Genomic DNA, 138507 nt, shown 5'->3' with positions numbered 1-138507 from the left:
TAAAATATGCAATTCAAATTTGTATCAAAAGACTAAGAGTAGAATCTGAGCCCAAGTGATAAACACTTAAAATCATTGTCATTAAATTGTCTCTTTCCTTCCACTGATTCTATCTTTATCCAAGGAATATTATATGCATTGATCATACAGCTGAGAATGAAAATAGATTACGAATAAACCCCTGTAGCATTCATAACATATGCAGTATGTAAACATGTACTAATTATATAACAATTCATGTGGATCATTTTTGTCTTTACTGTTACTGCCTTACAATTTACTACATAAGCTGCTATATCTATGTTAGTGCTATGTTGGAAATTCACTTAGACTCCATTACAGATCTTCTATATGCATCTGTCACACTATCAAACTCACTTAGGCAAAGGGGTGTACATTTAATGTTGTTGAGCTATAAATCTGCCATGTTTGGATCACTCATCACTTTATTACTTTATAGCTTAATGGATATGGAAGACAATGACAAAGTTTGGGTTACGATTGTTATTAAAACACACACACACACATACACACAGCTGTGTTGTACCTGCTGTCCATTGACGCCAGTGTAGACAGCTCTGAATATGTAAGCATCTAAGTTCTGCTGTAACCTTATCATATTTATAGGCTGGGTCTATGCAACATTTTGAAAATTAGATTTTTCTTTCAATTGGCTCTGCTGGCATTTACCCGACTCCAGCGTCAACCTAATTGTTGTAGTCTGATATGTGAAAACTCAGTTGACTGATTTAATAATAATTTTTTGTTACTTTTGCAACAGCATTGAAAAAGCATTTGATGATGCTATTGTTTTCCAAATGTCAATCAAATGTTTGTCATTTGATTGAAAGCCATAGATCAGACTAGTCAAACATAATTGTTTTCTTTTAGTCACCACAACACATTGGTGAAGGATAAATATACACTGTATATATTCCATGTCCATATATATTCCATTCCATCTCAGTGAAGCTGCATTTTAACTTGATGCCTAGAGTAACCTTACTATATTCCATACTCTATTAACCTTATTCCATGTTCTTAGATATAGTGAGTCCCTCTATCTTTCCATACAGATCAGGGTTTATCAACCTTCTTTAATCACACAGTCCTGGGCACATAGTGTACAAGTACACTGCTGAAATCATCTCACCTTTGTTCGGTCCAGATTTACAAACTAAAAATAACTCACTTCACAACCCACAACCTTAACCTGCCACTCCTCCCACAACAGGATATTTATCAATCCTGTGCAGTGATGGTCATGGAGAGATAATATAGAAAGATTTCAACTCCTTATTCGAAAACTTTTTTTGACCTCACCCCTGCTTAAATAGGATGATTTTCCTCCACTCCTTAGAAACACTCTTTTCTTTCCACATCTCCTCTTCATTCATTTCTTCCCTGGTTCTCAAGTTGCCTGTGGCCTGGCAGCAGCAGCAGCAGCAGCAGCAGTTTGTGTTGCCACAAACAGAGAGAAGACAGGAGAAACCCACCATGACAGGCAGATAACAATGCTGCAACAGCACACTAATTGGCCCGGGGCTTACAGGGGGAGTGTGCTGTTCGGCAGCCTGGTATTTTGGGATGTGAGAGCAGAGGGAGGGTAGGTGGGAAAGTGGGGTGAGGGTGAGAAGTGGGGAGGCTGAGGCAAAGGAGTGTCAGTTTTGATTATGGATGAGTTGCGAGATAAGTTGAGTTAGGACATGTTTGTGTGTGAGGTGAAAAGCATCATCGCGTGTGTGTGTGTGTGTGCGCTGAGCCCAGGACGTGTGTGCATACACACCATTCATGCATGTCATGCCAAACAAAGATCTAATCAGAGGAGATGGGTGATGTTTTAGCACAGTTTTCTATGAAGCAATCAAAGCGGGTGCTCATGAAGCAATTTAAGACAACCGCTGCTAACGCTTCATTTACAAACACAACTATCTTTGATGCTAAATTCTCAGAATGTTTTATGCCTTTGACACCTGCAGAAGTCTGAGAAACAAGCAACTACGCACCCATTCACAACATCGGTATCACACATAGCAGGTTTTTATTTGGCTATAGTCAAAGAAAGAGTCTCAGACTAGCTTGCAACAGCATGTTGAATGGAAAAAATAATCTGTGTATGGAGATATTTTGAAGATAAGACACAAAACACAGAGAAAATGTGTATAAGAAGAACTCGAGGAACTTACCTTAGCATATAAAGATTTACAGATATGAATATATTAATATCCTGAAATGTCACATTCATTTTTGGGAATTGTTTATGACAGCTGCATCTATTGTAGCAATATTTAGCAACAGCTAATCACAGGATTTTAGTGGTTATCATGGCATCCTGAATATCTTTTTAGTCCAGGTAGCTGCTGAGAAAACAAAGTGCTTCATTAATCATAGGCTAAAGGTAGGTTTGACCTTTACGACTTGAAAACAGCCCACACGGCAGCTCAAAAATTGAGCTGTACTAGGGAATATAAGTTTACTCATATATACTGTAGCACAATAATCAGCAGGAGCTGGTACTTGTGTCTGAGGTCTCAAAAATGAAAGTACCTCGGTGGCCTGGGATTTGTGCCAATACACTGCTCAGTCTAAAAAAGAAGCTTCACATTTCTCATTCAGTGATAAGCCTTTTATATATTACTCTCAAGCCACTTCTTTTCACCAATACCACTGGGAGACCACCTGAGAGTTTTTAAGGGGGCAAAGGTGTGCGAGTGGACACGCAGTGGGTACAAAAAGTTCCAGGTACGGTATGTGACGTCATGCTAGCTTATTAGAAAACCTCTTGAGATTGTCTGCAACCTGCACCACACTTCTTGTGTAACACAACTGAGTATCAGCTGCCTGGCAGGAACTGAATCACTGCAGAGGCTATAAAGAAACTATATGGTCAAGCTCGTGGATCTAAGCTCCAGGTTCAAGTGGGTTCAGGATTCTTTTCTGTAATGATGGCAACAATACCAGAAAGCAAAGATGTGACCCCCTCAGTGCCTGTGTCAGATTTATCACCTGGATACAACAATGGTAATGATGATCCACATGATTTTAGAGAGTACAAGCAACTGGTGGTAGCAGCAAAAATATGCATTTTATCATCAACACTAAAAAACACATGTGCACAGAAATATATTGCAGGCAGACACATTGAAAGATGTCGTAAGGAAAATGCATTTGAGATAGCTGAGTGAGGACTGCAGGAGTGGTAGCAGTGTGTCCATTCACATGTTAATGAATTCTATAAGGATAAGCACTGCAACAGGATATTGTTGCTGTGAATATGGCAGTTATGTGTAAAGCATTAAGATGTTGTATACAACCCATGTGTTGGAGTTACTACTACTTAATATGATGTATTTACAGCTAAATTATACTGTCTTGTACTTTTAATCATTATTTTTCGTTAAATTAATCGTTATTTTTTCTCGAAGGTTTCAATGATGTTAAGCCCTCTCTATCAAGACAAACCTTGTGACTTTCGAATCTCGAATAAAGTGACTGTCAAAATTCTAAAGGTCAACAGCTGTTATTATCATCAGTCTTTCAGAGGCCACTCTAAGCAGCCTCCAAAGGACCTTTCCCATCTTGACAGGGCTTTGGAAATATATACATCTTTCTTATCCAATGAATGTGCATGCTATTCAAAATGAACAGGGATCTCTTCAGAAAGTGAATGATAGCAATTTATCACAATGTGAACAGAAAGTGGAATTTTATGTGCAATTACATTTCCATTTCCAATAGAACTTCTATTAGGAGTTGTATTAGGGTATTACAATGTTTGTAGCAAGTGGAGGGACAAAGAACATGTTACCCAATAACCCTGAAGAGCTGCAACCCAGTGTTCACCTCCAGCATCTCTTTGATATAAAGACTTGTAAAGATAAAACTTGCCAGTCGTCATTCACGTCAGTTTTACTTTTCTATCTCAAATATCATCAAGGTTTCGCGTAACATCAAGTGTTAAAAAGAAATAGGGAGAAGACTCGATTGAAGAGACGAGAGATCGCTTGAGATAGAATAGCATCCGTTTCTCACTTTAAAAGTCTTCCAGAATCCTTTTGGGAAGTATAAGCTAATCAATAACCTGTCAAAGAGAAAGCCTTTTCACTTTTTGGCCAGTCCACCCGCTGCTGCTCAACTCAACTCAATCTAACTCTCTCCTTGTTTTCAGCCTTTCTTTCAAAGTCGTTTTATTACCTTGACTCTATTGAGTGGGCCTGCCAGCTCAAAGAAACATTGTTCCCTCTTACGCTGCTCAGACTGTTAATAAAAGAGGGGTCACCATGTCAGAGATGCTCAGCAAATTGGATGGTGGAAAAACCACACATTACAGAGCATGAAGATACTCCTGTATAACCAAACCTACGCTCAAGTGTAGCACTTCTTGATGACTTTTGCTGCCCTGTTGGCTTTTGATTCTGTGAGCTGAAGACATTTTGTCACTTTAAAATTGATTTCCTTAGCTCTACAAAGACTGGCGGTGTTCACAGTAAATCAATCCTGTAAAGTCCTCTTTGCAGGAAAAGATACTAATGTTCTTCAAACTTGTTTCATGTAGTCACATTTTATGCCGCAGTTAATGAAGCTTTAATGAAACCATTTAAGTCTTTCAGCTTGTATCATCTAAGAGTGTATTAGGAGCACCTTAAGCCATGTTGCTTGTTATAACCACACATTTCATGGTTTTGACGTGTTATTTCACACCGTGTAAGGGTTGTTCTTAGCCCTCAGCCTTAACGTCTAGCATGTCATTTAACTCTTACCGTAATTTAAATGACATGCCTAAGCCTGGAGTCTGAAAGCATAAAGTATGCTATTTATACTGAACCATTAAAGTTAATTAGCAAAATAAAAATGTATGAAATTTAGATAAACACCTGTGATAATGTACATTATATACATGGTACAAAGCTCACTTTATGTTATGATACTCTTTCATTTATTTAAGTGATCGAATGTGACATAATTATGTAGATCAGGTGGCCCACAATATATGGCTTTTTGTTTCCTTTCTGTGTCTATAAATGAATCATTCAATCTCATTTAATTTCTAGCCCCTTATGACATCATGTAGGGATATCCCTTTTTCTCAGCTGGTTGAAACATGTAAAGCCATTGCTCTTGTCTACTAAGAAATCTGTTGACACTAAAGAGCCCAGCCCTCTAACACAGAAGGATGTGGACAGCAGTGGCTCATCTGTATTTAAAGCTGTTGACACCTGTTTGAAAAAATAAAATAAAACAAGGTGGACACAGGCAGACATACAGTGCAGAATGAATATTTTGAGATAAAATCTAAAAGTGTCGATATATATTTACTTGAAATAAGAGGTAACATATGGGTCCTTCCATTCCAGCTGCAAGGTGAGTTAATCGGTACACCGACTATAATTTTGGCTTACATATGACTTAAAATAGCACCCTGCTAATCTTTTCCTTTTATGCTGATGTGGAACAGTCAGCATTTTAAAACCAATCTCATAAATAATTAAGCACATATTTTATCATTTAAATTAATAATTACATTTTTAAGATAAAGGAAACTGCAGTGGAATCTATTGGGGCTTGGGTATTTATACATTATTACATTCCTGTTCTACCAGGTCTGTGAGACCAGAGGGATGTCAGTAGAAAAAATATAAAGGATGTATAAAGGATGCATTGTTGGATGAGTCCCGGACACGTGAGTCTGTTCGTTCTTTCTGCAAAATAACCACGAGCAGATCCAGTAAAAGGTTCACCTTTTTTTAAAATATAATGCAAAGTTTAATTATATTTAAACATGATCTATAAAGAATGCCCTATTAAAAGTGTGATCTCAAATGACCAAGCGTTATTGTATCTAAGGTTCATAGACAGACTGATAACATTTAATGTCCTCTCAGGCTATCTCAAGTTATCTCCAACCAAAAGGTAAGAAGCCCCCATAGAGGTTTACCCATGGGAACAGAAACACCCATCAGCTCAGGTAATCATCAGCTGTCAATCATCCATCACTCACAGCCTGTCTGTACATGCCCACGGCTTCACATCGCAGATGATTGATGACCAGCTTGGTTACAAAAAAATACAATCCATATCTAAAAAAACAGTTTCACATCTGTTTTCATAAATTAGGTGTCCTACTCTTGACACCACACTCTGACACAATTAACCCTTTGTTAAGCCATGTGTATTACTTCTTGTCATCCATGTAGGAATGAGTGTAAATGTAATGTTTTCAGGGAAGAATAAGGTGCTGAGAGAACATTTTGATTCCAATCAGAAAACACAAGAAAATGTTCTCCCAAGTAGAAAGACAATCAACAAAGGCGCTCTCTCTCTCTGAGCCCCACCCTCTCTTTGTTTCATCAGGATGAACAGTGGGACAGGGGAGACACCTCCCCTGTCTTCACATCACTTTCTTAAATTCAGGCTTTCTTGCCTCTGTTCTCTGTGGTTTCTCTTTACATTGTTTATTTTTCTGTTTGCTTTTGTTGTCTTTAACACTTTTTTTGTGAGTTCACTCCTTTCATTGCACTCCCTCATCTTTTTTTCTTCAACTCTGTGTGATTAGCATTGAAAATCTCAATGTCTGACTGCACTGTAATATGCCTTAGACATCTGAAATCAAAACAAACATACTGTGTGTAATTGACAGACTACATATCATGTAAGATCACACGGAGCAACACAAATGGAGAAATGCTGTGCCGTAGCAAATGCACACTGAAAAACAGGTGAACAAAGAAGTTATTTAACAGATTCTGTTGACTGTAATTCAGCTAAAATGATTTCAAACGATAAAAGAGGAATGATAGTTAAGACATGAAGCCTCACATTTCCACTTGCCTATAGATTCTACTTGATTTTTCTTTTGTGAACAGACACAAGGCTCCTACCTTTATTTTACACTTTGCATTTCTGCTTTGATCATGTGACAGACACTATGATTTTTTTCAGTCCGTCTGTCTGCTAATACACAGAATGCACATATGTGTTTTGTGAATGGCGTTTTAATGACTAAACTGACTGATCCGTGGTCATAGATTGATATTAGCCCAGGCTGATAGGTTACACAGATATTTGTACCATGTGGCGTAGACAGTTTTTCATCACCTATTTATATGGACAGAATGAAAGCCAAGTACAGTCGCCTGGGCCAAAGCCAAACCTTGATGCTGGTTTTTTGGGAGCCTGCCCATTGGGTACAATGCAGCTCGGTACAAGGTTAACTCATTTTAGAGGAGCTCAACCCCTTCTGTGCACAGCAAAACCGGATGCCTGGTGGCTTCACTGTGACGTGTTCTATTGATATGTTAGATTTATGGGCTGTAATCTTTAAAACATGTATTCACTTATCATGCACTAATGGCTGCACTTTTCTTATGACAGACATTTACAAAAACCTGTCAATGCACACTACATAAACACATCTAATATATTACACACACAAGCACACACACACACACACATATATCCTTATAAAAGGTGAGTGTTAAGCCAGGCACGCTCCTTCATCGACCCACACAAAATGCCTGAAAGCACATTGACCGTGGTAGCCCAGTGGGACTGCAGAGTCAATATAAACCAACAGGAGCGATGATTGATTGATCCCCTGCTACCTTAGTCTCCTTCTCTGCTCTGCCTCATCATGCCCTCATTCTATGACCAACCTTCCCTCTCACTGCTGCCTCTTTGGACTTGTTTAGACCTTCATTGCAAATATATCCAAATTGGACCAACATCCAGTTGACACAGACAGCAATTCACACCTGGCATTATAGGGTGCATCTCAGATCAGGTGCACAGACAAATTCCAAAAAGTCTCCTGCTTTAATTTGACTTTGTTTTTTTTATATATATTATATATTTGTTATTATTATATACACACTTGTCTGCATTCCTTTCTTTTTACCCTATTGATCTCTTATTCTAGATTTGGCTTACTTTGAGTAAGAATCATCCAACTTGAGGATTTTTTTAGTTATTCACTTTTTATTGTCTTTCTTTTTTATTCAAAGGCAACACACCAAGCAAGCACAAGACACACACAACACAATTCAACCTTTAGATCAACAAAAAAATTAAATAAAAAACTTAACACAATTCAGCATCACCATGATAAGACCATTGTCACAACTCTGTGTTTAGTTATGTAGCTCTCAGCGTAAGTTCAATCAGGAAGACTCTATTTCCCATCATTCACCATTTATCCCTATCCGCTTCCTAATCTTTCTCCCTCTATCCCTCACTCCTCTGCTCCCCCTCTCTTCCGCTCACTTAGTCAGGTGCTTAATAGAAAGCACCTCCCTCACCAATGAGCTGTCGCTTTCTATCCCTCTCCTGACCAATCACAGCTTAGCACGAAATTTAAAAGTCTTCGTCTCTTCTCCAGCTGTCTTCTGATTGAACCCGGCAACCCTCCTCCACCCCAAGCACCACCAGATCCACGCCAGTAAGGCCTTCTATTTCCTGCCCTCCAGCTCTCCACCACCACCAGGTCTAGACCCCGGGGGGATCTTATGATCCAGCAGCCTCTCCTCTTGCGTTTTCCCCCCTTTCCGGATGTGGTCTTCACGATGGGGTCTAGGACGCCAATGCACATTCAAACTTTGTACTTAATAAATCTTTCTCATTCAGTTCGCTGAGTCTCTCATGATTGAACTGGTTTTGTTTCCTTGTTTTGGGTTTTCTGTTTATCCTGTGTCCTGTTATCTTTGTTAGGTTGTTGTTCTGTTCCCTGGGTTTCTGTTTTTGTGATGTTGTCTTGCCTCGTCTTGTGTTTCCTGTTTTACTTTGATAGTCTTGTCCTCCTTGTGTTTTGTCTTGTGCTTGACTTCCTGTGGTTTCCCTCCTTGGTTGATTACTTGCCCTGCCCTAATGTGTGTCCCTGGTCCTTGTGTATTTAGTCTATGTCTTCCCCAGTTTGTCTCATCATTCGTGGTGTTTGTGTGTCTCGTCATTCAGCCTAGGTTGTTTTGCCATGCCATGCTTTTGAACCTGCCTCCCATGTTTCTTTGGTATAAGACAATTTTTTTTTGCCTTGGGGAGTTTTGCCACGTCTTGTGTGATTTTGTGTTTTGGACTTTTGCTTTGCCCTTCTCACAAAAATAAAGACTTTTTTGAATCTGAACCGCTCTACATTTTGCACCTGTGTCCGCTCACCTGCACAAATCGTGACAACAATAGCAGAAGTATTCACCAATGACCAGTGCTGTTCATTATTACTGTTACTATTATTCACATATCCAGGTGTAATGAGCAAAGCATCACAATGCAAACATCATATTTTTCTGCCAATCACATCTATACGAGCACTGCATATTGTTGGCCTTCATTATCTAGTAATAGATGTTCTCATATTGGTAACAGGTGACTGTTGATCCTTAGCCACCTAAATACAGATTGTGTGAAATCATCCAAGACACGTTTTAATGCCATGTTTTAGTGCCCCGCTAAAATACCCAAGCTCACTGCTGACTTGATCGACCTCAGAGATTACATAGCATGTAGGAATCCCATAGAGAGCATTGATGGAATAGTAGATTAATGTGTGTGTTATTAAGAGTCTTTCATTCAAGCACCAGTGACTCATAAGCACTTCTCGCCTTGTTCATCTCAGAGGAAAAATATGAGGTTCACGTATTTGATTGGAACTGCTAGAAACACGGTTCATGAACTCCCATCTGGACCTTTTATCAGGGTACATATTTTAATGAGCCAAACACAGAAAGAGAGACAGGAAGCGAGGTCAGCTTTAAACACAGTGATTAGCAGTTCAAAGAGAACAACCTGGGTTTCATCTACCTCTCCTCCTCCTGGCCCTCCCTCCCCCTTACACTCAGTTCCTCTCATCTTCAAACATCCTGGGTGGAGGGTGCAGGGTGAGGGATGGCCTCTCCTGGGTCAACCTACAGGGAGCATTGATGGCAGGAGGATAGAAGGCTGGAGGGCAGCTTTGTTGCCTGCTTGGCCTCTCCCCTTGCTGGGCAGTGATTAAATCAAGGCCCTGGTGCGAGGCCTTCTGCTGGGGCAGCAGTGTGCTTCTAACCACGCTGGGCTTGGATGTGTCCCTTAGAGGAGCTGTTACAAAGCGGCTGTGTTGTTTGTTTTTTGAATTCATTGGAAGTTCCCTCAGGATGCTTTTATCCCCACAATGGACCCAAAACATCACTCACATATGCCTCACACCTGCTCGAAAGACTGAAGCATGAGACCAGGTTGGATTTTGATGCTGTTGACTGATATATTTCCCAAAGCCCTGGGCCTTGATAAACTGATGACAAGAATAGCAAAAGGCTCAATGTTCATAGTTAGCTTGCCACTGTGTGTGTGGGTGCAATACCTCCAACCTCTTCATTCACCATCACTCAAATCTATCATCTATTACCACAGCTGATAAGTTTGCTTGTCCTAAAATGTGAAGGGTTACATCAAGTGTGTAGTTGTGCTGTTAAAATGAGGTTATACACATGAGAAAAAATCACCTCAGAAGTTAGTATGAGAAGTATCCTAAAGAATGAATAATTAAAAAGTTTGCTGTGAGTACCAGAGTTCAGGTTTGAAACTGAGGAGCAGGTAAGAAAATCTGGGTCAGGTGTAAATGAGCTGTCCTTCAGACTACAGCTATTATTGAAGTACCTATGAGCAAGCCCAAGTTGTTCCAGTGTAGCTGTGCAGTGGCAAACAGCCGAATGTGGTTGCCCTTGGCAACTCCCTGGTGGGAATCTATATAACTGTATAAATGTGAGACAGTACAGTGCTGAAAAAATACCATGCATGCTAAGCCCAAGTCCCCATAAGTGGTAACAAAAGATATAGCATGAAAGCTATGATCCCTCCAGCGGAGCACCAGCAAGTGATTGCTGTGCCTGAAGTCCCTTTCCTCTTAGTAAATGTATTCTAATGTAATAACTCTGCAATCAAGATTTTTTTTTTATCTTTATATGTAAACTTTTGTGAGATTCTAACTCTTGTCTGCAGAGCAGCAGAGTGATTGCTGTGCCCCGGGTCCTCTTCCTGGTGGGTTGACAGAAAAGAGGGGGAGAGATGCATTCAGGTAGAGTCATCATTTATCTTTATGTAATTACTCTGAAATCGAGGTGCTGAAATATCTGTACTCAGACCGACAGAAGAGAAAGCCCCTGAAGGACTGTCTGAAACATACGCGGACTAGAAAATGAGCAGCCGAGAAAAAAAAAGGCAAAGTGGAGAAAGAAACGTGAACTGAAGAGATGAGAGGGAAAGAAGTCGATACGAAGTCACGACAATTTAAAGGAGACGGTCTAAAGAGCAGTCAGATACAATGATTAATCAGCAGACAGTGATGAAGAGTGGAGTGGAGCAGTGTAAAGAAAGACTTTGTGTACTTGTGTGAACTAAACTGTAGTCAACATCAGATCCTGCGTCGGTCTGATCCATGCTGCTTCAGGTGCTGTGGATTGTCAATCACAAGACAATGAACTTAATTGAATTAAAATCTATTGTCCGTAATCATTAAAACTTGAGAGGAATATTTTGTTGGTTGGCCAGAGTCGAGTGGAAACAGCTGCTTCGAAGACATGTGCATGTGTTTGAATGTGTTGCAGTGCAGCCCTGTGTACAGTGACACGCATATTACTTAAGTTTATACCAAAATGTTGGTGAAATTCCTCTCTGAATTAGCTCCCCTTTCATCTTCTAAACATCCGCATTGAAAATTCTCTCTTTTCATTTTTTCCCGCAGTAATTCTCTCAAACAAGAGTCTCCTCACCCTCCTTTACTGCCAAATGAGAAGTTTAGCTAACACATCCAGCACTAATCTCTGGAACATTATGTGCATTGCTGGGATGAAAGAATAGTAAGAGAGCTGATGAAAAGCACAGAGGACTTTTACTTCTTCTCCACTTTGCCGTCCACTGATGATGGAGATTTAGAGTGGATTGTTAAGAAGCAAATAAATTCTCTTCTCTTCTCTTCTCTTCTCTTCTCTTCTCTTCTCTTCTCTTCTCTTCTCTTCTCTTCTCTTCTCTTCTCTTCTCTTCTCTTCTCTTCTCTTCTCTGAGCATCATGACATGCATTCTTTAAGATGTAAGCGTGCGTGTGTGTGTGTGTGTGTGTAAGAGAGAGAAAAAGACTATGACAGGAAATGAATATTTAAGCATTGAGCTGCAGGTGTAGGAAGTGCAACCACTTCTTGTGTCTTCTTGAGCACATCATTTATTTACCAGATTGGGCTTCAAAGTGGGTTTAAACATCATCATTTTCTCTCTGTGTTCTCTTTAATCAGGCACATCATCTCCTCCACCCCCACTTTTTCTCTCCATGTTCCTTTCCATCTGCTTTGCTCACAGGTGTAGGGAAAGTTTTCTCTGCAGAGTCTCTTAAAGGATGCCGCTGTTTCTCCCCTTGTCAGAGGTTACAGATCAGGGTGTGTCAGTCTTCTAAAAATCCTCAGTACCTGCTCCACACTCAGGAGCAGAGAGAGGGAGAGAGGGGCAGTATTTGCATCACATTTATGCAAAACAGGAGGAGATATGAGTGTTTGTGAGTGTGTAGAAGGGATGTGTAAACACACACGTCCTGATAGATTTTATTGCCTGGACAGGATGTGCAACTTTGTCTGTGATTAGACTTTGATGTTACCTTGAGTGATAGATGAGAGAGGAGGTGAGGAAAATGTAATGTTGCTGACGCAGTGGTTTGAGATTCTTCTTCCGCATAGTTTTTAAAGTCTTCGCCACTTTTCTATCTGCACTTCTAAAGCGTAGCACAAAAAACAACCGCTTCACGTAGGAGATGGAGAGAATGAAAACACAGGGAAAGAGGGGTGGTAGCAGAAGGGACTCCAACGCATGAAGCAGGCAGGTGGAGGTCAATGCGGTATGTTCTTTGCACCTGCAAGACAAACACCATGTCATAATCAACTCACAGTGTCACATAGCTTTGCCATATGTGACACAAGAAATATGCAGCTATGGTCACAGTCACTACAGTTAGGAAATGGATTGTAAAAACAGTGTGCATGGTTGTAGTGTGTGGACTTTCAGGTACATGTGTGTTCAAACAGCCCGTGTCCGTGGTAACCGAGTGGTTACTTACTTAGCTTGTGTTTCCTCCACCTCCACTTCATCTGCCAGTGGAAGAATAATGTACTCTGATGGCACAAAAGACTCAGAGAGTCTAAACAGAAATTACCCAATCCCCTCTGGGAGATAAGTACAATTAGATATCCACAGTAATCACTTTTTTTCCGAGTTTTGTACACGTGTGCTTGTATCTCATCATTAGTTCAGGGTGGTGTGTGAGAAAATGGACTCCATTATAAAATCATGATTGCATTTTAAACAAGAGCACATATGCATGTGATGTTTATTTTAAAAGCAGAACTTCATTTTGTTTAAGCTAATATACGCAGCCTGCCATTAACATAATTAGTCCTCAGTTGGAGGTGGAGGGTGTGAGCCTCTTGCCATTGCAGCACCTTTTTTTTTGTTCTCATTCTGCCTTTGCTTCCTCTTGACACTCAGCACACTGTGCATTTAATAAGCTCGGTTATTCAACCTTGATGTTTGTTCCATCAGTGCAAATGAAACCTTGGCTCCTATAACTTTGCTTTTACAGTTACTGTACCCTGTGGGAGCGATTTAACACGGCATCACTCCTATACCGCTCTACACTTAGAGAAGACAGACATCCTCTGCTTACTTTTACCTGAGCTTCGCACAGACAGCTAAACAAGTAATGGTATATGTCTCACACAAATAATATTGTTTTTCTTATACAGGTAATCACCTGGAACATTCAGTGTCTCAGAGAAAAGAGGAAAGATTTGATGAGCCTTATGAACCTTTGAGTAGCCAGTATTGATGTCATCTATATTCATCCTGATGTGTTTCAGATACATACACTGGATCAGGAAATGTCATTGTATTTCATTAGCATTTATTCATAAGTGAACTATGAGCGTACCTTGGCCACAAATAAGAAGCAGCTTCACCTCCATTCAATGGAGCTACAGTGCCCCCAAGTGGTTTTTCAGGGGAATTTGTACGCTCCTACACAATAAATGTATTTTGTGACTCTCAGGATAATGATGTTGTTCCAGCCAGGTTTTCTCCGCCGCAGAATTACAACCGCCTGCCTAATGTGATGTGTCTGCAGCAACATAGGCAGGTGTAAGGTTCCCACCAGTTCAACATCTGCCCAGAACGCCATCATGCCATTGTCTCTCCTCCCCTGCGTAAACAGTGTTATAATTTAATGGTCACATTGTGACGCTGATGTGCCCCCCCCCTGCAGGCGCTCTTAGCAGTAATCAGGGGTACAGCTCAGCTCTGACTCTGTCAGCTGAGGGGGACAGTGTCAAGGGATTGGACACACTCCAGCATTAGTTCACCACATGCATCAATGGGCCTTGGGCGTCCTGTCATCAGTTCAAGTGGTTGCCTTTCCTTGGTCCACTTGTTGTATGTACTAATCACTAATAGTTACATCAAACACCTTCACAACCTGCCTGTCATGACACAATTGTCTACAGATTCAAAATGTGTTTGTCAAAGTCACACATGTGTGACTTCATCTGGGCAATACAGGCACTTCGGCCTGCAGTGCACCTAATGTGGCCACTTCTACTATTTGCCAACAACTAATATTATCAATAAGAATATATTAAGACCATCCAAACATATTAGCAACTAAATATATTATGTCAAGTCACAGCACTCTGGAGCTTTAAGACTGAAATGCTAGAGAGATATTTATCCTCAATTATAGCTCGAATGGCAAAGGGTCATCTAGTTGTTAATTAATCACAACATATCACTCCTGCTTCTTCTGTGGTGACACTTTAATTTCAGCACTGTATTATCACTGCCGCGACATCAGCTACACTGTGTCTCTGTAATGGCTCTGTAATGACCCTTGCTAACAGCAGCTCACATGCCTGGCGTTTATTAGGAGCTGAACATTTTCCAAGTGCTGAATGCATATTATCTGTTCCTTTGAGGAGAGAGTGAGACAGATGTCTCCTCTCAATGCTTTCATTTACTATAACATGCCACCATCTATATACTGTGGAAATCAGGAGCAATTTCAGGGGCACACATCTACATCTTTCATCTCTTCCTGACTATTTTACACTGTCAGGTGAAAAAAATGGAGACACTGAGAGGTAAATAGTAGTGGGCTGGAATGAAACAAGCCATCTATCATTAACAAGAGAAAATCTTTTTTTATCAATTGTAAACAAGTCTTATTGCTGTGTTGTACACTCTTAGTGATTAGTAATTGCACTAGTCATAATTCTAGAGTTACAACAATTTCTCCTCTGAGATCAAAAGTTGCTGATGGTTTAAAGAGATACTGACCTGCTGGAGTACAGCCTATATATCAATATCTGCATGTCTCTAAGTGTGACCTATTATTTTCCTTATTTTAAATTTGAATTTTATGCTTTTTGTGTAAAAACATAAATCAATATAATCTTATTTTACTATCGGTCTGTATACAATCTATAGCTTCTGTCCATTGTACAAAAAAGAGGCCAAAATATCTCACTTCCGGGTGTTACCATCTTAAAAGTTTAGAAAACAGTACTGATTTACCTTATGTACTTTGTCATGTACATCTGTCTTTCAGCTGCGCCTTTATATACATTTTGACCAGTTGGGGGCGGTGTAATTACGGTGACGTAGGCACTCGGCGGCAAATTTCCAAAACGAAGAAGAAACGACCCATCTTTTGAGAGAAAATGGCTGACACGGAGTGTGGCTACACCATTCTTATGCGCCACTCACAATTTTAAAGTGTCCCACGTTTTAGCATGCTCTTGCAGCTAGCAGACAAACATAATGTTTAAAAAGGCGAAAAGAGCAAACTTCCGGCGGAGGAATGAGTCCGACGAAGAGGAGCACGATGAGAGCCAGCAGCAGTCGCTGGCGCCGACATCCTTTGGGCCTGTCGGTGTGGAAATCCCTTTTATGGAGACCAATAACACGACTACCGCAGCACCCAGCAGCACGGATAACTGTCACAGGAACGGGTTTCTGGCTAATATCAACAGCGTAAGAGCTGTCAAGAAGGAAAAGAAGGGAAAGGAGGCAGCACCTTTGCCAACACCCACAAAACCCAGCTTGCTTAGTTTCGACGATGAAGAAGGTAATTTAACTAGTGCTAAGGTAGCCGGTTAGCTTTAGAAAAGTGTAGTCCTAACAGATTAATTTATTTCTAAGGATACACAGATGCTCCTTTATTTTTAATCTAATGATTATTAAGAGGACATTCTTCCTCTTATTATCTCCTGTGTGCTGTGAATGATGATCCAGACTCACCACTGACATGTTCATTTGACTTTGTAAACAGAAGGATCTGAGGTCTTCAGAGTGAAGAAGTCCAACCACAGCAAGAAGATTGTCAAACAGCTGAAGAAAGAATACAAGGAGGATTTAGAGAAGTCTGGATGTGTCAAACAGGAAAGCAGATCAGGTGTGTGAGGCCACGCTCCATGCCACACTAAAGATCAGTTGTCACATTTGGCTGCATTATGCTTCACTGTGTGGAAGCATTAAAGATGAGTAAATATGTAAAAGTCAAGATTTTGCATAAGTACGATGTATTAACCGTTCACTATTTTAAAGGTTTATGAACAGAATGTCTCCATAAAAATATATCTCAAAGACACATGTTAGTGTTATATTATGTAAATATCAGGTTAAATAACCACACATAAGTTGAAGAGTACAGATTATAAAGATTTCTGATCACTGAGTGCATAAAGAAAAGATGCTGGTTAATTTGGTTTTCATGTCCTAAAATGTAATCTATATGTTACAGTGGTTAGGCTACATAACGTCATCATTCCACTTGATGCATCTTTTTCTGTGTCTGTTTTTTTTCTCCCTAGATGCTCCACATCAGCCTCAAGTTGCCATAAAAGAGGAAGTTACTAGTAGAGCAGGTAGTGAACAGGGTGAGGAAGAAATGGAGGTTGACAGTGCTGATGAACAAGAGGAAGATTCCCGGAATCAAGGCGCTCAGGCACAAAGTCAGGTGTCCAGGAACAACACTGGACCATCATTCAACACATTATCTTCTCTTGGCAGCTTGAGACCAGGTACACTGTAAATCTGAAAAGCTTTTTATGGTGTATATTTTTAACAGTGCACCCTTATTTATGTGGCCTTGATTGTATTTTGCATAGAGCATTGTGCCTCTAAATACCTGACTGAATTTTGTTCACACATTATTGCACACACTCGTATAACGACCTGTTACTTTCTGCCTCAGGTGAGATTCCTGATGCTGCATTCATCCATGCTGCCAGAAAGCGCCGGCAAATGGCCAGAGAGCTCGGGGGTGACGCCCCTTTGACTGTGACAGAGGCTCCCAAGCAACGTCTGGTACGAGAAGACCAAGATGCCAGCGACGATGAAGATGAAGAGAAGAGGATCCGCTTTAGTGGAGTCAGGAACAAAAGCCAGAGACAGAAGATAGCTGAGGAAATAGGTACTAAAACAGTGCACTGACCTTTGACTGATTCTGTTCTACTGCACAGTCAGTTATCTCTTAGACATGAATTCCTTCTTTACATGCGTGCAGGTATCGAGGGTAGTGATGATGAGGCACTGGATACAGGTCAGGATGAGGAGGTGAGCCGCTGGGAGCAGGAGCAGATTAGGAAAGGAATCAGTATACCCCAGGTAAGATGCACTGAATATCCCAACGGCTATCATGTATGCTACATCTACAAACTCAAAGCAATTTTTTTATTTTTATTTTAAGCATTATGTTTTCTTCTTGTTTTCATCCATTAGGTCCAAAGCAGCCAGCCAGAGGAAAACACCGTCTACTATCAGAACAGCTACGAAAGCCAGCCCTATGGCTCTACCTACAGCATGCCTTTCACCTACAGCACAGTGGCCCCACAGACTGGCAAGCCAACTGGCCATGCCGATAATGGCTCTGTTCACTATGGAGCCCCTCTTAGCGATCTAAGCCCGGTATCCATTGATCTGGTAAAGAAACGCCTGCAGGATAGGTAGGTTCAGTGGAAGACTGCAGCAACGTCTAATATCAGTCTTCAGTTCACCTGCTGCCATCACTGTGTGCTGTGGTCCTGAAGACCCAGCAGAGCTACTCACAGATCTTAAGGGCCAGAGAGGCACAATGTTCCTTTCTGTTTATTGTGTAATACTGTGGGTGTTACTCTTAAGGCTTTTAACATTCTCCTTACAGTGTTGGTTATTTAGTGCAGACTAGCTTTGTATGTCTTCACTCCCATCTAAGTAATTTCTGTGGTCTTTCCCTGTATGTCATGTGTCTCTAGGCTCAGCCAAATGCATGCAGGCCATGATGCCAATACCAGGCGCTACAAACAGATCAAAGAAGACCTAGCTGCTTCTGAGAGTACCATACAGCAGCTGGAGGGTTCATCCAATGACAATGCAGATCAATATAAATTCTTGCAAGAGATGCGAGGGTATGTTGGAGACTTGCTTGAGTGTTTCAGTGAAAAGGTAAGGGAGAATTTATCTGCACTCCGAATAGCTGTTTTTTGTTTTGTGTCTGTGTACCTCTGAGCAGTTTTTATTAATAGCCACTATCTATCTATCTATCATGACTACAATCATAGTCAGTAATGTAACTTTTTTGTGCGACGTTCTTTTGAAAGTGTTTTGCATTCAAATATTCATCATATATTTACATTATGGGTTGATTTGGAGCTGTAATAGAATGCAGTACAGTAAAGCCTAACCTATATCTTTCTACACTTGTAGCTACTTAACATAATGCATGCCTACATTTAATAACTTAGTATTGATTCATCAGCAGCAGCTACAAGGAATGAGGAGAGACCCGGCCCAATGGCTGCAAACAAATGTGTTCCTTCCACTAATCAGTGCACACAATTCAGTAACTGAAACAGGAAACTAGCAGGCCACTGTCACAAAGACTTAGCATGGAAGAATGTATTGCTGGAACTATGTATTATCAGTGTTGAGTAAAGAGCATTAACCCTAGTATATTTACTGTGCATTAGTCAATTGAACCTTGAGTAATTTGGGTGAATTTTCAGCCAATTGCTGCACACATCTCTGCCGTGTTCAAGCTTCATGTAATAAAAATTAGGACATTTTTAGAAGGTGCCATGTTTTCACCCGACACTGATGATGTATTTGGTTCCAGCTCTATATTGTCCATAATGCCCTTTTGTCCCCCCAGCAAGACACCCCTGTGACTCGGAGTCCCACTTTTGTTGGGTCAGAGGTCACAAAAGCCATCATATCTTTCAGGTGCCTGCTGTCCTGGAGCTGGAGGCTGCCATGCACCAGTTACTAAGGCAACGGGCCTCACGACTTGTCCAGAGAAGACAGGATGATATTAAAGATGAATCGTCGGAGTTTGCAAGCCTTTCAAGTCAGTCCATCTTGAAGGTTTTTATGATTTATTTGAACAGCCTCGTTATTATGTATGTGAGAGTGAGTGGGTATTTGACTGATCACATTTCCTCCATTACTTTTCCTTTCTGAGTATGATTAAGGTTAAGGGCTGTGTGATTTTGGATGAGTGAGCATGTCTGTACGGGACAATGTTTTATTGGAAGAGCTGTTTTCGGCTGCTCTTTTGATGGCCGAGTTTCGCTGTCAGCTGGATGGTTGTATCTTTGCTCGGGCAATGAGCCACTAAAATAGAGATGACAAAAAAAATGATCTGTTAGTGGCTTGTCATCAGTCACTGTGACTGTAACATGAAGTTATGGCCAGGTAAGTGAGAGGAAACATGAACAATACCAGATGTATTTGTAACATACAGATCTAATAGCTGCGGGTATGTAAAAGTCTGCTTTTTTTCCATTTCATCTTTTTTTCTTGGAGCAAATTAAATTTTTGGCATTTTTGATTGTTATGAAATTGAATTTCTGATGTTAGATGGTGAGTTGACAGAATAAGAATGGGGTTAAGGGTTGTGGTGGCTTTTTATTACTGTGTCTAACATTGCTTCTTTTTCTTGCAGATAAGGCTGTCATGGCTCCTAGTCTAGACTCATTTGGTCGTGACCGTACAGCATACCTAGAGCACAGTCGTCAGAGGAGGATAGCTGAAAGAGAAGCACGACGGTATGAAGCTTAGGCACATTTGTCTCTGTGGTCACTGTCCATTGCTGCTTTGAACCACAAAAATACCTAGATTTATGTGCGTTGACTCACAAAAAGATCTTAAGCTGAGGAAGTCTATCTAGTGCAAAGTCGGCAATAGCTGATTACAAATTCTGCTCTTGTTTTTTTTGTCTGTCTGTTTGTGGGTGGATGCAGAACGCGACGACGACAAGCTAGAGAGCAGAATGGAAAGAGAGCTGAGCACAACGAAGGCATGTCATCTGATGATGAGGAAACCTCTACTGACATCACCAGCTTCGACATGGAAAAAGGTAACACCAAATGTTATAAAGGTTATCTCTACATTAATTTTATCATCAGCCCTAATGAGGAGACATTGAGAAGATATAATTTAACTCAAAAGCCAATGACGGTCTGTAACACATGTCTTTCATCCCATCCAGATCGAATCATCAGGGAATGTAAGAAAGTGTTTGAGGATGTGGTGGAGGACTTTCATTCTCTTGACTGCATCAAATCTCATTTTGAAGTATGGAGGCACGAGTACGCTGACTGCTACAGAGATGCTTACATAGGCCTCTGTCTCCCTAAGCTCTTTAACCCTTTAGTCCGTCTGCAGCTGATTTCATGGAACCCTCTTGATGTAAGACATATTTATCCTCTTCAATGTAAAGGTTTTCTGTTGGAACAGGAGTTTGGTGCAGAATTTGAAATCTGTTTTGTCTTTATTGGCTTGGCAGGCACAATGTGCAAACTTTGAGTACATGCTCTGGTTCGAGTCGCTGTTGTTTTACGGATTTGAAGAGAACACCATATTGCAGAGGGGAGATGGGGATATCGGCTTGCTGCCTGCTATTGTGGAGAGGGTCATCGTTTCCAAACTGACAGGTAGAGAAACCTACTCTGTGTCACTTAGCACACTAAAAAAGATTTCTCGTGCAAAATATGTGACATGTATTTGTGTTTTGTGTGACAGTGCTGGCAGAGCAAGTGTGGGATCCACTGTCAGACAGTCAGACAGCCAGGCTGGTGAGCTTCATTCAGAGACTGATGAAAAGCTATCCCACTGTGCTGCATGGGGACAACAGATACACACAGGTACCCCCGCTCGCTCATTCACTTCTTGCACACCACACACTGCATCTGCACTAAAAAACTATGTTAAAACTGTTTTCTTCATCTTGAATTTCCTCTATTAGGAGCTATTGAAAACAATTGTCTTACGGACAAGGCGGACTCTGGATGAAGACGTCTTCCTTCCTCTCTACCCTAGAAGGTATGTTAAATAGTTGATAAAATTGAAAGATCAGTTTGTTCATTTTTATGTACTATAAATATTTTATTTGCTTTTGTCAGTGTGTTGGAGAACAAGAATAGCAGCCCCTACTTATTCTACCAGAGGCAGTTCTGGTCCTGTATAAAGGTACGTGATGGCTATATTTGGTGGATTAGTGAGCTAGCTAGTATAAATACACTCAACAAAAATATAAACGCAACACTTTTGTTTTTGCTCCCATGTTTCATGAGATGGACTTGAAGATCTAAACTTCATTCCAGATACACAATATTACCATTCCTCTCAAACATTGTTCACAAATCTGTCTAAATGTGTGATAGTGAGCACTTCTGCTTTGCTGAGATAATCCATCCCACCTCACAGGTGTGCCACATCAAGATGCTGATCTGACATCATGATTAGTGCACAGGTGTACCTTAAACTGCCCACAATAAAAGGCCACCCTGAAATGTGCAGTTTTGTCTCACAGCAAAATGCCACAGATGCCACAAGCATTGAGGGAGCGCGCAATTGGCATGCTGACAGCAGGAATGTCAACCAGATCTGTTGCTCGTGCATTGAATGTTCATTTCTCCACCATAAGCCGTCTCCAAAGGCGCTTCAGAGAATATGGCAGTACATCCAACCGGCCTCACAACCGCAGACCACGAGTAACCACACCAGCCCAGGACCTCCACATCCAGCAGGTTCACCTCCGAGATCGTCTGAGACCAGCCACTCAGACAGCTGCTGAAACAATTGGTTTGCATAACCAAACAATTTCTGCACAAACTGTCAGAAACCGTCTCAGGGAAGCTCAACTGCATGCTCGTCGTCCTCATCGGGGTCTTAACCTGACTCCAGATCGTCGCCGTAACAGACTTGAGTGGGCAAATGCTCACATTCGATGGCGTCTAGCACGTTGGAGAGGTGTTCTCTTCACAGATGAATCTCGGTTTACATTGTTCAGGGCAGATGGCAGACAGCGTGTGTGGCGTCGTGTGGGTGAGCGCTTTGCTGATGTCAATGTTGTGGATCGAGTGGCCCATGGTGGTGGTGGGGTCATGGTATGGGCAGGCATCTGTTATGGATGAAGAACACAGGTGCATTTTATTGATGGCATTTTGAATGCACAGAGATACCGTGATGAGATCCTGAGGCCCATTGTTGTGCCATACATCCATGAACATCACCTCATGTTTCAGCAAGATAATGCACGGCCCCATGTTGCAAGGATCTGTACACAATTCTTGGAAGCTGAAAATGTCCCAGTTCTTGCATGGCCAGCATACTCACCGGACATGTCACCCATTGAACATGTTTGGGATGTGCTTGACCGGCGTATACGACAGCGTGCACCAGTTCCCACTAATATCCAGCAACTTCGCACAGCCATTGAAGAGGAGTGGACCAACATTCCACAGGCCACAATAGACAATCTGATAAACTCTATGCGAAGAAGATGTGTTGCACTGCATGAGGCAAATGGTGGTCACACCAGATACTGACTGGTTCTGAGTCCCCAGACCACCAATAAAGCAGAAACAAAATGCACATTTCAGGGTGGCCTTTTATTGTGGGCAGTTTGAGGTACACCTGTGCACTAATCATGATGTCAGATCAGTATCTTGATGTGGCACACCTGTGAGGTGGGATGGATTATCTCAGCAAAGCAGAAGTGCTCACTATCACACATTTAGACAGATTTGTGAACAATGTTTGAGAGGAATGGTAATATTGTGTATCTGGAATGAAGTTTAGATCTTCAAGTCCATCTCATGAAACATGGGAGCAAAAACAAAAGTGTTGCGTTTATATTTTTGTTGAGTGTACTTTGATATTGATTGAATACTGTGTTGCTGCCCTTGTCTACATGAATATATACCTACTCTGTGCCCCTTATAGCTGCTGGGCAACATCCTGCAGTGGGAAGGTATCTTATCCACTTCCTGTCTGAAGGACCTGGCTTTGGACAGCACTCTGAATAGATACATACTCTCTGCACTGCAGACCACAGACACAGAGGAGGACAATGTTCAGAAGTGTCAAAAGGTAGGGGATGCTAATGCTTAACCATACTAATCATATATATTTGCCTGTCTTCAATACAAATGCTATAATGTATACTAAGATTAGTTGGTTTGAGATGTGGGGGGGATCTGTCACCGACATGAATGCAGCAGGAAAGGGAGTTGTTTATTTTGCGTTTGCCCCTTTGAACATTCTTTGCAAAGAACTTTGTGTGAAGTCTGCTGTGCACATCCTGGTTCATACCATGTATATCTACATCCTGGTGCATACCATTCTCATTGTAAAACCTGACCACTTTTTACCCTCATGGGAAACCATCTGTTATGAGAGCGAGTCATGGAAAAAGAGCTATTACACACCCATAGTCTCCGCCTTATTATCCACATATCTCTGAGACCTCTTTATTGAAAGAGCAATATTGATTATTATAATACCTAATTCCATCTCTACAGTTTTTGTAAAAGCCAAATTGCACTCGTACACTGTAGCTGACATTTCAGGCTGATTTGGCAGCTTTTAAACAGAACTGGGTCCCTCGCAGCCATTAACTCTTTCTTGTCTTCTCCTCAGGTGGTGGAGTGTTTGCCCGCACATTGGTTCTCTGGACTGAAGGGTCAGCAGACTCTGCCTCAGTTGGAGCCTTTCTGTCGCTACCTTGTTTACGTGGCCAACTCATTGCACCGCAGCAGCTTGGGAAGGTCTGATGTTGAGCGGCGAACTTACAAGTAAGCAGTTCTTCCAGGGTTTAGATGGTTTGTCTAAATGGGGGAAACTTCAGTTATTTATAGCTCCATCTGCTGGAGTTGTACAGAAAGTGGAAACGCACATCCAGGGTTTTATTGTATGAACATACCAACTTTGGTGACTGACTGTATGTATGTATATTTGTTTTCCCTGTACTGCTTCTGATAAATCCTCTATGTGCAAACAGGGAGCAAATCAGAGAGGTTGTGAAGATGCTGGGCCACATGAACGCCCTGGATCACATCATCGCTGTGGCAGAAGAACATGGAATTAAAGACATCAAACCACTTTTGGAAGTCAAATCCTAGAGAATGTTAACACAGAAGCAAATTGTTCATCCACCTTTCGTAGAGACTGGGACGTTTCAAGAAGTTCCTGCAGAGGAAAAGGTGGTGCGGCAGCAGGCTTGAAATTTATGTTGAAAAGTCTTGTAAATAGTTGTGAATATTGTAAAGAATGGGTGTAACCATTTGTGTATTTGTCCCGGACAGTGCACAGCGTTTGGTTCGGTATGAAATGTCCACAGTTCAGAGCAAAAGTTACTGTCAGTAAAAGAACATCATCCACTGTGTTTTGGCAGCACATTAGACCTTAGCTGTTGCACGCTAGTTAAAAACCTGCAGACCCTTATCTGTCGCATGTGTTAATTTGCCGTCTCCTCCATTTTAATCTGGCCTTTCTGCATCCTGAATCTGCAACTAAGCTGCTCACAATATACAGATGTCTGTCTGAAATGTTGGGCCCGTAGACTCTTTCACCCAGTGACATTTACACTGAGAAAGAAGCTCAGCCATTTAAAAAAAAAAATGAAGGTTTTACTGAAACTGACCTGCTAGCTTCTAACAGTTGATTCATTTGTGATTATTCCACCTGTCTTTATGGACATTTTTATACAAACAGAGCTCCGTCTCTTCTTCTTGATATGCAGCATGCAGCTGTGCCTTAATTGTTACATTAAAAGTCATGGCACTTATTTTCATTTGATGACTGCTGCTGCACTGAAAACAAACTGAACTGAGGTTCATACCAAACCATCAGCTTTGTGTGCCAAAATGATGAAATTGCTGCAGTTCTCTGACACCGACGTTAATGCCCGCTTTATCATCCAAACACCCTGATGAGAGCTTTGTTCTCAAATTTGCAAAGACTTGTGTTTTAGGTGTTTATTTTCCTGTGAATAAAATGTATATTTAAAAGATTGATGTGGTTACATTTCCATGTTCTTACAAAAGGGACAGTCCAAACATACAGTCTTAAACAATGTAATAGTCTTAGTCTTAAGTGAGCTTTAGTGGACCAGCTGGGTTTGTTGTTGCTTCAGCCAGCTGCCACAGAACATCATGACAGAGGAGTTTCAGCCTTAGGGACTATTGCACAACTGTAATAGTGATGAGCGGGCGGGGCTGCCGCGTGTTTGTTTCTGTATCCCCTCCTCCTTGTGGACGCAACACAGAGCGCAACCTAAAGCCTTAAATTCCTCTTTAGCACCTTTAGTGAGACGCAACTTTCCGCAACGCAGTGTGTGTGTGCGCACTTTTGTTTTTTTTTTAATCCTCACTTTGGAATTTTTTTCGTATTTTGGATCGATCCTTATGTGCTAACGGTGCCTTTACAAGGTAAAGTACTATTGTTACAATTTTCCTTCCTTTCAAAGGGTTAAAGCGAGGCGATTGGACTTGTAGTTTTCTTGAAGACGTCTCGCTGCTCCTCCAAGGGAAACGGGTAAATGACCTGGATCACAGAATCTTCATCAACCAATTTTCTAACGCATGAAAAGAGTTGAGCTGTGCGTAATTTCTCGGTAAAGAGTTTACGCACAGCCAGACAGAAACGTGCGTAAAGTTAAGTGGGTTCATGAATGCAGCTGGAAGGTGCCCACGCTGTAAAGCATGTGCTCGGACCCCATCTTGCCTGCTTGTAGTTTCCTGCAGCATGTCTCTACTGTGTGGCTGACAAAGCCGAGCACCTAAGGACTGTACACAGCTTTACAATAGAACTAACAGTTATAGCCGATTCATCTTTTGGGGCTTCTTTTAATGCTTTTTCTGCGTCCTCGTGTAACGTGATTCCCGGAGACAGGAGCCAGCAGTGGCCAAAGATGGCTCATGATGCGTAAAAGTGAGGTGGCGGCTGGGTTTTTTTCTTTAAATAAAGTGATGCTACTGTGCTGGACTGTGAACTGGTCTGAAACCAGCAGGATTCAGAGTGTGTGTGAAGGAGGAGGGGTGGTGGTGGGGGTGGGAGGGATCTGATCTGCATTGGAGTGAAAGCAGCAAGTGGCCACTCAGGCAGACACTGACATGCAGACATGTACAAGTGGAAAAAGTGCTCATTTACAGTGTGCACTTGAGCCACGTCAGGAAATGGTTAAAATCTGTAACACAGCTTATATTTCCAGCGTAATATCATGTTTCACATTATTTCTTCTTATCAGTGATAATTATGACTTCTCATCTCATATTAAGCAGACAAAGAGTTAAATTATTAAATGTACAAAAGTATAATCAGCTGACATGGTTCAGCAACTGTCTCATTGACTGCTGAATGTGTTAATAGTTAAATCATGTCATTTAAAGTTACAAGAACAAAAGTATGGCCCTTCATTGGATGAGTTATAAATAAGTTTTAGTCACGTTTAATCGGCAGTGAAACAGACAGGGAGTAAAAAGAAGACTTGACCTTTCAGATCCTGACAGAAACAGTTCAGACCAGCTCCAGTCGGTCTAACTTTAGCCTGTCTGAAAGTGGGTCAGTAGTGGGCCGGTTGCTGCCTACAAGGCCTGGTGAAAGCTTTCCAGGTTCAATGACATTCTCCAGATGGCTTCAGCAAGCTCGGGCTTAATATATCTGTTTAACCACGTCTACCTTTCAGCTGCATTTATGCTTCGTAATGAACAGACCAAGGACGTCCCTTTTATTTCTTTTCTGTCCCCCTCCACTGTCTCTTTGTGTTTATACCCACATTTAGGATGAAACAACTGGTGGTTTTTGACTTTGGCTCTGAATAGAAGCGACTGCTGCTCCAGTAAATAGATCACAGTGTGTACAAAACATGGATTAAGGCTTATTACAATGTTGAGTAATAGTAACACATACACACATTGTGTGGTCGTGCTTACGGAAGTGATTATTTGTTGAAATAAGGAGAGATTGAGATTCTGAGAATGAACTTTCTGTTCAGTTGGCAGCTCTGCCCTTTTAAGGACAAAAAAAAATAACTGTTGTGTCCTAAAAACAAGCTGTCATCAGACTCTAACAGCTCGTTCATTTGTATTATTTATTTCAGTTGTCTCACTTGTGTTGATGAAGACGCAGGCATGTAGCTTTCAGTGTGAATTCTGTCACCACTGCATGAGTCATTGTGTTGCACCACCTGACCGATGGACTGACGTACACACAATTTCAAGGTGACAGCCCCCATCATGTCTCCTCCACACAGCAACACAAGTCTGCAGTGGCGCTTCAACTTAGTGGAGTTCAGAGTTAAGCATGTTGACAGTGGCAACAAAAGTGTGTAAGTGTTTAAATTCCAGCGTGTTGTGGAGTGACTGAGGGAGGAAGGCAGAGTGAGCTTTTAAAGGTGTATTTCATCAAATGTCTGTAATGACATTGAAAAGCCCAGATAGAAACTAGGATGCACATTCATTGGTTCTTAGGGATCACACCCCCTTCCCCCCCTCATTCGTCTGCTCCCTCCCCTCTGTGAGCATGGCCTCTACTTTTTTAACATCTCACCTCCAGCATTCTCTGCTGGATCCTTCTTAAACTGGCAGTGAGTCGTTTGTGTGTGTCCGTCTGAACATTTGCATCTGCATGCCTAGTGAGGCTACACAAACCTTTATCTGGATGCTGTTGCCATGGTAGCTTTCTGTTGAGAAACTAAGAAAAGATGCTGCTTTTCTAGATAAATTGTAACGTTTAGCCTGTTTGCAACAACAACCACGTGTTTCTATAGGAGCCTGCAAACAGCTGTTACTGTTAAAAATCCTTTATCTGGTTACCGGCTACTGCTTAGACCAGGGAGCATGCTTGTGAGTGCAAATGTGTGTGTGTGTGTGGCTTGGAATAGCCAAGCCATGTGATTCTTCCAGATTCTATTTCAAGACGCCGATCCTCAAACGCAACGCAGGCAGACCTGCAGATGAAGTGTGTATGTGGTGTACTTCACATTTTGAGTTGTTCTGCTAGATTGGCATATTGTTGTAGGTGTATTTCACTCTGTTTGTGTGTATATGTGAAAATATATGTGCATGTCTTATGCCTTACTGTAATAATATGCTAATAATTAATCTCAGCACAATGTCAAATGACCTCACCCGTGTTAGTCCAGCTGGTTTAGTCCAGTATTTTATTTTTATTTTATTTTTGTGTTCATGTTACACCTGAGATGAAAAAAAACAGACCCGCCTGCGAAAACAGCAACATAAAGACCAAATGTTGCTGTGCTGATTTTTTAAGGCACATGATCATGTTGCTGCTTCTCAATGCTAGATGGACATCTGTGCAATTCTTTCCACTGTTTGTGATCAATGATGCTGAACTGTTGGTGGTGTGTTTTCGCAGGAAAATATGAACCTCAACATCCTACAAATGTACTAGTAATAGCTTCAAAGCATGAGTAAACGCCAGTTTTCCGTGTGTGCTCTAAACACACCGCAAGGTCGTCACCTGAGCTCACCCTTATGTAGAAGTTTCCATGTGGTGTGACAAGACTATGACTATCCAAATGACCTTTGTGTGTTTATGTCCTCTCGGTCAGTGGGTTCTGACAAGGTGGCATTATCTAGAAATATGTCATGGTGTTATGCTGCTGCATGTCGCTCACTTTGTTCCAGTGTTTTTATTTATTTATTTTCCATAGAACATACCACTGGACTTCAGCCACACATCTCAGCTTGCATCACACAGCAGGACATTGTTTGTAACCCCCCCCCCCCCCCCCCCCCCCTCCCCATCCCTCCATCATCTGCCTTCCAGATTTGTTTTCCCATCCAAATATCGAAAGTATGACTTCCCAGTACGTGAGCTCAGCATCAGGGAATGTGCATGAGAGATTGGACACATGACTGACTCTTCTCAGAATCCTCTCAGCAAACAGTCACTAAAACAAGTCTTACCACTGTGTGTGTGGCCTTAGAAATGTAATTTAAATTAAAAAGACATTTCTAGCCTCATGGTCGACTATTGATTTACATTTCAACTATCAATTTAAATATCTTTTTATGTTTGAGAACATGTGTTAAAGGGAACTGTTGGCTCAACACCAAAAGTCAGTGTTATGGGAATGAAACCCGCTGTTGACATGCAGACCTCCAGTTATCATCACTTGGCTTCCTCTGTGTTGCTGCTATAGAGCTACGGACCTGAGTTACATTACTGTTGTGTGGCATACAACTGACCTAAAAGAAAAAACCCTTCTCTGGCTCCAGCAGGGGAGTAAAGGTAGTGAGTAACACATTGTGATGAGCCTCGCTGTGAGTTATTACCCTCTTTGTGTGCAACAGTCTGCTCAAGGGTCTGCTTTCCCTCCTCTCCTGTGAGTTGCGTTGTGTTATGTAACATATGTCAGCAACACATCCAGCAATAAGATGGATTATCCCTATAGGCCCCTGGTTTTTTTGGCTAACAGTCACACATTGTGGATTTGGGTTGTGTTATGTAACTCCCCAGGAAGCTGTGTTGTACTTACAACAAATTTGTCAGGCGCAAGTGAATCCGATTTACTAGATCTGTAACACTCAGTCACTGTGCACTGACCTGTGGTTATGGATATGACAGCAAGCTATATGCTCTGTATTTACACACACACACGCATACATGTTCAAGCAATCTGGGATGTTTGAGTTAAAGATCCAGCTAATAAACAGACTAAAGATCGAGACTAAGCTTAAAATAAGAGTGAGAAGTTTATTTGGTTCATCTTTTTCACTCTTTGTTTCCCATTTAGGTGTGTGTGGCCTCTCCCCTGTGACCTCTGAACCTCCCCCCAGAAGACCTTCTCCCCTCTCCCCTCCCTGAGGCCAGACAGTCGATGCGATGGCTCTGGACAAGCTTCTGCATTTTGGGAAGAAGTTGCTGAGAGTAAAGGTGGTGAACTGTAACTCAGAGGACTCACGTCTGTCTCGGTGCCTCAACACCTTTGACCTTGTTGCCCTGGGCGTGGGCAGTACGTTGGGCGCTGGCGTCTATGTGCTAGCTGGGGCTGTAGCCCGAGAGAATTCAGGTAAGTTTACTTTAAAAAGAGAAAAGACAAATCTTAACTTTTCTTAAATCGTATTGTCGTATTGTCTCTTTAGGTCCTGCGATTGTGCTGTCCTTCTTGATAGCAGCCTTAGCTTCTGTGTTGGCCGGGCTCTGTTATGCAGAGTTTGGCGCCCGTGTCCCCAAGACAGGATCAGCTTATCTTTACTCTTATGTGACTGTCGGTGAACTATGGGCCTTCATCACCGGATGGAACCTCATCCTCTCCTACATCATTGGTAAACATGAAGCATTTTACACTTCAGCCATAAAACGTAATTAGAAGAACTGCAAAAGATCTGTGGTAACTGGTCTCACCTCATCCCAGGTACCTCCAGTGTGTCCCGTGCTTGGAGCGCCACCTTTGACGAGCTGGTAGGGAAGCGCATAGAGCAGTTCTGCAGAGAGAACATGTCTATGAATGTCCCGGGAGTGCTGGCGGAGTATCCTGACATGTTTGCTGTTATCATCATAATCACACTTACAGGTATGAAAAGCTTAACACTGAGCCTGTGTATCTGCCATCTCATACTTAACCCTTTCTTTCTCTGAATCTGCAGGACTGCTGGTGTTCGGGGTCAAAGAATCAGCGATGGTGAACAAAGTTTTTACTTGTATCAATATCTTGGTCTTGTTGTTCATGGTCATCTCTGGCCTGGTAAAAGGCACCTTAAAGAACTGGCAGCTGGACCCTGAAGAGATCCTACATGCCAATTACACAAGTAACTCCAGCAAGTAAGGATGCTGTCACAGTATTGTAATGAACATTTCTGTACACTTAATTCTTATTAAATTGATGATAACTTTTTTTTTACATTTTTTTCTACCCATGTAAAGTGTGACAGAGATTCTGCCCACCGAGGAGAGCTTAGGAGCTGGCGGCTTCATGCCATTTGGGTTCACCGGTGTCCTCTCTGGAGCTGCTACCTGTTTTTATGCCTTTGTAGGATTTGACTGTATAGCTACAACAGGTCAGTGCAGGATGAAGCCTGAACACATGCTTACACTAACGACTCTGTTGGGCCTTTTTTTTTTCTTTGTTGCACTTCTCATATTCCTTTGACTGCCTCATGGGGACGTTTCAGTCGGTGTGGGGCGGAGGGTGGGGTGAGTGTAATTGAAACTGGAGTTGGAACCATTTCAATCCTAAGCTTGTCTAAACATCCAGGAGTGTTACATAAGAGGGGCAAGGCAGGGCGAAAGTATGGGCGTTTGGCCCATTTTTGCACTCAGCTTAAAGCCACTGACACAGGTGAGGGGGATAAATCATGCAGTTTGTAAGGAGAAGACCTGATTCATGGCTGAAATGTCATGTGTCTCCATGGATACGGTTCTATTAAATTAAACCAACGTTGTTGTAATATTTGCAAATGTCTTCCAGCTTGCCTGCTATTTGGCACACTGGCTTTTCCCACCCCTCTTTTTCCTGTATTCTAATTGGTTAATATGAAGTAAACCCTCAGGCGATTGGCTGAGTTTAACCTGTCACTCACATACACAGGGCAAGCAGCCCTTTATATCAACTTTGTGCATGTGTGTTTTGGCTAAAGTGAAATTGGAATCAAGCCAATATGCCTTCCCCCCTCCACACACACACACACACACACAGAGCTACATAACTGTAAGCCACTGTCATGCACACAACCCCCTTGCTTTATGATCATTTGGACCAATCAGTAGCTGTTGTAAGACTTGTCACATTCACATTCCTTGTCCTCCGGTGGGACTAAATGAATGGCCTGCAGGGGTAATAAAGCTTGCAGTGTTTGAACAGCACACAGCACTGGATGTTTTTTTTAAATACACCATGTTGGCCTGTGTCTACTAGAATTCTGTGAATATAGCAATAATGTGTGGTCAGTTACCACACATCTGTGTTGAGATTGTTACCTGATGTAATACCCATTGCACATATTACAATGAAAGTAAAAGGTGACAGTCCACTCTGAAAGGCTACATAAGCAGGCCCAAGTACATACACTGGTGCAACCAGTGCAGCTTTATGTGATGCATGAGAAAGAAAATGTGTGGTGCTGATGTAACTTTTAGATACTGTTACCAGTCTGAATTCCATATCCAACAACCCTTCTTTGCTCCTTTAATTACAGACATCTTGAGGGTGTATTAGATGCACCATTTGCCTAACTTTGACTAACTGTGTCCTGTTGTACCTCTGCCCCAGGGGAGGAAGTGAAGAACCCCCAGAGAGCCATTCCTATCGGCATCGTGTCCTCGTTACTCATCTGCTTCGTGGCGTACTTTGGCGTTTCCGCTGCCCTCACCCTCATGATGCCTTACTACCTGCTAGACAGCAACAGCCCTCTGCCTGTAGCTTTTAAGTATGTGGGCTGGGGAGGAGCCAAATATGCTGTAGCTGTGGGCTCTCTTTGTGCTTTGTCTACAAGGTAAGTAGTTAAACACAACACACCTTCACTGCTCTGCCTCTATTTGTACTGCAAATGCATGCACATATGTGTATGTATATATACCTACCATCTCTCAGAAAAGCCTGCACAGACACACACACATGTACACGTTGACGTTTCTGTGTGTGTATGAGTGTATATTTAACTTTAGAAGGCATCTGATCCCCAGGCTAAAAATAAAAGAGCTACTAAGAATATAATTGAGCCATCAGTGATGTGCTTGTGTAACATGCACTTTCCTTTTCTAAAAAATAAATATTATAAATCTGAATTATTGATTTTACCGATTAAGCAGCCAGTAAAACTTGTTGTGTCTGTGCTGACATTGTTAAACTGATCTGGCAGTAAAGTTCAACAGAATAGAATCGACTATTTAATGTCATTGTACAATAAAGATTAGTACCATAAATTTGGGTTTAAATTAGCATTAGCATGCTGTAACAAAGGGGGGCTACAGTGAGGAAAGGAAAGATCTAGGCAACAACCAAGAAGAACTGACTATGAAAAGAGAGAAAAAAAGGATTACAGTGTAAACAAAAAAAGCCTGACCCCTAGCTCCAGGAAGTCCCAGGCTTGTGTTCGGGAAATGGTTACAAAAATACGGAGAAATGTCCACAACCTTCCAGGACAATGATTCGTCACATAGAGGTATTCGTCTGTTTGACGAATCCATCATCCTCCAATAAGGAAAAGCCACGCTAAAGGAACTCCATGATAGCGATCTAGCTTGTGTTGCCTTGCGTTTTGAGGTGAATCTCTCAGGTTTACTCAACAAGCCTCATATGTGGGCTGTTCATAAAAGATATACGATTAATTGCTTTCCAGGTTTTAGCTCTTATCTGCATGTCATCCCATATTCTGTGACCTATCTGAAGGGAGATCCCCCATATACATGTTTGTAGTGTATTGTAGTTGTTTGTAGCTTCTAAAATATGTTCATATTAAGACTTATTCTCAAAATACAGTAAATGATGTTCTTATATTGAATGTGTGCTGTGTAATGTTGTTTGTATATGTGAGTCGGTGTCTCTGTTCATGTATGTTTCATGCATTCTCTTGGGTGTAAGTGTGGATACTATATATCCTGGTCTCCCCCCCATGGTAGCCTGCTGGGTGCTATGTTTCCTATGCCACGTGTGATCTGGGCAATGGCTGACGATGGGCTGCTTTTCAAGTTCATGGCCGAGATCAGCCCCCGCACCAAAACCCCGCTAATTGCAACGCTCACCTCTGGCATAGGGGCAGGTGAGACACTAACACGCATGTCTTTGAAACAGCATCCACATCCACTCAAGATTCTTTTCACGCTTCAGGGCTGAGCAGCGCCATGTTAAATGTTCTGGCTTGCCGGTCGCAGTTTCTATTTTTGAATGTATTTTTGAGGAAGCTGCCAAAAATCAGTACTCAAGCATGAAAAGGATAGCACCTGTCTAATCTGTCATCCATGGTCAGGCTGCTATTTTTTCATTAATCAAACAAGGGTCATATAATGTCTTCTTTTATTGTGAAATTTAAGGCGTAGCTTCTACCTGCATCTTGGTGTTGTACGGAGAAACCAAAACCAAACTAAACTGCATGGATAAACAGACAAATATTTGCACATTGTTAATGAGTAACAGCATGTGGAGCGTATTTTTGGGGGAGAAACTTTGCACGCTGACATAGGGCCCAACATCACATTGCCCCACATTGCTTCCAGTCTGGTTTCCTGTTTCTCACTCCTATCTCACCCTCTTTATTCACCTCCTGACTCTTCTTCTGACCCTCCTGACCTCATCCACATCTCCCTTTTTCTTCTTGTCCTTCTATGCTTAACCTACACCTTTCATCCCGATCTGACGTTCTCCTCCTCGCTCTACCCCAGTCTGTTGGGTTCCATGTTCCCCCTACCCCGTATCATTTTTGCCATGGCCCGGGATGGCCTGCTCTTCTCCTTCTTGGCGCGCGTCAGCGAGAGGAAAGCCCCCGTTACGTCTACTTTTGCTGCTGGGGTTCTGTCGGGTAAGATGAAGAGGGAATGATAAATATAGAGGGAAGTTAGAAGGGCCAGGGGCTTAGGATGAGATAATGGGAAAGTTGAGAAGCAGAAGGTAAAGGGGAGTGTTAGAAATCAGATCATTTCCTGTTTGTGATCTGTACACAAAATATCTGCTCCCTCTTTTTGATGCTGCCACAGGTTTCAATTGACATGTTTAGCAGATACATAATGTCTATTATGTCTTATAAAAGCATGCTGCAGTCTTCTGTTTTTGTACAACAACAACTGTTCATGAGATCTAACAAGCATTGTCATCTTTTTTACATCCCTCTTGTTATTGAAACCTGTAGCTATCATGGCATTCCTGTTTGATCTGAAGGACCTGGTGGACCTGATGTCAATAGGGACACTGCTGGCTTACACATTAGTGGCTGCCTGCGTCCTGGTGCTCAGGTGAGCAAGCTTTCCAGCGTGCCCCAGGCTGCATGTTCCTACATCACATTTAGTGCACAGGTAAAGGTTAGTTTTGTTTTTGGTTTGCTTTTTAGGTATCAGCCTGAGCAGCCGAGCATCTCCTATCATATGGCTAACACCCAGGAAGAAGTGGAGATGAGCGATGGCATCAGTGTCCCCAGTATGGGCATCCTGCCCGACGTAGAGGAGAGGTTCAGCTTTAAGACCTTGCTGTTCCCAGACAAGGCAGAGCCATCCACCCTGTCAGGGTTCACCGTCAACATCTGTGCCTCCATCCTGGGTGGGTAATGATGAAGGAAATTTCTCACGTATGCAGAGTTAACACATGAAACAATAACACGTATGTCTTACGTCTGCAGGAACGTTGATCCTGGCCTTCAGTATCCTGGCAGTGCAGGGAGGCAGTGCTGTGCTGAACATCATCGCCCTCAGTGTCATCTTCATGGTGTGTCTCTTCCTCACCTTTATCATCTGGAGACAGCCTGAGAGCAAGACAAAACTCTCCTTTAAGGTTTGATTTGAGGTCTTGTCTGGGTTAACTCCATTATGTCATAATGTTTTTGTCCCAACACAAGCCTTCTCTGTTTTGTGATTGGCAATAAGGTTCCCCTGCTACCCTTCATCCCTGTGGTCAGTATGTTTGTCAATGTCTACCTGATGATGCAGTTGGACAGAGGCACCTGGATCAGATTTTCAGTCTGGATGGCTATAGGTACGTCTACTCTCCTTCACTACAGCTGCACGTTCACATGTGATGGTGAGACCAAATCTGTAAACAAACCTTCTGCTGTATATTTTCAGGTTTGGTGATTTACTTCTGCTACGGCATTCACCACAGCACCGAGGGGTCTTTAGCCCGTTCGTCTCCAGAAACAGAGCTGAACGGCTACAAGGCCAGTTCAGAAGCCATGTCCCCTGAAAAGGAGGCCTTCCTGCCTGATGACATTGACGCCAGGGATGAGGACTTATAGTGATTTATAGGAAGTATTAGAACATGCTGCTTTCATGTCAACCTGCCCTGAAGCCAGTCTGTCTGTGTACTCTAGGAGCATTTGAACTCCCAGTCCCTCGCTGGTTGTACTCCTATTTGGGTAAAGCAATGAAAAATGACCTAAAATCTACATAGCTCTGGCTTTTCCCTTCAGCTGCCGGGCAGAGCACAGGCAGTTCATAATACTCCTGCAATGAAAAGCCATAATCAACACGTTTGCTGATTTCAGTCTTTCAGAATAAGGTTGTTGCCCCTTTTGCTTGGCTTTGAGATTCAACTGCTCTGGCTGTCTGTGGGTGGAGGGCTCACAACAGTACATTAGGGAGGTTCAGAGATAGCCGGAGACCATATCACTTGTTTCTTTTCATGTTGGGTTGTAGTTACTTGTTAGGAGTGTGTCTGGTTTACATTGCTGGCAGTAGGACAATGTGCAATTGTTGCCACGGGTGCCAGGAAGTCCTGCAGTAATTTGGTTTAAATAATTCTCACAATGGGGCAGCACATTCTCCCGAAACTACGTAACTGGTGTTAGGAAATTCTACTCAAAACAGCTCCCCCTGACACGTGGGGGGCTGCAAGTAACACACTTGGCTTGTCGGTGGTGAAATTCCCATGGTTCCCTGGCAGAAATCAGCAGCCGTATGCGTAGGCATAGCTAACAGATTCTAAAGGATTGGATTTATACCGTCAGAGATCCAGAGCTTGGCCTGTTTTACAGTACGGTTTAATGTAGGCCTCTCAAGAAGCAGTCAGGAACAATCCTAAGCCATAGCAAGTCTGTCCGTTGTGATGAAAGAAAATGCTCTAGGCTCATTTGGTTGGACAGCTCGTCATTCTGAGACACAAGGATTCAAAGGAAGTGAAAGCCACAGTTGTTAAATTAAACATGCTTCTGTAGGTAAATCATAATGAGTGTGGGTTTGCACAGTGCTGGCTGCTGTGTCTGTGTATCTGTTGCTTTTTAAAAAGTTTTTTTTTTCCTTATTTGAAAAAAAATATGTTTTTCTTTCCTTTTTCTGCCTTTTCTCATGTTAATATGTGTTTTTATTACCCACATACTAAACCATTTCCATTGTGTTTTCTCAAATTATTCATCTAAATTCTAAAATTCAAATTACAGTCATAAAAAAACCTCATATACACCATACCCCCCCCCCCCCCCTTCATGAACTTAAGACCGCCCTACCAATTTAACATTGCACTCACTTTGTCCTTCTTTTACTCCACATTTGTCTTTCTTGCCTACATTACCCACAATGCAACTTGTTAGAATAGTAATGGCTCCTTGCTCATAATCTAATCTTTTCCATTTTTTTTCAACAGCAACAGATTTCACACCTCCCTGGGACACAAACATTTTCCACATCAGTACTCATAAAACACATTAAAATCCATGCATATTGATTACCCTACACTTAGACTTAAATGCATTCGTTTTTGAGTCCTGCACAACAAAACAGCTGTCAGTAAGCACAAACATGTAAAATCATGTAAATAATATGATGTGTATATTTCTTGTAGTAAATTATTTGTAAATTGGAGAAAATGCTTTTTGTTATTTTGAATAACTTTTGCATCTGTCTCTTAGGCTGAACTGTTAGTGTGCCTTATGTTGTGTTTACATGATCATTGCGACCGTATCCTCAGGGTTGATGCCATCTTCTTCACTCTCATACAGTGCGGCTAACGATCTAGAATGTTCGAATTTCCCATCATTTTAGTAAGGATAGAAAAAACTCAACTCTTGGAGCATACAAAGGAATTGTGCATTTCTCAGAATCTGCCTACCTATAGTGCCAAACCTCAGAGTTTACCTCTGACAGAAGTATACACCTACTTAAAGAAATGATCCATTTATGCTGCTTTGATGCTGCAAGCTTATCGTTTCTTCTGCAAAATCATTTTTAGGCTCTCGTTGTCTCTAATGCATCATCAGTGTGCATCACCACTCTTCTTAGTGTAAATCTTGTTGGGGCCACATTACTGGGTCCCTTTTCAACAATGTTTGCAGTTTTACTGCAGTGTCACTTGAAGCTTCCCTCTTGCCGAGTTCATGCACAAATCAGAAACAATTAGCTCATCCAAATATTAATTTTTTTTGGCCAAAGGTCCAGTTACGAGCTTAGGTGGAGCTTTTGACCACATCTCACAGACTTCTTGTGTAATGGAGTTTGATCAGTTGCCATGGAAACAGCTTGGCGCTGTCATAAGCCAGGAAGTAACACTGTGAACGACAGTACGGGAACACACTGTATATATGGAATATCATAAATGGCAACTGGTAGCTTAGGAGGTCTTGATATGTAGCTGAAAGCACCAGAGAAGCTTAATTATTATGTACAGTGTATTTGTAATTACACATGACCTACAGATGTAAAAGGCATAAACTGTATTTAGAATGAAACCTAAATACGACTGAAAGCTTGTATTTCACATAAGAAGTTACTGAAATGTTCACTCTGGCACCACCTGCTGGATGATCCCGAGAGAGATGCTAAAAGCAGCTCATAAATAACCTTTAATCAATCAAGATCATCCGACAGGAACAGATTCAGTCACGTAATTGTAAAAAATGTCTAAAATGTTCTTGCTTGTCTCTGTTAAAGTTTCAATGCCTCTTGCAATACTGTAAATAAAACAATCCATACGAATTGTATAATGTGCATAACGCTAACAACTTAGCCCCTGCTGACCAGTGGAATTTGATGATTCAGAGGACTAGATCAACAGTTTGTGGTCAGCTGGTGGTAATTTGTTACAGATTAGCACTGTAAATATACTGTGATTAAAAACCACACATTTTGCAGCATCATCATTAAATAATAAAAAAAACACATTTTCTGATTTTCTTAAATACTTTTAATACTGTATTCTCCCCAAAATGTATAAATAAAAGCATCAACATACTGTGTATACATTACATTGATGAACTATGTCATGTCTCATCTTCTAAGTGTCCTACACTACGGTTACATTTGGACCAATCACAAATGCAGATAGGGGGGAGGGAGAGAAAAGGGGGAAAAGTGAGAAACAACAAAGACAGAAGAAAAACATGCTTCTATTACTCTGTCGGTGCACTAAGACACACAACTCATGTCGTAAATGTATTTACATTCAAACATACAATCAGTGCCAGATAGGACAAAATTCAGTTAATAACTTTGTCTCTGGACTAAAATCCAAAAGGAGTCATTGTATCGCTTACCTCCACAAATTCTTCTTTTTCTAGTGCTGCAAGTTGATAAGCCATGGACACATTTGCTACTGTAATAACATTTAAATCAACATGGATGTGTTTACTTCCTAATGAATGAAGTAAATAACCATGTTTTTGTTATTTCATTATTATTTTTGTGTGTGTGGGGAGGAAGTGCTACATATTAAATGGCTGCTACATCAGACAAGAGGTCCTTCTATATCAAACAGAATAACACAAATGACTTGTATAAAATGCTGTCATTGCATTTTTGACATTCAGAGCATAGTGAGACTCACATGTCCACAGGACACATCGAGGGGTTGTTACAATACCAGTTCATTGTTGAGAAATTAAAAGTCCATTCGAACATGAAATATTCCTTTAGGATGAAATTATTAACTTTTTTTGTAAACAATATTTTTGTTGCATCCTTGTATACTGTTATATGTTTTTGCTCCTGATGTGACTCATTCAATAGAACACAGTGACTTTCTGACTGGTACATTCTTACAATTGATCATTATGTAAAGACATTCTTAAAATAATTGGCGTTGTACAAAATCAGTGTGAGATACATTTCTCAAATCTTTTGCTGACATTCGTTAGTTTAAGAGCTTTTAACCCTGTTTACGCATCATCATACAAAAAAAATCTTAAAGATCCATGATGAGAATCACTTTTCTGAGACTCTCAAAAGTGCTGGTATCACAGATCAGCTTTAAAGTCTGGAAAACTGGTAACGTCACATATGTGCTGGCAAAAGTCACACTTTCGTTTGTAACTTAAGTGAACAGGTTGCAGGGAATTCCAATGACCCGTGCAACCCCAGACCCATCCCACCCACCATGCATCTATGTAACTATTAACAATATTACACTAAATCTGAACCCTTAACCCATAAGTAATGCGGCTGCAAACACAGACTTCCCTCCTTTCTTCTTTCTGGCCTTCCTGGTCTATTTACAGCAGCTCATTTAAACACCTTTAGCTTTGTTTGCTAACCACACTGTGTAAGACTGTGTGTCAGTGTTGACTTGTTCAAAGCCAGATGACAGATTAAGACCCTGAGGGTAAGTTAGTCAGTGGAGTACATACAGTACAGGAGGCAGCTACTGTCGGCAATAAAATAATTCTCCTTTAAATATACCAATAATGTTTTTCTCTGTATGTGGAAAATCAACTGGGAAACATCTAAATAATGTTCTGTTGAGACTCTATACAAAAACAAATCTAAACCTAATCTAAATTTAGAAAAGAATTCCCTGAATAATATATTCCGGCACACTGAGGATTCAGTGTAGTTTGCAAAAGTTTTAAACGTGATGAAATAATAAAAAAGTTTCATTCAGATAAACAAACAGGAGAATCAGTAGAGGTTATGACAGAGTTAACACAGGTTCAGACAGGTCTACACTAGTACATCACAAAGAGGTAAACAGGGTTTGTTTTTTTCAACTTACCTAGCTTATAGACACATATCATATCATAAAACAGTCCCCCTGAAGATCTATGTAAAGCTGCAAGCAAAACTCTGCATCCTTGGGCAGATGAAAATGATTCCTAAGCAGCTTTAAAGCCTAATAAGAGCGCACAGTGTGGGACTCTAACACATAAATCTGTTGTGTTGTTGGTGCTTAACACTCACCAACCAGCAGGTGTCCAGATTGTGCTATTTCTGCAGCAAGTGTGCTGCAGGAGTTCTTTCCATAGCCCAGGGGTGCTTAGATTTTGCATACAGCTGCATGTGTGTGAGGACACAAAGTTAAATAATCTGCTTCCTCCTCCTCCTACATCACATATTCCACTTATGTCCCATCATAGCTTCAAATTTCCCCCCTTAACACATCAAAAGCTTAATAAATAGACGGATCACAGCAATAATAATATTCACCGGAAGACTTTCACAGTACATGCTTGCTTAAGTAGCAAAACACATGTAAGAAATAAGATATAAACATCACATCCTAAAGAAAATCACATCAACATTCAAAGTACTCCTGTGCTAGGTTTCCTCCTTCTCTTTGAGCTCCCTGGTAGCTGTGTGATGTTGTTGTTGTTGTTATTGAGGTTGAGCTACAGAGCCAACAGACTGCACATTCCCACTGAGGTAAATACAAAATGGCAGACATAGTTTTTGCAAGTTGACCTGAGGGATCCCAAGTTTGAAGAGCAGCTCCTGTGTAGAGATGCCGTAGGAAGACCTGGCAAGGTTAAAAAAAAACTTGAAGGTCTTTATATTTTGCAATTAAAATGTTGCAAACTCTCAGCACTGAACTGATTAGAAACCTTTACAAGGCTAAGAAATGTGTTTCGTTTTAAACGTATAAACCAATTTATCCAAAGACCTTTATAATAAAACCATGGTCGTTATCTGCTGGTGAGGTGGCAGGACCAAGTGTAAGGCGCTTTGTTAGGGATTTTTCCAAATGAAAAAAAAAAATGAAGAAACATACCATTTGAAAGTGTTTCAGTTCAAAATTTCTATTTATCTATTAAAACAGAATCAATAGCTTATTTTACCAAGAGTGTGTGTGTATTAGTCTGGTGAGTGTGCTACTTCCTATCTGTATCGTGGACTATGCAGGGCACGTGACTACCCACGCAAGGGAGGTCAACACCATCTGTTTCATTATCATACAATATATACAGCATACTTTTCAGGACTCTATGTATTAGGGCTTTGGGGACAAAGAAGTGTTTTAACATTACATTATGTTTCTGTGTATAAAGTTTCACACCACCAGCTCAGTGCTTTGACACTGATGTTACTGGACTCTTCGTCCAGCAGTCACATTCAGGTTCTTTCTTCAGACTTCAGTTGTTCACATTCAAAGGGGGAGAAGAAGAGAAAGAAAAAAGGTGAGTGAGTCAGAAAATAAAATGCTTATCTCTGTAAAGAGCTGAGACAAGAGTTTGAGTTAAAGCGACTGGCTCTGTGTGTGGGCGTGGCTGGGCCAGGGGAGTAATTCTGATTGACTGCAGCCCTGTGAGTGGGTGTGGCCGGGCCAGGGGAGTAATTCTGATTGACTGCAGCCCTGTGAGTGGGTGTGGCCGGGCCAGGGGAGAAGTTTTGATTGGCGGCAGCTCTGTGCGAGGGGGAGCAGTACTGAGCCTGCTGGAGACAGCTGTGGCAGTGGGTAGGGGAGTCACACCCTGCCACAGGTGAGGAGGAGAACAACGGGGAGGAGGGGATAGGGGAGGTGGAGAAGGAGCGGTGCAGTGGGGAGGAGGCAGGTGAGAGGAGAGGGCTGGTTTGGAGACGCCACAGCAGCTCCTCATTGTTCTGGCTCAGGCGCTTTTTCTCGGTGCTCTCCTTCTCGACCGACTCCTGGAGGTTGGCGTTGTCCTCGGACAGTTGCCTGCAGAGAAAACAGCCCAATGGAAGCACATAGAACTACAGTGTATTGTGTTATAAACCAGCTAAAAACACTGTACTTCCCTTTACACCTCAATCAACTGTTGCAATAACAAATAATTATGTCTTACCTGGACAAGGCCAGGTTCCTTTCAATACGAGCCTTCAGGTCTTCATTCTGCTGCTGCAGAACCTGAACCTTCTCCTCGAGGAACACGTTCTTTTGAGCCTGCTCAAAAAACAAAATACAACCACAGCGCAATCTTTCATTCACCACATACACTCGCCATCCTGTGCATCTAAACCACTGTGTGTGTGTCTGTGTTTGTGTATTAAGATGGCTTTTTCGAGCCTACCACTTTCTCCAGGTCTGTGATCTTCTTCTCTTGCTGGTGTATCTGCTGGTTCTTCATTTCCACAACCTCCTTCAAGCTCTTCAGGTCTTGCTCAATGTGTTTGTAAGGAGCTAAAGCATCCTATCATAGGAACACAAATAAAAAGAGAAGGACGGATGTGGGTTAGAAAGCAGGTTCAGTTCCAGTTTATTATACATATCGGATTATTTACTCACAACGATCTGTTCATCTGTACTCTTCCTTAAAGCCTCTTCGAAGCGTTTGGCTTTGTCCCTCAGACTCTGGTTTTGAAAAGTCAGAGTATCCACTTGATCCTGAGCAAACACACACACACAAATGCAAAATTGTACACTGCATCGGCGATTCATCTGTAAATATCTCTTTCAGTTATCATACCTGTAGAGAAAGCCTCTGTTTCTCAAAGTCCTCCACTAGAAGCATCTTCTGTTGCTCATGCGCTTTCCTTAAGTCTACAGACATATTCACACACACAGTAAATAAGAATGACTGAGCATTATTGACAGCAATGCCTGCATGACACTGTTGTGTACATCATACCTCTCATGGTACGGGCGTGCTCCTCATGCAGTGTTGCCATGGTGATGTTATGCATGTCTCTGAGCTCCTGAATGGCAGCGTGGTGGTTGGCTGTTATCTCCTCCATCTAACAAATTCACACACACATAATGAGATTGTCGAATGACAGATTTCATATGAACAATCAAACGTCTTTCTTTCTCCCACCTGCTCCTGCTGCTGAGTCCTCAGCTCCTCCATTTCTGACCGATGGTCTGCCCTCAGGTGCTCCGTCTCTGCAGTGTGACACTTCCTCAGGCCTTCCTCCACAGAAGCCAGCTCTGCCTCCTGCTGCAGCTGCAGCTCCTGCAGCTCTCGCTCGAACGCCACCTCCAGTGCTGTTTTCTCCCGCTGGAGTCTCTCCCAACGCAATGAGTTAGATGCTGAAAGAAGCACACGTGTAGCTCATAAAAGCAGAGCTCCTTTTAGCAGGTTCAGCTTCAGAGTTCAGTGACACACTATTAAAGCTTATTGGGTTTAATGAATAAAACAGGTCCTTAATAAATGTAAATGGTGCTTTTCATAAAAAGACAGGTCAATGTGATTGCTTATATATATATATATATATATATATATATATATATATATATATATATATATATATATATATATTTGTTTTTCTCACTTACCTATTTCTTCTCTGATGTTTTGCATTTCCATGGACAATTTAATTTGCTGTTCTTCTGTAGTTTTACTCTGTAAATTAAAAAAAAAAGAATCACAACTGAGCTGACAAGCTGATGTTGATAGATATAATTTACTGAAGTTAATATTTACAGAGTTTATCACCTGAGGTGAGCATGCTACCTGCTACCATTTCCCACTTGGTATGCTGTAACTTGTTTAGTTTAGAACCACAAAGCTATGTGCTAGCATGGTTGAAAACTGATAATATAATATTTCCATATTTCTATATGTTATCTGCTATCTATTGCATGTCCAGTGGCTTGATGTCATGTATAACTGTGACCAGCAGAGGGCGCTCACGCCTACAGAAATAAAAGCTTGTCCACCAGTCATGTCTCCTGAACTGTGGGCTAGTGACAGCAGCACTCAGACAATAACCATAAAGAAGTCAGACAGTCCCTCGACAGTCTGGCGGCAGTATTACAGCTAGAATGTAGCACCTCAGAGGTTAAATCACTCTTTGGACACACAAGCTGGATGAAACCACCTCAGTGACACACTAAACTCTGGTAGACCCTTTCCACAGACACTATCACTCTTGTTCAATGTGCTGCTCATTGACCATGCTGTTAATCTCACCTCTCGTGTTAAGTACTGTGAGTGCCCTTGAGTGTGCGCTGCTGTGTCTCCAGACTCAGAGTAAATGAAAAGGGTGAGGGCTATGTTGTAAATCTACACAGAATCATAGATGAACCTTTAGATAATCTCTCTCATGGTGGAAGAAATAAGAGATGATGATGAGGAGGAGGATGATTTAATACACACCAAGGAATGTTGGCATTGTAAGCCAGTTAAATCCTTAGTTAATTAAAAATCATTTGAGCACGTGAGCAGGTGCTATAGAGCAGGACAGCATTGTTATTAAGGCGAAGGGGTTATTATGATGCAGTGTATTCCTATTAGCTACCTTGAGGCAAAAATGCTGGGTGGTAATGATGAAGGCTTCTAGACCAAGAGAAGTCTTCCTCAGTTCATCCCTCAGAGCCTTCAGCTGCCTCTCTTGCTGTTCACAGCGTCCCTGCAGCCTCTGAACCTAAGTGACAAAGAATAATATATAACACAACAGAATGGCTCATCTCTATGCAGAGGGCGCTACAGATTTTCTCTATAACCCACCTCCTCCTTTTGCTCCTCTTTCGCTTTCTCCTCTGCTTGCCTTTCCCTCTCCCTCTGTTGAGCCTCCTCTTTCTCTCTCTGCAGATTCTCCTGCAGTTCTTGCTGCCGCCTGATGGGGGCTACGCGGCGAGGTGATCCGGAGGGAGCTGACCCTCGCACTGCTGCTGCAGGCCGCTGCGTGGACTGAACTAAGGAGAGTGAAAAAAGCAAACACCGAAAATTAAATTAAGTCATAAATGGGCATGAGCGCATGTTTTTCAAGAAAAGACCTAGTATGGTATAGAAATATTCAAATGATATATGATCTGTCACATGTCATTAATTAGTCATGTACTATTTCTCAAATCTAGCTGAAACATATCTATCTCTAATAATGAAATTGATGAGCATTAAATCAGAGGAGATTTGACCAGACCTACTGCTAATGACTGTGTTCACATGATAAATGATTCAAAGTTAATTGAATCCTCTCTATAGAGGAGACCTTGGTGTAGCTCCTGGTCATCTAATCTTGTGATAAATGTGATTGACTTTAAATGATGATTGAACTGTTGTGCATATATGAGTGTACAATTAGCATTGTATGTATGTTAAAACATTATGTTACAGATTCATCCATTAATGATGGAGGCCAACAAACCAGAACACCTGCTATGTTGCTATGAGCTATGTTTCCTTGGAATGACACTAATGACACTCATTAGGTTGTATTTGATATACAAGTGAAATAATAAACCTGTGTGTGAGTCACCTTGTCCTAGGGATTGTAAACACACAGTATGCTGTGGAGATGGACAGCAGCATCAGCATCTTTTAGGGACGGGACTTTTTAATTTATCATCTGTATGCTCATGTGGGCTGACAAACTGCCCGTGAATGTCAGCACATACAAAATGAAATCAGTGCAGCTCCACATCACCTGCCTCTGCCACATCACACAGGTCTACTGAAGCATAGGGAGCATGTCTCCATGGCAACCTGAGGCTGGGTCCCAGGTAATGGGTGAAGAATCGAGAAAGGTGGAAAGGGTTTAAAATGAGGGCTATTTCTCAAAGACAGAAGTGCTGAAACACAATTAATTGAGTAAGTGGCAGGGATGGAGGTAGAGATTCAAAAAATGCCACTGTGCTTTAAAAGACAGTGCTTTAAAATCTGCAAATGTCAGCAAATGTTTGGATAGTTTATCTTTCTTTCTTTTTTCCTAATAGCATTCTCAGCTTTTCGCAAATAATATCTACCACTTTGGCAGGTGCATGTATGTGCACACACACACACCCCTGCTGGTTCTACTTGAAAGGTTAGAGATAGGAGAGTGAATACTAAATGAGTTTATATGGATGAGTGTGAAAGCAGCATGCAAATGATAGTAGAGGGGCTGATGGATGGGGAATAACAATGTGGGAAACAATGAGAAGAGGTGATAGCAGCCCATTTGGAGAGAGGAGGCTGTAAGCGTGTGTCTGTGTGTGTTTTAAAGGTGTTCAGGCTGAGGTATTCCAGAGGTGAAAATCAGTTTCATTTCAGCACACTGCTATTTCTGGCACACAGTCCAGAGTGATTTAAAAAAAAAAAAAAGATTGAGGTTTCAGTAAAACCTTAGAACAGAAAATGCTACAGCGAACTGAGAATTAAAAAAAAGAAAAAGTAAAAGATGAATAATGTTTTGACTTTGTGTCTGTGTGGGAGGAGATTTGGGCCCAGGGAGATGAAGGAAAGAGAAAGGTGAGCAGCACAGGCTTGAGGAGATCTGTATCAGTTCTACGTACACAGAAAGATTTTGAAACCTTAGAAAATTATTCTACCACTCCAGAGCCAAGTGAAACTAGTCCAATGATCGAATCCCACAGCCAGCACAGCCAGCACCAAATATTTGAAATTGGTTCAAGCTGCTAGTGGGCAGATATGGACAAGTCATAAATGTAAGAAATGTTCTGGAAAGTAGATGATCAGGTGATCCTGAAGGGAATATGAGCAGCACAAATGTAACTCATAATTTAAGACACATCTGTGGATGTCTGCCCTCAGCCCATGCATGTGCCAGAACCATAGCTTGTTAAGAGAAGAAGCTGAGTGATCAGATTCCCTGTCATCCACACCTCTAAAAATCACCATTAAAAAGGCACACAGATGGTATAAATTTGTTCCAGATTTTCTAGAAATCTCACTCTATGTCCACCAACTGTGTCTGGGATGTGAGGGCAATGAACTCCCTGTGCAGTCCATAGCACTTGGCCCAGCAAAGGAATAATCACTGACATGGTGCTGTCACTAACTGCTGTACTGGGCAAGAAGATCATATAGAAAAATGCAAAGTAACAGATGGCCTTTCAGAAATATTAATAAGGCAAAGACCCTCACAGTAATTTATGTAGAAATAGCAGACCAACGAGCACCCCATGACTGTTGTATGTATGGAGGCAATCTGCAGTCTATACATGCAAGAAACAACTTGTATATGTTAGAGTGTTGTATGTGTGTATGTGTTGAATTTACACTGTCATTAGACAAAGGTGAATTAGTATGACAGAAAAAAACTCACCAGGGGACTGCGGTTTGGGAGGAACCACTGCCAGCCTCTTTGGTGAGGATGGGAGCGAACGTGTGACCTCTGAGCTCCGCTGAAAGTCTTTCTGGCCAGCTGTCGGTAAACAAGAGCAAACAGATGGTTAGCCTAAAAACAGAGGCCTCAGTCCACATACACACTTACACACAAGAATCAATCTAATACAACCCCATCAATGATTATCAATATGATATGCAGCAAACAAATCAAACCTTAGTTCTTCATCTTCAGATACCATTTTGGCCACGCACAATTAACAATGCTTTGCTTTATTAAACTCACAAACAACAGACTCTTTTCAACAAATTTACCTTAGATGTCAACATTTCCAGCAATGCAGTAATCAAGCATGCATTTCTAGAAATAATATATCTGTGTTGCGTTCTCCACACTAAGTCTGCTGCAGAGTTGGTGACTGCTGTGTGGGTGTAAAGAAATAGATGGATTTGCATCTCTTAATGTGCAAAATCTTGCTCTGAATGTTCAAAAAAGTGAGGGTGAAGAAAAAGGTGAATAGGAAAGTAGTAAAGAAGTTTGATGTTCCAGCACGTTAGCACTGAGTGTGTAGTAGTGAAGCAGGAAGGAAAGAGAGGCCTTGAAATTAAACTAATTAGACCTGTTATGGGAAAGAAGCCTCTGATCCCGAACAAATCCCCATATAACCCTGGAGAAATACTTCAGGCCTGCAGAGAGAGTTTGTGAGTGTATTTTCTTTATCTGTGTGTGTTCACTATTGCAATCATGCAAATGTAGCTCTTAGAGTGAGTCGTTACTGCCAGTACACTCTCACATCAAACCCATGCGCTACTGCACAAATCCAGTGAGACGCCGCCAAATTCGTGTTGAAAAATGTAACATTTGTGGCTGGTGGAGAACAAAATAATCATGGGATGTGATTATCACTTGTGTAGCTTTTTTTAGGATTGCACAGCTACATGCTTTGAGTTTAGAATAATTCCATCAGCTGTCATTGTTGGCTAACCTGATGACAGGTAGTAGGTGGGACTAATGAACTTCATCAAATTATTCTTGTTTGTCCAATATCTGATCCAGATATTGCAATGATACTGATTATTGAAACAATTGTATTGTGTATTCAAGGAGATTATATATTGTTAAAGTACTGTGAACTTTCTTGATTAATAATTTACTGCAATCTTTAAATCAGACACACACAGTGTGAGTTACTCTTTGTCACACACTACATATTCCTGACAAAGAACCTTGAGATACATTATTTTTCTGTTAAAAGTGCATTTTGTTCACACTAAAACATGATATCTGCATTTGTTATCCTACCAGATAGAGCGAAGTGTGATACTATAGGGCTTCGGGTGTGAATCCTATGTGTGAACATAAAACAGTGTGAAAAGCATCACTACCAGCAGAGTTGTCATGTTAACCATGTCAGGAGGCAACCAACAAGACTGAGCAAATGTGGGCATCTCTAAACATGAGGACAGTGACTGGATGATTTCTGCTGCAAAACCAAGACTCAGTTGTTAATGTTCTTCTACTGACCTCCAGTGGAGCTTCTCGGCTGGGGTGGTAGATAACGGCGGGGCAAGGCTGGCGTTGAGGGTGGCTGCAGGCTGTTGCTGCGACATGGTGGCCCTCTCTGGTGATCTGTTGTCCCAAGGCCAGTGGTCACTCTATGAAGAGGAGGCTCCTCGCTCACACTTAGACCTGGAATACCACCAAATTGAGAGGTTTTCAGAACTCCTTTTCAGATTACCTCTATCTCAGTGCCATATTTTTTCCTCTAACAATCATACTGGATTTTCTACAGTCTGATGGAAATCTTATGACAGAATTCAGGTTCACTGGACTGAGAAATGGTTTGTAACCTCTGGGTCTTACTGCTGCTGCTTTCATCTTTCCTTTGTTAACCTGGAGCAGTGGGGATAGTGTATCCTTCACACACACTCACACTCAAACACACACGCATGACACAAATGTTTACAGTGGCACAGTTGCACATGATTCCATACTTCAATGCTGTGATCTATGAAAAGACTGGTTAATAGTTTACCGATCCCTGTTCAATAATCACATAACATTACAAACAGGGATACACACGAGGTTAAGTCATGTAACTTATCTCAGTGTCCATATTAGTAACATTTGGAAAATGCTAAATGCTGTTTAAATTTAGACATTAAGGATTTGTTTTAGCTTGCATCTAATTTTCCATCAAGCCCATCAGGCCCTGAGGATCTGAATAGATCACAGCAGAGAGCCTCATCTATTCAGCTGTGCATGGCTGTTAATTGTTTTGTTGACCAAGGGATTCTACAACCTTGTGCATATGTACACACAATGCAAACTATACATGAATGCACAATTTTCTTAGCTGCATCAATTAACATTTGCCACACTTCACAATGACAGACACCTAATATGCCCAATTATTTAAAAAATCCCAGGGTGGTCCGTGAATCATTCAAAGAGATGCCTGCAAAATGAACCACGCTGTACTCTCTAGTGCATGCTTTTAGTAAAATATAATATTTAACCTGTATGCATTTACTAGTGCTCTATCGTTTGACTGACATAGATTTGAACTGACACTTTGACTAGCCAGACACAAGTAAGGAATGCTGAAAATGAGAAGATGGAGGCTTATAGAAAGGGGCTTATAGAAAGAGCAGGAAAGAAAAAAAGGGGGGGATGTGTTTCATTATCAGCAAAAGGAAGCTGATATGCATCACTAATTGGCAAAATGCCAGACGATGATGGATAACAGAGAAAGGAGTAGGCTGGCTGCATGGGATGAGGAAGCAAACAGAAGGGTAGGAGAGAGCTACAGAGAGGAATAAATGGATGGAGCTGCAATGGAGCCAGTGGCAAGCTTGGCACATTATGAAGACAGATAAAAAAACACCAAAGATATTAAAGAGGGACCATGAAAAAAGGAAGTGGCTGAGAAATGGGATTTTTTTTTCAACTCAGTGGGAGGCCATTTTATTGGAGCAGCTTGCTCCTCATTGCAAAACTAATATACTAGAATTATGCTGACTTTCATATCTTGGTCCTCACAGACTGAGGCGGAAACAGATATTGAAGATTGAAACTGAGCCGTGTGCATGTGAGTGATGTAATTTAATAGAAAAGTGTCAAAAATCTGCCCTTTTGTGTTTCACTTGACTGCAGCAAAAACTAAAGCTTTGTGCATGTCAGCTAAATCAGCCTATTCACATTCTGCAAAGAAAACTGTCCTGAAGGAATTCACGTTGTCTACGTACGCTGCTGAAGTAAAGCCACTGCCGGACCGCAGTGCAGATGTGTCAAAGATAAAGCTCTTATTCATCAAAATGTACAGCCCCCGTGTACCACTAAGAATAAGGGAAATATTTAAAAATGTGTTGTATACCTCCATAAATGAAGCATCTGGTATAAATGTTATCACAGCATGTGTGCATGCTTTTAAGACAAAACTGCACCCCCTTATTTTTACATATTTTGTGGTGAAGCTTACACAAAAGTCGAATAAAACTAATGGCTCATGCACAAAAATGACCTAAGGGTCTGGACTGAGCCAGAGATAGATGAGATGATAACACTGCAGCCTTTAGGCTTCCTCTCCTCTCTTGAAACCCAGAAATCAAGAGATTTAAGGTTCATTCCAACTAAAAGGACATGTGAAGTGCTTCTCCAGTTGTAATCAATAGTGATGAACATTGTACTGTATAAAGAATAAAACAGAAACTTGAGTTTAATAAAAAATCAGGAAAGTATAGGTCTTGAGAGAGAGGGCAGCAACAGCACCAAGTGTGACCATCTGTTAACCACACAGCCTGGATTCAAAGCTCAGTGACAAGCCAGAATCCTCCCTGCTAAAGTGTCCTTGAACAAGGCACCTTTCTTTTACTTTGTGATTATACACTGCATGAATCACAATTTCTTTCAGCCAGGGCACTCCTTTAAGTGGTGTTTGGCCTCTGTCTGCAGTGAATTTACAAAATAGGTTCATTAAAAAAACCCTTACACCAACTGTAATCAGTGTTTTCGAGTAAAAGGCTGGACCAAGCATATTTCTGATCTGCACTCATCTGGGCCCTTGTCTGTATATACGGTGTATGGTTTTGTCTCAGCCTGTTGTATAAAAGTGGAGACAAAATATTTCTGGTGCTGCCATGTTGAAAAGAAACACCATCTTGGAATCAGAGTCTTCACAGTAGAGTTCAAGATGATGCGTTGTCACTGTTCCACCCAAACACTCACTCACCAAATCCATGTCAAACCAGGACTAGCAGGTCTGTTGCTGTTGATTGAAACATTACTTCCTCCTTTTTTAAATCTAATATTAACTAATTAAAAGACAAATGTAAAACAAATGCCATAGAGATAGATGAAAAGTAGCCATAAACCTTGCTGGGAAAAAAGTGCTCTAGGATACAGTTTGGACCATCAGTTAGGTTCATATAGTTTTTATTAACACTGAGCTGGGCTCACAATGGGAGGTTATGAGTTAATGAACAGGCCAATTGAGCCCATCCTCACTGTCACAGATCTGCTGCTTCAATAAGCCTCTGCCATGTTAGTTTTTCTCTCCTCTGCCACAGAATGGCAGCCATATCTAATTGGCCCATCTAATTTGCTGCTCGACTTCTCTGTGTGTGTGTCGCTGTTGTATATAAGTGTGTGCGCACATGCACCACAGAAACCATCTGTTCACAGCAAGCAGGCATGAGTCACAGACCAGATCTAAGCCATGGCATCTGGGGTATCCATCCACTCTCTTCTCCTTGTCGATCTCTTCATGCCTCTCTTTCCGCTTTTATTTCCCCTCACTGTCTCACTTCCACTCTCCTCTTGGCTCATTGAATTTTCTTGTATCACCGCATCTCCACTCAGTTGTCTGCTATCTTCCTTCTTTCATTAGATTTCCTCCATTACTTCGTTATCACCTAAAGAACAGACTGATAGAGGTGATAATACTTTGTTTGTTTTGGTGATTGAGTTTCCATCGTGGAGTCAGTGTGGCTTAAAGTCGCAGGACTCTTCTCAGCTAGTCTGTCAATCATGTATGAAATCAAGAACGCATCCCCCCACCCTCTGTATGTTATATGCATTAATGCTCTATCTCACAAACACCTTGTCAGCGACTGGGCTAAAGCATGGACTGAATTAATGGCTAATCAATGGCATGTGGAGTAACCTCCAGATACTAGGCTAATGCACACATCCACATGCATACATATATGCATGCGTTAAAAACTGATCATAGCACTGTAACTCAATGTGATCTTGGTTATCAAGTGTGTGTTCTATACGTAAATGGTTTTAAAAAAAAAACAACAACACTTGGAATCCTTCCAAATCCTCTCTCCTTCTACATACATTACCCATGTATGCTCACACTGATCAGAGCGGGTTAAAGAAGCACATCACAGGGTAGTAAAAACTCCTGGGAATTCCCTCTAACCCACTTTGCTGGAGTCCTGCAATCATTTTCTCCCCATCACTCTACTCCTTACTGATTTCTTCTATCAGTATCATCCAGAGCCCAAACGGAGTCCGTTTTGCTTGGTGATCAATGGGGAAAACGAGCAGCTAAGCCTGGCCTTTCTTCTTCTTCTTTGCAACAGGAGGTAGTGTGTTGCAGCAGCTCCCCTGATGTCCTTGATGCAAAGATGTGTGAAAACTCATACATCAGTCTGTCAGTTCTTAAACCTAAGTTGGCGCCGAGCAGAGAGAGCAGAGAGGTAAAATCAGGTACCGTAAATGCACATCCCACGCACGCACACATACATCGATTTATTTTTTTTTTTTTTTTTTTTTTTTTTTTTTAGCAGAGGAAAAAAAAAAGCAGAGGATTTAGCAGAGGAAATTAAAAACTGAATTGTTTGCCACTCTAATAACTTAGCACACTACACAGTGCTACAAATGGATCTGTGACCTCCCTCAAAAACACATCTCAACATAATGCCTTGGGCTGTGTACGCATTTGAAAAACTAATTATTTTTGGGTTAAAGTGACACTATCTAAAATTCTAATCAAGGAAAAGCTCATTAAAATGTCATCCTTAGTTTGTCAGCTTAAATAAAATAAACCAGCATCAAGCATTTGCAAATTGAGGTTAAAGTTAGCTATTTGTTTCTGTGTATTAACATGGTGCACTGAGGTGTGTTAGATTCATCAGTATGAGTGAACTGAGCAGCGACATTTTTTAGTGTTCAGTGCTGAAAAATTACGCTTCAAATGTGATGTCACTGAGAGTCAAATATGACACTAAGTACAAGTTCAAAAGAGACAAATACTCACTTAATATCCTAAATAAAGGTGCAATTACATCAAACAGAAGCTTTAAAGAGTTGATCTAAAGTCGAGCCATAAAGGTCATAAGCACCACACAGAGTCAATAGTGGAAGTAAATGTTCCTGCTTCCCCCTCTCACACACCCAAACACACACACACAGGAGTGAACATCAAAGGTCCTTAATCTTTCACCTCTCATGATTCCATTTTGGTCTCACTGTGCTCTGAGCAGCAGGAAGAGGAACACTCCGCTGCAGGCGCTACTTTGGAAAAGTCTTCTGTTCTTTGCTGACAGGTGTTCCTTTCCTTTGTGAGTATGTGAGTGTGAGCGTGTTTACAGGTGTAGTATTTATAAAGTGCTCCCATTTCCTGCAGAGCATTGTACTATAGGCGAGTGTAAATCTGCAAATTAGGAAAGATAGCTACTCCACAAGCAAACAACAAAGAGATTCATTATTGATTATGATGCATTTCTTTAGTGTCATACAAGTATTTTAGCAGATTACTATTTATTATATTTGGCTTCATAGATCATAAATAGACATTAACACTGACACATTAAAGCACTAATACTTTTCCTCTGTTTTCTTCCCATAAACTGAATGAAAACATGTAAATGTAGAACTTAATGCTGCTTTTCTGCTTTGGAGACATGCTGAATTCCTCTTTTTTCCCACATCACAGCAACAGAAACTGTGCTTCCTTCTCTTCTTCTATGTCAACCAATAGGATGAAAAAAGCGTGAGTACAGAAGGGGGAAATGAGGGAAAGGAGTGATGACATAACAGGAGGGCTTGGCGTGCATGAGAATGGAGGTGCTTACGTCAACTGTAACTGGGAGAGAAGGAGCAAGCGTTCCCTATGTAGGTCACATAAAAACACACACAGCTTCCACAAATTTAAGCCAACTAACCCACCACCAGGCTGCCAAGCAGCACCAAAGTCACAACTGTAGGATGGCTGTGAAAATAAAAGCTATCCATGCAGTTCAGTCAGCAGCAAAGCAAATTCAAGCACTGTTATTCCTACAGTTGCTGACAGAATTTGCACAGACCTAGTTAAGAACCTGTTAAATTACTGATGAGTCTGGGGAATGACATCTCATGTGCTCTGTTATTTTTACAGTAAGAGGAGAAGGTGGCTACAAGCTGAGCAGTTCAATCAGGAGATGTTATGACTCCAGGCACCTTAAATCACTGAAATATCAGTTATATCAATGTTTTTTACTGGGAACAAGCCTGCAGCTTTACACCATGTTAACACCATGTTAACACCATTCACCCATGATCAAATCCAGCAGTTCAACTTATCATCAAACACACATGCAAACAAAGAAATGATTCGTGTGTGAGAAAATGCAGAGTGAAGGGAGAGTGGGGTGGAGATGAGAAAGAGAAAGCTAACTGTAGTATAATGAATGTGGGAGGGGGCTGTTTATGCTAAATGCATTCATGAGGGAAATGCATAAGGAGGAATTATCTGCCTCTACCAACAAGTCAAGCCACAAACAGCACATCCATCATTTGATTAGTTCAGTGTCCCTTTTTTGAATTTATATTTAGTATATAAAATTTTGAAATACAGCCAAAAATCTAATCCCACACCTGCTTTTGTACAGATGTTCTAATGGAGCTATGAGTGGACTTACGGTGAGTTGTTCTGCAGGGGTCACTCTGTGTGCTGTCAGCAGAATGAGCCGAGGAGACGGAGGATACACTGGAGCTCCTGACAAAGCCAAAGGCTGCAAGGCGGCCCGCAGGGAGACGGCTGGAGCTGAAGCCTGGGGGGCGTAAGCCGGACTGACTTGCTTTGGGAAGAATAGACCTGGATCCTGCACCCTGGGATTGAGCTGCTGCTGCTGCTGCTGCTGCTGAAGGTGCAGGTGGAGCAGCATGATGGGTCAGAACCTGGTCATCTGATAGTAAAGAACAAAATGGAAAAACCTGTTAACCTGAATGCACATATAACTGATATCTCCTTAGCAGAGTTGAGAGTCAATGGTAAACATCTTATCTGGTAATCATGCTCCATCTGTTAATGCTGCTATGTGTATCCTGAAATACAGGACATAATTTTATTGGTACGTGTGAGTGACAAAACTCATTAAGCAAAATATATGCAGCCACATAGCTATGATGTTTATTTCCCCTGTGCATCATTCATCATCCTGCACTGACTAAGTTCTCTGTGTTATGACTATAATAACTGTACACACTACAACCTGCGGACAGCTATGTTTGGCTCAGGCTGTGTCTGCAGCCTGGGATAGTGGCCAGCTGTTACTATACCAGTGACACTGACACCCAACTTCTATTCCATATACTGATATTCTAGTTTGTATGTTTTTATTAAATGGTCTGTAATTCCTTGTTATTATGGGTATTGCAATGATTCTCACAACCCAAAAGCAGAAGTCTGAAATCTGAAATCCAACTGGAAAAAAACAGCTGAAATAAAAGCAGATCAGAAAAGGGGAGAAACTGAAAACAAGAGATAGCATCTGTATAGAAGAAGAGAAAGAAAATCAAAGAGAGGATGGGGTTAAAAAAAATCATAGCTCCATAGTGGCAGATATTGTCAGAGAGCAATGGGAAGAAATCATCCCTTTCAGTAATCTCTGGTTTCCAACAGCAAAACAGATGAAATGTGCAGGCATGACCAAGCGAGGCTACACACACCAACACACATGCACAGTGGGCAAATCTGCAGGCATTGGATAAAAGCCCCATCTTGGCTAACCCAGTCGGCAGTACAAGGTCTAGCTCCTGCAAAGAAGAAGAGCATTATCCCCCACTGGGTGCAGAGATAAGGTAGGCAGCTCTCTTTTCCTCCCCATTTGGCAGAGCTTTGTGCTTCAGTGCATCCTACGGGGTACACATCAGGACAAAAGGAAAAAACTTTGAGGGTTTATTGAAAGCTCTGCTGGTGGAAAGAAAAGTGGGGCAGAAAGAAGTCTCCATTCACATTTATCACCTCTTTCCCTCAATATCAACCTGTTTATGAGAATGGAGCTTCGTCCTCCAGAGTGAGAAGGTCTAGTATCATTAAACATGAATGTCCTCATTACCAGCCCCCACTCCTTGCCCTGTTTGTCCCCTCTGAGACACGAGGGAGAGAAGTGAGAATGGCAAACCTTCACATTAGCCTAGATATCACAGACATAAGCACCTGCTTGATTAAAAAAAAACTATTTCACAACAAAACAAACATGCAAAATTACATTTTAAAGGCACCTGCAATACAAACATTCCAGTTTAAATTATGTAAATTAGGTGCACATGAGTCAATGGGACATGCTGCTGGGATAAGCACTTTAATGACCAGCCGATTTTAATCACAGCCCAAGGTGAGCTGCAACAACCTGCATGGATTTACTCCACAAAGCGTTAAATTGCATGGTAATAAATGTGATACATGAGTGCACCGCAATCTCTGCGGCACAACTGAAGCAAAATATGAGCTTCACTGCTGTGAAAGGGTAGATGATAGCCAAAAAATGAAGGTAGCTTCAATAGAAATGTCTCATCAAATAAGTGGATGGCGCTGATTATCATAACAATAAGTTAAAATCTACAATTATGCTAGTAGCTCATTTGACAGCTATACAATAGCCTTGCAACATAATGGCAAGAATAAAAGTATGGGAATCAAAGAGATTTCATTACACAAAGGGTTGTAAATTACGGAGAGAAATTAGTAGTAGAAATGATGATCAGAGCTAAAGAGTTTAAAACTTTTCACCTCAGCTAAAAAAACAACAGGAAATCCCTCAGTTCTACTGCACATGGGCCCAGAATTAATGCCACATACATTTGAGCTTTCCAGCTGGTGTTTATCCATGTGCACAGGGCGAGGATGATTCTACCAAGACGATACTGACATTACTTAAGCATTAATTGCTTTGCATTTCAAAAGCCTTTAGCTCCCAGAGGGCCCAGCAGCATGGAGACACCATGCATTTATATTAATAAGGATTATGATAAGGAAGCCTTGCACATTGTAAAGCCATGCTGATCAATTCTGAATGTGCAGCTTTGGGCCATGTGTATGTATATATTGGTGTACACATGCACATTTATGTGTAATTTTTGTTGTGTGGCCGGGTTATCACGCTCAGGAACAGAGCAGATCGTCTAAAATAAATGGCCCAGGCTTTCAGCAACATGGATAATGGGAAAATTTCATACTTCAATATTCCATCGGCAGCTGTAAATGTGAGTTCAGCAGTCAGAAGCACTATCTGAATCATCTGAATTAGAAATTTGGTGTGTGTGAGGAGGAAAAAAAATATGTGAGCAAGCTATTTATTTATTTATTTTGTTTTGTAGATGGCAGCAGCCGTCTGGTGCAGAACAACCCTCCTCAGAGTAGCTCTTAAAAAGCCCTCCAATCAGATCACCCCAAATTAATCTCAGAAAATGCATTTTAATGAGGTACACCTTCATCTTGAGCCAAGATGAAGAGTGGAAATGTCCCACAACTGCTGCATAGAAGAGGAGGGTTCCTACAGTAGTAATCAAATTTAGCATTGCTGCTACAAAATGTCAGAAAATGGTTAATTCACCTGTGTTATCGTGGCCTTTCTGACTGGTTGCAGGGCTGACAGGCTGGACTGGCTGGCTGAAAACCAGTGTTGACCTCTGAATTTGACTCGGCCCTCTGGCCTTAGCTGTTCCTGTAGACGTCCTGGTGACAGCTCCAAGACCCAGACGCAAACCTCTGCCAGAGCGCAGGAGGCTGCTGTTCCCTCCAGCCTGAGCAGCCACCTGCAGCGTGTCCTCAGCAGAGCCGCTTTTAAAACTGATGGATCTTCCCACCTACAAATGAGAAACAGTAAAGAACTACTAGCAAAAACTAATATTTAACAATCACAATTTCTTTCCTTGTATGCACACAGGCAATAAAAAGTCTGATCAAACATAAAGTACACAAACATGACTCTTTGTTGCTATAAAAGAAACTGTAACACAGGGCAACTAAAATCCATACATGTAACTGTCCAATACTGTTGCCTCTTAACAGCATTAGGGTGTACCAAAACAAAAAAACACACACATGTAATATATGATATATGAAGTACTGCAGATTTCCTTTTCCCAGTGGGCTTTGCACTACAGCAGGCATTAAAAATGTATTTCCACATGTATGTTCTTGACAGCATATGAATATGAATGCCAAATGAAGCTACTTAATCAGGATCAATAAGGAATGATTTTAAAGGCCTACTGAGCCAGCCTTATGAGGGTGGGAATAGGAGAAGCTGTAATCACTTATACATGGTTACTAATGAAAGAGAAATTGATATATACATAATCAACATGAGAGGACTGTGTTATAATATATATGATGTTTAATATACAGTGATTACACTTCTTATTGATTTAGGAATCATTATGTTTTTGTGTCAATACGTGCATTAACATTGACTGCACTAAGCGTGATAGACAATGCTTTGCTGAGTGTATTCACTCACCTCTGATGGTGCCCCATAGAAGTTTTCCATTTTGCTGCCCAGTTTTGGTGGCGCCGTGTGGCTGTGGGTATGTGCAGGAGGGACAGTGTTCATGTGTCCAGGAGCCCTGATACTCCTGCTCAGCATTCCTGATGGGAAAACACTTGTCTGCATCTCCTGGCGGTACTTGTCATAAAGCAGATTGGAGGCACTGAGGACTTGAGGTCCTCGGGTTTCAGCGTCAGGCTTGCAGGGGTCTTTGGGTGTGTCTTTGAAGTTAGCAGGTGTTTGGCTGTGGGTGTATGCTGAGAGCCGTGATGGCAGAGAGGATACCTGATAAGGTCCGTCGGCAGCCTGGGGTTTAAACTGAGGGTTCTTTCGGACGTAGGTAATTATTTTGGGACGAACTCCTTTAGGTTTCAGTTTAGGTGATGGGGAGCTGTCTTTGGGAGAGTTGTGGTTAGAGTTGGGGGAGCTCTGCTGGTTGTTAAGAGGCGCTTTAGGGATTCCACTTGTGCTTATATTAGTTTTCACCGGTGCTCTCAAGCAACTGTTTCCATAGCCCTGAGCTGATGTCGATACAGCAGGGTTGCATCCTGATGGGATGTGTCTAACCACCCCAGAGACATTCCTGGAAACGAGGTACATGGAGGGTTGCCTGCGTGGTGAGCCCTGGGGTGTCCTGGGTGACCTGAGAGGGGAGTGTGGAGGGGTAGATGACCTGGATTCCACCCCAGTCTTGCTGGGACTAGAGCAGTTCCTTCTGTACGTAAGTTGAGTCTGGGTTCTCGTCTCTACGGTGGAAGGATTTGAGGGACAGGAACTATGCCGTGTAGCTGGCTGTTTTCCAACAGGTGAAGCCTCCCTCTGGGAGGCCTGGCTAGGCTGTCTGAGCTGGGAAACTATAGGGGTGTTATACAGGTGGGAGAAATCTGAAGGTTCACGTAAGGATGATTTAGTAAACTTTCTGTTTGATCCATTTTTCTGTGAATCTACAGAGAGGTTGAGGGGAGAAGGTTGCTCTGTCTCAGCTGGCTGAGTGTTTGTCTCTGCTAAGCTCCTTGATCTTCCCACTTCTGTCTGACAGAGAGGTCTGACAAGCTGCTGCCGTCGTGGAGGCAGCACCCTTTCCTCAAATCCTGCCCTCCTCCTTTGGCCCAGTCCTCCATCAGAGGACAATCCATTTCTATGATGACTGACCTCCTCATGACTCTGATCCTGGCTGCAGTATTGAGGATACCCATGTTTCTCCTGAAGATTTAGTGGTGGGGAATTCTGATTGGCATCTACAGGGGCTGTCCTTCTTCTGGTCTGGGCTGAGGTAGTGTTGTTGCCATTGGAATTAGGGTTGATCTTAGAGTTGGCCAAAGAGATGAGAGGCGCTTGTCCGCTACTGTCCAGAGCACTAGACAGGCTTCCACTGAGGGAAACCGCTGACAGGCTGGAGACAAATACATTTGTCTCTGACTTAGACTCCTTCAGACCTCCCTTCATCCTCTCCCTTCCTGACCTCGTGTCCCTTTTCTCTATTGAGCCTGTCACACATGTGTCCAGTTCTTCGGTGCTATGACAGGCAATCCTTTTATGTGCCTCCCTGCCCCTCTGTATCTTGCTTTCCACTTTGTTGCTGTCGTTGTCATTCCTCCTCACACCAGTGGAAGCAGAGCTGGCAGTTGAACTTGAGGATATAGACATAGGACCCTCATCTTTTCCATCTCTGAAACTTCCTCCGTCATCATCATCCTCATTCTCCTCCTGGTCCCTGTTTCCTAAGAATGTATGTATCTCCTGACACTCCAAAAGCTCAAAGTCTCTCAGCTCAGGTTCCATGCATTGCTGCTCTGAGCCCCAGATCACTAACTTGTCTGGGGATTCACTCTGTGAGACCAAAGGAGGAATGGAGCACGTGCTGTACCCTGTATCTTCAATCATACCGCCGCCTTCTTGATCAGATAACTGATTGGCGTTATCATCCCCAGACTGAGTGAACTGTATCTGGGTTTTATTTCCAATGTTTTCTCCTTTGACCCGCAGTCCCTGGAAACTAGTTGGAATGCTCATGTCAGGCTAATGATTTAGGCTCGCTCAAAGACACCAGCCATTAAGGAGAAGCAATAGTTATCTTCTTTATTTTCCTTACAGTCTATGTAAAACTGGCCCTTTGGTTGAGGAATCCAGAGAGGAACTCATCAATTATTTTGCATTCCTGTGAGTTAATGAAGCTGTCCTTGAAGGGAGATGGAGGTCGGTTTAATCTGCAATAAAAAAAACAACAACAACAAAAAAACTATAAGAGAGAGCAACAACCCGGATACTTTAGGAAGCAATTAAATTTTTCTCTCAAGAGTTCTGGTGCTTCATATTTAGTCAGGCTGCCCATGTAACACACAGACACTAGAGACTTACAGGAAATTGCAGTTTTACTGTCACAGTTGTAATCTGCTAAATCAAATTAAAATATTTTAAATAAAAATATGATGTGGCAGGTCAATTCATTCATTCAAGGAGTTATAATTTTCACATTGTAACCAGCAAGAGTAGAAAGAAAAGAGAATGCCCTTTAGGGCAGGAAAAAAGAGATAAAACGACTGCTCAGATTGTTCGCATGTAAGTGAAGGACGGGAAGGCGAAGAGGAGGCGAGTTAGGGTGCGAAGTGTTTTGTAATGAGTTTTTTTTTCTCAAGAGACATTGTACAATAGAAGGCAGAACTGGGTGAAACCCTCTGCAATAAAAGCATTTCTAGCTCTTTTGGTGAAATCGCACAAGTATGCACAAGTCTGCATGTTCCTGTGAAAATTGTGTGCACAGGCCGTTACAGGCAAAGAGCAGAAACAACGGCTTAGAGGGGATTAATCCATACTGTAGGTGTGATCACTGCAGGAGGTTTAACAAGCCTCTCTCAAGATGTTTCTAACATGGCAAGGCAGTTTTAGGCAATCATAGGATTCCAAAATAATGATTATCTGAAGTAGCAAAACATGTCAACTGTCAACAACTGCAACTAAAAAAATGACTTATGCAACTATTGAAACTGTAGAAACACATGAAATAAACAGGTCTAATTATTGCCACTAAACAGCCAATGCAACATGGCAACTCTTGCAAGTGACCAAACTCATGTAACTACAGTAAATAAACATGGCAACTCCTGCAACTAGACCAACCACCGAACAATGGTAACACCTCCAACTAAAATCACCAACTGCTGAGCTCAGACATTCTGCAGGATGTACAGAAAACAGAGATTAAAACGGATGTGTCAGTGAAATGACATGATGATGAGAAGATACAGTAGTAGATGGGAGGAGAAGTTTTCACATATGTCAGCGCTGGAAGGCAGCAGTATATAAAGTAATATAAAACCATAAACAACCACACTCTGAAAATGTTAACCTTGACAACCTGAATTGACTCTGGTGTGTTTTTTCCCCTCTCAAAGTAAAGTCTTCCAGATGTCTTCTTACTTTTTTACAAAAAAGTCTATACAATGAACGCCCTGCCTTGAACCTGAAACAATAAAACCACTGAATATTAATGGATTCAGTTTCATTGGCCAGCTGGGGGAGTACTATCTGCTCACTTGTTTACAAGCCTGTTGAAAACAGACTGAAGTTATATTTCCTGCCTGGGTGTCTGTTCTCTTTAGCACGTAGCTTCAGCATGTGTCCTGTGGCAACACTATCGCTGAACTGGCTGCTAAGATGGCAGCTCCCACTGCTGGGCAGAGATGAATTCCTAAAATTCCTAAATGTATTCAGCTATTGACAAAGTAAAGAATCTTTACTACTGGAAGTGCTCTGCGGGATCAAAGATTGACAAACAGACAAACAACATGTGCTGTAATCCACACACTGTCTGCTCCACTTTTCCTCTGTATACACTGCCAATGTTTATCCTCGACTGGTGCACACAATCAAATGATTAACTAATTATAAATAAAGAGACGAGATTCATAGAGGCGGGGACAGGGGAGGGATGGAGGGGTGTGAGAAAGAGACGTGTCGTGTTAGAGGGTGAGAGAATTCTCTGTGAGGACACAGAGTGGCAAATCGATTACAGCACTGATGTATTGCTGCAGCTTGTGCTGATGACAACAGTCCTGGGATGCTGAGCACTAAGCCAGGTCACAGTGGATGAACCAGAACCAGAATAAGCTGTGTTTTCAGTGAGACACAAACTCAATCTGGCAAAACCCTAATCATAATAAGACAGAACAATGGTTTGGGAGCAGGCTTGAGATTTTTGGTGACGTGAATATAAATTATGCAATTCTGACTGTAAAAATGAAGAAAGATATCTTGTACAGATACTGCTATAAGAGAGTTCAGGGGGCTTTGTGCTCCAGGCTACTTCTTTTACATAATTTTTAATATCTTTACTTATTAAAGAGCATTTCTTGAGAATGAGAACTGATTTTTACCTTGTGATGGTATACCAGATTATAGTATTCCATAAATTGGAATGTGTCTTTGTTTCACCTATTTGCTCTGCAAAAACAACAGTCTTGTGTCTGTTGTCATGGCGATGCCATATGCCTGAAACACACATCCATGACCCTGTCATTTTCCATCAGTGAAAAGGGTCAGCACTGTGTAGAGAGAGGACTTTTTACTTTTACATCCACAGTTTTTGCATATGTTCTGCTGTGTGTCACACACACAATGGTAAACAGTGACAGGCGGACACACAAAACACAGACAAAGTACTAGAGTGAAGGAGCACTCACATTCTTGCAAAAGTGTGGACAGACAGGCCACTGAAGTGATGAGGGCATGGATAAGATGAAAATCTCACATCAGGCTTCGTATCTATCGAGTGCTGCATTTAATCTGGTCAGAAGGTGAGAAAGGATGACAATGTCTGAATGAAGCTCAGAAGAGGAGTAAATTGGGGGGGGGGCTCTTTTATCCTGATTTACTGAATGTGAGCAGCAATCGCTCTGAGAGGGCAAAAGAATGATATAGATCTGAGAAACACTCAGGGGACATGCAGATGGATACAGAAAAGAGAGAGTTGTTGCAGGAAAGTACAGATTACTAATTAGGAATTGGAGGGAAATTCATCAGAACCTCTATATTGGGATATACAAAGCTCTGTTTCTGAAATGACTTGCTGATATAAACCCAAGAGGCAAAAATAATGATTAAAAATCCCTTACCAGATATAATTAGTCCTGAATTGCTCACATTGATGTAACTGGAATTGTTTCTCCCTCTGTTTAGGCTAGGAATTTAAAAAACAAAGTCAGGAGGGTGCTCCATAGAGATAGTGGGATTAATCACCACAAAGTTCCAAAACACAGGCCCTGTGGTTAGTTATCTCATGTGCATACTGCACATCAAATGTTCAAAATTTAGGGAAATTACAGCAATAGGCATAACAGATTCAGCGTTGTTGCTAAGAACTAGAAAATACCTGCTGGACAGAAACATCATTTATCCATTTATTTTAGTTAAAATAAACCAAAGGCAGTCAGTGATTCATTAAGCACGTATCCACTGGAAATATATGTTTGGCTCTTTAAAAGCGTTAACAGATGGGCTGGTTGGATTATAATCTGTGAAATATCACAGACAAGAATGTATGTTCTGCAACAGTATGGATGAGAAAAAGCTACAGACACTCCGCAATACACCGGTAACTAGCATGACCTGGAACGTAGGTGACAGTGGGTGGCATAGCTAGATAATATAGCTAAGAGATAGCTGGGCGAAAATGCTAATGCTATTTTAACTACATTTATTTTAAGGGTGAAAGTAGCTACCACTGCTGTGACCACTCCAACAACGCTAGCATTGCAGCTAAATTGTATGCTAACTACAGTGAGTGTTTCATGTCCTGTTTGTAATCATAATTTTGAGATTAATGTGAGGAGAAGTCAGAACTCTGTCTTTAATTCTGTTTTATTTTTTTACAGTAGACCTTAATGGATGGATAATGTGGCAGAATAATATTTGCAGCTAAATCTAATATATTCTGCACACGTTTCATTTTTTTTTTTTTATCCTGTTGCTCAGTCCTGTCACCTGCACTGACACTGTCTGTGTCTTTGTTGTTGGTCCAGCAGGCAGCAGGCACATGTGGCTATTACAGAAGCCATTTGTCTTTGGCACTTTGCTTTATTCCTCTCCTCCCCCACTGGAGAGCAGACAGGTTTTACAGCCTTGTGGTCCCAGGGGAACCCCAGTGACACACACACACACACACACCCCTGCCCCATCTCGCTTTCATCCATATATACACACTTCTACACAGATTTAAATTCCAGCACACAGTAAAAGAGAAGTAATAGAACTGGACAAACTGACAACATGTGCATAACCATAATTTATGACTCCTGATGACTCCACGGGACATGATTAGATTTAGTGCAGGATTCACATTAAAATGCAGTGTAGCACTTAAAAATGAAACCATGTTTTTCTAATTCAGTCCATGCTGGCGTGCATGTAATTAATCTCCATTGACATCACCTTGTACATTTTCCCAAGGCTACGCTGTGATTGAAATGAACAAGAGTGTAAACAGCTGCCGACAGAAAAAAATAAGCAGCTTCTTGTCCATTGTGTAAAAAAAATACTTTGTATTCTATACACATAGAATCATCCATCAGGATAAAGCTTAGTGAGAAAGCCTATTCAGAAATAAGCTAAGCTTTAGTCATCCACTCCTTCTCCTCCCATCTATGTCCGCGACACAACACAGACAGAAATAGAAGTGAAATAAGCTAAATGCTCCATTTTCACAAGACACAATAGACACCCTGCAGACGGAATTTCACAAGTGATGATTCACTGAAGTGCAGCTGTGTGTTTGTATGCGTGAACTGAGCACTATATGCACAGCGAAGGGATTACCATCATAGAGAACAGCAAAGAAGCAAGAAGAATACCCTGAAATAGCACTCTCCAGCTCTCCAGCTGCCTGATTGTCGTGTTTTATATAGATGTGCTTCAAGAACAACAGACCTGCTCCTTAGAAACAATCTTTTCCGGTCTGACTGTGTCAGTCATCAACAGTCATCCCCATCTGTTTTATCCCTTTAGATTTTTTAGAAAGATTTCGCCACTTCCTCCTCTCTTTTCCATTGCCTCCTCCACCTTAATAATACAGTTAATGAGTGCAGGGTGAAGTAATCAATCCCATTTTCACTCTTTCAGACGGCGTTTCTGCAGACTGTATCTGCTCAAATAATCCTCCCTGACTCTCTGTCCCACTCCACTCCCACATGAGCATCTTCTTCTACCCTAGGGGGAGGCATTCTATATCGCAGGGGGGTGCTGTAACAGGATTTCTGCAGGATCTTGGGGTCAGAGTGGGTGGTCATACCTAACTGAATAAAGAGAATGAAAAAATAAGATCATCTGCAATAAAAGCTGATTTTTATCCTTATTGCTGCAACCTGCTTAGAAAATGACAATAGGTCGGTAATAGGATTTATTAGCCGAGGCAAAATAACAAATGGCCAAACATAGCATGCCCATCAGTTAAAAACATGTTCACACACACAACGCTCACCTCATTCACACACTGGATGAGCAAAGAAGTGAAAATTGTGGTCATGAAACCGTTTCCCATTTATATGTGAGCAGCAGCCATGAACTTTCTGTGTATGCAGGCACAATTATCACCTTCACACACACATTCGGGCACTATCACTGCAGCAGGAGCAGAGACAAAGAGAGAGCTTCTCATTGAGAGGATATGTAGCTTACCCACATGTGCTTAATGTAATTGTTTTTTCTGTGTTTCTTTTGGCAAACAGTGGGAATGTGTCCCTATTAAACCAGAGCGCTTCACTGTCTGGTTTTCGCTGTGCTCTGCAGACTGTAAGGATGGAGAGTAGCTGTGATGGACAAAAGGGAAGACAAGGGAAAAACAGGAGGGGAATATGGTGGAAAGATTTTAAAAATAAACTGACTGCCCGGTTGTGGATAAGAGAATTATGGAGAGGGTGAGGAAGATGTGATTGATTGGTGGAGAGAGGCAGTTAAATCACATGCTAACATATAGATCCAGATCCAGACAGGGGGGAGACGTGGAGGAGAGGAGAAAAGAGGGTGTCTGTCCACGCTGGTTGCTGGTAGCACCGCATTGTTATTAGCAAAGCCCCCTCCTCACCCACCCACCACACTCACTCCTGTCGCAGAGGAAAAAATGTTAACTCTTGCATGGCTGGTGGATGAAACTGTATGAGCTGAGACAAAGAGGAGAGGAGAGGAGAGGAGAGGAGAGGAGAGGAGAGGAGAGGAGAGGAGAGGAGAGGAGTTGAGTTTATTTCAGATGCTAAACCGTGCAGTAAAGAAAGAAAAACCTCTGTGGCACTGTGAAAAAAAAAAGTTGCCCACTCAAACCCACGCAGTCAGACATAAAGCTGGAAAGCAGAGATGGTCCAGACAAAAGAGTGCAACTTAGACAGTCTGAGTCACTGCTGTGTATTTTCAGAGAATATAGTAATAGAAACAAATGATGCTGCAGAGAGTGGGGGGGGGGGATGGGGATGGGGATCTGAGGGATTCTAGTAAGTATTGTAATGTGTGTGTGTGTGTGTGTGTGTGTGTGTGTGTGTGTGTGTAATGTGGGCAAACCCCAGGGGCGTGGGGGAGGGAGAATTTACCAGGGATCAGTGAGAGGTGAGCAAAGAATAGAGCGAGATGGGGAGTTTGTAAGGAAGGTAATGTGCAAGTATTTTCAGTGCTTTAAAGAATGTAAGTGAAATCCTACTAGGTAAAGACCTGCTCTGGGTGGAGGGTTCACATGTGCTACAGTTTATTTTAAGGAATATGGTGAAGGCTAAAACAAAGATCTATAGTGAAAAAAGTATAAATAATTCATCATGTGAACATAAAGTTAACAGCTCCTACAGTTCTTCCCTTATAAAAACATTGCTGCTCACATGTTCATTCATAGAGTTCCATTCATTTGCTAAATAAAGGCTTTAGATTAATTGCTACCACAGTTAACATGATCTAAAACACACAGCTTGTCTATTGAACTGACTGTAAGTCTTTAGCAAATAGATCCATATTTATACACACCAGCGTAAAGCCTGTCCCCCCCACGAGACAAGTGTATGTGTGTGTGTGTGTCTGTGCATGTGCTTGTGTGTTTGAGATCAGCGGAGGCGTGCCTCTCTGTTCACCCCCTGACATCCTGCCTGTGACTGCAGGGGAGGAGCTACAACAGGCTCATTGCCACCTTTCAGACAAAAGCCAGCGTGAATTTGAGAATGTGTTGAATGTGTCGTATGCTTTGAATTCACACATATAACCCGTACACATACTCACATATAAGCGCTCATATATAACCTATATAACATGTATCATTAGTGAGCAAAGAACGACTCCAACAATCACAAGTTTTATTTATATATGTTATTTCTTGCCTTGTCTGCTATCTATTTCCTCTACATAAACAAAACTGCTGCCCTCCAATCAAAAGTAAAAATCTGTTATATAAATATAATATATATAATAAATACAACCTTGCACATATGTACTCACATGTTCTCCTTCTCTCTCTCCTTCAGTTCACTTGGCAACCCCCCCCCCCTTCTCTCCCCCTGTTCATCTCCTCTGTTCTGTCCTATAAAATGACCTTGAAGGTCGCACCGGTGCGCTACACTCACAGGCTCTCGTGACAAACTGTCTTACCTGCAGAAACACACACACATACACACAAACACTGTATAGCAGGCACCTGGGACATTCACACACACACACACACACACTGCTGCGAGCAGTTTTCCTGGCAGAGATCTGCTGAATTGATCAGACACAGCAGAGGTCAGATGTGAGGAATCAATCACACATGCATCAGCATCTAGAACAGCAACTACAGCAGACAGTGTTCAGTTATAAACCAAGGCCACGGTGTCTGCTGCCCCTGCTTCGATGCCATGTCAACATCCACATTAACACGACAGGAGGGTGGAGGGGTGGGATTTGGCAAGATTTAGCCAAATGGACTACAAGATCCATAAATGTGGGAAGCCTCTGATATTGGGATCAATACTGGCAGCAGACAAATCCGATAAAACTACACTTCCTACACATGTTTTTTTTTTTTTTTTTTTTTTGGGGGGGGGGGGGGGGGGGGTTGAATCATATCCACTACACATTTCTGAACAAGGCATGCACACTGGAAACAAAGCAAACTTTCAGACGTTTCAAAGCTGCAGTCAAACAAATAAAAAAGCTGACAGTCTGTAAAACTACTCTGCTCAATCTCAAGGACAACTTGATCAATTCCTTTGTATACTGTGGGACACCGATCAATCAGGACAGCTCAGTGGGGGAAAAAAACCTCGATATGTGTGCCATCCCTTCTCGTCTTTCCTCTTACACCACAACGATGAGGCTGACAACATCTTAAAGACTTTAAAAATGGGACTATAAACTTGAACAGCTGTTTAATGGCTGGTTATATTCTGAAGCTGCACTGTAACGGCACGCTTATAATTTACATCTTTAAAGCTGCACATGGTATTTAATCATATTGTACAGTGCACAGCATAATAATCATCAATTACATGTGTTAAGAAATAAAAACAAATTCCTTCAAACTCTATTCTTCGAGGGTACTTCTCACTGCAGTGGATCTTAGCTGGAGTTAGGTCTAAAGCCTCTAATCTATGCTTGATCATTAACAACACCCACAGAGACCTGACCTGCTCCATCCATCACATCAACCTCATCTTCCATCTGACCTCACTTTCACTCTCAACATGCTTCAAATTCTTAAGAGGAGCAGCTCAGATTTCACAACAAACCACACAGAATCCTGCCCACATGAGTAAGTCATTAGATTAGAGACCCAGATTTCTGGGTGAACAGAGTCAAGATACAAATCCTACCAGCAAATTCAATGTGCGACACTTCTTCATGAAACTGATGCTGGCCTCTGAAGCATCGCTGTAAAAAAAAAATAATAACCCGCAGAGCGTTTTCAGTCGTGCTACTCACCTCCAGGTTTCTCTGGTGTTGATTCACTGGAGAATGTCGGTCAAAATGCAGGAGATGTGAAACACACAAACACATGCGCATCTTTCCACTCCCTCCTCACCCTGTCTCTGCTCGGCAGAAAACGATGTACAGAGAGCAAGAGAGAGAGAGAGAGAGAAAGAGAGAGAGAGGTACTGCGGAGAGGAGGAGGTGGAGGAGGAGGGAGATGGAGGAGGAGGGAGATGGAGGAGGAGCGGTGCTGATGCTGCAGCCGACACCTGGCAGAGCATCCTCATGCTCACGCAGACATTTTTTTTCTCTTATAACATGTTTGCGCCCTCTGCTGGGCAGAGGTAGTAAAGCATTTGGTGCAAATAGGAAAATCATTAAAATACTCAATTAAAGTTGTATTAGTTATATAAAAGTGTGCCCGTTTAAGATGAAAATCACAAACACCAGTCAGTGAAATATATAATGAATATTTAAAGCTCAAGAGGAAACTGAAGCGTTTGACTGCTCAATAGTGAACAAAAGACTAAATTTATTTTAACACAGCATGGCACCATAAACATAACTCCTGAGAAAAAAAAAAACATGTGACATTATTTCACATCCTGAGAGTCTTTAAGAGAACACATAGAAATACAGGAGTTTTCATCTCATCTAATGCTGCAGACCCAAACCTCACTTCCTCATGAAGTGAGACATGACATCCATGGGCAGGGGGAAGATGATGGTGGAGTTCTTCTCTGCTGCGATGGTGTTGAGGGTCTGCAGGTAGCGGAGCTGCAGGGCAGATGGAGACTCTGCGATGACGAGGGACGCCTCCTTCAGGGCACGAGATGCATTCATCTCACCCTCTGCTGCAATCACCTACACAGGATGGAAGAGTGAGGTCAGCATCATAAATAAATATAACAAAAACATGTCTGTGTGTTGTGTGTTACCTTTGCCCTGGCCTCTCGTGCAGCCTCTGCTTCAGCAGCCATGGCTCTTTGCAGCTGTTGTGGCAGCTTCACGTCTTTGATTTCCACACGCTCCACCTTGATGCCCCAGTTGTCTGTGGCTTCATCCAGGCTAGTCTGAAAAAGACAGAAGGAGGTAGAACTCACAAATGTAGCTTTATCAAATTATAGGGGCTCTTCATGGCTTCTAGATTCTGCACCTGCATGCTGTGAGCGATGCCCTCGCGGTCAGACAGGACCTCAGCCAGGTTCTTAGTTCCCAGGACATTTCTGAGGGTGGTTTGTGCCAGCAGACGGGTGGCAAAGTCTGCATTGGACACGTTGGCCACAGATGCAATGGGGTCACTGACTCGGAAGTAAACCACACCGTCCACACAAACTGTGACTGAATCCTTTGTCAGGATCTAGAGTAGAGACACAATATCCACAGAGTTTTATCTGGTCATTTTTAATGCTGTGAACAGGTATTTGTGTCAGAAAGTGTTGTTTTCTGTACCTCCTGTGGTGGGATGTCAAATGAAACTGTTCGCAAGTCCACTTTCACAAAAGAGTCAGTGCATGGTAAAACAAAGAAAATTCCTACAGACACCAAAAACAAATAAAAAAAAATGTTAAACACAAATCTGATTTCTTAACAACTGGTCTACAAATTGTTTTTGTTTCTACCTGGTCCTTTAGCTTTCCTGTCTGTGATGCGGCCAAGTCTGAAGATGACGGCGCGCTCATACTCCTGAACAATCTGCAAAAACACAAACCAAATAACACAAGTTCAATTCATTGTCAAGAAAATGAAATGATGGTTTTTGCACCTTGGCTCTCTGTGCATTTACTGCACCTCACTCACCTTTAGACAAAACCAGATCGTGATGGGGAAGAAGCAAAACGCAAAGAGGCCTGAGAGAATGACAATAAACCAACCAACGCATCCCAAAGAGCCGGTTCGTTCAGCTGCATGGAGAGAAGCAGAGACAACAGAGTGTGTTTGACATACTATGAAAGCTATGAACAAGGATTCAATTGTAAACATCTGCCATAAACCTGACCATGATGAGCAGCTTACATGTGATATACAGCACTAACAGTTTAAATAGGCCATACACAGATCAAACAGTTAAAGGTTTACTTTAGCTGCAGTATATCTGGAATCCTTTGTTGTATGAGGTTTCAGATATCTGTCCACTTGGCATACTGGGTATGAGCTGCCAGCTCCACTGACTGCAAGAAAGCCTCTAAACAAGAGCATGTGCTTTCATGGTTGATAAGTGAGTAGCAGCTGTGATTACATTTTAAAGTGAGGCCTCAATTTGATCATCTTTTACAAGTTTCTGATGACAAGTATTCATTCTTTCTAGCCCAAACCACAGAAAATGATTTAACCCCAGGTTCTCATTGCTGAGCTAATGTGTGTAAGGACTGTTATTTGTTAGACAATGTTACAAAAACACTTCAAGTGTAATTAAAAAGAAAGTTTAACACATTTAAACTGTATAGCTATCATATTTATGTATGTTTCTTTGTTAACCAAATAACAAAAAGCAAAACATTTACATTTGCCAAACTCCCATTGTATTTGTACGTTTTGTATATGTTACACATATACCAGTGTCTATGTCATATCGTCTTGTCCAACACAATAGTAATAGTAAAGTACAGGAAAATGAACCTGATATGACAAACACTTATCAAAAACCATATTAAAAAACATTTACATACACACGAGGTAATACGCATCACCTGACAGCTCTCCCTTTCTCTCTTTGCTTCATGGAGCCTTACTATGGACACACACAAACACTCACAGTCACATGCTTTGGGGAGTCTTTATCTAGAACACATGTGACTGCTGTCTCTATGACGATGGAGTTATATACTCGTGCCCTATAGGACCTGTTTTCCACCTGCACAGGTGAGTTCCTATCCACATAATACATAATACACTCCTGCTGACACAGCCGACAATGTTTAAACACTGAGTTGTTAGTTCAAGGAAAAGTAAACAAAACATTAGTTTAATTGAACTTTAACCCAAGCCTTTGACTGTAATATACTACTCTTCAAAACAAGTTATGTTGAATTACAAGGCAACTTTTTAAACTTACATATTAAGTCTTCTTTGCTCATTCCTCTTCTCTTCTGGCTTTCCATCTGGCTTTCCATTTCCATATGCTGGTTGGGACTGGAAGTGAAACTGTTGAAGTGAATCTAACCAGGAAGGATAGACCCAGCCTTTTAAAGCAGCAATGCTGCAGTAAAATATTACCATGTAGAGGTGTGGCTCGGTGTCTGAGTCAATCATAGACAGAGTGTAATTGTCCAAACACTACGAGGTCAAGGGATAATCAGATGTTGTAAATCCTGGATTCTGTAAAATGCACATTTTATGTACGATTAAAGGAAAACATCCTGCGTAGCTGTCAAAATAATGTAGATATATTATGTCTAACAGGATGTATTTCCCCATAACAGACTTTCAGTGAGAGTCTTACTGAGCCCAGCTTCAAAATTTCTGTCACTTCCTATAACAAAAAGAAACACTTCCGTATTTCATGTCTGAAATGTGAACGCTGTGCCTGTATCTATTTGATCTGTGTAGAAAATGTCTTATAACATTTTATTTATCAATTATTCAGCAAAAAAATTCACTTCCTGTTATACACCACACAGAGTCCTAACAAAAAGTTTACACACTTCTTAAGATTTTGTTAAAGGTATAATTCATCCCACAAATCCTTTCAAAAATCATTGAAGCACATGTGTCATTATCAATTTGGATTTACCCTTTTCTTGTGACTAACCAACACATGACAGTGTATTGAGCTATTGCTCAATACACTGTCTATGAATGCTGATAAGGAAGCACTAATTAGAAATATCTATAACCTGCATGTATTAGTTAAGGTCAAGCAACTATTTTTTATGTATATGATGGCATTGTTTTTTTTCTCTTGAAAGCTGACAACAATAACCACATCACTTTTGTGCTTCAGCCTGTTTTGATCATCCTAATGTTTGTATCTCCTGAAAAGCAACCGGCAAGTGATCTTAACTATGGAATGTGCATATCTAGTTGTCTTTATGTTTGTGAAATAAAGTTGGATTTCTTTACTTTGTCTAGCTCCTGTTTTTTTTTTTTTTTTTTTTTTTATTAATGACTTCAGACGGCCATGGCATCACACAGACTACAGATACAAATAAGACCTACACCAACCAGCAGTTCACTGGCAAAATGATCATAAAAACAGGTGCAAATACAAATACAAAAAGGGAAAGAAGAAAAGCATAACAAAGGAAATGTTCAATAATCTCAAACAATAATGTAACTGTCTCTGAGTGAATCTCTGTAGAAGAGGTGTACAGCAAATTAAGTCACATATATCATGCGTGACATATCATCATCATAGCTGTCAAAAGAATGTTGTAAACATATGAAATGTAAATCACAGTAAACTTCTGACAGCAACAAATTAATTCACAAAAATAATAACAAATATGAGCAGAGCTGCCAAATGCAAGTTTTTGTGTATGCCACTCTCATCGCTGACAAACCCATTAAAAACATGCCCACTTCAAAATTTGACTCCACATAATACACTGTAAGTCAGTGAAAAAAGTTAATTTCACAATACCCCAATTCATGAGCATGTCCTTTGTCTCTAAGATTGGACATGAAATACTACATCAGAATACTGTCAATTCATTACATGATGTCATGTAGGTTTTTCACATTTTTTTATAATTCATTAATAAATGGTCAATAAGCTTGATTAAAAACAGGCAAGTTGGGCTAACATTAAAACCAGTCACAGACTACTTGTAGAACCTATCAGTGGATATTTACACATGTTCGCTATGAATAATATTACTAATATGTCTTCTTTCCCACAAACGGTTTCTAGAGTAGTGTTTCTTGTTGGACACAGTAATGGAAAACTCTGACCTGTGGTCCTGTGCTCTTCAGGGTTCAAGGCCAAAAATAAAGCCTGCTGAGGGATAGAGGACAAGGTGGAGCTCAGGAGGTGGAGCATGTAAGTCTACTCAACATTTTAAAGCAAGAAAGGGATTCACTGCCAACCCAGCTGGGGGTGTAGGCCTGGTTGGAGGGGAAACGGGTTTCCTGGGCCTGGAGGATAGTTGGTGAAACTGTTAGGTTGAGGAGGAAAACTCTCCAAAGCAGATGTGGGATGACCCTGGAGAGAGAAAAGAAGTTAAAGCAGTGGTTTGTAGTAGCGAGGGCGAGGCTACCTCTAATATATCTTTATTTGGCTAAAGTTAAGTTTGCAACTAGTGTACCTGCAGTAGAGCAGACTGCATGGATGGGTTGTGGAGACCACCAAGGGCTGCAGGGGAGGCAGAAGGGGAGAAGCCTGGTACGCCAGGGAAGGAGAGCAATCCAGGGAACCCGCTACCTCCTGGAGGCTGAAGTCCACTATTCAACCTAGAACATGCACCATAAGTACAGTCAAACCAGAGAACACGGAATGTATTTTCTGATGCTTTTTTAGAGAATTGAAAAAGTTCAACAGTTTAGGATATATATATGACAACGATGTCACATCTACCGTACATCCATATGATGTTTTACCACAATCAGTATCTTGTTAGCTTTAGTTTAGTTCAACGTGTACAAAACCTGCAGTTCCCAGGTAACCCCAAGAAACGGATGAAAAAGGATGTTATTGCTCTCACATATCAGTAGACAAATATGCTCATTTCCTGGTGTTACTTGTAACTTTATAATGTCAGCATAGAGAACATACCATATAATTGCCAAAGCAAAAATAGCTGGTATGTTATTCATATTATGTGTGTATGTGTATATTATGTTCCTTATAAGAGATTAACTATACAATTTTGTTATTTACTGTGTATAAACATGAAAATGAAGCACACAACCGGAGTACGTGATATGACAACAAAAGGTGGGGCCTATGCTTGCAACACTGCTCCAAGGTGATATACATCTCTGCTAGTGAGGGCAAAGAACTCTCTGAGCCACAAATCAAAGTCTAAAGCTGACATCTAGGCGGACTTATCAAATCCAGAATGGAAACTTTTATGATGTTATTTTTTGTCATTTTATGACCCAAGTGGAATTCTGTTACATGACAATTTTTCTACTGCAAACTCAACTATATCTAATCTGCATTATTAAACAGGAATAAATTGTGACAGCCCTACTGTAATAGCCAATAGTATTCAAACTCAGCTGTCTCTGACCTTATTATGTAAAATTCTGTGTACCAAGGTTTCTGTATCCTGCCCAGTAAAAATTCACATACCCAGGCTGGAAATTGGAGCTGAAGGCAGATGCAAAACCTGGTAAAACTGGTGATGATGATGGAACCCCAACTGCTGCTGCGGCCGCCTGCAGAGGTGCCACTGACGCTACTGAAGATGGAGTGGCCCCTGGCAGTCCCATGAATGACGACAACACAGGGCTCCCAGAACCATGCCCCCCTGACACACCCAGTCCGGGGAAAGTAGTGGGACTAGGCCCAGGTGGAAGGCCTGGGAATATAGAGGGGGCAGAGGTGAGGCCTAGACCAAAAGGCGAGGCTGCATTTGGTGCAGCACTGGGAGCCAAGCCTGGGTAGATGGAGGTTGGTGGGTGGGTAGAAATGTTGGTAGTGGGAGGCATTGTGGGGATAGGCGAAGGGTTGGTGGAAGAAGGAAGCGAGGAAGTAAGAGACGGAAAATGGGGCAGACCTGGATAATGAGAGGGTGCTGGGCTGGAAGACAGTGCTTGGAGACCAGCGATAGCAACAGGACTGGGTAGAGAAACTTGAGGAGAACCCGAAGGGTGCGATAGACCCAAGGAACGGGCCAGGGCTGTCTGAGCAGAACCTGGTGCCACTAATGAGCTAAGAGAGGGTGTGCCAGAGCGAGAGGTGCCTTTGAAAGCAGAAGGCACAGGGCTGTTACTGCCACTGTTACTACCCCCACTGTGTCTATTCAGAGCTCCAGCCATGACAGATTGCGCCTGTGCAGGATGGGCAGGAGAGGGTTTGGGGCTGGGGCCTGAAGTGGAACAGCTCGGAATTACTGGAGTGGAAGATCCAGGAGTGAGAGATGATGGTCCAGAGGGTGTGTAACTGCGAATCACTGATCCTGAGGGGTTACCTGGTTGTAGGTGTATGCCAGGGAAGTTGGGTCCTGCATGGTGGTCTGTGGACTGTGAATAAACCTTCTGGTGAGTTGAGCCCATGGAGTTTGCTTGAGACAGGGAGTCTGGACCGCTGCGGGAAGTAGCAGGGGTACTTGGTCGAGAAACGGCATGGAATGGGGAGGAGGAGAAGCCCCCAGGAACAGGAGTTCCACAAGGGGTGCCTGAGGGAGTGTGGGCTTTAATAACAGAAGAAGGTGTAGGAGTAGCACGACCACCAGGGGTCTGGGGGGCTGCTTTGATCACAGATGGAGATGGAGCAGGTGAGGGAGAGGGGGCGTTGAGATTATGAGAGGGTACCATGCCAGGAAATACTGGTGTGATAGGGGTTGTAGGTTGTGGCTGAGCAGGAGAAGCTTGGGGTGGGACAGGGGTAGAAGGCGTGGATCCATGAGGAATGAGGAGGGGCTTGCTGTTGACTCCAGGTGTGGTGTTTTGTGGATTGCCAGGTTTAGTGTAACCTAGAAGCAAAGGAAATCAGAATTAATTAAAAAAGATCTCACAAGGTGTTAGAATGTACCAAAATAAAATTCAATAGCACTAAAAAGGTTCATTAATGACTAATTTCGCTTCAGTCTTAAAAACAGTTCTAGGATAGGCAGAAGTGGTTAAAACTAGAAAACGAGTGTACCAGAGCCAATACATTTATGTAAAAAAAAACACACACATAAAAAGAGAACAGAAACAGCGCAAGAAGAAAAAAATCCTTACATGCAACTTATTACATGGAGCGTCAAAACAATTTTCAAGATTAAAATATGTCTTCTTCTTACCTTTGGGGAAATATTAAAATAACCTAATTGGTTAGTGACCTTAATTCAATCCGTTGTCTGGACACAAAGCTTTGATAATTTGTCAATTTGACAAAACTGGACTCATCATCATGCTTCTGACCAGAAATCTCCCCAAAGGCCTTAAAAGATGTATTTCAATTGTGAAAACTGCACTGTGGCACAGTGTTCAAAAAAATATGTTATCCCAAGCGATGTAAGTTAAAGCACAAAACATGATTCCAGAAAGGCAAATGTAGATTATTCACATTAGTTTGATGCTATTCCTGTCCAGGCAACCCAAAACTCATCCTCACAAAATATACTTCAGCACAGACTGACCAGAAAACAAACAACTGGAAGAAGCACTATACAAGATATACACTGACTCAATTACATTTTGAGGTTGTAATTTGTAACAGCATTGCGGTATACTGAAATGTACTCTAACCTCCTTAACTACTCTAAATTCATTATTTTTCTGGTCACTCGGTGTACTGTCCAGGTAAAAAGCACAGTCTTCACCCAAGAACGGCATTAAACTGAAGAAGCACAGGTAAGCAGCATGCCAGCAAGTTAAGCAGCAGGCTCCAAAGAGTTTCTATTTGCCATCACACACATTCTTCTATCAAATCATACCTGCTACTTTGTGGGTAGAGCTGTAGGGGGGAGGGGGCACGCTGGCTGTTATAACCCCACCCAGAGAAACAAGGCCTGCGTTGTTGTATGCACCTGAGTAGCAGTTGCAAATATTAAGAATGTCCACCACACACAAGAATGGAACACAGTACATCCCACAACTATCTGTAACTCAACCAGCCCCAGATGGCAGGAATAAAACGTACCTAACTATGTGTTATCAAGTGCTCATTTGTCTGTTTCTTTATCACAGAGTAGGCAAATTCAAAGAGAGGTGCATGTTTTTTTTCTTACTTGGTGCGATGGTGGCATGGGGTCGGCATGGTGGTATAGGGTAAGGAACCGGTCGATGAGGATTGTAGGATGAAGGAAACTAAACAAAGAAAAAACAAGAAATATAAGACAATTCACTAATATGAAGCCTAAATGTGCCAAGGGCAACATAGATTACAACATTTGGGTTTAAACTTTCTCAACGTAACAAATGGCATGTGTATGCTTAACTATCATCGTTTTACATAACATGGCTTGACTTAGGTAGGTTTATCAGATGTAAGTTCGATGGGTACTATGTAATTAGTCATGTGAGGCCTTATCACTCAGTCATGAGTTTTTCTGGGACATTAGGGTTAGGGTCACATCATTGAAGCTTATGAGTCATACGAGGACTTACAGGTTTAAACGGTCCTATAATTCGGGAGGCAATTCCTTTTCCCTCCATACTGTTAGAAGTGTCCTCTTTCTTCTCACCTTCCTTTTTTACTGGAGGGTTTCCCTGCGACCAAAAAAAAGACACATTTAAAACACATCATTTTTAAATGCTCTTATTTTCAGCAAATAAAAGTATCCAGAAAATATTATTCCCTAAAATGACAGTAGAACATTAAAAACTATATGGACCTACATAATAAAGATATACATATTCAAATATTTACCTTCATTCAGTTTGTTAGTTGGTAGTGGTTAGCTCAGGACTTATATGTCCGAAACATAGCATAGAGGTTTTGTACTTACAGGGAATGTGCCAGTGACCAAGCTAGGCCTGCCTTTAGGGTACGGATTTCCAGGTATCATTCCACAGGAGGATATCATGGCTACGGGAGCCTTGCAGCCAACCTTACACACCTAATGATTAAAAAAAAGATTATTACTATAAGCATTGTGCTTGTGTGAACAAAACATGTACCGACACATGCATTCTGTTGTGTTAACTTTAGTATACACTTGTTCCTTTTTAACTGCAAATCATCATCCTGTTAATCTCATTTCTCTTGTCCTTTGAGACAACAACACCGAACACAAACACTGCAATGAAGGTCAACATACCTGCTCCAATATCCGACGAGCACGCTTCTTCTCAGACAAGTGTATGCGAAACATGTCCTCCACAGGACGATAATTTTGTGCATCGGAAATATTCCTGTATGGGAAGGAACAGACATTCAACGGGTAACCCATTCGTAAACATTTTCACAACTTACTGTACTACACAAGGTGCCATTGTAATGCAAAATTTCAACTTGGGGCCACAAAAATATATTTTCAAATTTACTTACAATGCTATCAGTTCAAGCACAATCAGTCTGTCCTTTGAAAAGGTGAAGCAATTCAGGATGTTTGCAACTTTAGTTGTAGGGATTGCAACCATTTTCTAAATGCAAATGAAAGGGACAAGTGTCAAAACACAAAATATTTAACAAAACATGGTTTCACAAAACAAAGGCTGTGACTTACATGTTGCAGAGCTTTAACTGCTTTGACCTGCGGTTCTGCCCATGAGAAGTACTTCAGTATTTCTATCACCTGCAAATGTTTAGGACATTGTTAACACATCAATTGTAATGCAAGCTAAAACATCATAACAAATACACTTTTTAGCCTAATTATTTTTTACAGAAATTCTCCCAATAGATAGCAATGGCTACAGAGAACTCAACAAGTAGGTATTTTAGTGGGTCAATGTAGTATATATGACTCATAATATATAAACCACGTGTTTGTGGAAATCCTGTCTATGAAGTATTGAATAGTTAGGGCAGTTACCTGCTCACTGGAGAAATATCCATGCACCTGCTCTATGGCTCTGATCCGCTGATCGGTCAGGACACACTAAAAACAAGAATTCAAGCGTCAGCATAATTTCCAATGTAGTATAATTAAGAAATGTTTAGGATTGGACTCTGCATACCTTTCGTATCTCATCCAAGACGATGTCAAATGATTTCTTGTCCATGTTTGTTGACTTAAACAAACGTTGGATTCTTTGAGAATGAACAGCTACTATACCACGCGAATGGTAAATACACTCTTTATTATACAGCAGATCAAGTTGATTACGATATAATTCATCCGGATTACTTTAAGTATAAATAATTTCACAGATCCAAAATTACTGTTTTAAATTCATAATTATGCATATGCATGGGTAAAAACACTAAATATTCGCAATGAATTATTTACAAACTGCATGATTTGTACAATCCTTAAATACGATAGAACTTTTCCGCCCGTGAACAATGACTTCCAAACAAGACGCTGTCTGTAGAGCAAAACCCGTCTGCACCAGCTTTATCCGCAGCTAACAACAAGCTAGCTAGCTACAGCTGCCCAGTAGAGAACACAATGAAAATACAGATATTTGCATATCTGTTGAGTCAACTTTTGTTTAATGTCCTTGTGAGTGACATTACAATTAAGCGCATAACATGTGAAGATTAATTAAAATCTAAAAATATCGCGCTACGATTGCTACTCTTGCTAGCATCTGACAGCTGGCGCTAGTAACGTCAACACCGTAAGGACCCCTCTGAGACAGCGGGGAGGAAAACACACCCTATCACATGTATATAAACAAAAACAACAAACATACATTTATTGTGGGGTGATAAAATCAGGGACTTTGAACCGTACATAACTGATAGAGAAGTTTTTTTAATAATTTAGCTGATTTTATATTTTCCATTGTATTTCTGTGATTTTTCTGCAGGCAGCGTCAGGCCAATTCTGAACACCCTACAGGAAGTAAACATTAAATCGATCACAGCAGCGGAGTGCAAGTGAAATTAAGGAGTAACATAAATTTCCATTGTAATAGTAAAAATGGACCGATTTTCGTGGTCCAATGGCCTCTTAGAAATAAACGAAACTTTAGTGATCCAACAACGAGGTGTCAGACTTTATGACGGTGATGATAAGGTATAGTTTCGTTTAACGATAGCTAAGTTTGTGGCCTGCCAGAACACGGTAGATTACATTTATGAGAAATAATGTTAAACAGATTAAATATTTAAGTGTATTTCGTTGTACAGAAAACGTCTGTATAGATCAGTATGGCTTTGAGTGGTTAAATGTGCACTGTAAGGTCATATGGCAAGCCGGAAGGTGACATAGAAAGTTGAGCACATAATTATGTGTATTAAGTTCGTTTTTGTCATTCTTCCAGGCTAAGCTGGATGTTGGAGCTACATTGTTGAGCACTCATCGATTGATATGGAGGGATGCTAAAAATCATGTAAGAGACCATTTAGTGGCATTTCATACTGACTACAATGACAATTGAATGACAGTTTCTTTTCATGTTGTGTCTTGATTATATATTAAAATGAACACTGTATTTCCTTTGCCATGTGTAGGAATGCTGCATAGCCATGCCCCTGTCACAAATCATCTTCTTTGAAGAGCAGGCTGCAGGAATAGGAAAGAGGTAAATGTTAAAAAAAAAATCCTGTGTGTGTTTTTTTAAAGAAATAAGACCTTGGGGTTATTCCCATATTAAAACAAATGAACAATGGTTACATTTAAAGGTAAAAGTGTGATAAATAAAGTAAAACAATATAGTAAAAAATATTTACTATTGGTATATTTTTCTTATGAAGTGCAAAGATAGTTGTCCACCTGCATCCAGCTCCTCCCAACAAGGAACCAGGTCCCTATCAGCACAGCAAGTACTCCTACATCAAGTTGTCCTTTAAAGAACATGGGCAGATTGAGGTAGATGTTTTTTTGTTTTTTGTTTTTTTTTTGTTTTTTTTTTAGCTACTAATAATTGACATGGTGCTGTGTGCTTGCAGTTTTACAGGAGGCTAACAGAAGAGATGACACAGAAAAGGTGGGAGAGTACACCAGTTTCACAACCCATCCCCACTGGGCCTCAGGTAGAAAATGCCTTTATAATTGGGAGGGTTTTTAAATTCTCATGTCTGTCGCTTAAAATGATGTACCACATGATGGCAGTGTTAACGTTTGTATAAACATGCCTAACGTCTGCCTGCTTATGATTTCTGCCTTCACTTTTGTTCATTCTTTTTTTTGATAACTCTATAATGCAATATTCAGTGCAAACAGCATTTCAGTACTATTGGTTCTTTCTTTGCTCTTTGCCTCTCTTTGTCTTTTTCAGGCTCTGACTAGCCATGTGTGTTTTTCTTTTCTTCATAACCATGCAGGCAGGAAAGACACGTGCAGTGGGGATTGTTGGCATTGAGAGGAAGATAGAGGAGAAAAGAAAAGAAACAGACAAAAACATCTCAGAGGTACTGCAAAACAAAACAAAAAACTCTGAAATACTCCATTGCCCTCCTTAAAGCTCCAAATAAATATATCCATTTAGCATTTAGATCAAAATGTGAACATACTGGGAATGCAGAGTGGTGTGGTTCAAGGCATTTCTATGAAATTTTGATTAGTTTTTCTTCCAAGATGAAAACTTGTCACCAGTGGAATTGATAGAAACTGAATTCCGGCTGACCACAGCTGCTGTGACATTCAAAGGGCAACAGTGAAGTTATGCGTTCATCCTGTACATCCACATGCTGTATGATTGTCTTGAGAGTGTGTTAAATTAAGTACAGACAAATGACAGATTTAACTACTTATATTGTTTATAATGATGTTTATGGCTCAGGAGAATGTTCAGTTTTAACATCAGCCAGAGAATGGGGTGGGGGTGCTTTGGAATGATATTTTAATTGTATCAGTAGCTGTTTGTGGTTTATTTAATTGTGAACATTTTTTGAGCACCATTACCCATTCAATCTGTGTTTTTATAGGCATTTGAGGACCTCAGTAAGCTCATGGTGAAGGTAAAAGGCTTTCATTCATGTATTCACATCCTATTTGTTTGTTATATTAACACCATTACAGCAGACATTACATGATAGTTTTTGGTTGTTGTGAATTCAAACAATCTATGAAACCCAAACTTATATTATAATCATTTGCTGATTGATTTTTTTTTCAACTCACAGGCCAAAGAAATGGTGGAGGTCTCCAAATCTATAGCCAACAAAATCAAAGACAAGCAGGGAGACATAACAGAAGATGAGGTAAGAACGAATGTAATCACAGACACAGTATCATATAATCAGACACAATATGAATGACAGTGGATATGGAAAGAAATCCTTTTAAATATCCCAGTCTAATGCACAAATGATATTGTGTAGTGATACTATGGGATGCAACCATTATTTTTTCAGCAGCCTTATTTTATTTTAAGGTTTTTATCTTCTGTTTTTTAGACCATACGATTTAAGTCCTACCTTTTGAGCATGGGTATTGCTAACCCTGTTACCAGGGAAACACATGGATCAGGTACACACTACCATATGCAACTGGCCAAACAACTGGGAGACATGCTACAGGCCCCATTGGAAGTAGGTGTGATTTTCTGTGTGCCATGTTTTTTACCTCAGTGTAGAGTCAGATTTCATTTGAATGATATTTTACAGATTTTTTTCTGTTGTAATCTTTTCTCTTTGTTTCACTTCCTGTTCTCTCAGGAGCGTGGCGGTATGATGGCTCTCACAGAGGTGTACTGCCTCGTCAACCGTGCTAGAGGGATGGAGGTGATCACATACACACACACAAATGCATTTTATTCACATTCACATTCAAACACAAACGTCTTTGTGGTTTTTACTTTCCACAGCTTTTATCTCCAGAAGATTTATTAAACGCTTGCAAAATGTTTGAGTCATTAAAGCTTCCATTGAGGTGAGTTTGAGTGTTATGTTGTTATATTGTGTGTAGGCTTCGTGAATATAGACAAGTCAGTGTGTTTATTAAAGGAGTATGAGGCAGGGTTGGTGCCTGCTTCACAGAATCCAGGCTCTTCCTGCCTGGCTTCCTGTTGTTGGAACGGGTGTCCGGACCTCTGCAGCCGTCATTTCCTGTCATTTCCCAGGGTTTTAAAAAATAACACAAGGCTGCCTCTCTTCATGGCCCCAAAACTACGGTAGCTGCTGTGATTTAGCTGTCTATCTAATAAAGCCGCTCATCAGCATTGTAAGTGTTAAACCACTCTCTGTATCTCCCACACATACTCTCTTTCCTTTATTTTTCTGTGTAGGCTGCGTGTGTTTGACAGTGGTGTGATGGTGGTCCAGCTGCAATCTCACAGTGAGGAGGAAATGATAGCCTCAGCACTGGACAATGTAAGTGTTCACTGAGCATTCTTGGAACCAACTGCATGTTCCAGCACTTATTCATTATGACTCTCTCTCGCTCTCATGATTCCTCTTCTGCAGGTGTCAGAGAAAGGTTCCTTGACAGCAGAGGAGTTTGCAAAGCTCTTGGGTCTCTCTGTACTTCTGTCCAAAGAGCGGTATGTTATCTCATAATTTAGATTAATAACTCAGTAAATTTATTTACAGTATATAAAACACTGCTTGCATCAGTCTGTCTATATCACTATGTAATAATATAGTAGTTGTTTCTTCATCTGCAGGCTGTTGCTGGCTGAGAAGATGGGCCACTTGTGCAGAGATGACTCTGTTGAGGGTTTGAGATTCTACCCCAACCTGTTTTGACCTGGTTTCAGTTATAATAGTTGGAGTAGAACTGTGTTGCTCTCTCTCTTGCTCTCTCTTCCTGTGCTAATAGGCGGATGCATTAAAACAATCATCTGACCTCGACTTGTGCAGCAGGGTGCCAGCTGTACTTCTGATGCTGCAATATTCCTACATAGTATCAAATCCAGTCTGGAATGATACTAAACGGTTGGTGTTCTGTAGTAAAGCACTGAAAATACAGACTTTGGCTAGACACAAAACTTACTGTACATACTGAATACAAGGCAATGGTTTTCATAGAAAATAAAAACATATGGGAAAAGATGCAAGTGGTGTGTTCTTTGTAAACTTTCTTCACCACTTATTCTTTTGCCATGCAGGTTATGCATGTTTGTTATGGGATGAAAGTCAGTAAAATATACATTTATATATACTTTCGTGAGACTTCTGTTTCTTTCCATCTTGTCAATCAATCGTCTGATCTTGCCCGCTTTGTCAAGACAAGACAAGATGGAATAACATTCCTGTCAGTCCAGTTTACAGCATATAAGTATCTCATGACATGCATTGCCAAGTGTCAGGCAGTAAATCCCTTCAGTAGAGAGGATGTGTTACACACATACCAGTTGTGACTGAAAAGCAAGCATCGATTTGGCTGGCACAGTGAAGCCTTCAGCAAATTCAATCACTTCACCACATATGTTCACAGCGTATCATATAAAACATAATGGCTGGACTAATAATTCATGTGTGAAATAGGAGCGTATTGTGAGTATTTCTAAATTTTATACCTTGTTATGTGTGTTGCTACTGTATGTTTATTACTGTAGGGCTTTGGACACACAGAAAACGTCTTTGTTCCCATTGTGAGCTGAGCTGAGCAGTTAACTTGCATAATGTCCAGGGAAACTTCCTGTTTTCTGCTGCCTCTTTCTTGAGGAAAAATGAAGTTCTGCAGAGCTGATTAGATTATGCTGCCATGTGGCTCACTTATGAACAGTAGATGAACTCAATTGGTTCAGGAAATTTTGAGAGTTGAACTGAGGCAGGTCTGATCATCGTAATTAGGGATTCATGCACGACATTGGATTTTTTGCTGGTAGGTTGAGGTAGTATACTGTGATGCTGCATTTTAAATGATCCATATTCTAGGTGCAAATCTCAGAATAGACTTATAGAAAACATTTGTACAGTTTAAAATACACATTGTTATTATTACAACTTTTTATGTGCAATATTGTGCATTAAAAATGATTGATGTGTGAGGTGGTCACATTGAACTATAAATCCCTCTACTGCATTTCAAATATTTCTCCATGACGTCACTTTCCTCAGGCTCAGGATAATAATCTCCGTTGAGTTTTTGCGTGTTGATCATCCGTCAGAGGAATAAATAAAAATGGCTAACGTGATCAGGGATTATTCAGGGAATATAATTCTTATAAATCTCCAGCACGCGCAGTTGATGTGACTGTCATCTCTCCCACGCGCTCTGAACAGAACCGCGCGAGCGCGCCTTCACCAAAAGAGCAGGAGCTCGTTCATCCCGCTGCAGGACTGTCACAGAAATGTATCAGCAGTTTGTCAGGGAGGACAAATGTGTTGGGAGCATGAGAAGGGACTGTCATTGTCTCTGTCGTGTTGGGAAAAGAGTCCCTGAATGATACCGTGCCGAGTCAACGAGACGTGTGAGTACAAGCGGCTTTATTTTCCAGAACAAAACGAACCAAAGTTACTTTCTAAGGGCACCTGAGACTTTAAGGCTAACCACTTCATGCTAATTTCACCAGAAAATGTGTGTTTTGGTTCAAAAAGTTAATTGTAATGGTGTAAACTTGAGGTTTTGTGTTAAAAAAGAATAAAGTTGACCTGCATTACGTGTTACACTTATACATCTTATTGGCTAATTGGCATACAACAAAGTCAAATCCGGCTAAGCTAGCTATGTAGTTAGAGTTTGACGTTTTTAAAAACACGTCTTCATCTAAAAATTTGCATCTATTTAAATTTTTAGTGTACAAGTACTTGAACATATTTGTGCAACTATACAGAGTAAAACTTTTTTATACTAGTAGTGATGTGCATATTAAAATAATACAAACAATAACTTTAAATAATTGTATTATTATATAAAGATAAATATGATTTGTCTGCTTTCATAAAATAATTAAAATAATAATCATAAAACAATCAACTGCATCCAATGAGGAGAGCTGGAATTATAAACAGGAGTGTGTTTATTATAAACAATACTGGGAAGCACAAAAATCTATTCAACAGAGAAAACTAAATGATTGAAAACATTTGCAGGCAAACAAACAAGTGTTTGTCTCACAAGTGTTTGTCATGAACAAAACCCTCCTAAGGAACCTTAGTTGTCTGATGACATCAAACAGCAAACAGTACCCATTGTGGAGTTGGAAAGGAAGAGGGAGACGTGACTGGAGATCCAGAAAAATCATGCTTACTGTTTCATGCTCCAGCCTTCCTGTTTTTCATACCTTAGAGGAGCAAACAATTTATTACATTCCTTCTTCTTCACAAAATACATTCACAGTTAACTTCTGCCTTCTGGATTATTTGTTCATGTTTGTAATGTGCCTCTGATTGTAGAGGATGCTGGAATAGGACGGTCATGTGGTGTAGAAGAAAAAAGAGGCACAGACATCGTAATGCCACAGGCTGTCTCACTGCTGCCATTGCTTCTTGCGTTATTGGGATATGGTGAGTGTCAATGGAAACTGTCATCTTAATTATAAGTCCATCATACCCTGTGTTCTACTATGTGTTCTTTTTTAAACTAGAAAGGGAAGTAGAGCTGTAGGAAGAGTCGATGGGGGTCACACAGTAAGATTTGAACACAATAGCTCCTGAAATAATGTGTTACGACTCCTTTTTCACTGCTCTGATACTGTGTGAATCTACTCAGAGATACTGCCAAACTTTGATTTTTTTAACTTACTATGTAACCTTTCACTCATGGTGCATATTAACTGGATCAGCGGTGAGTTTGCAGAAAAACAGACATTAATGCCAACTAACATTGACAGCCCCCTTTAAATTCCATGTTTCATAGACATAGACATATTTGAAAGTATTTTATGGATAATAATCCACACTTAAACAGACATTGACTTAAACTTGACACTTAAACTTGTACCAGTGCTACAGAATGTCATGTCATTGAATCTCTGCAGTAAATTGAAGCCCCAAGGGTCAGTAACAGACAGCTTGTAAAAACTGAAAAAAGTCACCTGAGACAAAATCAATGGGACCACATTTACTTATTCAGGGTTTTTGTGTGATATGGATCAGTTTTAATTCTCTTCCCTCCTCTATTTCTGTGCTTTTTTCTGTAGCTTTTGCGGGTCTCAATGTCTGGCCCTCCCTCCATGTTGCCCTTAGCAATGCCAGTGTATTTGTCGACTTCAGGGCAAAATCCAACAGCAGTGCCATACGTAACCTGAGCCTCTCTCTGGTCAACACGGTAACCAACACCACCCTTCAGACCAGGACTCTCCCCAACAAGCAACTAGCCGGTAGGGTGGAGTTTGACTGTTCCTGCTTCCTGTATGCAGGAACCTTCCGGTTCCTGCTGAGGCAGACCAGCATCACCACTGTTTTGCATGCTAATGGCACAGACAGCAGTAGCACAGAGAGCACTACCTGGTGGTGGAGTTCAGAACTTCAGGTGCAGTGGCCCACCTTTCACATTGCTGTAGAGAGATCTGGAAACCACTCAGGATCTTTTCAGGCAAGTCAGACATAATATTTACACATAACGCTGGTGTATTATGAAAAAAACGATGACCAGTATATTTTTGTCTCTCTTCAGGTTGGGCTGTCCACTAATGAGTACTTTCAGGCTTGCTCCAGTGGCATTGATTCTGCCCTGTTCTTAGAAGTCAGCTACATGGAGTACAACCAGATAGGGAGAAACAGCATTGATAAGGTCCGAGCCCTCACACGTCTCCCAGTCAAACCCCTCCGTTCCCAGAGTGTAGAGCTGTCCTGTGCTTTCCCATTCACAGACAAAGACTTCATAAAAGTGGCTCTACGTTCCCCTTATACAGCAGAGGATGTAAAGAGTTCTGGACCTCTCTACCTGTCTCGTATCTTCTCCTATAAACTGTTGGTGGAAAATGCCAATGCATACAAAAGTGGCTGTGAAGGGACTATGACTGTTAAAATGATAACCCCACCATGTGCTCACATCAATGGGAAAGTATTGCTGTACAATGATGCCACTGTTGGAAGAGGAGGAGCACCTGTTTCTTCTGCAGTGATGGGGTTTGGACCAGAGGAGCCCTCTTCGACTCCTTTGGCTTTTAACTGGCTGACACAGGGGGAGAATGAGACAGAATTCAACTGTTCTGTGTTTTACCCTGGAAGGAACAAGTACTGCTTTCGCTTTGTTTTCAACTTCAGTCGTTCCCCAAGTCCAGCACAGACTTGTCTGGTGGTTTACAAGAGTGCAGGTGAGAATGATGATTTGATCTGTGTAATCAGATACAGAGCTAGCATTTTATGAAAGAGCAGTATGCAAATGAACACCATCAAATAAAAGCATGACATTACGTCAGAATGGCTTATCACAATAATCCAGGCTATTCCAGTTATTCTGTAATTATACTGTTCACACATGAGTCATTCATAAGATATAACTTAATACTGTCATTTGTATTATAGAATCAGTATTAATTGTCGTATGATATGGTGAAGGCTTTTTCACAGTGCTGTGAATTCATTCAGTCATTTGTTATACACTGGCGCTTTGCCACATCGTGGGATTGCACGAAAGTAGGGTCAAAGTAGCAACACATAATAAAAGCCCATAAACTTCTAATTTCTCTGCAATTTAACAGTTTGGTTTTTTTAATCTACAGAGTCATGGGGGCCTTGGCAACCGTGGAGTGTGTGCAGTGTGAGCTGTGGAGAGGGGGTGAGGGAACGAGTACGTCACTGTTTACTGCCCTCAGGTGTGCAAGGAATGCAGTGCACAGGCATGATGAAGGAGCAGTCCCTCTGCTCTCTGGAGGACTGTGTTGGTCAGTTTCTTGACAACCTTATTTAGTTTATCTTGATGATTAATTGCACATGATTATTGTGAGTTTATTTTTTATTCTGTTTTTTTCTTTAGTGTTGCCTGCTCCTTCTCCAACTTCCGCCCCTGTACCTGTTGGGGTTGCAACCCTAGGAGGTAACATGGTTGTGGTAGCTGGTATATCCCTCTGCCTGGCTGTGATTATGGCTACTATTGCAGTGACTGTATGGAGAAAGCTTTGCCAGACACCACAGTGCAGCCCTGTCCGCAGAGGTTCCATGCATTCTCCTGGGGGGCGCAAGCTCTCAGATGAGGCCTCCATCTGTGGGCACAGTCTCCAACGACCCAGCCTGTCCGATGCTCAGGGCCCATCAGGGGGCATGGGTGCTGCTGTACCCTATAAAGACAGGCCTTCCGTGGAAAGTCAGCCTTTCTCACAGACTGTGGTGATTCCACTCTCACAGGACCCAGAAAGACTGTCTCCTACTGGTCAGAAGGTGTTCCCACCAATATTTGGGTATGTCTAGAAAATTGTTCCACTTATACAGAATATTGTTATCAAATTTATAGTCAAAGACAATAAGATAAAATTGTCTATCTAGGTACAGGTTGGCTCAGCAGCAGTTGAAAGAGATGAAGAAGAAAGGGTTAAAAGAGGCCACGCAGCTGTACCATGTCTCCTCCAGCCCTGTCCATGACACCATGGTGGAGACATCTACTTCACCCACCAGCTCCCCGATTCCTACACCGACTGGATTTGCTCATTCTGCTTTCCCGCCGGGCTTGCAAGACGACGCTCAACATGGTCATTTTCGTATTGCAGCCCCTTTTTCTGAGGTGCCACCACAGACTTCCAGGGTCACACCTGACAGACTGAGCCCTAGAGTAGAAATGGTCTTAGGTCCCCCTGTCTCTGCTCATGCGAGTGGGGGCAGCTCAAAATGGCGTGACCGTACTGCTGACTGGGTAGAGATGGTAGAGAGGAGTGGGTTAGTAGGCTTCAGAGGAGGAGGAGATGCAGCATTGGGAAGTCACAGGAATCCAAATTTCCGACGAACCTCTAGTTTTAATGACACCAGACTGTTGCAGCCATCTTCTGCACATTCCAGACAATTCAGAGAACGGAGCATGACCCAGGTCATCTATTCAGTTTATGTTGTATTTGATTTATGTATTGTAACATATTAGTATCGTCTTCTCACTCAAGATTAACAAACACCTCTCTCCTTCAGGTGGGATCTCGGACTCTTCCTGAAGGAAGTTGTTGGACCAAAGGAGGATGGCAGAGACACCCATTTCGCTCTTACCCCATTCCAGAGCATGCGGCCTCAGAATGGACTAAATCCAGACCTCAGAGGAATGAGGAGAGGAAGCCCCAGATGGACGTGGTCTCTCACAATAATGAACTCAAACACACAGGAACTAACACAAACAGCATTTCAACATCTGAAAAACATGCCAGAACAGACCTCTGTGGCACTAGAGAAAGGCAAAGTGTCGAGCCAGGAGGTGGACGTGAGAGAGAGCCACTCTCGGGAATTGGGGGTCCAGCCACTGGGCCTGCCAATCTCCATGGAGTGAATAAGCTGAGCGTGGATCGGGCTGAGCATAACTGGAACCGTCGTGGGCCATCACCGATTCAGAGAAACATGCTGGCTCGAAAATTAAAGGAGGCCCAGTCTAACTCTGGAGTCAAGGGGCGTCAACGCAGCTCCACATTTAGCGTATCATCCTCAGAGCAGAGGAAAGGTCGATGCCGGTCTTTGCCAATGTCTGATGACTATATCAGCAGTGCTGGCTCATCCTACAAGCTGAGTGAGGCTGAACAGAGGATGCTAGACCTGGATCTGCCGTCAGCATGTGTACAGGAGGAGATCACACAGTAGTGCCTACAGATTTATGTGTGAGAACAGGAGCAAAACATTATATTTAAGTATGTATTATGTATTTTTTATTATAGTTTTAATTATAAAATGTTTTCTTTAGTACGTTTTTGGATATTTATCTCTTCTGTACACTGAGCACAGTTATAACTAGTCTTTATATGCACTGATAAATCCATCCTGTCAACATCAGTATTCAAAACACCACAAGAGACAGGTTAGTCTAATTGTTCTGTGCATGTTTATAATTCTGTCAGTCCCACACTAATGATATTCTATGATATATATATCTATGATGTTGTATGTATGTATGTATGTATGTATGTTTTCCTGTATAAGGAAATGTTAGATTTTACAAAAAAATGTACAATCTGGGGCTGCAGCATCAAAATATGACTGTGAAATTATGAACATTGCTGAGGCACTGTTGTTGAAATGCTCTTTGTTTTATTGTGTGAGTACCGTAATATACATTTTATAAAGAGACAACAGAAGATACTGTACTATTGATATCTGATAATGAATTAAAAATAGAGGCAGAAAGGGAAAAATTATATAAAGTATTTAAACATAACAAATGGGCTTAACCCTTGTTTTTTTATCTGAAACTATAATGAAACCTGGTGGTTTTAAATTTCCCCTGCTCCACTTCCCATGGTGTCCAAGAATACGAGAGGTCGCACCTTCATGGTTGTGTGTCTGAGTGAGTACCAGAGGCCTTTCCAGGTCCCCCACACCACACCATTGTCATATTGGAACTTGTACTTCCCCTGGCGGTAGAAGTTTCCATTGAGGTTGGCTGCATGACATCTGTAAATAGAATGTAATATCTTAAACCCGTTAAAGAAACCTGTTTACCAAAGTTTATGTGGCAATGTTTGTGCAACACACGGTGGAAGATCACAGAGGGAGCAGCGGCAGCTTAATTTGAAAGGTCTCACCTGTTGAACCACCAGCCTGCCTTGTTCTCCTCAGCACAGCTTCCCTGGAGGTAGCGGTCATTATCCTGTAACCATCATCATTGCTGTTAATCACAGGTATGATCTGCAGCAACGGCACCAATACGTGTAAAGATGGATGGCTGACCTGGTCCCTGGTGCTGAACTGCATCCCACTGAGGCAGGCAGACCACTGCTCCACCATCCCACCACCACCTGTCAGAGCATCTCCAGCCTGTCCACTGTACTGCCCATATTGGAGACGATACTTGTCCTGGAGATTAGAGTTATTTATATTTATTGTGAGCATTGTTAAGACATTTAGGAGTTCTGTAAAATTCTTACAGCCTCATTGGTGATCCTGAAATTCTCATAAAATGCGTAGCTTCTCTTTCCATCCCAGTCCATGAGGTCAATCTTTACCAGATTCTTACCTTCAGTGCAAAGCAAAAGACAGGGGATAGAACTGTTACATAACAGTGTAAAAACTGGTTGTATTTGTGGTAAACTCTAATTTAAGTGTTTGGTGAGATTATGTTGATTCCTGACCTTCTGAAAGCAGAGAATAAATGTGCTCATTCCCCAGCCAAAACTCATCATTCCATAGTTTGAAATCACCAAAACCATCTCTGTAGTCCACCCAATCTCTAAAATAAGAATTTATTTCAATCATGCTGTGCACTTCGGGAAACGTTTTCCCTTGTGATTACACTGGCTGGCTTTTTGTAGTTTAGTACCTGTTGAAGTCAACTTTTCCATGCCGTCGTCTTTGAAACACTGTCCACCCTCCCCCGTCCTCCATGTCACAGTACACTAAAAAGGGATCCTGGTGTGATTTGGGTCTGATGCGATAGAACCCACTTGGTGGTCTCAGTCTGTCAAACAGTTCAGAACAGTCTGGGGATAAAGCGTTACAAATTGCTGTTAATCTGCTGTTAATTGTCTAAATATACAGACCTTGTATTTTCCTCACCTTTGTCATAGACGATCAGATTTCCTGCTGTTGTAGGTGCTTTCATCAATCTGTCTGAAGCCCCACTGTTACTCTGGCTCACACTAAGCCCTGCATCATCCTGGGGGTTACTATTAGACACCTCTGGTGCTAAAGGCTGGAAGTATTTGTGCTCCTGCAGATGCTCCACCTGCCAAGTCTTGATCAAGAGTTTATTTTCCAGTTTCCTTATGCTGTGTTTGAGAGCTGCAATCTCTGGCCCACATGTCTAAAATGAAGAACAGCTTCAGCTTAGAAAACACTTCTTAAAACATAAGTTTTTTTTTGCTGTTTTTTTTAAATACAGAAACATATTTTTAAGGATTAGCTACATACAGACAGCTGTGCAGAAGAGGCCATGGCTGGGCAGACGAGCACCAACCACACCAACACCACTGGCATGGCATTTATTAAAAGCTCGTTTGTGATCAGAATAGTCTGAAATTACAAATACAATCATTTTTTAAGAATATACAGTCAGTAGAAGACTTTAATCTCAACACCCGGAGCCTACCTTCATTTCACAAGGCTTCCTCTTGTTTTCTCTAGGTTCAGTGTTCTCTTCCTCTGAAATTTTGTCAGAATTATTTATAGGCTGAGCCAGTTCTGCATGGTCCACATTAGAGGACTCATACTTGAGCAATGTTACTAAACACCGACTTCAGGCCAGTTTGTGGTTCTCCCTTTTCTGTTGATCAGGAAAGTGCAGCTGATCGCAGAGCTGCAAGCGGCCCATAGACAGAGGACTTCATACCTTACATACCAGGAGGGCTGTCAGGTACTGCTTTGTGTTAAATATTATATACATATAACCTGTGTTATATTCATCCTTTGTTTATTGTAAACATCTGTTGGTTGTGAATGTTTGTTGACATAAGGCGTGTCTTAGAAAAAGATATTTGAATCTTAGTGTGACAAAAAATAAAGATTATTTAATAAACTAAATAAGGTAAAAAGGGCATTTGATTCTGTACTATAGCTATGAAGTAGAGAAAAGGTGAGGAAATGTGTGCGGTAGAATGGCTCCCCCTTGCGTTAATAGTTGGTAATTGACCTATTGATGTTTTTTTCTATTTGTATTAAAACATATCATGTACATTTTTGCAACAAGCATATATTTGTTCATGTATAATTTTATAATATATGCACTTTTGAGAACATGTTTTTAAAGTTTTCCAACTTTTAATGATATTTTATAATTTTAAATAATCCAGAATTTTTTACAAACTAACTAAAATAATATTAAAAATGTATCTAAACTAAAATAATGGAACTTTTTAAAAAAGAAAAATACATGTATGCTTTTTCAGGCAGCAATTTCAAATCAGGAATGGAGTCGTTGATAAATAAATAAAAAAAGATCAATAAAGTTGAAGAAAAGAATGAATCTGAGGAATGCACGCTGAATGAGAAGCAGATGTCTGAGAGGAGGGAGCTGTGAGGCTGCAACCTGGTGCTGGCCTACTTTCTCTGCTGCTGGAGGTTATGGTCAGTCGGTGTTTTGTGTGGGAGCCGTCCGCTGCAAAGGAAAGATGAGTAACGAGAAGGAAAGAAGGGGCTGAACGTTTGTACTCAAGTCCAGGAAGTCTGAAACCGCTACGTTTGCAAAAAAAAAAAAAAAGCGATGGGGAAAGGAAAGTGGATGGACGTAAAAAACCTGCTCGTTTAACCTTTGAACCGTCTTCCTTCGTCCTCACAAGAAGTCACAAGACAAAGTGTCGTATAATTCCACGAATGACTGTCCTCACGGGGAGAGGCGCGGAGCTGAAGCTGCTGCTTTTGTGGACGTATTTGCTTTGAAGGGATTTTGACGAACGGACAGAACTGTGGGAAGGAGCTCACACTGGCGTCTGTTGGTGCTCTTTAAACTTATTCCATTCCCCCCCCCTCAGGTATGGATGCTTTACTTATTTAGCATCTCTTAGCTTAGCACTGTTTTTATGCTTTCTAAAAAGTCAGAAATATTCTGCATTTGCAGTTTGTCTGACTGCAGCCGCTCATCTTGCTGACTAAGGCATTTTGTCAGCAGGTTTCTCATGCTTTTGTTTTGAAATCCACAGACTCCTCATTCAGACCAAAGCAGGGTGATCATGACCTCTGTCTACTTCAGCCCAGGCTCAGATGCAGGTGTAAACGGGTGAGCACAGCATTGTTCATGTTTATTGTGTATCATGCATTGTGTTTTCATCAACTTTGTGTTTTAGCAACATTGCAAAGATGGAGGATGCTAAAGTGGAGATTGACGATGGGAAGGATAAGAATGTGGTACCAGACACAATGTACCAGTAAGTAAACACAGCAGAGGTCACATTAGCCATCAGAAACATATTTACTGACTGTTTTTGTTTCTCTTTTGCAGCAATATTCAGAAAAAGATCTCACCGTTTGTCATGTCCTTTGGATTTCGGTGAGTGTTGGTGGTTCGTTCATAGCCTGGGTGTGTATGTGATGATGATGCTGAAGGTTCTTTGTATGTCTTTAGTGTATTCGGGGTGGTGTTGATCCTTGTGGACTTTGTACTGGTGATTGTGGACCTCTCGCTGCCAGCCAAGAGCAGAGAGGTTGGAGATGCTTTAGAGGCCGTGTCCCTCACCATCTCCTTCTTCTTCCTCATTGACGTCCTCCTGCGAGTCTACGTGGAGGGGTAAGTGAGGCACCACTTGAAGATGTTGCTGCAATGTCTTGCAAACTGTTTTCCCAAATTCAGTTATTGGTGCAACAGCTTGCTGGAAAGTTTAAAGGACTGATGCAAACATTCCCAGAATTCTGTGTCAGCAGAAATTGAGTGTGATTAGCTGTTAAACAGGAAGTAACAAAGAGGAAGCTGGAGAGGAAATGAGTGGCATGTGTGTGCTTGGATCCTGGGTAACATATTGCAATGCCCTAAAGTAGAAGTAGGCACTCAGAGGGTGAATCCAGGGTCTCTTAAAATGTTCATGATTTGACTCGTACTTTCTCTTGTCCTGCACTCAAAGTTTCAAAGTGTACTTCAGCTCCAAGCTGAACATCATGGACGCTTGTGTTGTGGTCGTCACGCTGGTGGTCACCATGATCTACGCTTTCACTTACCTGACAGGTGCCAGCCTCATCCCAAGGTAAAGTACCCGCTGAATGGACAGACGCATGCAGTGTGTGCAAAGACTCAGCGATTCAACTAATATTGATTATTTTTATCCATCAGGGTCGTGAATTTTCTGCGTTTCTTGAGAATCGTAATCCTTGTGAGGGTTTTCAGACTTGCAGCTCAGAAAAAAGAGCTGGAGAAAGTCACCAGGAGGATGGTAAGTCCGTCACCATGGAAACGAGTATGAAGTCTTGCCTTCTGTCAGGGTTAGCGTGAAGAAGTTTTCCTTGATGTTTTTCTCAGGTTTCCGAGAACAAGCGGCGATATCAGAAGGATGGATTTGACCTTGATCTCACTTATGTCACAGGTACACCACACCGTGCATGTCAGAATATCATGTAAAAATGTTTGTTTACATCTTTCTATCACCTCTAGATCGTGTCATTGCCATGTCTTTCCCCTCTTCTGGGAAGCAGTCCTTCTATAGGAATCCAATCAGTGTGAGTCGGACTTTCTCAAATATCAAAATAAATCAATTCATCTCATACATAAACACTCTCCCACCTATTTCTCTTCTCTCTCTCTCTGTCCAGGAAGTGGCGAGGTTTCTGGACACTAAACACGAGGGCCACTATAAAGTTTACAACCTGTGCAGTGAGTTGGCACCTCCTCAGGTCACATGTACTGCATTCTTTTTTGTTTTATGAAGAGCTTCACAAACAATGTAATTTTTTTTGATGTCCAGGTGAGAAAGGCTACGACCCCCAGTTCTTTCACTACAGGGTGGAGCGGGTGTTCATTGATGACCACAACGTCCCAACCTTGGAGTGAGTTGCAGTTTGTGTACTTACACAATCATTTTTATCTTATTTTTGCTGTAAGAAATTTCCCACAGAAGTGTCCTCGTCCTTGTCTTTGTGCAGGGACATGCTGAAATACACGGCGAGCGTGAGGGAGTGGATGTCAGCTCACCCCAAAAATACCATTGCTATTCACTGCAAAGGAGGGAAAGGTGATATCATTGGTCTGTTATTCATCATACAGTGACTTAGTTGTGGTACTAAAGCCACTGCTGCCGTTCACAGGACGCACGGGTACAATGGTGTGTACCTGGCTTATTGACAGTGACCAGTTTGAGAGTGCACAGGTACATTTTATAATTTGTTATTCAAGACATTTTTTTATTTAGGGCTACATCCTTACATTCATTTCTGTCTGTGCATTAGGACAGTCTGGAGTATTTTGGTGAGAGGAGGACAGACAAGAGTCAGAGCTCCAAGTTTCAGGGAGTGGAGACTCCCTCTCAGGTAAGAACGAGCCACAATGACTTTTATTCAGAAAAATGAAACCTCCCATGTGTAGAATTCTAATTACTCTAACTAGCACCTTCTTGTGGCCGACATAAGGATAGCATTCATCCTTTGTTGTGAACCACAGAGCCGGTACGTGGGCTACTATGAGGTCATGAAGACCAAGTTCAGCCGACAGCTGCCTCCACCTAAAAGCCTGAGGATCAAAAGCATTCGCATCCACTCAATAGCAGGTACATCACCACACCTAAAAAAAAAAACATCATGTCAGATCACAGCAGTGACCATATGTGGTGCACATGTTTTAATTGTTTTTGCCCAGGTGTGGGTAAAGGTAACGGTAGCGACCTGATGGTGAAGATCATTGTGAAGAAGCAGCTGGTGTTTCAGTGTGTGTGTGCGAAACAGGAGAACTGCACGGTAAGTCATTATTCAGCACAATTTATTTGTTGTTTGTGTGATGTTAACTGGTGCTGCTGTTTATAGGTGTTTCCTGATGTGGGCAGTAATGCAGCAGTCATCAGCCTACAGAATGGGCCAGTGGTTGAAGGAGATGTGAAGGTCATGTTTGAATCGAGTGCTGTGAGTTCCTGCTTTGACTTAAAGAAAGAATTAATTTACCCCGATTGTGCTATGGTTTACATCGTGTCATTTTTAGGGTCTGCCAAAGGGATATGAAGACGTTCCATTCTACTTCTGGTTCAACACTTCCTTCATAGAGGATAACAAGTATGTTTCTAATGCTTGGTTTTATTTCTGTAGCTGATACCTGACTCTGATTCTGAATGTGAACTCTCCATTTCCCCATCAGGCTGTTTTTACCCAGGGAGGAACTGGACAACCCACATAAACCCAAGGTGTGGAATCTATACAAGGAGGACTTTGGTGTCACTATGAACTTCTCAGATGTCTGAGTAATAAAAGTCCTGTAGTAAAGCAGCTTGTGAGTTTAATGATATAATGAGCAGTTTCTATAATTGAACACAAAGTGTTCAGTGAGGAAACAGACAGGATGACATGAAATATGCCAACATGTCTGCCCGTGAGCTTTAGTAAAAGCAGCAGTCGTTCATAAAACAGGAAGTCTGATGTGATTATCACTGAAGGAAATATTGACTTGTGTTACCACATGTCTAGGCAGTAAATAAACTGTTGAAAACGGTTAAAAAGTGCATGTATGAATTCAGCATTTTACCCTTACAGCAAGTGCACAAAAAACCTGATCTGTTTTATTCATAATTTATACAATCTCTTCAATTAATGCTTATTTTACAAGTTGCATTTCTTGTCATGCTCATGTTACATTATCATAGTCACAGATCTGAGAACCCTCTTGTTAATCCAACTTGCTCTCTGATTAGTTTATTTACACGTTTTACAAAGAATTAAAGTGCAGGCAGAAGTAAACCTCAATAAAATAAAGAAAACAAATACTGATCCATGTGGAGGTTTAACAACTTCTTTGAGGCAGATGGGGCTATACACTAAAGTAGAAACACACAAAAAATGACCTGAACTCCTCACAACAGTGCTGATATGGAAATATGTGCGATATCAATACAGATCCATATTTGATCTAGTGACCTGCTCAACTTTTACATTCCAGCAATTCATAATGCACATCAGCAACTGTCCTGATTCAATACGTATCACAGCTTACCAGGATGGATTTGACCAAACTTAAAAACTGGATCAAAGCTTTGGGATTTCATCAAGCCTTAAGATAAGCTACATTACTGGGTGCAAGCTTCTTTGTAGTTGAGCATTTTAGGATTCAAAGGTCATAGGCAAAAGGGCTAAAGATTGCTTTTTGGAACCAATACATTCACTTGTTCCCTGAATAAGGCACCCAGATTAGTCAAGCTGCCAAAACTTTGACAACTTTGAACAATTTTTAACCATTCGTGGGCATTTCAAGTAAACATCTTTCACAAATTTCAAATAGTCTTTGCAAAACTGGCATCGCAAAACAATTGGTTGACAAATCCAAGGCCTGATACTTGACAAAAATCAGTGAAGTGTTACTGATAAGGCAAAAGTGAAGACTTTGACATGGATTAGGTTTGCAAAATTAATGTAAAGTATCAGTGATTATTAAATATACACAATCATTCTTGCAACCTTGCAGCAACAAAATTATTTGGCTCAATGTCTGGATTTGGTCGTATTGCTTTCCCCTCCACCTACTTAGTCAATTCAGCAGAGAGTTTTTCTGGCTGCCCGCACCAAGTTTCCTCCGAACCCACCGAGGAGGTCACACTGCTCCAGCTCATCGTACCGCCCACTATGCAGGAAGCAGAGTGTTGTAGTTTTGCAGGTCTCCTTGCAGGGCTCGGACACATGTCCTTTATGTCTCAAGTACCAAAACTTCTGGAAGATGCGGTCATCGTTAACAAAGGTCCGCATCAGGGCATCGAAGTCGGCGGGGAACAAAGTGGTAAGACCATAAGCCTCTGTGGCTCGGTATAGCAGAGTCCATTTAGGATTCTGTTCTGGATTTTGTGGTGCTGCTGGACTGTGGTTTGCCTCTGTTAGGTTGAGGATGTAAGTTTCATGGTCAAGCACCAGCCGAGAGCTGCCTTGGTAGTTCCCATCAATGTAGTACACACGGTATCCTGAAAAAATGTTTTTTTTTTAATGAGAGAGGAGTTCAATAAATGTTAGGACATCATTTAGTTTATGAACTCACCTGGGTTAAGATTAACATAGGTGGTGACACTGGGAGCGATGAACGCTACACCCAGTGGACGGGTCATGGTGGCCTCATCATAAAACATCTGGAACTCATCCAGATGTGTATGGCCAAAAAACTGTCCGCTAACTGTACTTTCATATCTGGAGGATAAACAAAGTGTGACATCAGGGGGAAAAAACATCCTGCCTCTCGTATGCTTGAGCTCACATTTTCAAATGATACAAATACAAATCTTCAGAGCAGAATCCAATGCAAATGACTGGGGAAGTGAAAGCAAATGAAAGCAAGTACTAAATAGTCTCTGCTGCACTACACATTTGTACAGTTCTACAAACTTGTGAAAAAAGCAGATACCTGTTGACAATGTGATAGTAGTTCCAGCTCCAGCTGCCGAGACACAGACCAGGTGGAATATGACCAATGATATGTACCTAAATTTAAAAAATGGGGGGGGGGGGACATGGTAAGACATTGAGAAGGTCATCAAACGTCAAAAGCCACAGTATCATTGTCCACCAGCATAGAGAGAGATATATAAACTACATATTGACACTGTGGCCAACTGACCTTCTCTCCCTTGTCCTCACTGGCCTGGAGAATATGGACCAGCCACTGCAGCTGGTTAGCAGGATCAGTGGAGTTCACCATCAGCCAGAAGTTCTCTCGTGCACAGAAGTTCATGTTGAGAGACACCAACCTGAGGCCAGGCTGAATCTCTACTGTGTAAAATCCTCCATATCTGTAAGTACACAAAACAAAAGGCTCCAACAAAACTTTCTCCAGACTGTATTACAGGGGACTACTCTGAGTATTGACATCATTTTGGTTTGGAAACCAGTATAATCTGACATACTATAGCCAAAGTAAAACTATACGAGCACGCATAAACACTTCACTTGCTGTTTGATTTCAATATAATAAGAATATCAAAAACCTTAATGTCTTTAAAGCCTGCTCTGGCAACCAGTGTGCCCATTCCTCTGCCATTGTGTCGTAGAGCCAGGCGGAGGATCTGTTTCCATGAACAAAAGGCGGTGGGAAGCTATTGACTGGTGTGCTCTCGTGGTTTCCCACAGCAGGGTAAACAGTCACATTAGGTCCCAGGTGTCTGGAAGAAGAAGGATTAAGAGTCAACAGTTGTAAGAATTCCAGATAAGGCATGACAAACATTTGATAAAACCTCAGAAACAAAAAATGTTGAATGTTATCAATATGGGGGATGTAAAGGTCATGTTTAAAAGGGCAATGTGTTCTTAAAACTACAAGAATCTGTCGATTAAAAATAAACAGTACAACAGTGATAAAGTTATCTGGAGTAATATGAACCTTAAAGAAAACATACTTGTCGATGAGCCTGGAGATGACTGTAAGCTCAGACAGCTGCTGCTTTCTGGTCTGAGACCAAACATTGTGCGCTGGTATGTCTCCAGTCCAGTAAACCCAGTCCCAAGGTCCCTCTCTGACAGCATTTTCCATGAGGTTCTCAACCGTCCATAGAGGCAGATCACACTTACTGTAGGTTCCCCAGTACCCAGCCTCCCTTCTTCTCCAACTAGGAGAGCCAGATTGTTTACGACAACACAGAGGGTCCTTGCAGTCTGCAGAACTGCCAGCCTCATAGTCCTGTGGTGTGAGAGATGAGAGGTTGATTTTAGGACTTGACCTCGAGACAAAGTAACCCTGCTGTTTTGTGGTTAGTCATGCCAAATATTCAGGGTCAACTATCATTTTTTCCAGTAAATTAATAACTTCAACCTCATATTTGTAGTGTGGAATTAACCTAAATAAATGCAGACATTTTTGTGCTTGCACATCATCACATAAAGACAGCAGACTGGCTGCAAGGTGTCATTCATTCCATTTTGCTTTGCTCATCTTTTATTCCACACACACTCACCTTGTCCCAGTGAATGTCAGTGAGAAACAGGATCCTGTTCTGTGGAGAACCAGGTTTGGGAGGAGAGGGTGGTCTAACAGGAGGCTTAGGAATATTTGGCAAAGTGATATTCCAGGATGCGTACACATCAAATTTGCCACAGGAAGGGCCCACCAGCAGAGCGCAGGCTTCAGTGGGCCACAGCAGTGACTCCTGGAGGGCCCTTATGAAGTCATCCCGAAACAGCTCCGTTATTTCTCGGCACACTTGCTCATCAGCCAGATGAAGACGAACACAGGCCTCACCGACTGCATGCGCCACTCGCTCTTCATTTGTATTGCTCTAAAAAGAAATGGAGAACTTCAACACAGCGTACACATCAGACTTGGTCTAAAATTACCGTTCAGTGAAAAGATAAGAAAAACAAGCCATCAATATAATTGATTTAAATCGGGTAGAATTTCTCATAAGACCTTGTCTTGTAATAGTGTCTTGTGAACACTTTTTGATTTAAACAATACATGTTATCTTGGTCTGTTCAGAAAGCCAGTGAGTGGTTGAGGCATTTGTGCAGAAGAAGAACCGAGCCTTCTCCATATGGGAAGTGTGGAGTCACATGCTACATTTACTTAGAAACTCAAGTAACCCTGAATTACATTCTCTTCTCAACCTAAATGTAATTGTGTCATAATTCAGTAAAAAAAAAAACAAGTATATGAAATTCAAACTACGATATAAAAAAGGAGAGAAGTCCAAAGTTCAGTCCAGAAAGTGGAAGACTGTGAATTTTTAAAAAGTAGTAGTCCACCATCACTTGTACAAAATATGTCAATAGATTGATATTAGCTAGAAACAGCATCTCAAAACAAACTGATGTACTTTAAACTTTCTAAATTAGATCATTATTGCAATGTAGTTAATAACCACAAGATGCAGGATAAAGATCAAGATGTGTTCTTTCTTGAACTTCCTGGACTGAACTGTGGGCCAAATGCTCAATAGGTCAGCAAGGTATTCTCTGAAAGTGGACCCGCTTCCTCTTTAGTATCATGAAGATTTAAAACTTTACCAGAAGTGCGATGTCAAGAATGGTGAAGATCGCTTTGCACAGGGGACAGGTCGCATTTCTCCAGTTAAATCCAAGCCCAGGACGATCAAACTGCTCCATAAGCACCCGCCTGGACTGACCGGAGGACCGGGCTGGATGACAGGATCCGAACAGCGGCCACATGAATAACAAAGTGCAGCAGGTTATCAGCCCAAAAGACGGCAGCGACGTGTGGACCCTCATGGTGCTGACAGCAGGTGTCCTCGCTGGACTGTTTATTGGCAGGCTGTTTGACAAACAAGAGCACAGGAAGGGGCGTAAAGAAAATGCGGTATAATGCAACACTTTAACACTTTGCAGCTGAAGTAACACTAAAACCACAAACGCAAACTATGACGCTGTTGATATGACTCAACCGGCACAACAAGTCTGCTAACAAAAGTAGCTAGCTAGCTAGGTACCTCCAGACAAATAAAAGGTCGCCGTCCCCGCTGAAAGAGTACCAGGAGCGGACAACAGAGGCTGACCGGGAACTTTAGGTCAGTCCCGCTTCTCCTTCCACGAAAGAAACCAGGTCAGCAACCTCTGCTTCGGTCCCCGCTGCACCGTCACTGCGAGCTGAGGGGCTGAGCTCGCGTTTATGAAGGGCAGAGTCAGCTGACTCGTCACGTGGCAGTGTTGTTCCTTCTTCTTCATTAACTGATTATCAGATCAAACACTGCTAATCTTCCTCTGTGTTTGATCAGAGTTAACACACTGACCTTTCAACTTTTATCTCATTTCGATCTGCAGGCTAACATCTGACTTTTTTATTGCACATTTACTCCACATGTGCTCCAGAAATATTACAGATGTTGCCTCACAGATGTTGCAGAAAGTTTACAGTGGACTTTGTTCAGATCATTTTTGGCCATTAATGCTATTAGCCCCATCTTGTGGCCTTCATCAGCGGATAGCGTTTTCTCAGTGCCAACTTAAAGAAGATTATAAGAATGTCCAGTGTTTGTGTTCAAATAAAAGCAAAGACAAATATTTGTCATAAATATAAAACATTTATTGCATTGGCAATCGTGTATAAACGCATTAATTCTATACACATTTCTTTGGATCTGTTTCTGTCACTGAACGTAATCCACTGTGGATTCAAAAGTTTGCCAATATTTTCAGTGATCAGTGATAATAAAAGAGCAACAAAAGGTAAAGAACATTTAAACCTCATTTTAACTTATACAGGACAAGCATTATAGTGTCTGAACTGTGTGAAGCTCAAGTGGTTTAGAGCATTATTTACAGTGGCGCAGCAGATACACGACTGAAGTGAAGATTAAAAAAAAAGTGGCTTGATGATAAAACATAAGAGACACGTTGAAGCGGAGGCCTTCACTTGTCTTGCATCTTCTCCAAGATTGGGACGATCATGTCAAACTTGGGTCTCTTGGCTGGGTCCTCATTCATGCAGAGTCTCATCAGCTTACAGATGTGAGGTGAAATCCCTGGAGGAATGGTCGGCCGGAGACCCTCAAGAGCCACCTGAGTAAAAGAAGGAGTTGAGATTTAAAAATATTAGCGTGCCTGTGTATGCCTGTGGGTAAATTAACTGTGCACTGACTTCACCTTCATGCCTATCTCCATGTGTGAGAGATCAGCAAAGGGGACTTCCCTGGTAACCAGCTCCCACAGCAACACTGCAAAGCTCCACATGTCAGCAGACCTTCTGTTAATGTCTTCAGGCCTCTTCTGCAAGGCTGAAAACAAGAAAGCAGCCATAAACACAACAACACAATTCATGCCCAGATAAAGTGCACGTCTACCACTGAACTACAACTTAATTATACAGTACAGTAAGTTCCTGACTGAATGACTCATAAAAGGAGCAGATGCACTAAAAAGAGGTAAATACACAAACCACACAGTACCTTCAGGGGCCATCCATGCTGGAGAGTACATACGACCGGGACACTGGAAGGAGAACTTTGCATCTGCCATACTTATTCTGGCTGTCATGTCCTCATCAATCTGCAAATTGATCACATCAGCTTCCTCAAATATACATGAAGTCACTGAGGAACGTTAAGTATTTTAATGTCATTAGTGAAAGAAAAATGGATGGAATGTCTTACCATGACGTGCTTACTGTTGAGGCAAAGCCGTGAAACCATTGGCTCTAAGGTGTGGAGGAAAGCCATGCCGCTAGCAATGTCCAATGCAAACTTCACTGCTTGGCTTTGGTCCACAACCAGAGCTGAAGAAGAAGACGAAGAAGAACTGTTAGACGTAATCCAGTGTAAGTCTTACCGAAAGACATTTTTTAAAAATGACTTACTGGTGCCCTGGTGGAGTATGTTGAAGAGGGATCCATATGGCATGTAGTGGCTGATGATGATGGGGTGAGGGGAGGGAGGTGACTGACAGGCCCCAAGAACAGGCAGAATGTTTGGATGAGAAAAGATCCTATGGAGACACAACAGAGAGCATGACACAGTGTGTTTAAAGATGCTTCTGAATGTATAAACTCCATGTTATCATACACCACATCGCTTTGCAGCTCTTTAAGTTAGTTTCATGCTTATATTTTTAAATACTTTTACTTTGGCATTGGAAGGTTTCTCCTTATCTTGGTTTAGTTTAGAAGTTTTCTTGTGAGATTCTGAGGTAAATGAGGACCGGATAAATATAGCCAGCGACAGTAAAGTTTCTTTATGTTGCATTCTGCTTGCTTGAGTTATACTCTTCATGGGAAACATCAGTCCATATTGATTCCTAGATCTCCTCCCAGTGGGACATGCCTGGAGCACCTCCGCAGAGAGGCGTCCAGGAGGCATCCGGAACAGATCCACCAGAGCCACCTCAGCATGTCCCACTGGGAGGAGACCCTGGGGAAGACCCAGGATGCGGTGGAGAGACCATGTCTCTCGGCTGGCCTGGGAATGCTTCAGGATTCCCCCGGAAGAGCTGGAAGAAGTGTCAGGTGAGAGGGAAGTCCGAGTGTCCCTGCTTAGACGGCTGCCGCAAAAACACAAACACTTGCTGAGAGGAAATAATCTGGGATGTTTTCAATGTTTGAGCTTTATGATCATTTTCAGTTTACTCTAATGGAGGGAGGTTCGTATAAATGTATTTTTTTTAGACACAGCACATATTAATCAGCCTCTGATTACTAATTCAATAACCAATAAAAACTCATCTCCTTGTTGCACAAGAATCCTGCACCCATTGCACTCCTAACCACTGACCTCAATCAGCAATCAATCAATCAATCACATGCAATCTCACATTAGGTCTGCGTTTACTAGGGTGTGAAAAGTTCAAATGTTCATTGACTGGATTTTTTTTATTAGCTCAGACAAACAGGTTTGAACCAGACTCAAAATAACAAACCGCAAAAGAAAGGTATTTGCTGCCTTGTTCTCAAAGTAGGTAGAGAATAACCACACATGAATCTCATGTACAAGCTACACTATTTAAAGTCAACCAAAAACCTCCATATAACTCAGATTACCTGAGTTTTGGATGCTCCTCATTGAAGTCTCTGCTCTTCCTTGTGGTCCAGTCTCTCACCTGTAGCACCTTCACTACAATCTCATCCCCCTGCCACCGACCCTGCCATAACTAGGAAACAGAGCACATAGTCAAGTAAACAGGCGGGTAATAAATAAATAAATAAATAAAAATAGACTGTAAACACATAGTACCACTAACCTCTCCAGACTGGTTTTCATTGATCTTTGCCAGGAGTGAAAGCTGCTTATAATCAATACCAGCCTGTTTGTTGAGGGTACCATTACCTGAAAGAGCAAATAGCATGAATAATGAAGCGTACATCTTCAGATCAGATATGGTCATTTGTTCCTGCTGTATATGAATGAATGTTACTCACGAGGTCGTGTACGCATGGTGCCCTTCCAGAAGGTTTCCTTGTACGGGACTTTGGTCATACTCTGGCCCATTTTCTCTGCCTTTTCTAAAAACACAAAAACAAAGTGTTAGTGTTTATTTTTTAATTTCTCACAATATAATGACCGTCTCACCTTGTAGCAGCTGTCTGAGGTGAGGCTTGGCTTTGTCCAGCGGTGTCTGTCCATACCTGTTACATATACACACCTGGGCACCACTGGCCACCAAATCCTACAACAAACAGTGGTGAAACTACACTTAGCATAGATTTAAACATATGTTTTGTATTGACTAGGAACAGTTGCACAAACATCACTGCAGTGGCCCTTTTTCTCCAGAGGAGGGCCTTTACAGTCCACACATCAATTCCAAAGAAGACAAGAGGAGCATCTGAGGGTGTGTCATACTGCACCTCTGCCACTTCATCCTGGCCCCAGAAGCAGGCATAGTGGAGCGGAGTGTTGCCGTGCTCATTGACTGTATTGGGGTCTGCTTTGCACTGAATCAGCTGACAATGACAGATCATAAAGTGAGAACACGCACCATTAGTCAATGTAAACAATGCAATAAGTCGTAACCACACAGAGGGCGTGTACTTTAGCAACAATGTCCCGGTGTCCATGACTGGCAGCAAGATGCAGCGGTGTGTCATCTCCACGGTTCATCACGTTAATACGAGCACCTCTCATGATGAGCATGTCAACAACACCGCTCCTCCCTTCCCTACATGCCCAGTGAAGGGGGCTGAAGCCATGGTCATCACTAAAGAATAACACAAACAGAGAGCATTAGCTACAAACTGTCATCTTATAGAAAGTATACTACAACTATGTACAAGCTTCCCTTTGAACCAAATGTATGTGGAGTCTGCCCCCTCTTTGTTTGAATTAAAGAAATTAAGGAATGGTTATGATGGTGGCATTATAACAATGGTAGCAGCTGCTGCTAACTAGTTAGCACAAAGTTACAGACTGCTCCTTTAAAGTCTAAGCAGATATAAGATGAGAGCATTTAGAGGTGAAGATGTAGCAGGCTGCTGCTAACAGGGCCAATCTTGGTATATGTCAACTGACAAAGTACTATGTGTGTGGTTTGCTCTTTGACCCACAGGTTCTCACACCCACCACCTACTAATCTTTATTTAGACTTAAGCACATGCTTCCTTGCTTTGCCTGCAGCCTATACCAATCCGATGACTGGCCTAGTTGATAAATATGTCTGTTCAACCTGGAATGCCAGCTAAACATGCAAAGACGCCAACACTCAAAGCGTACATAAGACACTTGCTGCAGTCTAACAAGGAGCCAGACTATCACCCTGGTGTGACTGGGCCCCTCACTCAAACGAGTCCTCTGCATTACCTGACCCCCCCCTCCCAGCAGCTGAAGCTTTTAACAACTGCATGCAAAGCCCACAATCTTAGAGTTAAACAATGAACCCCAAGAGGACTTTCAGAACCTGTAGGAAACACTTTCAGTTTTGGCTCATTCTAAAGTGACACACCAAATTCTTAGCTTATTCTCATCCAGCACTGTGACAGACAGAGTCTGACCAACTCTCTGTGTGCTATAAAAAGTAACAAGGAAAAAACTCAGGAATGACAGGGTGGAAAATAGACAGTGGAATCCTCAGCTACACATTCTCTCTCTCTCTCTCTCTCTTTTTCCATGTGTTTTCCTGTGTCACTCTCTCCCGAGGGCAGATCTGAAATGGTATTTAACTTATTAGACTTTCCAAAAATGAGAAGGAAACGCATCTCAGGTCCTTCTACGGCACACATATTTTCCCACCAGCGCTTACTTTGTACATATTATTAAATATCCTGAGAAAAGGGGGCCTGCTTCACATAGCTGAGCAGAGTACAACAGCCAGAGGAGGCCTCCAGCATAATGACTGGTCTCTCAGATGTTTATGTGGGACTGGAGCGAGCTGCCTGGGAAGCTCTGTCAGCGAGGGCTTGGCCCTGTATGGAGCTGAACAGAGGAAATGGCCTTGGCTGTTGCGTGGTTGGCTAACAGCTTCTGCAGCCCTCAAAGTCAACGTCAACAAACTGCACATATATGGCCTGGCCCAAGAATGAGATAACCGGGGTCTTTAGCAGTGAGGTCTTCTCTCACTCCTTTCTAGCAAAGGAAGTATGTAAACAGACAGGACAACTCTGTATAACCTCAACATTTAGACAAGCCAATACCTATAAAATCATATTTCTTTGTTGCTTTTCGATGCAGCGTGGGATGATTTTTAGGTTATTTTAGTCACAGTTTCTGTGGATGACATCACAAGAAGGAGAAAAGGAAGAAAAGTAAGGAGAGCCCAATATGGAAACTATGTGATCACCTCTGAAGGATCACTAACACAGAATCACTTGACTTCCAAATGTGGTAGTTTTCCCTCCAGTCAACACACAACCCCATTCCTCACACACTTTACACACTGCTCCTCTTGGAGGAGAGATAAACCGGCATCAGTACACACCACGGGCATCTTCAAAGCTTTACAGTGAAGTGTGCTATCTACCCACTTACCCCAGGTTCAGGTCATTCTCTGTGTTGTCCAGCCACAGGCGAACGGCCACAGAGTTCCCCTCTCGGCACTGTGTGAAGATGTCATCCATAGGTGTTGACTGTTTGCTCTTTCCGCCTCCTTTAAGTTCAGATAATAGAACTTTAGATGTGTTTTTTTCTTCTCAAACAAACACAAAAGTCCTAAAAGGTAGACCTGTGCCCATCATGCAGGCTTCATTTTAATAGATCAATTACAGGAAGTGTTTTTCCCCCTCCCAGTATAATAAAAGTAAACACACGAGAAATTAAATTATCATGTAAGGTCCCTAAATAGCTCAACTTCCACACATTTCCTTCTGGCTTTATCTCCCTCCGTGGGCTGCTGGCCTGTTTGCTGGACCACTCTAAAAAACTTGTTAAAAAAACTCAAAGTTAAGTCCACAACAAAACGCGCTGTACAATAAAAACCATACTATAAAACATACATAACAAAACGTTATGAAAAACTCTTACCAGCTGCTACACGTTAGATTTCTTTTCGGGTTCTTTCCTTTTTTTTCTTTCTTCCCTTAAAAGTTTGCCGTCTCCTGAAAAGTTAGAGCAGGGACTGGTCGCTCTGAGTCCACGCCCCGCGCCTCCGTGTAGATGTGGGCTACTGCTGGGGAGAAGGTAGCGAGGCTCTCCATACCAAGACACCGACAAAGCGGCGCCCCCTGCTGGAGGAAGAGCAACACTGCAGCTCCTGAAAACTTTAGGAACATGAAGGTTGTGGATGGTGGTGATTGATTGATCGATTGATTGATATAACAATCTCTGTCTTTGTATTAAACTTTACTTTATGTCTTTTGTTGCTGTTGCTTTTACTTTACATTCAATTATTGATGCAAAGAAAAATTTTAACGTATTAATAAGGGGATAACAGTATATTTCTACTTTAACATGAGCACAGAATAAACAATTTTAAAAGAATAATCCATTAACATCTGAATAGATTAAACACTATTGAATAAATGATCATTTATTTTTATTAAATATGATTTCAGTTTGACTTAGATCACGATTAAGGCCAATATCAATGAGAACTCTAATGACATTTATACGAACATTGTTCATCATACATCAGACACCGGGACAATAAGTCTAAGTGGGTCAGGCAACAGTTGAAGTTTTTTTGTTTTTTTAATATCTACAGTGACAGAAATATTACGCAAATTATATACTCACAGACATAATGAGTTTGTCCTTATTTACACTGATATTATAGATAATAACTCACACGCCAACTCAGACCTGTGAAGCCACGCAGAAATATGGATGATCATCGGTGTTTCCAAAACAGACAGCAGAAATATTGCAAAATGTGTTTTTAGAAAAATTATGCTCATTCCACACGCCACTGTGAAATTGCCACATCTGTTTCCCACTGGCTGCATTTTGACAGGGACTGTAAATCTCATTGACTCCATAACAACCGTGTGGGCAAACATATTGCATGACTATATTATCCCACACAACTGCATATTTTCATATAACCGTACATCACAAATGTGTTTGTAAAAGCACAAGAAATGAAAGGAGGGGAGGACAAAAATAAACTTCATGATCTGAATTCCACAAAAACTGAACATGTGGCGTATTACCCTACAAGCTAAGTCTGTTAAAGTCATTTTAAAGACAAACAATGCTGTTGTTAGTGATCGCTGTTTTCCTCTGACTGTTTGAGTGATGTGAAAAACAGACGGACCTACTCCGTCTGAAGGACCAGAGACTCACTGTGTGAGTCATGTGCATTCTTCTTCAGAGAAGGTTTGAAGCAGTCCTGACATCTGTTCTTTGGAAGTTTCAGCAGTAGCAGGTTGGGATACCATTCTCTGCTAAAAAGCAGATTCTCAGATTTGTTTTTAACTCCTCCTCCATCATCCAATCCTTTTTTTCACAACTCCTCCTGCCCGTAGAGTCCATCCTGCTGGGTGGAAATTTGGAGACTGCTGTATATTTTTCACTTTCTGAGCGGTGCCACTCAGTCAGAGTGGTTTGGTGGTTCTTGCCGATTCAGACCAGCTCTGGTCTCGCACCGCCGGACTCGCAACCCTACAGCCGCCTCCTCTGACAGCAGAGGTGACGGAAATGACTTACAGTGGCTCAGCAAGACACAGAGCAGAGTTTCTGTGCTGGCTGCTTTCTGAAATAAACTCTAATTTAAGTATGGTGATGAAAACCTGCTCTTTATTCTGCAGTCCACTTTATTGCATGTTTGTGTAGCTCTAGCAGCTCAGTATTCAATGTACTCCTGTTCATATTCAGAGGTGATTTCCTGATTTATTTTCAGTGTCAGTGTGAAGAAACATTAACATCACATAGTTTCCTGCTTCGGTCCTCATTATGCAGTATAAAAGTGTTTGATCTGTTTAAACTGTCAGTAAACATCTGTCTGCAGCATTCAGCTGTCTGTATGATATTAACAGTGAGAGCTCTCACTCCTCTGATGATTTACCCTCCTACATACATACACAAACATGCAACTCAAAAATGTTTTAATTTTCAAGTAAAGCAGCAAATGCTGACATCTCATGTAGTAAGTAAAGTCTTTGCTGCTATAAATGTGATGGTTTTACGTCAGTCCATCATTTGTTTGCTAAACATTAGTTCAATGATGTGTTAGCCATTATTATAGTATCATAGTCCACTTACAGGCTGACAAAGACTGCCCATTATTGCTGGCCTGATGGTGGTGAAACCTCAGGGCCTCTCTCTTGGCCTGACAGGCTCTTTGATTTAGACACTGTAATCGCTACAGGCACATCTTCTGATAAAGACATCGGCTGAGATGGCTTTAAATGAGGTGCAGTTATCCCAGCATCAACTTGGGAACCAGGGATCAGCAGCTGAGGAACTTCTGCACTATGGGAAAGTCCACTGGCAAAATTATTGGGCACTGAGAGATCCACTGCCTCTGTTACAGGTGTGAACGGTGCAGCAGCTGATAGTTTGACTTCTGATGCCGTTGTGGATTTGGACATAGCAGCATCTAGCTCAGCTGGAATATCTAAACCTGCTGGCATTAAGACTGAGCTGGGGACCTCTGATCCAACATCAGTTACTGGGGGAATCATAAGTGAAGGTTCTTGCTGAGGCAGAGAGGAGGTAATGGGGGGTTGAAATGATAGTGAACTCTCTGTAGGTGCAGTTCCAACACTTCCAGATGCCTCTGCTGCCTTGGCATTTTCCGCAGCTTTGCTCTCCATCTCCTCCATCCGTCGCTGCACCATCCGAGGCATCAACTGGACATAGGTGCCCATCAGGCGGTGGTTAGAGCGAATGAGCTTCCCTGCACAGCTGTCCACACAGCGCTCCTGGGTAAGACAACAGGAATCCAAGGTGAGTGGACAATCAGAAATGCCAGCTGACAGAAAACAACATATTTGAGCAGTTTGGACCCAAGACTACAGGCAAGGAAAATATTATATATATTAAAGTTACAAATCAGACAGCAGGGCCCTTCCTAACATTGCCTCCATTGCACAAGGGTCGCTGCACCTGCAGAGTGACCTGCCAGTAATATCATCTAGTGCATTTATTAGACTCAACCATACAATCTTAATTAATCTTAATTAATCTCAAATCTATCATAAAGAAGATCATCCACAATTGCATGGAATTGCACGTGTCCATAAATGTTTGGCTACGATTATTCACAGAACAAGGCAAAACAAACACAATCAGAGAGGCTTTTATGTATATCTACTCATGTAGCAGACATAACGATTATGTTGTTCAGTGTTCGTACCTCGTCCATCGTGAGGTTCCTGTAGTTGAAGTTACTTGTGCATCGCTGAAAGCAGATTTCTGTCATGCGGTTGTAAACCAGAAGGAAATCACGAAGCTGCAGGAGATACAACAATTCAAAGTCACTAACCATCAACATGTATTGATTAGCTAATAACAACAAATGTATCTTGCGACGTGACTTACATTTCTAAGCTGTTGATCAGGGTCCATCGCCATTCTGCTGTCGATTGGTTAGCTAAAATGCTAACAGGAGACCTGTCAGCGGCGAAATTGAGTAAATAATTACGTTACCGACTCTTGACGGTGTGAGGTGAATTCTGGCACTAGTCTGCCAAATATGCCTTACGTGTAGGTTTTTAATGTGTCGCTAACAGCGGCGTAAATTCACAGATCCAGGTTGTGGATTAGAATGGCATGACATTCACATGCGCGCCGCCATGTCTATTTCGAAGATTGTCTCCACTGGTGAAGAGGTTTCACTCGGTGATGTAAAAAAAAGTCCACCTTCCGTTTTAAACTCTGGGCAACATCCGGGGCTGAAAAAAGAGGCCAATGCGGAAGTGGCCTGGCGTTGAGCCGGCAGATGATGCCTCCAGAAAGCCCTTGGCTCCAATCCCCCCTCATTCAAATATTACTACTTTCTCTCTGAAATCAGTCAGTGGAAGAAATCTCCCACCGGTCATTATGGTGTCATTCGCCACATAAATGTTTATCAGTGTCAAGATAGCACGTCTCAAAGATCGTAAATAAGAGTGAGATGTGTATGACAGGACTGGACACTGTTGTCAGACTGAGTGGGGGAGGCAGGGAGGCCCAGACACCGACGCACTGAAGCCTGTCCTAGTTGTGTTGATTTTTTAATCCCAATTAATTTTATATTTGCTTAGTTTCAAAATGTATCGGCATGGCTTTCACAAAGTTTAGTTGTCCATTTCCTTTTTTTTGGTTCAACGTACTTATGCAGTGTTCTACATACGCTTTTGATTCAGATGGATTTTATTTGGTAAGTTTTCGAATTTAATGCACTAATGCAATTATGTCATTTAATATATGTATAATGTCTAAAATTAAGTTTCATAATTTCTTTAGAGGTGTTGGTGTTTTGACAAGAGATCCCACGTCAATGTAAAGGTAGCTAGCTGCTCTGTCAAAAGAGAACCCAGATAGCAAAATTATTATGGCCCACATTTGGGCCAAAACTGGCTTGCCATTTTGGTAAAGTTTTGGCACGGCACATGGCCCCATTTTGGCCCAAAATAGGAATGCCAAAATTATAACCAAAGGAAGCCAAAATCAACCCTAAACCTGCCAAAAACCCACTATGGAACTCCAAAACATAGCCATAACTGCCCCCCAAAACTCCCAAAATCCCACATTCAGCCAAAGATTAGCCAAAAGTTACCCAGAATGAAACCATAACTATGCCATATGGCTTATTCATTTATTTATTTATTTACATTATATCTTAGCACTCTATGCTCATAAAGTTATATTGTGAAATTATAGGCTATGGTGTCTATTTGTAGAAAAAAAAATCAAGATTCAGTTTCACCACAATTCATTTTTATTATTAATAGTAATAAACATATAACATTAATAATCAATAAACATATATATTGTTTTACTTATTCTTTTTTTAAAACCTCACCACAAATAGAAAGCATCCTTTCTTTCCTCCCTCCTTCCCTATCCCTAGCCCAGTAAAAACAGCAGCTGTGATGTCTGCGTCCGTGGCAGCGGCGCAGGCAGGGTTTCTTCTCACAGCATCACACAAACAAAGACAAAACAAACTGAATTACTCAATTTGTTATATAAGTAGCTACAACACCAATGACAAGTGAATAGTGAAAAGTGGAAGTAAACATAAGTAAATAAGCAAATTCATTTGGAGAGAAAAATGCACTGTAAGGAAAAAAGAACATAGGAGTACAGGGCAGCAGTGAAACTATTACAGTGATGAAACTTACCAATGATAACAGCTTTCATCTTTTGGCAAGGTCATTTTTCATGGCCCTCTTTAGAATCTGAAAAACTGTGTCTTTGAGGGTGGCACCCCCAACCAATCCAAGAGTTGTAGCCTAAGGAGAGCAATGGAAAATTACTATAATTATTTTTAAATCACACACTATTGCATTACTTTACCTTAAAGAGCTCAAATGTACTCACCAATACTGTCTTTATTTGTGGACAGGTGTCCACAAATTCTTCTAAGGGCTCTTTTGCGAGTGTTTTGCCACTGAGTGCAAGCCATTACGCACTGAAAACAAAAGGGAAAACAAATTATGTTTTATTGCAGATAAACACAAACCGAACCTGTGGAAGCTTGATCCTGCTTGTGTGTCACCGGAGCAATACAGAGTTGCAGCACTTTGTGTGTGTGACAGAGAGAGAGAGAGAACACGAAGGGGTGTTAGCCGTTAGCTCGCTTGCGTACATAAGCTAACGTCGGCTGTGTTAACAGCAACAAGTCTGTAAATGAAATATTTCAACAGAATAAAATAACCGAATGTTAGTGAGTATCAATGTAATATTTAATCTACAATTATGTATTATATGACGTAGTACCTGTTAAAGTCTTATGCATACAGTTAAAACACCTCAGTGTCTACTGCCTAAACTTTAACTTTGAAGTTTACATTTGAACTGTTTCCGCAACACACCAAAACTGAAAGGAAAAGCGAAATTAACGTTTAAACGGTTATCCACATGAAAATCTTGCCCTGTTTTCCCTGTAGTTGTGTAGTTACTGGTAATATTTGAAGATAGTAACATGCACTTACCCTCTTCAGTGAATGTGCTGGAGAAACTGAAGAAGAAGGGCGTCTTTCTCTGAGTAGCTGTTGAAATTTCCCGGGCATCTGTCAGTCTTTTGGCTTGCCAGAAAGATGCCAAAATGCAACCCGAATACGTCACGATGCTTTCCCGCTCTTTACACATTCTTTGGGTTGACTTGACATATGCCATTTACTCAGCCATATGATGGAATACCGTTGGCGCCTTTTGATGTATTAAGGTAAGCCATAACCACACCACAATGAAGCCAAATGCCAGGGTTTTGGCAAACTAGACATATGCCATAACTCGTGTCTTTTATGGTAATCCATAACCATGCCAACACTACACGGTGTACATATATATATATATATATAATGTACTACACCGCACAAACTTAACTGAAGGTGTCTTCAAGACTTTAAAAACAAGTTATTCACCTAAAACCACATACTATTACTCATGCTGGTCTTGTTTTTCTTATGGCTTATGAGTTTTCAGTGTTGTAAATCTATTGCACTGTGTGTTACGTTATGAATAGGGCCACTTTAAGGCAGCTATGCTTGTTACCACTGGGTGCCAGTCATCCTGGAGACTAGCTGATGCTGGGGGACGACTATACATTTTCTCTCTTTCACATAAACAGTGGTTTATTTTCCTCTTTCCGGTCTCTACTTAATTTAATTTCCCTAGATACTTGATACTGTTGACTCTAATGTCTTAATTAGCCATTAGAAAGATTTAGATGGCAGCAGTGACATGACTCTGGACTGGTTTATTTCCTATCTGTCAGGCACGTCCTTCTATGGACTCTAAGGTGTCTCCTCCTGTGCTAGTCTTTGTGGGGTCCATCGGGAGTCTATTGCATCCTCTGCTATTCACCTTTTACATGCTAACACCAGGACCAATCACTGGCAAATATAATGGTGAGTTTCACTGCTCTGCCAAAGATACACAACCGTATGTCCCTTTAAATGCTAGGTCTAGCCTTTCTGACATTATGTCCTCCATTAGTGTGATCAAAAAGTCTTTTTGATATTAAGAATACTATGTCAAAGACTTCTCATTAAACTTAGCTATTTTTAATCACTTTCTTTTTTTTATTACCTTTTTGCTATTTAATTTTTATGTAAGAACAAACAATTTAGAGATGATTTTTCTCCATAGTATTTATTTATAAATAATAATAATAATAATTAAAAAAAACATATTGTACTTCCATCTGCTAGAAGGTCCTGTCATCCCAGAAACCATAACATCAGCAACATGGATCTGTTTTCTCTTACAGTCAGCAAACCTATGTGGCCAAAGATAATTTAGCATAACAGAAGTAATACTCTGAATACTAAAAAAAAAGACATCACTTGCTAAACCACTTAAAGACATCATCATTATAAAGAAGACAAGGATCATCAGAATAAAATTATAGTTGAATGGCCCCTCTTTGCCAACCAGTTTTTGTTGGTATGCTGTAAAACAAGACTTCAGTCTCTATGTTCTAGCTCAGTACATTAAGATACTCTTTTAAAGCTAGTGGAAGGAACTGAGAACGTTTAAGGCATTTAGCTGTCATTGTCAATTTGCCGATCACACCACAGAATCTTTTGTACAAGACATATTCCTTTGTGTTTTTTTTTTTTTAAAGAAGAGTGTGTAATGGCTGAAAAGTGCTTTGCTGTTATTTTTCACAACACCAGTATATGTCATTATAAGAAACCCTAAAAGCTTTAGCTCTGTTTTAGCGGAATAAAAATGATCTCTAATGCAACTGAGGTGCCATGTGCGCACCAGTTTAAGGTCATTATACAGTGTGTAATGTCATCTCTAAGGATTCTTGGCGATAATAGCAGTCATTTATAGTGCTCCCTATATAGTTTAAAACGTTAAAATGGCCTGTTATTTTTTAAAATATGACCGTGGATGCTCTCTATTTTTTAAAATCTTTTTTTATGGTATGTCTGCACAGTTTCATCCAAAACTGCCCAAGGCCAACAATGAATCCATAAAGAGAAGTAGGCTGTAGTCAGCTATTGAAAAACTGTCAGAGGGCAGTTAGTGTGCTGCAGGCCTCCGACTGCTGAGTTACCTTCACAGCTTAATTCCCTCAGCAGACAGCAGAGCCGTAAAATATCCTGCCAGAGTCAGGATTACTAAGAGGGAAATAATCATTTAAGCAGATGGCGCGTTAGCTCATAGATTATAGATATAATGACCATTATCTTAACTTTCACATGGAAAATACTCAAGGGGTGACATTTATAATATAATATAATAACATTTATCAATAATGTTCCACTTGTACTACAACCTTTTTAACGTTCTCTTTCCTGTATGTTTTATAATAACGTCTTGTATCTTAGCACAGCTGAAGCATGTTCACAGCAGGTACCTTTATTTAATAGTGACTTGCCTCTCGAGGCTCAACCATGGCTTACATCATGGAAAACAAATTATTGTCTTCTCTCACCTTTTTTTTTATGAGACATCAAGTGTGAAATATCTTCCATGTCCTGTTATGATTTAAAGTTTTTGCTTGTGTTTCACAATAAATTAAAAACTTTCCACATAGCCCTTGACATCTAAATGTCACACACAGATTTTCCTTTTCTTTACATCCTCTGCACAGAAAGGTACTCTTTTGTTCCTCAGTTGCTCAATCAGGACAGTTCAAAAGGTAGTTTATCTCAGTCTAAAGGAAATTGCTCAACTCTGCAAAGCTCACAGGTTGTTGACAATGACAGTTTGAGTTCTTAAAGACGCAGTCCTAGACAATAGTTTATCATACTTATTCTGGTGGTCTACATTTCAGAAAAGCAAACTTCTTGGTCACTGTCATGACTCAAGCTGCTGGTGAAATGATCTGCGCTGTCCTGAATAGTTTCTATATCCGCACGCTGTGTACATGCGTTTTCATCACAACCATCTTTTCTTTCCTCACTTTCTTTTTCTCCTTTCCATTCTTTGCTTTCCCCATCCTCATGCCTTCCTATGTCATCCCAACCTGTGTTTTCCCTCTCCGTGTTTATGCTCTTTTCTCTTTCCTCTGCCTCTTGGGCTATCTGCTGACTGTTTAGGTAGATACTGCTGTGTGAAACCATGTTGCTGGTGTCTCTGGGAGGAAGGTGAGCATCCACGTTGGCGTCCACCTCAAAGAAAGTGTGTGCAGGAGGCGTGAGATGAGCTGGCAGCTGATCCTGAAATGTGTTTCGCCCCTGCGTCTGGCCTTGCTGATGGCGAAGTCTGTTCTTGCGTCTGTTTGCAACCTTCAGATCCAGCGAGGCATAATTCAGGTCAGGGTCTAAAGCCTGAGTTCAGACAACAAAATAAGGACTTTAGGCATTTTTTAAAAAGAAAAGGCTGGAGCGCAGTTGTTTCTGTACCTTTGTTAGTGGCTCCTGTGCATGTTCTCACGTATTTGAGTTGAGACTATTTTTAGAACATTTTGTGCTTATTTGTGTTCGTTGGTTCACAGTTACATTGACCACATCGCTCATCTGGTGTCATCTGCTTTTCCGTTGTGAAAGCAAGTCTGTCTGCATAGGCCTAACTTGGTCTACATGTGCATTTATTTTTACACAGAATGTGTGTCATTTTATTTTATATTCAGTCGGTATAATAGAAAACTTAAAAAAATCTGAGAAACCTGTATTCGCTCTTTCACATCGAATACATGTTATGTTCCAAATTGTACATGCAACGCCTTCATAATTTATCCTAGTGTGCGAAAAATGGATGATCATATCGGGTATTAAATGTAAGAATTCAAAATGTCAACAATGCCTTCGGTATGTGACATGCTTTAATGGGTTGATACGTTTTTAAATCTTTCCTACGGCATCTACGAATACCAAGCTAAGTCACTGCGTATTACACCACTTCTAGCCTCTCTGCACTGGTTTCCTTTCATCTCAGAATCCATTTTAAAATGGCGTGCATGGGCCCCTACATGGCCAGAGCCCTTAGACCCTCTGCAACCACACGGCTCAGACTGAGCTCTTAGATCTTCCATGCATGGTTGTCTAAATATACCTCGGACAGATATAAAGTCTCGGAGACATAACGCTTTTCATTTTAAGACATTTAGACTCTGGACTCTTACAGCCCAGGTGTGTTTCAGTAATGTAGTACTATATGTATTAACTTGTGTCTCATAACTGCTCCTTTTCTATGTATGTAAAGAAATAAGATTTTATAATTATTAAGTGATTATTAGATTTTAGAAGGACACAATAATAAGTTGAGATATATATGTATGATAGTTACCTTCCTACATTCTCTTGTGCGTTGCATGGTCATCATTTCATAGCAGCTCTCTGCCGCGCCTAATGTAAAAGACAATTGTCATTGTAAAGGCTAATGTAAAAATTGACAAAATATCTACTAAAAAGAACAAAACAAAAAATTTGAATTATAAAATAAATATTGGTATCAGTATGAAGTAATCTATATGGGTTTATTTATTTAATAATCTGCCTCGAATTGATACATGAGCTTACGGGATTTATTAGGATTTGTAAAAATATACTGCGTGCAAGTACCGAAAAAGCAAACTAATGACTAATCATAAGCAAAAGTAAACGTTTTTTGCTTGTCAAAAAAAAGTTGTTTTGTAAAACTGATTTTTCTTATTTTTTTCTTTTCAAAAAGGTGACAAAGTGCAGGCCTGCTCTCACCTCCTCTCTCTGTGATGATGTTGCCATAGATTGGATTTTCCTGTTGCTCATGATGGTTGTGGGGATTTTCCTCCTGCTCTTGGTGATTGAGGTCATGGAAATAATGCCCTCCATGCTGTGAGAGGCTTCAGCAAGGTATGAAAAAACAATTCCACAGTTTATTCCTTTATAACACAATCTCCCTTGTAGATAAGAAGGTAAATGAGAAAACTGGAAGCACACATAAATATGTACTGGAACATGTAACAAATGGTTGAGAGCTACACAACATAACTTAAAAAAATGACATACGTTTCTCGTTCAGAAATGTGTGGGTTGCAGGTCTCCTCTGTGTCTGTAAAATATTTGAGTATTTTGAGAATGCCCTGTTATTCTTGTAAATGCTGAGGGACGTTTAGAATCAACAGTGACTACTTCAAAAAATGAAAATAATATGACAGAAAAACAAATAGCTGCTTCACTATACCTCTTCTACGTGTGGCTGTTCGGCTGATGAGAAAGATGATATTTAGGCAAAAAGAGGCAAACAAGGCCACAGATAAGACTGTCAGACCTACCCATTGATAGTAGCAGTCTAAAAGACAAAAACACAAACATGGCCTCAGAATGGAAGAAGTGTGTACAATGTTAGACTATTTTAAAAAAAGATGAATTAATCAGTTAAATGAAACCTACTCATTGAGCGTTCTAAGTTTATATACTCATAGATATGCAGATATGCACCATGTATGTCTACACATTCATTCAAAAATCTTAATATAAAATAAGGAGTTGTTCTGGTACTACCTTCAGCCATATTCCAGCGGTCTTGAACAAAACAGGTTGTCTCTCTGACACAATAGCTGCCAGTTTAGAGGGCATCACCGTATTTAATCAGGGAGGTGTGCTTTACTGTAGTCTATTTTTACCCTGCCTTCGCTGCGTCGTTCTTATAACAGCATTTTCAGAACTGGCTGCTCTTCAGTTACAAACAGGAAGCAAGGAAACCTCATTGTGATGCAGGCAGACTCATTGTGATGTAGACAGATCATAGTATTAATTCTTGTCAACATGCCACTGCATAATAAGTACCTGTAAATGTAATTTGTGGCAACAGACTTCACCCTACATTCAATCATTTGTAGATTAAACTTGATCTATCAGCTCATTAAAAGGATAAAACGAGTGTGAACCCTAAACTCAAAATAAGTAGTTTCAGTTTACAAATGGTGAGGTAGACCATGAAAAACAAGCACACATTTAGATTTGGTTTGAGCGCAGCATAGTAGAATGTTTTACACTACATTGTGTCTGTGTGTGAGGCGTCAGAACTCTGTATATCAAGAATTTATATCTTGCATACACAGTACATTGTGGTTTTGCCAGTGTGGTTGGAAAATCAGAAGAAGCACTTGTGAAAGTTCTCTCAGTGCAGCTAAGTATGTAAAGTGTGTGTTTATGTGTAGAACTTACTGAGTAAGCAGGTTATGCTGGCCACTCTCCTTTTTTTAATTTTTAAAGACTTTGAAGTAATTTATAAAAGCTAGAACAGCACAGAACAACCTATACAAATCATTACAAACATATTATTTTAAAAAGCTCTATTTTTAAAACCTATTTCCTGTGAGTGTGTGTGTTTGTCTTTGATGGCATCAAGTGGTTAATATGTTTGTTAGCCATTAAGCATATGTGGTTTGTGGTTTTATCTTCTCTGTGAGAAAACCTGCATCACTCTGTGGTGCCTGTGGACAACACCGGCCTTTGATATTGACCCATATGTCAATTGACACGACTACATTAAGTAGTACACTCAAGCTACATTAGAGGAAGTCACTGGCCTTCTGGCAGGAAATCTGAACAGGTGTAGAGGAAAGAAGCCGCAATTCTAGTAGCTTTGAAATACATTCAATAAGCCATACTGAATGCTATACTGCATATATTGCTCCATACTAGTGTGTTAGTTTAGAAAAGATTTATTTACAACAGTACAACAAGCAAAAAACACCACTAGGTTCTGACAGTTTAAGCAAATAAAACAACACAACAACAACAAATAATAACACTGAAATCATTTTTCCAATTTTATGTGTGTAAGAAGTTAGGATGCTGTGTAAATTGTCAAATAATTGAGGTGATATAGAGTGATAAATATATATATAGAAAGAGATGACATAAAGGCAACTTATCAAATACAAAGATTAAGATATTTCATTGTTTTTTTAAAAAACAAATAATCATTTGACATCATTTGGCAGGCAGCTAGCTTAGCACTGCCACCGATACACTTTTAACTGGTTCCATGTTGTTGTAATGAGTGCAGAATGTGGTTTGGTGTGCGTGTGTTTGCATGGCGACATCGTGCTGCTCCAAAACCCGTCTTTACACAACTGTGCCATTTGTACTAATTTCTCAGCTGACAAAACATCAGTGGATTCTAGGGTTTTCTGAATATGAATTTGTCTTTTTGTTAAGTTTTGCCATGTCACAGTTGTTAAAATCATTTGAAAATCTTGTTTTTTTATAGTTATAGCACCTGGTGTTTAAGACGCATGTCACATCTTAAACAATTGTTTCATATCTCATAAATTCTGCATCTGAGTTGCACCTTGCTATTGGGTATGGCCCTGTGTAGACCTCATTGTGTCTTGCAGCTGTATACTTGACTGGAGGTGGTGGGGGTTTGAACGAAGGTGGTAGGTCCATCCTAAAGAGGAAGAGTGAAAGCACAAATATTGAGTGGTGGTTGGTTATATATTAGAAAGCATGCAGATGTCACAGGTCTTTGGTCACATGTCTTTACATGACCATGCATATACAATGTGTAGGGCTAAATGGACTGTTGGTGGGAGTTTTACCTCTTCTTGATCAAGTGTCTTCTGTAGAAGCAGCCAGCCACAGCAATCAATACGAGTACAAGAACGATTGACACCAGCAACATATGACTCCTCTTGGTATCTAAGAAGCAGATTGCAGGGAGGGCAAATGGGATTTTTGTTGGTCAGCAATAGTTACAAAATAATTGTAACACATTGATCATGTGTGTGTCCTGTGGCGAAACCAAGATGACTCTTAACAAATAAATGCAAAGCCACGATGTGAAACTTTTTTCCTCGAGGCAGAACAGTTTGTTTTGCGATCCCCCCTGCACCAACAGAAAACACTCCTTTTAATGAGTCTACCTCAAAAAAAAAGGTATCCTGCCTGAGGCTGAGAAAACTGTGAGTGCAGGCTCCATGTGTGATGAAGATGCAGATGGTGAGGGCAAAAACTGTGGTTTATACTCACCTGTGGCTTTTCAGGTTTTTGCCTTTAGGTCATTGGGCTCTGTTGTGGGTAGTTGTTTGATGTTTTCAAACAGTTTCATTGTTTACTTTCCAGCCCTATGACCTTTCTTTAGAAACTTAGCCATGGATGCTACCTACTATTGGCAGTCTCCAGGGCAAACACCACGCCACAGACAGTCTAATAGCAGCACTAACAAGCCATGTATACAGTCTAAGCTAGAAGACTGGCAGCATATATACAATTTTTGTATTTGGACATATTTTGAAATGACATTCAAAGCCCTCACCATTATTACCTTTATCTTCAGTAACGTTCACAGTCGTCCCAACAGTCAGAGTAGGGCTTTGTGAAATGCTTCCTGGGGTGCTGGGTTCCTCTGGCTTTAGTGATGAATTGTCCTCTGGTTGCAGTGTGTATAGCTTGGACTCATTCCTCTTGTCATCACTGGCCATTTCCTGTGCTGCTTTGAAGACTGTACTACCATAACTAGATGGAGTAGAGTTGAGTGGATGATAGCGGTCAGAGTGTGTGGCAGTGGATGGAGACACGTTGGTGTGCGTAGCATTTGTAGAAGGGGTTATAAGCCCTGCAGAAGTGAGGGTAACATTACTGGTCTTTGGATCATTGGTACTATTCATGGTCCTGTCGACATGGGTTAAAGACCCAGAGGTTGGTGATGTAATAAATCTGCTGCCCGCTGATTTTGTCAAACTCTCTGGAGACACTGTGACACCATCTGAAAGTGTAAAAACAGAGAAACAGGCAGTCAGTAACAGCACTAGTATGGTACATACACACATTATTTGAACTCCAGAGCACTCTTGTTAACGTATTTATGGCATTGTCTGATATGCAGGGGAATATGAATTTCTTGCTGAGAATCATAACATGACATGGTGTTAGTCAGTAAAAATTTAGGAGTCACATTGCAGTCACCTGGATCTTACAGCCTTGTCCTATCCCTGTGATGTAATCCTTTTTCAAAAGTAGTTTTCAATAGGATGAAAGTTGGAATTTAGATATAGTCTGGTACACACAAACACCACCTAATGTAGCTTCATTTTAAAATTTTAGTTTTGTACAAACATCCCAAAAACAACATACTTTAATGAACTTCTGAATTCTTGAATGAAATGAGAGAGCAGGAATTAAAAGTGATGTTTCACAAAACTTTAAAATACCCAGTGCAGTGGTACATCATTAAAACATGGACAGGCTTGGCATTCATGAGCACCCGCATAATCAATATAAGTAAAATCATTCAGACTGAAGCCATGGGTGCAGATTCCTGAGGCAAAGATGTGGGCATGAATTGCAAATTAATTTTTTTTCTTCTCCAGTACACACACATGGATATTTTAATTTACATGTCTAATGAGACACAACCAGGGGACTGAAATTATGCTAAATTTGAGCAAATTATATGCACATTAAATCCAGTGAAATAGTGAGAGAACAACTCTATGCTGTACTACTCCAGTCTGTCCAACAGGTTGCGCTCTCACCCCATGTCATGAGACTCTGCTAAGCATGTCTTTGTGGTTTGAAAGTAGATGAAGAGCAGGAAGCTGCTTCTTCTGTCTGTGTGGCTTGTATTTGCCTTTTTGGATGTACACAGAGGTCATTTTCAACAACACACCAGACTTCACATAGTTTGGCTTTCATTAAATCTGTGAATGTTATTTTATCAGTGTTTAGTTCTTGTCCCATGAGGCAGTAGATTTGGAGAAAATAATTGAGAGTTTCATTTTTCTTTTTAAGTTTAGCAGTTCCCAATTTATTCCTAGTTACTGGTACATTCTCATAACATGGCTGGCAGCCTCAACATTCTTTGAATCTCTCTTTTTTTATTCCTTACAGCTAATTAAAAATTAAAATTGAGTGAGCTACACTATAATAACAAAAGTTCAAGTATCAGCTTTCTGGTCCAGTGCAGTTTATTAAGTCATTCAGTCTCTTGGGCCCTCTACTAGATTGTTAATCCAGCCCTGAGGAAAAGATGAAATTGGTACGACATAAAGAGGCAGATAGCAGCGAAGAGGCTCACCTGTCGGTAAGCTTGTGGTTGCTGTTAGCACCGCGATGATAAAGTCTTTATGCAGACTTTTGTTTCCTGTGTTGACAGTCAGTGTATAAACCCCTGCATTGGCATCTGTGACCCGCCAGAGCTCCAGAGATTCACTCTCAGACACCTGCTCCTTGTCCTGGGGCAAAACAAGATTATGTAGCGCATAAATACCTTTCATATTGAAAAGATGTTTTTGTCATTTTGATGTCACAGTTAATAGAATGGTATTGATGTTCGCAGAATGAAGTGAAATTCACTGGAATATTGCAGGAGTGAGCTCCATAACAGATGTTTTTTTTGTCCCCCTTTACCTTTGTCCACCTGTACCATGTATTCGGAAACAGTCTGCAGTGAATCGTCACATTTTCTCCATCATGGACCTTAACGGTGCTGTTGACATTGCAATTTATTTCAATGTCATCTGGAGAGAGAATGTGTGATTAATTTTAATTTTGATATGAGGATATCTACATATTAATGGACAATAAGACAGAAAGATATTGTACATTACAGTTCCGTCGAGTACTTGCCATCTCTTATTGCTAGTTGTGTTTCAGCCCTAATGGAGCCAAGAGGAAAAGTTGTTATGTCACACACATAAATGCCACTGTCCCATTTCGTCATGCTGGGCAGATGTAGACGGGTGCCGGTCAATGTGTTTGCATTGTTTTTCTCAGTCAGGACGGTGACATTTGGCCAGAAGTAATAATGTCCATGAGATATGCTGTAGACAGCCAACTTGATGTTTTCATTGTCCTTTTCTTTCTTTTTCTTACTCCATTCAATACTGACAATCTTCAGATCAGTGTGTTTTTTTACAATGCAGGGTAAGGTAATGTTCTGGCCCACTGCAGCTTCCATCGTTTCATAATGGATCACCTCACCATTCTGCTCTCCTGTCAGACACATCAGATAGCTTTAGAAGCGAGAAAAAGTGAGGAGACAAAATCACTTATTCTTTGAAGTTGATAATACAGACTGCAGTTTGCCGGGATGCAGGCAGATCAAAATCGTAGCATTATACTGAAGCAGCTTGTCACATCAGAGCCACTGCACATTTTAACCCCCATGCCTGAATGTCCCATCTTCACAGGTACATTATGATATGAGCAACGATTTAGATGTCCAGGATTACCTTGAATTACAGAGGCAAGAAGTAGTAGAAGAGAGAATGTTGTTCCCAGTGCATTTCCAGCCATATTCCACTTCCCTAACAACCACATTACAATGAATCCATTGCAGGATTCAGCACAGAAGCAAACAGTACACTATCGACTGAGGTTAAAGAGCAAGGAAGAGACTGTGAGACGGAGAACAGGATGACCTATCTTTACAGGAAGTCACACAGACAAGTGAGTCATATGCGAAGCTTTGCAACTTTGTGGTTAAAAAACCTCATGCAAAGCAGCTATCTTTGCAGTGCTTGTCATTATTTAGTCCTTCTGTTTAAAGCTTACCAACAAAACACAGACCAATGACTCATTTATTTCCATATTACATGAGTTCTAAATCATCCAGGAGGAATGATACCAAGGGAACACAGAAACCCAAACAAAACTGAGACATTAATTAATGTTTGAGAGAAATATTTTCTTACTAATTAATTTCAAGCATCCACAGCTTTTACAGTCCTTTTTATTAAAGACATTCACCTGACCTGATCTTTCACTTCATCTCTTAAACTTTATTCCGCACCTACAGAAACAATTCCTGCAGTGTGATGCACAAATCTGGATTTTCAAATGCTTTAAATGTGTGCTAAACGTAAAATTTTCTTGTTCAATGCACACTTAACAGACAAAACAAAGATGAAACTGAAATATTTGAATTGATTACTTGAGGTTATTTGTCTCGGAAGCTGTCATACTTGCACAGCAATGAAGAGATAAAATAAAATATTACAGAAATAATGGGCAATTTGGGCTAATTTGATGTTAATGCAGCAGTAAATGTTTACCCTTTTTATTACAGACAAGCAATATTATTCCTGTAAGACATTATGTCGCAACACTGAATTTGTAAAGCATAAATTAATTCCTCAAAGAAAATTAAACCATTTGTCTGCAGCTTTGAAAAAGATAGATTCAGATAGCTGTATCCAATTAGCATAGATCAAAAAAATAAACTGGGAAATTTGTTTCAATCTTCTAACCAAAGGCTACATCTTTGTGCATATGTAATCGTGGGGCCCAGGATAAGAAGAATCTGATAATTTGGCAAATGTTTTTGCAGGGAATTAAAATGAAAAAAAAAACTGTTGATGTTAATGTTTGATAAAGGTAGCCATTAAAAGAAAAAGATACAGTCATGCTAAGTGCAGAGAAAGTTATTAGCTGTTTAAATAACTTAGGATAAATGCTGTTATCCAAACAACTTCCCCACTTTTCCTTCCCTTTATCTCTCCTTCACATATAATGAGCTCTCCCCTTCATTTATTATAAAATCTCCCTGTGGACCACACACTGCATTTAGATGATTGATAATTTTACACTCATATTCTGTGTATGACCTTTACACCTTATATTAGGGCTTAGAAGAGTGACTGCCATCTAAATAGGACATTTTCTATCAGTATTCTGTCAGTGTTTTATCAAAGTGTAAGGGGACCTTGGTGTATTGCTCCATTTGATTAGGGCGGCATCACATCCCCAGGGAGTCATGGAAATCTCAAGGATTTCTGACAGACTATAACATCACTGTGATTACTTCATTCAGCCGTCCCAGAAGAATGACGAGGATGAAATGAATAGCTTTTGACCAGTTAGCGTCGTTGTAGCTTCCAATCACATCCTGATGTTCTTGACAGAAAAATGAAATTAATCTCACAATTTACAATTAAGTAATAATCAAGAAAATGTCTGGTTTTCCAGGGCTCTGTTTTCTGCTTTTTTGATGTGCGCTAGAAGTGTTGTAGAGCACTAACTTCATGAGGTTATTTGTGTGTGTGTGTGTATATCTGCTGACCTCAAGGGGATGTGCAAAACTAGTGTTAATACACATTCACACATTCAGCACTTGTTCATTTAGGCACATTCACTGCTCAGTTTGGCACAGAGCACAGTGTTATCTCTTTGAGCGACTGTGATTTTCAGAGGCAATGTATTATTAAAATCTGGGCATGTTGTACAGAATGTCTGACTACAAACCAGTCAGAGCCCTGAGAGACCATTTTATTGTAGTGCTGTTAAATCTGACAAAGAGTGTAACTTATTTTGCTTTCACATTGTAACCATCTGGCAAAAGATAATCCTTATACTTTCTGTTTTTGTCAGCTTGAAGAAAAAAGCAAAAAAAAACAAAACATTGTTGTGACTGAAAACATCCATACTTTATGAAAGTGCCCTCTTGTGATTATGCAACGAAGTGCATGGGAAACACCTACAATCCTCAACCAAGTAGATTTGTTTTTAAACTTGTAGTTGAGCTGCCTAAGCTAATCCATGTGGCCACATTGTCAAAAGTACAGTGAAAAACTTATAGGACAACATAAGATACTATCACCACAGAGGTGGCATGGATTTAAAAATGTGATGACCTTATGTGGTGAAGATTAACCATTTATGTTCCACATCCTTGTTCAAATATCTCTTGTCTCTCTGCAAGAGGTGTGGGCTCTATAGTTTGAGGGAAAACATGTTTGCTGCATTATACAGGTACTGTATGATAGGAACCATTGCTGTACAGAGGCTGGCCTTTTGTGAAGTATGTGTAAAGGTGGATAACCTGGCACTGTTTTACAGGAATGTTGTCTCTTCAGATTGTTGCCTTGTTTCATATATGTGAAGACTAATAGCTCAATTTTTGAGAACACCCAACTTAATTTAGTACAATGAGACAACCAGACATTCCAATTAAATTGTGACAGATCCAATTTTAAATTGTCAGTCCTATTGTGGTGACAGGGATTTTTTGTGTTCCTACATTTTTTGAAGCTATTTATATCTCACATTGTTTAATTATGAATGGTAGATGGTGTCATGTTAAGGAAAGAGTTCATAGCCGTATTTCCTCTGTGTCACAAACGGCACAAATGATTGATTAAAGATGGCTTGTCCTCTAATGACTTTATCCACCAAAACTGTCAGTCAAAATTTTAATTGCTATACATTTTTTGTTCTATAACTACAATAGCCTTGTTGTTATTGTGGTTACACAAGGTCAGCTTTTAAAGCTTTTTTTCTTTCTTTCTTTCTTTCAAACTTTTGACAATTTCAGGCAAACTATACAGGCAAACTTGGTGTGCAAAGGCCTTTGTGGCCACACTGGGAACAGATGTCAAAACAAGGCAGGAGGTAAAGTTGCCTCACAGTTGGGGGTCATTATTACTCCCCTTATTTTCAGGAGAGGCTTGACCTGTTCCAAAAATCACAAATGTGCAATGATTGTTGTTACTTCTTTCACCTTTGCTTTTATGTGTCTCAGAGTTTCCTCATTACTACCAAGTGCAGTGTTTCTTTTGAAGAAGTAGTTGATGGACACAAAGAACAAGTGCAGCGAAGAAGGGAACAGCCACCAAACATTAAACTTTCTGAAAATACAACATTTTTTAGACTGTCAGGAGTGGGAGCTTGAGTGAGTGAGGGAGAGACAAATTGAGTGAACCATTGTGCAGGATAAAAATGGGTTTTTATAACTTGTCAGGATTGTACACAATGGGCCACAGACTGAATGGTGATGAATAGTGTATGATGTTTAATAGTGTAAGGGGGTGTACGGTGGGATAGCTACAGCAGAAGTATGAGGCTTTACTCAATCACTCACCCACCTTATACTCAAATGACATAGTGAGAGGCACGACCAGCCAAATGCTACTTTAACAACCGAACTAAATAAAGCAGGGACATTATATGATGTTCAAAATATCTACTCATGACTGCTTATTTAATGTTGAATTAATGTTGAAGTTGATGGGCTATATTCAGTGGCACCAGCCTCCTGGGGCTACATATTATTTCACTATACATGATTTTGTGTTGCTAATTTATATAAAGCCTTGCACCTCCAAATAAGTAATGGTAAATAACACCCACCAGCAGCACACAGTGCCAATGTAGTGCCAGAATTTAGTAGGTGAGAGTGCATCTGAGAGAGAGAAAGAAAAAGAAATCTAAACACCATTACAAGCTCAACATATTAAATTTACCATAGGGAGGGAACTGGCAAGTCAAGTGTGGCGGTGTTAGCAGTAACTCAGAATAATATATGTAAGCACTGTAGTAATGAAGCGGTAAATTTCTATAGTGCTTTTTTTCTACCTACTCAAAAGTACTTAAAGTGTTTGTACCTCAAGAAGCCTAAGGTTTAAGTGTCTTGCCCAGGGACACATTGGCATACAGCCAGTGTTGGGGCTTAGAAACATAAGTCTTATGTTTAGTGGACAACCACCTGAGCCACAGCTCCCCCCAAGCACTGTTGTTAATGATGACTACAATTACAAACAATAATAACAGCAGAGTACAAAGTGTTGAAAAAGGGTATGCTAGGGTGCCAGTGTTGAACAGGAATGCTACCCACTTCCCTTTGTCACCCATGTTTGCAGACTTGGCTCTTTAATTTCTGCATCTATTGCAGTCCATGCTTGTATTTTCCTGCAAGTTCTGCAAGCAGATCCTGCAAGAAAACACAAATAATCTATTATAAATTGTATTTTATGTGATTTTTAAAACATTTGATTATGAAAAGTAAAAAAAGAGACTCCCATGCTTGCACCTTTGTCTATTTTCTTATTCAGGCAATCTATTTAGAGTGAAGGAAATGTTTATGGTGTGAGAACACCCAGGCAACTAGTTAGTCTGTCAGAGTTGACATATTGCAGCACTGTGCTTCGACCTCTTGTCTGACCCTGCTGTCACAGGCTGATGCTTTATTGTAGAATAAACAGAGCAACCTGACATAACAATAAAATAATTACAACACAGTCTAATGAAAACACAAATCTAAGATCGTAGTTTGCATAATATATAAACATGGATTCACTCGCATGGATAACTTTTTTTAATTTGTGGTCAATTCTTATGCATTTTTTGTGTTTTCACAATAGTTGATGAAGATTCTCAGTCATCTAGGTCATATTCGTTGAGACGATTGAAGCAAGGCGCCTGGACTTGAAGAGTTTTCTTGAAGACACCTCGCTTCAATCGTATTAATGTTTTCCCAATAGTTCCCTCATTTCCTTACATCAGAAAGCTCATAATAAAACTAAACTTAGAAAGGTTCTATTGGTTGTCTCAGAGCAAATCAGTGTTCTTTAAAAGCCATCAAAATGCCAGCTGAGAGCTGATAATCCCCAATTATCCCCTGGAAATGAATAAAATATCTCTATCAAACAAAGCACAGAGGGTGAATACAAGTGAATGTGACAGAAGTCGAGAATTACGAAATGCAGAAATGTTTTTTCCCCCTCTTTTCTCTTCTGCATAACAAAAGAAATGTCATCCAGCCACTTTCCGTCACTGGTGAAGAGGAGTTTATTTGGGGTATAACTAAAATAGTTTTTTTGAGCTTATGAAGCCAGTAAAACAAGAATTTCAAGTCGGATTTCTTTAGTGTGAAAAGCGTTAAATTCTCTTGTTTATCTTAACTCCCTTTATTTCCATTCATTCCCTCCAGTGGGTGAGTAATTTTCTCTTTTTACTGTCTCGTGCATTCACCCTGATCGCTCTGACAGCACAAAGAGAAGTTGTTGAGCTATAGTTTTGTTTAGTTATTAGTACAATTTATCTTCCAATAACATAACACTCTGGCACATAATGAGGCATGTTCTCAGTGAGACAAGAAAGTGCCTCAAAGTAAACCTAAGTAGGCTACTGGAGTTTTTGTTTTTTTTGTTTTTTTGTTGTTGTAATACAGAACACTTACTCTGATGTCTCTGGGTTTCTAACTTGAATGCTAGTCCTCTGGGAATCTCATTTAACGCACTGAAAAATAACTAACCCAACAGATGAGAACCTCAGGCTCCATCTGTTCTTATAGGATGATATACGCAGCTCCATCCCACGTTCAACCCCTCACTCAAGCATGTGCTTTACCATGTCTTTCCCTTCAGCAGTTCTTTGCTGTCTCTCGTCTGAGCGTCATCTATTGATTAAGGTTGTATGTGCCTTAACTCCAATTTCCTATGCCATGTGGAATTTCTCTAGTAATACTATCATTAAGCTTGGGTGCATGTTCTGACCCTTAGGAGGAGCTACCAGGGGAATGAAACTGCTTTTAATTAAGGTACCTAATCTTGTCAGGTGAGAAATATAAACCACACTGGACAATAAAAAGGGCTCAAAGCTACACTAATATTTTGATTAATTAGCAAATTAACATGAAATTAGTGACTCTCAGTCTCAGATCCACAAAGACTGCTACTCTACAGAGCTGCATGTTTTGCTTCAGCTCTAACTGTTTGCACTTCCTGACTGATCAGAGTAAATTACCTAAAACACATGAAATAGAAGAAGAAGTCAGAGTTCTTGTCACATATAAACCACACTGGACAATAAAAAGGGCTCAAAGCTACACTAATATTTTGATTAATTAGCAAATGAACATGAAATTAATGACTCTCAGTCTCAGATCCACAAAGACTGCTACTCTACAGAGCTGCATGTTCTGCTTCGGCTCTAACTTTTTCAGTTTTATGACTAGCAATTTCAGTCAGACTGTTCTCATGAACCTCATATCCAGCAGCACCGGGCAGTTTTATTTAACTGAAAATCTGTGGTTGACCCATTGCACATAGCGGTAGACAAAAAAAGATAAGGAAAGTTACTTTTCAGCAGTTAATCTTCTGCTCTCAGGAGTTAGTTTCAGAAATGCTTTGGGTAAATGTAGCACATTTTTACAAAATTGTCAGAACAATTTTGTCGGAAGCTTCATGTGTCTTAGCCAGGGGTTAACAGTGTGTATGACATGCTGTTACAACCCATAAAGATATACAAAGTTACTTGCTTTTATTGTTATTTGTCTAGCATCTGCACATGTTATTATAGTTTCTGTCAAAAACCAATAGGAAAATGCAGGACCTTTATATGAAACAGGTGGATTGATATATAAACATCTCCTATAAACACACCTCTAACTGTTCTCAGAAAACAGTATTCTTTATATTCAAGCAAACACAGAGTAGGGTGCATTTATGCCCATCTTTAGAGTGTAATGGTGACAAATCTACTGTGGTTTAGAAATATATGTGCACAACACATGCCTGTGTGCTTTTGCACGTCTTCTTCCATGTATACGCGACAACAGAGGACAAGTAAATAATTCCGTAGTGTTTCCCTTATAGTCCAATCAAAGCCTATAGCAGCAGTATTTGTATAACCACACTGGCTCTCACTATGTGATTGTTTCTTGTTGCGACCCAGTCCGTATTCACTGTGTTAGCAGAACCTTGAGTTTTGCTGTAAAAACTGAAATGAGAATGAGGAGATTTTATCAGAAAAACAACAATTCTTTGCAGTCTTAAGCCTTATTTGTGATGCTTCATATATATCATTGAACAATTGTGCATATTGGTCTGGACAGAAATAATGTTTTTATAAAATGTGTAGTAACACAGTAATGTAACACAGTAATGTGAGTAAATGCCTTCAAGATTCTGCTAAACAGTGACTGGTAGTGGTACAGACATTCTTGTGTATTGCCTGGCATTTTTAAAATGAAACCTTAGGTTAGATCTTTGGTCCAAGCTGTTCCACTTACATCTGTGTGGCTTCTTATTTCCATAAATAATTGTGTAATTAATTCATGCTTCAGCTTGGTAATAAAGCATGGTAATATCATTGTCTCACTTACTCAGAATAATGAAGGCCAGTTAGTTTTTTTAAAAAACTGCAGACTAATGACTATGAGGCTCCTGTGGTCTATTCTGCAATACAGTAGTGGGCATAGAGTTGCCAAGTAGGCAACAGTGTTTAGAGGGGCATAAGGCGCAGCAGTGCTGGCATGGTGTGACACAGTCACATTGAAACATGACTCATTATCCTTGTGTCTAATTTCATTTCCACTTCTCCAACAATCCTCTCCTATTAGTCGTCATTATAGGCTCCCCTTCAGCTATACCTCCAGACTCCACACAACATGACTGACGTCATTTCTTATAACCAAACGTAATATGAGCAGTTTAGGAGCAGCAGTTAACAATAACTTCTAATCAGAGATTGCATTATGTTGATGTTGTTGATGGGGAAAAAAGGAAACTCTTTTTCCATTGAGCTTGAAATGAGGTGTATGAGAGAACAGGGTAAATAAGCCATTTGCTTCAGTGATATGATCCTGCCAGAGTTGCATTGACAAGTTTCATAAGTTTGGAAGATGGAAACTGGCACATAACCTCCTTTACAAAGTCAATAATGAATCACATTCTAGCATTAAATTATTTTTTTCTCTTTCTTGTCATTTTAAGATCTTTTAGAAAAGGATGCACCAATAAACATAAACACAAGAGAACGTATCTCATTTGTGTTTGATTACATAACAGACCTATACAGAAAAATTGCAAAAAGTGCTCTCTTCATCTTTAAAAAGCTGCCAGAGACAGCAAATGGGATGTCAAAGACGATTATACATTAGACATCTCAGTATTACAAAGCAGGATCTGTGTCTGACTCTACCCACAGCAAGCCTGCTTACGCAACTGCCACTGTTCTTGTTCAGGCAAACAGCCAGTTAGTTAGCTGTTAGTCAAGCACAGCAGCAGCAGCAGCAGTTCCAGTATCCGCACGCTGAGAAAGAGAACAGCCATGGTTTGTGCATCCTGACTTCCAGCCGGTTGGCTGGCTGCTCTTTTTGAACCTTGGGATGTATGCCAGTGCAACATATGGACGAAAAGGGCAGTGTGCCTAAACCTTAAAAAATACCCAAAGTTACCAATGCAATTTCCTGAGCACCACTGTGTATGTTTTTTGAAGTGAGATCTTTACCTTGAACACCCTTCTGTCTTGCATGTTTTGCAAAAATGTCCCTCAGTTGAACATCTGAAGCGAGTAGGCTAAATTGATGCCAATGGTTACTGAAAACTGAAGTCAAATCCACAGACTCCATTCTCCTTTTAAACTTAGTGTAAGAACATGTTGAGCTAATATGTTGTATAAATCATATCATGTGCATGTTGCATTTCTTGGTGACAGGAAGGATTCCTAAATATGTCCATATCTAGTTCTTGAACATTATCACATCCTAGCCTCTGCTGAGACTCTGTATGTGTTGTTGTGTTTTAGTTATGTAGTCCCTGGAAGCATCAGGAGACAAGTCTTACTGTGACAGGAGCTTGCTGTTGCACTGCAGTCCCGAATGCACTCGGTGCTGCTTTTCCACAAGGGCATGATCTAGCTGTCCCCCTCCATGAAGCAACGGGCTAACAACGTTCAACAGAATAAGTCTTAATGAACTATGCAGCTGGGATGATTGTTGATCCGCTTCTCGCAGCTCTGTTTCTCTCTGTACTTTCTAGTTGACTGTTAGTGTTGATTTTCAAATTACTTCTTGAGCCCTTTCCAGCTCAGTGTACTTCATTTTTCATGTACTTAGGCATTAATTATAGCCTTAGCCTGACCTTTGTCTGCGTCTTCTTCCCACAGAACTCCCTCTATTTTTCATTCACTTTTATGTAAAACATTTGGGCTGTACT

At 41.0% G+C, this 138507-nt stretch overlaps 14 protein-coding genes and 1 long non-coding RNA gene across 21 annotated transcripts; 5 read left to right on the top strand and 10 right to left on the bottom strand.

The window, feature by feature from the left end:
* Window positions 1-15692: 15692 nt before the first annotated feature.
* On the top strand, window positions 15693-25325 carry paxbp1 (PAX3 and PAX7 binding protein 1). The gene is made up of 18 exons (XM_028421481.1): window positions 15693-16117; window positions 16322-16444; window positions 16863-17072; window positions 17246-17464; window positions 17558-17658; window positions 17773-17996; window positions 18285-18474; window positions 19252-19375; window positions 19973-20075; window positions 20271-20386; window positions 20519-20718; window positions 20816-20963; window positions 21052-21173; window positions 21275-21351; window positions 21432-21498; window positions 23257-23403; window positions 23953-24107; window positions 24314-25325. Exons 1-18 carry the CDS (start codon window positions 15811-15813, stop codon window positions 24432-24434), a joined length of 2754 nt encoding a protein of 917 aa, XP_028277282.1. The 5' UTR covers window positions 15693-15810; the 3' UTR covers window positions 24435-25325.
* LOC114446065 (uncharacterized) lies at window positions 18698-25098 on the bottom strand. The gene is made up of 3 exons (XR_003671729.1): window positions 25025-25098; window positions 18866-18875; window positions 18698-18708 (listed from the first exon to the last, which is right to left on the bottom strand). It is a non-coding gene; the product is annotated as an uncharacterized LOC114446065 (long non-coding RNA).
* A 251-nt stretch (window positions 25326-25576) lies between the features above and the next one.
* On the top strand, window positions 25577-39155 carry slc7a1a (solute carrier family 7 member 1a). 3 transcript variants are annotated; one of them, XM_028420720.1, is made up of 13 exons: window positions 25577-25742; window positions 30074-30349; window positions 30423-30605; window positions 30695-30853; window positions 30927-31101; window positions 31204-31337; window positions 32549-32771; window positions 33898-34037; window positions 35121-35223; window positions 35319-35524; window positions 35604-35755; window positions 35848-35956; window positions 36046-39155. In XM_028420720.1, the coding sequence occupies exons 2-13, from the start codon at window positions 30163-30165 to the stop codon at window positions 36213-36215; spliced, it is 1941 nt and encodes a 646-aa protein (XP_028276521.1). In that variant the 5' UTR covers window positions 25577-25742; window positions 30074-30162; the 3' UTR covers window positions 36216-39155. The 3 variants fall into 3 exon arrangements, with proteins under 3 accessions (XP_028276521.1, XP_028276523.1, XP_028276522.1); XM_028420722.1 differs by lacking the exon at window positions 33898-34037 and adding an exon at window positions 34657-34793 and having other exon boundaries at window positions 25579-25742; XM_028420721.1 differs by lacking the exon at window positions 25577-25742 and adding an exon at window positions 27880-27898.
* A 3092-nt stretch (window positions 39156-42247) lies between these two features.
* On the bottom strand, window positions 42248-61865 carry mtus2a (microtubule associated tumor suppressor candidate 2a). The gene is made up of 15 exons (XM_028422045.1): window positions 59826-61865; window positions 58917-59169; window positions 56001-56267; window positions 49612-49776; window positions 48067-48165; window positions 45528-45715; window positions 45319-45444; window positions 44354-44420; window positions 43893-44107; window positions 43707-43812; window positions 43545-43618; window positions 43364-43462; window positions 43149-43268; window positions 42924-43024; window positions 42248-42796 (listed from the first exon to the last, which is right to left on the bottom strand). Exons 1-15 carry the CDS (start codon window positions 61863-61865, stop codon window positions 42322-42324), a joined length of 4395 nt encoding a protein of 1464 aa, XP_028277846.1. The 3' UTR covers window positions 42248-42321.
* Window positions 61866-71313: 9448 nt separating this feature from the next.
* stoml3b (stomatin (EPB72)-like 3b) lies at window positions 71314-73949 on the bottom strand. The gene is made up of 7 exons (XM_028421485.1): window positions 73813-73949; window positions 72558-72661; window positions 72380-72452; window positions 72210-72292; window positions 71914-72117; window positions 71696-71830; window positions 71314-71621 (listed from the first exon to the last, which is right to left on the bottom strand). The coding sequence occupies exons 1-7, from the start codon at window positions 73874-73876 to the stop codon at window positions 71433-71435; spliced, it is 852 nt and encodes a 283-aa protein (XP_028277286.1). The 5' UTR covers window positions 73877-73949; the 3' UTR covers window positions 71314-71432.
* Window positions 73950-74833: 884 nt separating this feature from the next.
* Window positions 74834-82075, bottom strand: proser1 (proline and serine rich 1). 2 transcript variants are annotated; one of them, XM_028422148.1, is made up of 12 exons: window positions 81474-82075; window positions 81329-81394; window positions 81020-81088; window positions 80842-80936; window positions 80612-80705; window positions 80300-80410; window positions 79959-80060; window positions 79580-79658; window positions 79286-79378; window positions 76993-78337; window positions 76004-76148; window positions 74834-75900 (listed from the first exon to the last, which is right to left on the bottom strand). In XM_028422148.1, the coding sequence occupies exons 1-12, from the start codon at window positions 81516-81518 to the stop codon at window positions 75775-75777; spliced, it is 2370 nt and encodes a 789-aa protein (XP_028277949.1). In that variant the 5' UTR covers window positions 81519-82075; the 3' UTR covers window positions 74834-75774. The 2 variants fall into 2 exon arrangements, with proteins under 2 accessions (XP_028277949.1, XP_028277950.1); XM_028422149.1 differs by lacking the exon at window positions 79286-79378.
* A 216-nt stretch (window positions 82076-82291) lies between these two features.
* Window positions 82292-86400, top strand: vps36 (vacuolar protein sorting 36 homolog). Its single transcript, XM_028421423.1, has 14 exons — window positions 82292-82480; window positions 82728-82796; window positions 82918-82988; window positions 83161-83275; window positions 83356-83439; window positions 83731-83817; window positions 84334-84366; window positions 84532-84609; window positions 84805-84939; window positions 85066-85131; window positions 85215-85279; window positions 85635-85719; window positions 85813-85889; window positions 86013-86400. Exons 1-14 carry the CDS (start codon window positions 82385-82387, stop codon window positions 86092-86094), a joined length of 1143 nt encoding a protein of 380 aa, XP_028277224.1. The 5' UTR covers window positions 82292-82384; the 3' UTR covers window positions 86095-86400.
* A 710-nt stretch (window positions 86401-87110) lies between these two features.
* On the top strand, window positions 87111-93447 carry thsd1 (thrombospondin, type I, domain containing 1). The gene is made up of 9 exons (XM_028422345.1): window positions 87111-87175; window positions 87577-87764; window positions 88690-88800; window positions 89436-89830; window positions 89912-90554; window positions 90963-91124; window positions 91217-91637; window positions 91723-92257; window positions 92353-93447. Exons 3-9 carry the CDS (start codon window positions 88749-88751, stop codon window positions 93004-93006), a joined length of 2862 nt encoding a protein of 953 aa, XP_028278146.1. The 5' UTR covers window positions 87111-87175; window positions 87577-87764; window positions 88690-88748; the 3' UTR covers window positions 93007-93447.
* Window positions 93448-93469: 22 nt separating this feature from the next.
* fgl1b (fibrinogen like 1B) lies at window positions 93470-95572 on the bottom strand. Its single transcript, XM_028422346.1, has 9 exons — window positions 95447-95572; window positions 95269-95370; window positions 94915-95161; window positions 94679-94838; window positions 94491-94588; window positions 94287-94375; window positions 94090-94215; window positions 93945-94009; window positions 93470-93813 (listed from the first exon to the last, which is right to left on the bottom strand). Exons 1-9 carry the CDS (start codon window positions 95450-95452, stop codon window positions 93633-93635), a joined length of 1074 nt encoding a protein of 357 aa, XP_028278147.1. The 5' UTR covers window positions 95453-95572; the 3' UTR covers window positions 93470-93632.
* A 688-nt stretch (window positions 95573-96260) lies between these two features.
* tpte (transmembrane phosphatase with tensin homology) lies at window positions 96261-100469 on the top strand. The gene is made up of 19 exons (XM_028421181.1): window positions 96261-96824; window positions 96993-97069; window positions 97137-97217; window positions 97292-97339; window positions 97415-97576; window positions 97908-98027; window positions 98114-98213; window positions 98300-98363; window positions 98432-98496; window positions 98590-98650; window positions 98742-98823; window positions 98920-99008; window positions 99082-99143; window positions 99223-99303; window positions 99434-99539; window positions 99629-99726; window positions 99793-99888; window positions 99965-100035; window positions 100118-100469. Exons 2-19 carry the CDS (start codon window positions 97023-97025, stop codon window positions 100218-100220), a joined length of 1536 nt encoding a protein of 511 aa, XP_028276982.1. The 5' UTR covers window positions 96261-96824; window positions 96993-97022; the 3' UTR covers window positions 100221-100469.
* A 170-nt stretch (window positions 100470-100639) lies between these two features.
* On the bottom strand, window positions 100640-105552 carry smpd1 (sphingomyelin phosphodiesterase 1). The gene is made up of 9 exons (XM_028421180.1): window positions 105387-105552; window positions 104947-105211; window positions 103899-104219; window positions 103344-103624; window positions 102936-103109; window positions 102569-102740; window positions 102356-102432; window positions 101996-102141; window positions 100640-101921 (listed from the first exon to the last, which is right to left on the bottom strand). Exons 2-9 carry the CDS (start codon window positions 105166-105168, stop codon window positions 101503-101505), a joined length of 1812 nt encoding a protein of 603 aa, XP_028276981.1. The 5' UTR covers window positions 105169-105211; window positions 105387-105552; the 3' UTR covers window positions 100640-101502.
* A 405-nt stretch (window positions 105553-105957) lies between these two features.
* Window positions 105958-111994, bottom strand: ilk (integrin-linked kinase). Its single transcript, XM_028421140.1, has 13 exons — window positions 111837-111994; window positions 111345-111462; window positions 109416-109581; window positions 109232-109327; window positions 108954-109050; window positions 108803-108886; window positions 108625-108710; window positions 108425-108534; window positions 107249-107376; window positions 107046-107167; window positions 106842-106941; window positions 106540-106670; window positions 105958-106455 (listed from the first exon to the last, which is right to left on the bottom strand). The coding sequence occupies exons 2-13, from the start codon at window positions 111431-111433 to the stop codon at window positions 106306-106308; spliced, it is 1359 nt and encodes a 452-aa protein (XP_028276941.1). The 5' UTR covers window positions 111434-111462; window positions 111837-111994; the 3' UTR covers window positions 105958-106305.
* Window positions 111995-112483: 489 nt separating this feature from the next.
* On the bottom strand, window positions 112484-115592 carry timm10b (translocase of inner mitochondrial membrane 10 homolog B (yeast)). 2 transcript variants are annotated; one of them, XM_028421490.1, is made up of 4 exons: window positions 115459-115592; window positions 115296-115367; window positions 115111-115206; window positions 112484-114676 (listed from the first exon to the last, which is right to left on the bottom strand). In XM_028421490.1, exons 2-4 carry the CDS (start codon window positions 115326-115328, stop codon window positions 114035-114037), a joined length of 771 nt encoding a protein of 256 aa, XP_028277291.1. In that variant the 5' UTR covers window positions 115329-115367; window positions 115459-115592; the 3' UTR covers window positions 112484-114034. The 2 variants fall into 2 exon arrangements, with proteins under 2 accessions (XP_028277291.1, XP_028277292.1); XM_028421491.1 differs by having other exon boundaries at window positions 115296-115582.
* A 3580-nt stretch (window positions 115593-119172) lies between these two features.
* Window positions 119173-123482, bottom strand: LOC114446761 (uncharacterized). Of its 3 annotated transcripts, none has more exons than XM_028422590.1 (6): window positions 123344-123482; window positions 123024-123131; window positions 122849-122891; window positions 122558-122682; window positions 122148-122206; window positions 119173-121189 (listed from the first exon to the last, which is right to left on the bottom strand). In XM_028422590.1, the coding sequence occupies exons 1-6, from the start codon at window positions 123351-123353 to the stop codon at window positions 120683-120685; spliced, it is 852 nt and encodes a 283-aa protein (XP_028278391.1). In that variant the 5' UTR covers window positions 123354-123482; the 3' UTR covers window positions 119173-120682. The 3 variants fall into 3 exon arrangements, with proteins under 3 accessions (XP_028278391.1, XP_028278392.1, XP_028278393.1); XM_028422591.1 differs by having other exon boundaries at window positions 123115-123131; XM_028422592.1 differs by lacking the exon at window positions 122148-122206 and having other exon boundaries at window positions 123115-123131.
* Window positions 123483-125049: 1567 nt separating this feature from the next.
* LOC114446007 (T-cell surface protein tactile) lies at window positions 125050-129204 on the bottom strand. The gene is made up of 7 exons (XM_028421388.1): window positions 129025-129204; window positions 128420-128785; window positions 128201-128310; window positions 127869-128025; window positions 126117-126557; window positions 125392-125491; window positions 125050-125240 (listed from the first exon to the last, which is right to left on the bottom strand). Exons 1-7 carry the CDS (start codon window positions 129110-129112, stop codon window positions 125096-125098), a joined length of 1407 nt encoding a protein of 468 aa, XP_028277189.1. The 5' UTR covers window positions 129113-129204; the 3' UTR covers window positions 125050-125095.
* Between the last annotated feature and the right edge of the window lie 9303 nt (window positions 129205-138507).

The sequence above is a fragment of the Parambassis ranga genome, chromosome 14, assembly GCF_900634625.1.
Source record: "Parambassis ranga chromosome 14, fParRan2.1, whole genome shotgun sequence".
NCBI classification, from domain to species: Eukaryota; Metazoa; Chordata; class Actinopteri; family Ambassidae; genus Parambassis; species Parambassis ranga.
Note: the sequence above shows the minus strand (reverse complement) of the source record. Positions and strands in the feature narration are given on the sequence as shown.

Excerpts from the sequence above, each read along its gene's own strand:
- paxbp1 (XM_028421481.1), top strand. The coding sequence starts at position 15,811 with ATGTTTAAAAAGGCGAAAAGAGCAAACTTCCGGCGGAGGAATGAGTCC. Across the intron at positions 16,445-16,862 it reads CAAACAGGAAAGCAGATCAG|ATGCTCCACATCAGCCTCAA; the intron begins GTGTGTGAGGCC and ends TTTTCTCCCTAG. Across the intron at positions 20,964-21,051 it reads CATCGTTTCCAAACTGACAG|TGCTGGCAGAGCAAGTGTGG; the intron begins GTAGAGAAACCT and ends TTTGTGTGACAG.
- slc7a1a (XM_028420720.1), top strand. The coding sequence starts at position 30,163 with ATGGCTCTGGACAAGCTTCTGCATTTTGGGAAGAAGTTGCTGAGAGTA. Across the intron at positions 34,038-35,120 it reads CACCTCTGGCATAGGGGCAG|CTATCATGGCATTCCTGTTT; the intron begins GTGAGACACTAA and ends TGAAACCTGTAG. Across the intron at positions 35,756-35,847 it reads AGACAAAACTCTCCTTTAAG|GTTCCCCTGCTACCCTTCAT; the intron begins GTTTGATTTGAG and ends ATTGGCAATAAG.
- mtus2a (XM_028422045.1), bottom strand. The coding sequence starts at position 61,865 with ATGAGCATTCCAACTAGTTTCCAGGGACTGCGGGTCAAAGGAGAAAAC. Across the intron at positions 43,463-43,544 it reads AACAGAGGCTTTCTCTACAG|GATCAAGTGGATACTCTGAC; the intron begins GTATGATAACTG and ends GTGTTTGCTCAG. Across the intron at positions 42,797-42,923 it reads AGGAACCTGGCCTTGTCCAG|GCAACTGTCCGAGGACAACG; the intron begins GTAAGACATAAT and ends TTTTCTCTGCAG.
- stoml3b (XM_028421485.1), bottom strand. The coding sequence starts at position 73,876 with ATGGAAATGGAAAGCCAGATGGAAAGCCAGAAGAGAAGAGGAATGAGC. Across the intron at positions 72,453-72,557 it reads CGATCTGGTTTTGTCTAAAG|ATTGTTCAGGAGTATGAGCG; the intron begins GTGAGTGAGGTG and ends GTGTTTTTGCAG. Across the intron at positions 72,118-72,209 it reads TTGACATCCCACCACAGGAG|ATCCTGACAAAGGATTCAGT; the intron begins GTACAGAAAACA and ends TCTCTACTCTAG.
- proser1 (XM_028422148.1), bottom strand. The coding sequence starts at position 81,518 with ATGGACAAGAAATCATTTGACATCGTCTTGGATGAGATACGAAAG. Across the intron at positions 80,061-80,299 it reads TGGTCACTGGCACATTCCCT|GGAAACCCTCCAGTAAAAAA; the intron begins GTAAGTACAAAA and ends TTTTGGTCGCAG. Across the intron at positions 76,149-76,992 it reads AGCTCCAATTTCCAGCCTGG|GTTGAATAGTGGACTTCAGC; the intron begins GTATGTGAATTT and ends TGCATGTTCTAG.
- vps36 (XM_028421423.1), top strand. The coding sequence starts at position 82,385 with ATGGACCGATTTTCGTGGTCCAATGGCCTCTTAGAAATAAACGAAACT. Across the intron at positions 84,940-85,065 it reads TGCTACAGGCCCCATTGGAA|GAGCGTGGCGGTATGATGGC; the intron begins GTAGGTGTGATT and ends CTGTTCTCTCAG. Across the intron at positions 85,280-85,634 it reads TCATTAAAGCTTCCATTGAG|GCTGCGTGTGTTTGACAGTG; the intron begins GTGAGTTTGAGT and ends TTTTCTGTGTAG.
- thsd1 (XM_028422345.1), top strand. The coding sequence starts at position 88,749 with ATGCCACAGGCTGTCTCACTGCTGCCATTGCTTCTTGCGTTATTGGGA. Across the intron at positions 89,831-89,911 it reads ACCACTCAGGATCTTTTCAG|GTTGGGCTGTCCACTAATGA; the intron begins GCAAGTCAGACA and ends GTCTCTCTTCAG. Across the intron at positions 91,125-91,216 it reads CTCTCTGGAGGACTGTGTTG|TGTTGCCTGCTCCTTCTCCA; the intron begins GTCAGTTTCTTG and ends TTTTTTCTTTAG.
- fgl1b (XM_028422346.1), bottom strand. Across the intron at positions 95,162-95,268 it reads CCTCTTCTGCACAGCTGTCT|ACATGTGGGCCAGAGATTGC; the intron begins GTATGTAGCTAA and ends TCTTCATTTTAG. Across the intron at positions 94,216-94,286 it reads TCAGGATCACCAATGAGGCT|GACAAGTATCGTCTCCAATA; the intron begins GTAAGAATTTTA and ends TCTAATCTCCAG.
- tpte (XM_028421181.1), top strand. The coding sequence starts at position 97,023 with ATGACCTCTGTCTACTTCAGCCCAGGCTCAGATGCAGGTGTAAACGG. Across the intron at positions 97,218-97,291 it reads GTACCAGACACAATGTACCA|CAATATTCAGAAAAAGATCT; the intron begins GTAAGTAAACAC and ends TCTCTTTTGCAG. Across the intron at positions 98,651-98,741 it reads TAAAGTTTACAACCTGTGCA|GTGAGAAAGGCTACGACCCC; the intron begins GTGAGTTGGCAC and ends TTTGATGTCCAG.
- smpd1 (XM_028421180.1), bottom strand. The coding sequence starts at position 105,168 with ATGAGGGTCCACACGTCGCTGCCGTCTTTTGGGCTGATAACCTGCTGC. Across the intron at positions 103,110-103,343 it reads ATCTCCAGGCTCATCGACAA|ACACCTGGGACCTAATGTGA; the intron begins GTATGTTTTCTT and ends TTCTTCTTCCAG. Across the intron at positions 102,741-102,935 it reads CAGGCTTTAAAGACATTAAG|ATATGGAGGATTTTACACAG; the intron begins GTTTTTGATATT and ends GTGTACTTACAG.
- ilk (XM_028421140.1), bottom strand. The coding sequence starts at position 111,433 with ATGGATGACATCTTCACACAGTGCCGAGAGGGGAACTCTGTGGCCGTT. Across the intron at positions 109,328-109,415 it reads ACCGGGACATTGTTGCTAAA|CTGATTCAGTGCAAAGCAGA; the intron begins GTACACGCCCTC and ends TGTCATTGTCAG. Across the intron at positions 109,051-109,231 it reads GCCAGGATGAAGTGGCAGAG|GATTTGGTGGCCAGTGGTGC; the intron begins GTGCAGTATGAC and ends TGTTTGTTGTAG.
- timm10b (XM_028421490.1), bottom strand. The coding sequence starts at position 115,328 with ATGGCGATGGACCCTGATCAACAGCTTAGAAAT. Across the intron at positions 115,207-115,295 it reads CTGATCAACAGCTTAGAAAT|CTTCGTGATTTCCTTCTGGT; the intron begins GTAAGTCACGTC and ends TATCTCCTGCAG. Across the intron at positions 114,677-115,110 it reads GGAACCTCACGATGGACGAG|GAGCGCTGTGTGGACAGCTG; the intron begins GTACGAACACTG and ends TGTCTTACCCAG.
- LOC114446761 (XM_028422590.1), bottom strand. Across the intron at positions 122,892-123,023 it reads AACAGCCACACGTAGAAGAG|ACACAGAGGAGACCTGCAAC; the intron begins GTATAGTGAAGC and ends AATATTTTACAG. Across the intron at positions 121,190-122,147 it reads GCACAAGAGAATGTAGGAAG|GCTTTAGACCCTGACCTGAA; the intron begins GTAACTATCATA and ends GTCTGAACTCAG.
- LOC114446007 (XM_028421388.1), bottom strand. The coding sequence starts at position 129,112 with ATGTGGTTGTTAGGGAAGTGGAATATGGCTGGAAATGCACTGGGAACA. Across the intron at positions 128,786-129,024 it reads TCTTGCCTCTGTAATTCAAG|GAGAGCAGAATGGTGAGGTG; the intron begins GTAATCCTGGAC and ends TGTGTCTGACAG. Across the intron at positions 128,026-128,200 it reads CATGGTACAGGTGGACAAAG|GACAAGGAGCAGGTGTCTGA; the intron begins GTAAAGGGGGAC and ends GTTTTGCCCCAG.